Below are 144,179 nucleotides of genomic sequence, written 5' to 3' on the forward strand. Positions count from 1 at the left end.
CGCAGTAGTGATACACGAACGCACGCCCGGTGTGATTCTTATCGAAATCAAAGTAGGCAGGGGTGTATATTGAACCTAGCATCGCTGGGTTCTGCAGCACGGCCTTTCGCTCCACGTGCTTGAGCTGCGTTGTGAAACAAACTCAGCCACCGACCATCTCTGTTCCAATAGATTTCTTACAAGGCTTTGTTTGAAACTTTAGTGAAGGTTAAGCCGGTACGACCGTTATGTCACTGAAACATTTATTTTATGAATGTTTCTATAAAGCTCCTCGATTAACAGATGTAATATAACAGGTACAATAACAGGTAAAGTATAAAAGGTATAATGTATCAGGTGTAATAGCCGATACATAACATAATATTCGCTGCCCAGTATTCTGCACTATACTCAATACCCTTACCTGTCTGTGTTCTTTTCATTGGCTTGCGTGATGTCTGATGTCAAGCAGTGGCCACCGGTGACGCCAGTGGTGGCCCTCACAAAAATATTTACTCACTTTCTAGAGGATGTTTGTACAGAATTATGTGTAGAGGCTATAGATATTTTAAAGAAATTGTATCCACTTTTCTAGTTACTGTTAATAGCTTTTTGGTCGCTTTTTTTTCTAGACTTTCTATAGAGAGTTGTGTAGATAGATTGGATAGACATTGCATAAAAAACAGGAATTCTAACAGCTTTGCATGCGATTTCTATGATGATTGACCAGTTTTCTAGCGCAAAACAAGTAATAAATTCCATCGTTTTTTTTTTAGACATCCATCGATTGCACACCCCACTTGTTGTTTCCCTGTACACAGACGCCACAAATACAGGCGCCAGGGAGCACTGATAACACAAGCATCCAGTGTTGTTGACTGCTCCACCGCCTCATATTTACTACACTTGAAAGGTAATTGTTTAAATGAGGGCCTCCCCAAAATTCAAAACGAAGACTAGTATATTCCTTTTTTTTTTCTTTGCTAATTATTTATACGAAATGTTCTTTTTAAGCTTTGATGAACTGTAGCTCCCACTATAAAACATTGCCAGGAGGCTAAAATTATTTTCAACAGTCGGAAAAAGGCCTCCGCAAGGAGGTTCCAACTGCGTGCGATGTGGTTTCTTCGCACTGCACAATATTATTCTCTCTAGTCCAGTCTATAGAAATTCTATAGGCATAGCGTGACAGAAAATTTATTGAGACGTGGCGATAGAAAACCTTAGCATTTCTATCGCCTGCTCTTTGTAGACTTCAGTTTAAATGAAGTCTGTACCCAATCTATTAAAAACTGGATACGACACGACTGAATAGGGAGTTGAAATTGTCGTTAAATATCTATAAGATTTTTTTATAAACAGCCTGAAGGGTGACTTTCACACCGCGATCAAGACTGGCTACTACAACAACAGGGATCGGTGGCAGCACGGCCGCACCGATCTTTCCTTCCGTTGTAGTCGTGGTTGGTGGTTCCGTCGTCGTTTAATGTATCGAAGACCAGCAGATAAAAACAAAACAGCTCCGTTGCCAAGAACCATCAAAAGCAAAGCGAGCCAAATGAAGCCCTCTGGTGCTGTGGAAGACGTAATTCCGGGTTTCGGTAATTCGCATAGTGCACGCGCTCCTCCTGGTGTCGTTTTGTTTCGTTTGCTCGTGCGTTTGCGTGGGACGGGGCGGGGGCATTCGCGCTGGCGCTAATTGGTAGCTCCGTTCTCCCGTGTTAGCCCACCCCGCGTCCGCTCGTCGGAAAAGCGCAAGCCTCGCCGCGCCATTAGGCCACGGTGGACGGTTGTCATCTGCCCAGTGTCTTTCTTCTACTTACTTGGCGCGAGCGGGGGAAACAAATGTGTTGCACAAGCGACGCGTCGTTAGTGTTCACAACTGTCGCCAAGGCGGCGTGTCGGCCACAGGGCAGCAGCGGTCGTAATGAATTCCGCCTCGCTTTCTTCTTCTTCCCCCCCCCCCCCCCCCCGCCCCCTTCGTTTCTTTCTCTTTCAGTTTTACGAACACCCGGCCAACGGCGAGTGAGATGGATAATTACGGGCACAATTATTCAAAATTAATCAGAGCTGCTTTTGGTGAGTTTTAATTGGCGTAAACTAGTTTTCACCTTTGTTCACCGGTTTTTTTCTTACGTTTTTTGTAAATATAGGTACTTTTTCTTTCTATTTCATTTAGTTTCGTTTTTTCTGCTATTCTAGGCCTTTCCTTTCTAAGCGATGGGCTCCCTTTGATAATTATATCACGTCGTTTTTTTTTCTTTTTTCGATTGGTGTGTGTTCTGGTTCGTCCGCCGGGGAATTGAAACAGAAGCCGAGATTTTTCCACACCTAATTGTGAATTTATACGATCGTACGTTAACGGCAGAGGAAAAATCTAGTTCGACGCTTCCTAGATCCCACACCCAGATATCTACACCCCCCCCCCCCCCCGTAACCACCCCCCCCCCCCCCCAAAAAAAAAAGCAACCAAGTAACGTTACTCGTTATTAGCTCTAAGAAACTAAATATGTTACTCGTTACCTATTCTAAAAAAAACGCGTTACGTTATATGAGAAGTAACGATTTACGTTTCCCACTACTTTGACGGCCATATACACATCTGCTTTTGCTTAATAATTTATTGTTTTTTTCAGTATTTGCTGCACTTCAGCAGTTGCTGCCTTTCAAAGTTTTCATCGGTTATATTTCCCGGCATCCTTGAGAATACATTTCCGGCGTCGCTGAAGAGTCGTTCTACTGACGCGTTTGAAGGAACGGCAGTGGTGTGCTTCAGGAAGAGCATGTGAATCTGGAACTTCCCTCTCTCTTTTCTTCTGTCTGCTTCTGAAGTTCCGAGTTGACAATGTATCTGTGCGTTCCCGTGTTCGCAGCCTCCGGGTTTACATTCAATCTGTACGCGATTTTAGAAAGGTTCAACCAACATATCTTATTGTGTTTGCTGGGTGAAGGACATTCCCAGCTGTAGAGTTCGACCGGCGTGTTCAGCAAAAAACGTTACTATACTGTCATAATCTTTAGCTGTTTCTCAGCTTGTCCATCTGCCTTTGTCGCAATAGACGCCTGCTCAGATTAGAATTCAAACGTGGCTGTTTAAGCGTTGTTCTACACGTTACTCCTCAAAAGTAAAGAAATGCCTTTACGCGTTACTTGACCTTAAAAGTAACCCAATACGTTACTCGTTCTTTGTCTAAAAAAGTAACTAAATATATTATCCCTGGCCAAAAAAGTAACTAGGTAGAAGTAACTCGTTACTAGTAACGTGTTACACACATTGTTGCCCACACCGATGAAAATGCAGAAATAAGAGGTTTTAGACAATTTACTTATCCGTGCCGAGATCTTTAGAGAAGTGCGACGTAGAAGTATCAAACCAAGGCGTACCTAAGAAGGAAAGAACTGAACCAACAAAACATTTATATGGCCACCCAAATACCAAAAAGTTGTAACTTGAAAGTGTAGTGGTTACAAGGATTGTGAAGAAAACTTTATTCTAAAATAAATGCTTTCTTGAAAGGTTCTTCCACGCCCCAAGAACTCTTTCAGCTCGTTAAGAACTGTTAAAAACGTTAGTGAGGCGACTCGGCGATGAATAAAGTTTTGGTTAGAGAAGGTTCTTCATAACCTTCGCTCTTGGTTGCTCGGAGCAAACCGAATCACCGAGAGAGAAGCGAGAGGAGCAACAGGGCGACGTTGGCCAGATGTGATCACGTGACAGTGGACAACAGTCACTACGGTTTCTCGAGTTGAGACGACCCAAAACTCGCTTAAGAATCGTTGTCAGAAACATGGTTATGCCTTCTTTTTTTTTATTAATTTTTATTTGTGAACTATAACCAACTACGGCTAAAGAATCAAGTACTTCTCTAAAGAAAAGGATGACGTCACCGAGAAGCGCTTTCAAGCTGAACTAGTTGAAGCATTTGAAGGGGTTGAAATTTGAAACGCAGAAGCATTTGGTATAAATTACATTTAAGGTGAAAGCAAGGGAAGCGGTTCGATCGTTGAAACCGTTGGAGCTTGATCACTTGACGATCGAAACGTGCCAGATTGACTGACAAAAAATAACTTTGGAGATTTCCTCCAGAAATTTGAAGAAAAAAACGCCCCTCCTGTCGCTATCCTCCTTTTGGTTGTGTCATGTTGGTTTCAGCTGCCAAAGGAAGCGCACCTATCGGCGGCTCTGGGTATCGGTTGCCGCGGCTGCCCTGATCGCAAAGTGTCAAGCAAAGCAGTTTTGATTTGTATGCACTGGCGCTATCCTACCCTCTATGTGTAACATTTAACAAAATGTTATTGTGCAACGCGGAAATGTGCATGTGTTTCATGGCCTCAGAGTGCAACCGGAATTTTCGGCATTTGAGGAGACTTGTCGTGGTCCTGTCCCAAGCAGCACAATTCACCGGCTCAAGCTTGAGCCTGCTTGGGCAGCCGGGGAAAGTTTCCCTGGCCCAAGCACCGTTTTGCTCCAAGGGGCAAGCTAGCCCCAGCCTGGCTAGCCGGCCCGGCAGTTCAGTGGGGGTTCCTTGTACAGCCAAGCTTGGCTAAACGGTGTAAAACAAGCCTGGGCCAGGCTGGCAGTTCAGTGGTCAGCCAAGCTTGGCAAAACGGTCTAAATGCATCCTGGGCCACACTGGCAGTTCAGTGGTCAGTCAAGCTTGGCAAAACGGTGTAAATGCAGTGTGGGCCAGGGTGGGAGTTCTCTGGTCATTCAATCTTGGCTATACGGGGAATTTACAGACTTCTCCCAAGGAAGTCTATGTTGTCATTCAAAGGATGTTTTTGTGGCATATGATATAGTCAAACATCTCCAATTTTTGGTGCTGTGTGCAGAAAAAAACTGGTTGCTACCTTGTTCCGGATTTAGTGACCCACGATTAATGGGGCTGCTAAAGTAATTTTCTCAGAATACTTAAACAATAAAATGAAAGTTGAAAAGATGCGCGAGCTGCTGTATTTATTGTGCGGTTGGCATGCAAATGAAGCTGCAAAATCAAGTCAAGTTTGATACAGTGGTTTTTTATTTCATGTTCAGTACATGGTGCTAGCTTATGCCCGAGTTCCAATCCACTACAGTGACAAACAGAAACAAATGACGACAAGTCTCAAACCTGAGTCTTTCCCGATTTGACAGGCTTTGTAGAATAAAGGAGGCTATGCTTAAACACAAGCATCATGCACGCGAGGGTATCTTTGGCAGGCTTAGAATCCCTCATGCTTATTTCACGAGCACCGAACGAATAAACGCCGCCTGCCAAAAGTACCACCACGGGCATGCTGAAAGGGTTGGAGGCTTGTAGCTGTCGTTTGTTTCTGTTTGTCGCTCTCGTGTCCCACTAGAGCGACAAAGGCTGGTTGCTGGTCGAGTATCTGCTGCCTGGCAACTGGGCTTCACAGCTAGTAGGTGGCTCTGCCGATTCGAGTACTAATGACAGCAGTTGTACACAGTTCACCCCATGGCCACTTCATGGCTGTGACGTAGAGCTGGATAGCAGCACCTGGAGAAGGAACAAGATAACCAGTGATGCATGTGTAGTAAATATGTTTTACATGAACTATAAATCATGCTCCTAATTAAATTATAACAGCAGAAAGGCCACCCAAAAGGTCTTGGTGGTATCTTCAGTCTCCTTCAATATAAAAGACGTACTAAAAGCGCGTGGCCGAGATGACCGTGGTCGGGGGCGCTATATGTGCGCTCCACAAGATTCTGTTCTGCCTCGAGGAAAGGACGCTCACTCGGGGCTGAACTGGTCCTAAACTTGCGGACAGTTTCTGGTTTAGGTTTAGACTAAGAGCGTGCTTTATCGGCATTGCGCCCACAGATATGATCATGGAGGCTCGAAGTAAGCATGCTCATTATTGTTTTTGTTATCAGTTGTTTCTGGTGTAAAAGTTGAAAACAGGCACAAATATTAATGTTGCACCCGAGTCTCATATTTGAAAAATAAAATATCTTGATGAGCGGATTTATTAATCAGAAGGATGGCATGGACCATGCACTTTAGAAGTGAAAATAATTGCCTTGACTCGGGCCAGTTTCTCGCGGACAGCCATTTCAGAATTAGTGGCTGTGACATAATGTGAATGAACTGCTCTCCACCGTGAACCCAAAAACTGATAAGTGTGCATTGCACTTTAGCTGAGCACTAAGTGAGTTCCCCCTTGGGTAGATTGGGATCTCCCAGAGCACACCAGTCACTGCCTCGGCCAGGCGCTCCCACTGGGTCTTTCATACTGCAGGAGAATACATAACACAGGAACTAAAGAACTTGACAGTGACAAACATGATTTCCCTCCATTTGTAGAATACTACTGTCAGTAAATGCAAAATAAAAGCCAGTTAGAGCACCTCAATGTGAACACCACATATAACAAACAGTACTGTGGAAGGTTGCTCAGATCGTTTGAAAGCAGACTTTGAATTGCCGCAAGGGAATTTTTCTTGATTCTCTTGATAGTAAAACCAAGCCATAAGTACAACTTCACTGTAAAGACAATGTTTTCTATCTGCTTTTCTTTAAATGCATAGAAGTACTTTTTGGTATTTATGTTATCTACCTCTAAAAAGACGAAGGACCAGTAAAAGGAAACACAGACACAGTTACGTACAAAACGAGCATGTTGGTAACAGTAACTAAACATGAGGAAGACACAGAGAAAGGGGGGGACAGACGGACAACTTCGTTGTCCGTCCCCCCTTTCTATGCATCTTCCTCACGTTTAATCACAAACACAGCGCTGTCTTTCCTTTTACTGGTCCATCTTTTTTGCGCTGTTTTAACCCATTCAATATGACCACCAATCAACTCGCCCAACTTTACACCTTGCTACCTCTAAGGTTGCAATATAAAGTGGTCTCAACTTCCACTGACAGCCCTGAAGCTATAAACCCACAAAAAACCAAATTCCCTAGTAATTAAAACGACACAAAAGAAAATCAGATCAGAAAAACATTCAGTCTGACTTGATTATATTGAATCAATAAATACAATGAATGTGAGCAATATTCTTGTGAAATTGTATTATAAACTTTCAATGTAAAATGGGATGAGAGTCCTACTAAAGCAACCAAGAGGAACAACAACCGACCCCGACACGACTTAAATACATTCAGCATGCACACGAAGATACCTTTGGCAGGCTTCCCATTTTTCGAGGCTCATGAAAAAAGCACAAGTTATTGCAAGCCTGCCAAAAGATATCTTGGTATGCATGCTGCATGGTCTTGAGGCTTAAGATGGCAAGTTGGCTATTCATCACTGAATAATATGCCAAAAAAACACAGACACAACAAAGGAAGATCTGGACAGAACACTGCATAACCTTCAACTGAATGGTTCGTATAAAAAAACAGAAATACATATAGACCCTTTCAGGCAACATTTCATGGGTGCGCCGCCGCCACCTTGACGTCACGTGACCCTGCCGCCACAGCCGACCTTCCGTTTCTCGCAGTTGCTCCGCGTTGTGTGCTGCACCGGCCACCACCGGAGCTTTGTTCTCGAGTTCTTTTACGTTCTGCGTTGAAATCGTGTGTTTGCTTTAGGTCCTTTCGGGCTTTCATTTAATCATTTGATATCGACATTTGAACATCGCTCTTGTATTTTCTTATTTATGGAATGGAATCGGACAGCGAATGGATCGACGATACAAGATTATGGCCTAGGCTTCAGAGACCATTAAGTTTATCACATTTTGTTTTTATCGCTAATAAGGGCAGTCAACACCATGACGACACATAAAAATTTCAACCGACGCTGTAAGGCTATCGCAGTCGTGCTTCTTGCTGCAAGTGCGAACTTTAGACATTGTTTCTGTAAGTAAAAGCCGAACCGCATGTAAGTGCTCAAGCGAGCGGCGAGACGAGCAACGGCGACAACGATGAGAGTCAGCAACGAAGATTTCTCGCTGTCGCCCGTTGCATCGCTCGGTTTTTGGATTTCTAGAAAACGTCGCTCATCGTTTTGGTCGCTTGCGTGCAGTTTGCCTAGTCGAGCGACTGATCGAGCGAAAGCGAAGCGCGTCGCTTGTCTCGTTGCTCCCCAAATCGCTTTCATGCGGTTTTCTAGAAATCCAAAAACCGAGCGCCGCGACGGGTGGCAGTGAGAAACTTTCGTTGCTGACTCGTCGTTGTCTCTCGTCTTGCTTGCTAAAGCGCTTACATGCGGTCCGGCTTTTATCTACGGAAACAATGTCTAAAAGCGCGCACATGCACCGAGAAGCACGACTGCGATAGCCTCACTGCCAAAAATTTGGGGGTTTTGTGTGCCAAACCAACGACGGGCATCTGGAGATCGCCTCACTGCGTCAGTTGATAGTTTCATATGTCGCAATGGTGCTGACTGCCCTTTATTAGCGACAAAAACAAAAGGATGTGATGAACTTACATGTTCTCTGAAGCCTAGGCCATGATCTTGTATCGTGATCCAGTCACTGTCCGATTCCATTCTATAAATAAGAAAATACATCTATATTGAAACATAGGTATCAAATGAATAAATGAAAGCCTGAAATATCAAAAAGACCTAAAGAAAACACTCGACTTCAACGCGGAACGTAAAAGAACACGAAAACAAAGCTCTGGTGGTGACCGGTGCAGCACACAATGCGAAGCAACGGCGACAAAATGAAGGTCAGCTATGGCAGCCCGTTAAGCGCGCCGACTGGTGGCAGCTCGAGTAACTGACTCCCTAAAAGCATCTATACAGATAAAAACTGACACCTGCTGGCAGAACACTGTAAGGTCAAAATGCACTTCCTCAGAAACCAGTGCCACTAGTTCCACAGAGAGTGAAATTCTGTCAGACAATGACACTAAGGGTGCACCTCAGACAAGAGTTGTTACCCTGGTATTTTATCCAGAAGGTCACCATCAATTCACTGTGTCCATTGTGAGTGCAAGTGCAACTTAGAAAAAGACTAGTGTCATGGGCTGCTACAAGACAAAAGCAAAGAGGAAAATTCACAATGCCTTCTTGATGAAATCCTAGAATAACAACTCATGTGAGCCCACCCTCATTACTAATACATGAAAAAGAATTCCACGGTCTGCAGAGCCAATGACGCTCGTTTCTGGGGGAGTGCGTTCAGACGACGCATCAGCCCACTTCACATGGCGCAATTTCGCTTGCAAACTTACACCTGTGACGTCAGGCACTGCAGCTTCCCCCATGCCTATATTTCGCTGCATGAGTGACGTCACAACAGCAAACTCGCAAGTAAAATCACACCATGCGAATCAGGTTTACAGTGTTCACACAGCATGTGTTACTTCCTATCAGGAGATATATTTTTTTTACCAAAGTAAACTATTCAGTTAAAAGTTAAGACGTGTCCTGCCCAGATCTTCCTTCGTCTGTGTTTTTTGGCGTATTATCCAGTCTTGAGGCACATCAGTGTCAGGTGCTTCTCTTTGTCGCTCTAGTAGGACTCGGGCAGGGTGGGGAAACAGTCATGTCTCAATAATATGGATACTCTGCTATATAAAAACCGTTTTTGGGGACCAACCGGGTAAATATCTGCATTTTGTCCTGTTATTATGCACAGCTCACATTATGGACGCTTTTGGGTAGGAACAAAGGTGTCCATTTGCATGAGACATCACTGTCATATTCCCTAGTGTTGAAATTAATGACTGCATGCTCTGAAGCCACTTCGCAGGCTTCTCCACTGAACACTAATGAGTAGCGGTGGCATGGCAGATGTTTGTGGCTGCAGAACACACCGCAGGCAAATGATATCCAATGTGGGCAATCATGGATATTTGACATTAGAATCAACCAACAAATAGGCCTACATGTTGCCGTCACAGAATTGAACGATTTTTTTCTTCGTTGGATTCCGTTTTGAGTAAGATGCACAAGTGCCGAAAACACGAGCTCGGAAGAGAAGAAAAAGAAAAAAAAGAAGGAAGGCGGAAGCTGCGTAGAGCTAGGCTTCAGTGGTTGGAACAACAAGCAAGGCTTCAGTGGTGTGGGAGGTCGAACCCCGAACAAGGCTTTGTCAAGATGGTTGGTGGGCCCTGAGCAAACTTCGACGATGTGCATGTGCTTGTGAGCGAGCGCTGTTCGGCACTATAAGCACCCAAGCCACCACAAGTTCTCGACTCCGACTGGTGCCGCAAGGGACTGGGACCACCACCGACATCTTGGGACCATGATTAGACTTTCCTCATACAAAATGTATAGCGTCTTTGATTTGGCTTCTGTTCCCTCCTTGTTACGCTTTCAAAGCTTTTGTGATTTTCTTGCCCCTGTTGCAAAGAGCAGAAGGCTTGCAAGATATGTTCTTTTCCTTTATTATTTTAATTTTTTTACGACCGTTTGTGCGTCCTGTGCACCTTTTCTTTAATTTTGAATTTCATTACTAATAAATAGTGTTTCAAAATGCCAGGTACAAGTCACTCTCAATTCCTACCGCCTCTAAGGAAGTCCATCGCCTAGGTGTGGCCCTAGCACCTGGACAGCGGTCCAATTCAGATTACAGGTTGGTTTGTTTATGGCATCTTTTCCAACCGAACCTGTGACAAACTGGCATCCACTACAGGACTTGAACCTGTCACAAGTTAGTCACAGGTTCGGTTGGAAAAGATCCCATAAAAACAAACTTGTAATTTGAATTGGACCGCTGTCCAGGTGCTAAGGCCACACCTAGGCGATGGACTTCCTGAGAGGTGGTAGGAACTGAGAGTGAGTCGAGCCTGGCGTTACGGAACACTATTTAATAGTAAAGAAATTCAAAAGTAAAGAAAAGGTGCACAGGACGTACACACAGTCGTAAAAAAAAAAAGGAATAAAGGAATAGAACATATCTTGCAAGCGTTCCACTCTTCATAACCGCAGAAGGAAAAACACAAAAGCTTTGAAAGCATAACAAAAGGAACAGAAGCCAAATCAAAGATGCCATACATTTGGAGGAGGAGGAGAGTCCCATCATGGTCCCAAGATGTCGGTGGTGGCTTGGGTGCTTACAGCGCCACACAGTGCTCACTCACAAGCACAGGCACATTGTCTAAGACTTGCTCGGGGCCCACCAACAGTCTTGACGAAGCCTTGCTCAAGGTTTGACCACCCAAACCCACGAAGCCTTGCTTGCCGTTCCACCGGCCATAGCGCCGATGCTTTGCTTCGCGTTCCACCACAACCACACCGTGCGCGGGTTCCACCTTCTTTCTTCTTGATCCCTTCCTCCGAGCTTGTGCTTTTGGCACTCGCACATTTTGCTCAAAAAGGAAACCAGTAAAAAGAGTACAATAACCACTGAATTCTGTGAGAGTTGTTATGACTGTGAATGTCTGGAGGGCAAAGTTGACATTTGCAACAAAACTTGAAATAATAAGGCATGTGGAGAAGGAGACAAAAAGTGTTGTGTCACTGAAGCCCACAAGATCTTTGTAAACTACTCAAGAAACGGTGTGACATAAAAGCGCGACAAAACACATTCTGACGCACGGCATTGATAAGACATTGAGAAACCACTACAGAGGTGGTTTAGAGATGTCGGGGCAAGCAACATTCCTATATTGGGACCATCTTCGAAAGGCATGTGAAAAACTCCTTTTACTCTTGAAGTGAAGAATCTTCTAAAAGAATGTGAAAGATTCCTTTTAACTTGATGTGAAGAACTTCACTGCAAGTGGATAGCTACATTAACTTAAGGGCCACCATGGCATAGGAGAAAAGACCATCTAAGGGATGGATAGATAGATGCAAACGGCTGTACCTTTTGTAACGAGCAGTAGTGCCAGTGTATGTGATGGGACTATTGTGGTGGCAGTGCCAGCGTCGAAAGAGAAAGTCAATGGCTCAACAATCAATTGAAGCCAAGTATGAAACCAGAAATAGCTAAATGCCTTGCCAAGGAAATTGGCCTGCAGTGGGCAAAAGCATCCCTGGCAAGCGATTCACAGTTCGCATGGAAACTAACAGAACAAGGCCCAGATATCAGAGCTTTTGAAAACCAACATGGATGGCACCACAAAAATGTATTCTTAGTGATGGGAAAGTTTAGAATGCCAAATAGTTTGAGCTGTTGCAGTAAAACCATCATATACGTATGAAACATGAAATCATGGATGACTCGGGATCTCTTTTCTTTGGTGGCTCGTGGACTGGGAAGCAGAGTTTGTGGATAAGCGTCCCAGCGTGTGCTTACTTCGTGACATGTGCCGCTTAACACTATCCAGTTCCATTCTAGCAGCCAAACACGACATCCAAGCTACATCCGTTATCGTAGAAAATCGTAGAAAAAAGTGAAAAATCATCCGAATTACGGTGGCAACGTGAGCTACGTTGTTCCGAAGATGATCTAGCATATCTGGATATTCTTCTAGCATGCATTATGAATATGAAATCGGCAAAACTTACCTAAACTCGGATCGAACGACGCACTCCGAGAAAGGCCTTTGTGTCCTCTCCGGAACGAACAAGGATCCAGAAGTTGCTTGCGGCTTTGAATTGGCACGAAGCCAAGCCAGCCAAGGCAGCCAAGGATTGAAATACGACTTAATAGTTTCGGTTTCGACCCCACTCTATCTCAGTCCATATTTCTGGGGCCGGTGTCACTACGGTTGACATTACTGCAGTTATCGTACTCTATACGAACTTTGAAGTCAATCGAATGCGAGCAGACATAATTTCCCAGCTTCTTCTCCTGTTATACGTTGCTTGATAACCTTTGTTTGCTGATTGGAATCTGCATCAACTCTGTCCATCTGGTCCTTCAAACAAACGGTGTTCAATATCTTAATTCGACTTGATTTCTTATTTGTGAATACATGTAATTGCTTAATCATTCAGTGGATATCTGTTTTAAGTTTTTTTATTTTTTTGCTAAGAAAATGTACGTATTTTTTAAGTTTTTTTTTTTTTTTTTTTTTGGGTTTGGTTTGAATTACAGGCCGTGTTTTGTGGCTCAGTAAAACAGGTTGATTTGAGAAATTCAAGATCATGTACAGCCGACAATACACCAGTGATGTAAATACAGGGGAGGCGGGAGAAGCGTCACCCCCCCCCCCCCCCCCTTTCCCCTCCACCTTAGAAAATATTCCTGGCTGCGTCGCTAAATGAGCATAAGAGGCACTGCGTTTTTTGCCTTATCAACATACACACAAATCGAAGGAGGGAGAAGCTGCTTCATCTGAAAACTTTCAGTTTTCAGATGAAGCAGCCTCCCATCTCTTTCCACTTTTGCAGAGCGAACGCTCGGGAGGAGCCGACCCCCTCCCCAGCGTTTACTTTCAACCTGCCAACGAGTATGGCTGTATTTTTTTTTTTTTTTTTTTTTTCGTGGACCTTCTAGACCGCTACAGCTTCAGTGCATACAGCGGTGTAATCTACTCGCTAACTTGCTGTGCGTGTCTAAACAGGCGACATGTTTCCCTCCGGAGCGGGATCGGCGGCCGAGTGGGCTAGAGCACACCAGCTCGGAGTACGCGGAGCGAAAGCTCGCGCAACAGAACCCAGGGATCCTGGGTTCAATCCGCACCCCTGCCCGTTTCGATCTGGATGAACATCCTACCGGCGCGCTTTCGTGTATCATTACTGCGTGATGCACGTTAAAGACCCTGCGCTATCAGTTGTACTGCATTGGCTAAATTTTTCATCTACAGCAGGGAGACTCGTCGGCCGTTGAGGCAGACCAAATTCTAGGCTGTATAAACATACACGCTCCCCAATTTTTCTCTGGAGCCATAGCTACAGGTTCAGCGCACGTGATCAGCGCATTCAGAAAACTGACTACAAGAGCACGCCCACGAGGCTTTGCGTTGCCTCTAATTTGCACGTGCTCACCCCAGCTTTGACGAAATTGGAGCCCTGCAGAAGTGGGCTAAAGCGCACACCCAGCTCGACGCGCGTGGAGCGAAAGCTCGCGCTGCAGAACCCAGGGATCCTGGGTTCGAGCCCCACCCCTGCCCGTTTCGATCTGGGGTCCTAAACTCATGGAACAAAAAGTTGGAGCCCGAAGTTAGCGGAGCGCGCCGATTGGACGCCGCCGAAAAAAGCGCCAAGTCATCGTCGGGATCGTCCAATCGGTGCGTTCCGTGAACTTCGGCCCAAACTTTGTGTTCGACGAGTTTAGCACCCCTGGATGAGCGTCGTACCGGCGTGCGGTCGTGTATCTCTACTGCGTGGTGCATGTTAAAGACCCCAGGCTAGTGGTTGTACTGCACCGGCTAAATTGCTCATCTACCGCGACTGACTCGTCGCAACTTTAAATGGCTGACCAACTACACGCTGTAAAAATATCCCATAACCCAATTGGCAATTTTTGCCCTGCAGAAGTTACGCTAACCTTGATGACGTAGAACAAATTAGTTCTGAACTCGTCGACTCGTGCACCGCCGAAACGTGCCCCACGTGTCCTACACTTCGTTTCACGCTCAGTGCGAGCGAAAGCAATGTGAGGTCAATGTTGACACGTCACGAGCTCACCTTCGCTCGTATTTATGGTGAAAGAGAGAATGAAGAGTCATAGAACAAAGAAATGATACAAAACATAGATGTAATCTATGTTTTGTATGAAGATAGTGTAATAGATGGCAGGGTAGATCTATGTCATCTACGTTTTGACTGCCTACGCTAAGCCTATTTCGTATTTACAAATTCTGATAAGCATGAGTCCACGTGGAACCTATCCAAACGCGGATTAAAATCCGGCTTGCTCAATTTTGAGATGAAAATAAAAATGTAAATAAATATTTACATTCGCGGTACCCCTTACTTTGTTTCGATTCCTTACATCAGTGAATGCGATTTTCCGCGGAATAAACTTGTTTTTTATGTTCTTGATCACTAGCGCCACCTGCACATACAACGTTTTTGCTTTACACCACGCGTGGCCAAGGCTTTCGTAACTTGTGGTGCGGTCCGTGCGGACCGCATTCCACGTGTGTTGGCGGTGTAAGGTGAGTCAGATGGGTCGTTCCCGCTTTAAATAAATACTAAAAATCAGTTTCTCATACTGCGGCACTAAGCGTTGACGTTGGTGCAGCGAGAGCAGTCTTGCCTCTTCTTGAACTTAGAAATACCAGCCAACATCTAAGCCTTTCTCGTGTCGGAAGTTTCGCGTGTCGCGTTTCATTTGAAAAACTAAAGGCTTAGCACATGTCGGTTTTAGAAAGCATTTCTTGCTTGAAGCTTCTGAGGCAAGTTCGCTTTCGCGAAGAAAACGCACCGCCAGGATGCAATTACGTAGCATGTGAAACTGATATTTGTTGTTTATTTAAAGGTGGGACGATCAATTTGACTGAAGCACCCGGTCATTCTTTTCAGTCTGGAAAGAACTCGGGGTCTTAGCAAACAGAAAATTGAACACGCGCGCTCAACGCCGCTGCAATGTACGCAGATTTAGTTGAGCAACATGTTTTTCTCATATTTTTTCTTGAAGCGCCGACTGATTTGCGATTAGTTAATTTGTTCTGGAATAAACACCGGCCTCTGGAATTTGATGAAATGTGTTCTATTGTTTTTTTCTAATTTACACATCCAGTGCAACAGTTTATTTTTGGCGTTTTTGTGAAATCAGACATGGGGGGTGCTGTTTTGCGGACCCTGCTTGCGGTTGCGATGTACTGTCGGCACGGGTGTGTCAATAAAGCCCGACGATCGCGTCACGCCGGCAAGCGAAATATTCTTAAAAAGGAGGAAACGGTTCCTGGCCAAAGGTCTAAGCGCAGATTCTCGTGTACGAAGCTGTATGTCACTGGCTTTGTGATAATAGCGTGAGAGTCAAATTTAAGCGCAACGTAAGAACGGATTTTAAGTTGATGTAAGTAAAAGTGGCCGTATCGAGTACTTCAGGGTCCGATGTCAAGCAAGTTCCAGACAAAAAATAATGAACGACGGTAATTGCCCGTCGTTCCTTCGCGCGCTGATCTTGCAAAAATAAACGACACCCGAAACCAGTGGCGTCACGAGGGTCAGCGGCACTCGCGGCGGTAGCCCGCCGCGACACCCCCCCTCCTCCTCCTCCTCCTCCTCCTCCCCCCCCCCCCCCCCCCCCCGCTCCGCTCGTGCGTGGCCGCGTGACCCGCCGCTTCCCCTTCCCCCCTCCGCTCTCGCGTGGCCCGCCGCGAACTCCCCCCCCCCCCCCCCCCTCCGCTCTCACGTGGCCCGCCGAAATGTTGGCCCGCCGCGCCCCCCCCCCCCCCCCCCTCCCCCCGCATCAAGTCGCGACACCCCCCTGAGCGCTGCACCCGGGCGCGGTCCCCCCCCCCCCCCCCCCTTGTGACGCCACTGCCCGAAACCACTCCCCGGCAGTTCCGTGGAATCCTGGAGCCAGTGTATACAATGAATCGCCACGAAATCCTTAAATCTTGGCAGCCGCCTGTCTAACCTGGTCGGCTCGGACCAGGACAATACAAGGAACGCCGAGGAAATCACTTCCCTGGCAGTTACGTAGAATCCCGGGGCCAATGACCACGCTGTAGCGCCACTAAGTCTTCAATGTTGGTGGCCGCCTGTCTACCACGGTCGGCTCGGACCAACAAAATACAAGGAACGCCAAGGGAATCACTTCCCTGGCAGTTCCGTAAAATCCTGGGGCCAATGAACACACTGAAGCGCCAATGTTGGCGGCCGCCTGTCTACACTGGTCTGCTCGGACCAAGAAAAGACGAGGAACGCCAAGGAAATCCCTTCCCTGGCAGTTCCGTGGCATACCGGTGCCCGGGAAATACGGTGAGACGCCAGGCTGGCAGTTCACCGAATTCCCTGGGCGGTCCCGGTCCAGTCTACTACGGCCAAGGCCCAATCCTGGCCCCAGCTAGCCCAAGCAAGTGTGCTGCTTGGGGTGTGATCCCAGCATGGGCCACCGCTAGTGCAGTGTTTCCGTTTCCACCTCGTAGTTATCTCAAAAGTTATGTGAAGATAGCTCACAGTAACAGGGGTTTTAGTTACAGTTGTAAATAATTCAGGTAGCGTCACAAACCTGATCTCCAGTGATCTGTGATTAACGTAAAATTTAGATCAGTTGCGTATTTTTAGACAAACAATCATTTAGGTTTCTATAATTCTCTAGTAAGCACCGTATTTTAAAGTCTATAAACAATAGCAAGCATGACGCCCTAACTGGTGTCCCATCAGTACAAGCAGTTGCAGCTTGCGCGTTAGCATAGCTTTGCCAAGCTTGAAATTTCACAGACTTGCCAGCACGACCGAGACATGGCGGCCGCCAGTGGCCTTGCTTGCAGTCGTCTATAAGTCGTGCTTTTTTTCCCAAAATTTCCCTCAGTACGTTTTATGCAACAGTGCGACCTATACTTGTTTTTCCCTTTTCAAGTATGAAACCTTCACTGTGCAAATTTGCTGCGGGGGGATATTGGTGGGGGGGAGGGGGTTAACGGTCAAACTGGCTCCCACTTGTGCACATATTGTGGCCACAATACACATATGCCGAATTATCAATAAGTTTTGTCGCTCGGTCCGTAAAAATATATAAGTGTGGCTTAATACCAACTTTTAGTGGGAAACGATCAGTTTATGGGGTCTTTTAAGAAGTGTTACTTATAAAACGAAAATGCGGTCCCTATCATTACATCGAAGCAAAGGTCATTGGGTAGATTGATCGTTGGTTCGGTGTCAGTATAACATCAGTAACACAATGTTTTCCTGACTTCCATTTATCTATGAATAATACCAGGAAACTGTGGAATGCCCGATCCCCAGAAGCAATGCAGCAGTGACCAGAAGAGTTGCGGGACTGGGGATCCCGATTGACGAAGGCCCCAATACATTTTGGACACTGCTGCTATTTCTGGGAATTTATCCGGGAATTCCAGAGCTTCTTGGTAATATTGCCGCGCGCCAAGTAGGCAGCGCGGCCGTAGCCTAATGGTTATCGCGCTTGCCTCCCACGCGAAGGGCCAGGGTTCGATTCCTGGCCGCGGCTATGCATTTTTGTTAACACTGTAATGTGATGTTCTGGTGAAATCGAGAACCGTCTAGCTGATTTGAGGTCAGAATGTTCTACGCGTCGAACCTTCTACGTCGAATGCTCCAGAAGCCAACGTGTGTATAAAAGCGGCTCCGCGGGCAAGCCGGAGCCAGTTTCGCCCAAGCGTTCGACTCTGCTGCTTCGCCGACTTCGACGCCCGCGAAGCTCTGTTATTATCTTTTGTACCCCTTTTATTTTCGGCACAAGTTCGCCACATTAAACGTTTATTTCTTTCTGTTTATTTATTGTTTATTTGGTCACCACCCGTGACAATATCATTATTACAAGCTACTCTTGTATACCCACATTTTGTCTGTTGGTGTGTGGATATGTATGGTATGATGATGATATAACAGATAAGGCTTTACTGGTGGTGAGGTCATTGATATAACGTGACCAGCGACGATGGTGCATGTTTAATGCCCCATCATTCACTTCACCCTCCTCACAATTTAGATATATATGGTATGGGGTATACGTTATATATAAAAAAATTATGTTTTTTCATAGATAAAGAGGTTGTTGGAGAGAATTCTAATTTGGCAGATAGAGTTGTTGAGGAATAGCTGCCTATTATAAAATTGTGAGTCAAGCTGCAGAAGCTAATTGAATAGCTGAAGGACGACAGGTAATGCAATGGACCCAAGTTTAAAATGGTATTAGATTTGTTAAATTCAAGAATATTTCAGATTGCATGGCCCTCAAATTTGGTTTAAGATTGTGAGAGAAGCTCTAACTAGGTCCAGGGAAGTTGCAAGGTATCTCGCTGTTTACAATGGCCCTGTGGAATGAGTCAACTGCCACATTAACCTCAGGGAGATGTAGCACTAACAAAGTTTGTAAAAGCCTTATCAGACAACATTCTGAGAAAAATGCAATAAGCAGCAGTATTGGGGATCCTTCCATTCATATTACAAACTGAGGCTATATTCACTTTTTTTTTTCATAACACGAAATTGCTTAAAACTAGATGATGCTATGTGTGCCTTCCAAGCAGGCTACTCTTTTCTGGTCAACTCAACTGGGCGCTAAGGTTAAAAAGACGTTTCGCTTTTATTCTGTTATTGGTATACCTTCTATCCTGGCTTGGTGCAAGTATTGTAGCAGATTCACTCTAACCCTAGTCACTCCCGTTGTAGGATTTGCTGACACACCCTGTTAACATAGTGGAAAAATGCAGGTCACTGCTTACACATTCGCAGACACTTGACCAAAACACTCTGAAATAAGGTGGTGAGAGGGGCTGAAAGGAAGAACGCCCCACCATTATTTTATCTAAAAGAGCAAATTGACTTTTCGCAACCTGAATCTGTGATAAAATGAAAAGTTGTAAAACTAACCCGGCCGAAACAGTGGGGCAGTTCTGAAATAATAATAATAATACATATTAATAAAAATATTAAGTTTTATTTTTGGGTGCCCATAAACAACCACATTGGCCTTCTTATCGGTGCGCCAACACAAACAAACACAATCAGTAAGCAAATACATATGATCTAAATACACTTACTAAAAAGATAAAACATCTAGCACAAACGTAATGCTAAGGGGTTAAAATAATATCATACAAGTCGTGACGGTACATACAAATTGACGCAGTTATGTCGAGGTGGGGTGGAGCGACGGTATTCTATAATGGCTGAATCCGAGAGAGAGATGAGGTATTGCATGGCGAGCGAGCTTAAAAAAAAACAAAAAAAACAAGGTGTCTGGTTACTCGGAATGAAATATAGAAGTTCACTTTCGCAAGGAGTTCCGCCGAATCAACTGCGCCATTTGCAACCTTGTGAAGAAAAATTAAATCTCGAACAGTCCTCGTTTTAGACAGTACTGAGAGTGAAAACATTTTCATTATATATTCATACGTATAATAAAAGCGCCGCTCAAAGTATCTGTCTTAAACAATCCGGACAACTCTTTTCTGAACATTTTCTGTGCTCCTAGCCTGTATCTTAGATATCGAGTTCCATACGACATAAGCAAACTCGAGTCGTGATCTCGCTAAAGAATTAAAAAGGTGAATCAACGAATGAGGGTTTCTAAAATTACGAATTATTTGTAATTTTAGATTTAAAAGAATTATTCAGCTAATGCACTTTGAAAAATATTTCATTCCTATTTCAAGGAATATATATATCAGATAATCTGATGGTCTATTTGGTCTACTGCTATAAATGGAGACACAATGCCTGCGCGACCTTGGTCATCACTACAATATTGCGAGAATATAACTTATATATACAGCACTAGTACCCAGGATTTCATCTACAACTTCTTACCTAACATAAATTACATTTCAAATGAGTTATTATTGCACAAAACTTTGTCCTTCAAATTGGAACTGCAATGACAATGTCATAGCAGTTCATGGAAAGCTGTGGCTGTTGAGTGCTCCAAGGCTCCCCCAAATGTGGAACTTCTGCCTAACAAAAAGGTGAAACGACCCGGGCAAGAAAGGCATTCATCACTGGAAAGACTACTACTGAAGTTACTGAGCTGTACTTGGCCCTCTGCATTAAGCAACTGGTAATTTTAAATCTTTTACCTCTAAATCCTCAAAACAATATTTTTTAATGCACAAAACAGTTATACTATGACTCGATATTTTTTTTTTTAATTTCAAGTTCCTCCTTTTCCGGTCCCAGTAACTTGCAGCCCTGCACTGCACACAAGAAAAGAAGAAGGTGACCTACATGTGATTTAACTTAATTGTATATTACAAAAAACAGCAAGGGTATCGACGACACTAATAACAGTGCCTAAATTCAGCTAACATGCAGGTCAGCTGTGTTTGAAACTTTACTTGAGACACCTTTTTGTCCTTTGCCGGGGTTTGGGATGTGTTTATGCTAGGAACATATGCAGACGAGTTTGAAGAGTGCGTCAATAGTAGAGAGGGGGGGGGGGGGGGGGGGCGACAAACGGGGTGTATTTTTTGTGGCTCCCTATTTGTTTGCTTCCGCACCTGGAAATTTGTCTCCCCCCACCCCATCCTTAAGGTGAAATTGCTCTGAGGTGAGCTCTCAATAGGAATCATTTTCAAGATCAGTAGACTCTCAGGTGGGTAATAAAGGTTCCTCTAAGGTTTGCCGCAGTGCGACCTACGTTGGCCATGTCTACGCACGCACTGCCCTCCCGTTGTCGTCGGTCCAAGCGCTCGCGTGCCTAGTTTCCTTTCATTTCGTTCTAACGGGGTGGCGGTCCAGTCGCGCGTGTCTAATTTACACTTGGTGGCGGTCCCGTCGCGCGTGCCTAGTTTCCTCCGGCACCTCGGGGCGGCTATACTCGTCCACACGAAATAATGACTTCCGACTAAAAAAAAACAATGAATGTGTGTGCGTACCTTTCGTCAGAATGACTACCCATCAAGACAATAAATGTGTTCGTACCTTTGTTCAAAATCCTGTGTCACGTCTGTGTCGTGTGCAGTGTTGGACAAATACTCGATAAAAGTATTTAAGTTACTAAGTACATGCTTCATAAAGTATTTAAAATACTACTCAAGTTACTTTCACTGCAAAGTATCATGAGTAGAGTACAAAAACTTAGAAATGTAATTAATTTCTTTTGAAGATACTTCCGCATTGCTTAATATACCGTTTGCGCTTTATCCCCCAAGAGCCCCGGCCCGCGCTTAAGGAATCATGGAACGGTGTTCCTTCAGCTCCATTGTGGTCGATAATTTCGACCCAATCCATGGTTACACAGCTTTTGAGCGTATTTCGGAGTCACCCTGAACAAACGCCTGATATACCCCAATGACCTATCATATCGATTTTAAAAGTTCTCCTCATTGTCAGCGTTTTTGATACTCTGCATGCTGTACCCTTCAAACCGGGTGAGCTGCAGAAATCTCTTACATTATTATCATTCTCGTAGAGCTTCAAAGGCACCGATATTGGAGTCAGAAACGCTAAAAATGCTATAAACAGCCCCACTGACTCCGAGCTAAGTCCTGGTTTCTGTTGTTATGAATTCTCGACTTTTTAAGCGATTCCTGCTAAAACGACAATCACGAGGATGATAACATTGTAAGAGATTTCTGCAGCTCACGTTGAAAGGTGGATCGCATGCGCAGTTTCGAAAACGCTGACATTAACGGGAAATTTTAAAAGTGATATGACAGGTCCTTGAGGTAAATCAGGCGCTTGTTCAGGGGACTCCGAATTGAGCTCAGTAACTGTGTAACCATGGAATTGGTCGAAAATTAGTGATCACTAGAAAGCTGAAGGAGCACCGTTCCCATGATTCCTCGAGTGCGGGCCGGGGCGCTTGGGAATAGAGCAAATTTTCTATATGAATCGACGGCATTGACAACGACAATTATACATGTGCACAAGTCTGGTTCACCAGAATGGTTTATTATAACGCAGCACCACAAAACTGAAAAAAAAAAACGTACAGTTATTTTATGCAGTCATATTATAAGGAGCAGGATATTTTCACGAATGAAAAATGATGAGGCGGCGAATAACTGAAGAAACTAAACGTTTAATGCGGCAAACTTGTGCCCAAAACAAAATCGAGAAAGACTAGGGTCGCAGGCGTCGATGTCGGTGAAACAGCAGGATGGAGCGCTGGGCCGAGATTGACTCTGGACCGCCATTTGTACCCGCGTGGATTTCTGGAACATTCGGCGTTGAACGTTCGGAGCGTAGAACATTCGTAACTCGATCAAACGACGAGGTTCTCAACTCGCGAAAATGTCAAGTTGAAAGAATAAATAAAAAGAGGAGTCCGCTCCCTGGAATCGAAACCGGAGCCCCCGCGCGAGAGCCAAGCGCGGCAACCATTCGGACGCGCATTCACTCTGCAACGCGCGTGGTAATATCACTGATAATGTTACGAAACATCTCTGGGACAAAGATAAACGTCGCTTTGGGGAGGAGGTCAGACCGTGGCGCCCCAAGCGGTTAACTTTAGAACTACACGGAGGGGGGCAACAAATACAATGACTCAACGCTCGGCTGACATGACCGAATGCGGCGTCAGCGTTCGGCTGGAGTTCGTGTTTCCGGTGGGGGGGGGGGGCAGGGTTTTCTTTGTTACCACTCCAGCTTGCATGAACAATGCAGCATGCAAGGTCCTGAGCTCAGCACAAAAGCCGAACTGGGTCAAGCTCGCATCCTCCGACGACTGCTTTCGGGAGAGATCCGGCACTTAACGTCATTTCATTTATTGTTTGTATTTTTACATTACACTGTGCCCCGCGCTATATTAAAGAAAATGATTAGGACATTCCCACAACAAGCCCTGTGGGCACGTGCACAGGCCTTGTGTTGGGTAAACACTGAGGCGTGGGGACTGCAAACGCGACAAAGCGCCTCGCCAATAGAGACATCGCTGAATATCACGTCCTGCGGCGCACCTTACACGCATCGTTTAACTACAATTTATATTCCCTAAATGGAAAGTTCACTATAAACGAGCTTGGGATACGGATATGAGTGAATAGATAACAAAAACAACCTACATAGTAGCCACGGCAGTGGTTTCACCTTCAAGTAGGTTGCGTTCAGAAAGGCACTCAACGTTGGGGGTCGCTTTGTTGTCGTTTTGAGTGGTCATCCAGCACGTAGTTCATTTCCTGTCCTGTTCTCTGCTTAACAATGATCACTTACAGACAGTGTTCGCGAGAGCAATAAGTGCCGGACCTACAACACAAAAAAGAAACTTCGACGTTTTGCAGTAGCCTTGTCAAATATACAAGCAAAAAAAGTCGTATTTTAGTGTCCACTTCTCATTTTCTTCTATGTGTGGTTTTTTTAAGCTCAAGTTTGCATTGTTGTCATAGGTCGTTTCCCGGTCTGCGTTGAGCCTCAGTGTGGCAATCTTTACTTCCGTAAAACCACCCTTTCGTTTGAGGATTTTTGGGGGGGAACTCTAGGAAACAAATGGCGCCTTTGGGAATGCGTGTGGAAAACCTTCATTGTACGAGATATTGGCTGAAATATAAAATATCAACCAAAATCGGCAAAAAAGCAATATTTTCACGAGCTCAATCAAAGTCACCGTAGCTAATAGGAGCTAGCACCAGGATTTGGTTGCTCGAAAGAATGTTCACGTTTGCTCGTGCCACGCCCACGCCACTTCTTACTAAAAAACTCGGAAAATAGCGGAATGTCATAAATGTATCTGAGATAATGAGTACAAGATACTCAGAAATGTAATTAAGATAGAGTATCAAATAATCTCGATCAAAAGTATTTGCGAGAAACTAAGGTACTTCAAAAAGTATTTGAAATACAGTATCTTGAGTAGAGTATTTGAGACAGGTACAAGTCTGTGTCGTGTGCTAAACAGCTTCGCTGGTTATCCACCTTCACAGAGTGGAATGGTTCATGATTATTTTTCTAGGATCCACCTCCACCGCAACCAACCGTTTTCTTAAGGTCGAAACGTTTTCGACCCTCCTTTGTTCGCAATTATTATGGGCGGATTAGTGCCTTCGAAAGATATTCGCCACATCACAGGTGATGCTGTCTGTTTGTTTTTTCCGGCTACTACGTGATGGACGTTGCATTCTGCCAAGGGGCAGAGAAGACATCGCTCTTCATGTATACAAAGTATTTTAAGTCCATTGAGCTTCCCGTGAAGGCGCTTTTCACGCTTAAAGGTCAGTTTTTTGTGTCTTTTTTTCAGAAATTTTACGGTGGTCATTTTGAAATCCGTGTTTTTATATGTTTTTGTATATATAGGAATACTGACAAGTGGCTACTTGCTAACAATATTTCGTTTCTGTGTGCACTCCATAAAACGGTTACATTTGAGCGATGCGGTTTGAGTAGGTAATTCAATATTTAATTATTTCACCGCATCTCCCCCCCCCCTCCGCCCCAGGCATTTCTGAGATTCCTAGCAAAAGATTCGGGGAAATGAGAGAAATCCCCTCCTGGCCGAATATTGCGATGCTTCTGTTGAAGAAGATGTGTGACAATTTTTACTCTAGACAGCCTTTAACTTCCCGCAAAGCAAGCACGTGATGTGTTAAGACTGCCCAATTTTTGACGGGAATACTAATAGATGATTATATTAGCTTAGTAAAGCCACGTATCCGGATTTGATTTCTAGCTTCTTGCAAAAATGAAATATCAAGCTTCAGCATTGCCAGGTAGACTTGGATTTTTTTTATGAACTGTTTAACCTTAGTGCAGAAGAGTTTTTTTTTCGTGATGACATTTCTGTTAACCTTACACTTTTAGGGACGCTAAGGATTTGTTGCAGACCTTCAAAACCCTTGGTGCTGCAAGGAAAAAGATAAAAGTCGCATGAACAAAGGTCTACGCCTATGAGTCTTTGAAGTAGGTCATTTCAGAAATCCAGAATGCTTATATGTTATGCAGATAGACAGTTTTATTGTGTTCTCAGTTTTATTCTAATAATATCTAATGAACGTCACTATACTTCTCAGCAACTGTATCTTCTCTATTGATTTCAACTATGGCCAGTGTCAAGTTAGAGATTCTAGGGCACATGTTTTCCTTATATATCTTGCCCTGTACTTCTATAATTAATCATCACATAAGCAGCAATCATAAATGTGCTCCTGAAGCAGCATCGAAGCCAGCAAATTTTTATTAGAAATAGAGCACCAGAAGAGAAGCCGTATTGTTCCAAAGCTGTTTTCGGCCGTATTTGAGATATTAAATATGTTAAGGTTTTTTTAGTGGCTTTTTGAAGCGTCAAATAATAAAGAAAAATCATCATGAATGGCACTTTCTCAAAGTTATTTTTAAGCTCTTTTTCTAACAAGTGCATTTTTTAGTTATCTTTTCAGAGATTTAAACCAGGACAGAACATAAAAAAGGGGTAACAAACAAAACACCACTTCCTTAGATGTGTTGTGTACAGCCCCTTTTTTATCCGTCGTCTCCTTTTTCAAATCTCTTCAAGTAGGCCTCACAAAAAGCTGCCTCACAAAGACCTGACGTATTAGAAAAAGAGCTTAAAATAACTGCTCAATGGGTCTTTATGAAGGACAGTTTTTTTTCTGAAAGGGAAATAACTCATAAGGGCTCTGTACGATGAACTGATTCATCGAAAAACGAGCTGATATGAACTTTTGAAAGATACTTCACGAAGACCCGTTAAAAAAGTACTTAAAGAACTCGTGAGTGGTTGTCCATAAACTGTTTTATTAAAAACGTCTAAAAATAACTTCTTAAAGCTTTTTAAAATTAACTTTAGCATCCAAAAAGCAGCTCAAAAGAACCCCTGTAGGTTTTTCACGAAGACCCTTTTTAGGGGTGCTTAAAATAACTTTTTTAGGTTTCAAAATATGAACAAGCTTAAGAACACCTAAGAGCTCTTTTACGGCCAGGCTTTCTTAAGTGTATACAGACGCTTGAGACTATCTCATGCTTTGATGCCCCTGGTCCTCTGCTGTTAGTTTAAATTATGTTACCATTATATACAGACAAGCATAACAAAAGTTAATTAGGCGGCGTGTTCATCTCATATCCAAGCACTTTTCCCGAAAGAATAACGCAACAAATTTTCGGGTAGCCCGACCCTTTAAAGGAATACTGAACTGTCTGTTAAGTACTTGGATAGGATGCGCATGTCATAAAACAACTGCCCAAGAAGAAAACATTTTTACCGCCACAATTTTTTCACGAGAAACATTTTAAGTTAGGCCCAATATTGATACTTCGCGGACCGAAACAGGAGCACGTTTCAGAATTGTTCTAGAGTATTTTTAGTATCTTGATATTTTATCTCATACTTCTATGAGAAAAACAAACAAAAATGCAGATGTGAATTGAATCGATGAAGGCCAATTTATTGTCATGCAAACAGCTTGTCGACAATAATCGGCTACTGAAAAAGACAATATGGAGAACATCATTTTTATATATTGCAGGTCGCCAAGCCGTTTGTCGCAATGCTTGCTGGAAGGCCAAGTTGCGGTACGCTCTAGTCTTTATATGTAAATAGCAAGACGCAGAGAGTAATAAAAGCTGGTTACTTCACCTTACGCCCGCGCTGTCATCCTCCAAAACAAATATAACACATCTGCTTTTTTCTACATTGTCATATTGACATATTGTCATATTGTCTCATATTGTCTGGTGTGGGAATACGTTTTGCTTGCCAACGCACACAATGCATGGTCAAAGGCGTCGGCAGAATATCGCGTGTCGATATCAGAGTTATTGGAACGGTCTACTAAAACTCTCCAATGAAGCTCAGTGACCATTCTCAACAAACTACGTGTAATGCTATTTCGTACATATTTTGCTGGCGGGGACAACACTACCAACAAGTGACAAAACAGAGCGGCATCTCGCTTCTCGTTTCAGGTCCCTTACAAAAAGTGTAGTTCTTTTTTGTGGAAAGTCTGCTGAAAAAGTCAACACAGGTATTAAATGTCAACAGCTTTACATCATACTTTCTGCAGATTGTATTTAGCTTTTGACTTGACTTTCAGGAGCCGTTTGGCCCAAAGTCCATTAGAAAGGCAGTAGACTTTTTGGCGCCTAGGTGTCAACGTTTTGTTGACACTCTACTAAAAAGCTAAACCTATAGCATAAGACAACCTTGTGACTCCAAGGCGATTCATTGGCACCAGACCATTTGTAGTCTCTTTGTCGCCAGAGCCTACAGCTTTTCTTGTGGCTACCTTGCGACTTTCGAGGCTGGGGCCTCGGATGTCGCAAGGTAGTCACACAAAAAACGCGATCTTTTTTATATTTTGTTAGTATGTTACTAAATCAGTACACTACATGTTAGTAAATTGTGTGGAATTTGAAGGCACAACTACATATATCCCACAACTACACATTAGACACGAACACAAACACAAACACCATGAAGCAGTGAACACCTGAATCACACTCCCATTGACTGCTCCAGAGCCTTATATTGCCTACACCTTAGCACTTATAGGTTCCAAGTCTTTAATGTTCTCTTCGGGAGTCTGTCAAAGGGAAAACATTGTTTCGAAGTTCGTGGACAGTATCTCTTACTAAAACGCATTGGTACAACTAATAATAATTCGGTGCAGTCGCTAAAACAGCATCCACAAAACGGCTCCTAGAAGAAATATTATCGCTTCCCTACATAGCACGACTCAGGACGGAGCGACTCAAGGCAGTTTCTCCCCTTTCGAATTTTTTATTATTTTTTTTTAATTTTTGTTTACTAGTTGATTATTTAATGTGGTCGTTAAAGTCCCTATAGTCACAACGTCATAACGACAGGGCATGCCTTTCGAATGCCTGGCCTCCAGGACGCATCCCATGCCTTCTTTCGTGCTTTGACTGCACACGCGCGCTCGAGGTGCATGAACGCCGAAGCGTTGTCAAGGGTAGTAGGCTCGCGCTGGAGGCGGAACAACTGGAGTTGCTTCCCGTTCTCACCTTGTCAGAGACTACTGAGAAACATAGTGACTTTTGTCATCTAGTGGGGGTGTACTATGTTCACAAAAAGTCAACAGAAAGTCTGTAGCTTTTCTATTGGCTTTGGCTACCGAGAGTCAACTGACAATTTTCAACACAAAGTAAACAGAACATCTGCCATCATTCTGATGACACTGTGAACAGAAATTCAGCAGAAAAATATCAACATAAAGTTAATAGAAAGTCAACTGCTTTTCTTGTGACTCAGGCTGAAGAAAATCACCAGAAAAGTTTCAACACAAAGTCAACAAACTTTCTGTTCACAAGGTCAACACAAAGTCAAAGTCAAAAGAAAGTAATCAGAGGCAACAAGAAGTCAACACGTTTTCAATAAAAGTCAAAAATCATTTTTATAGGGGGTATTCCACGAACACCACTTCAAAACCATTTCAGATGATAAAACTGCAGAAGTAAAACGCTCAGACACACACTCCATGCCACCTTTCATGTCATTCAGCTCAACACGAACCTTGACTCATCATTGCTTATTAGATGAAACAAGACATCGATTTTCCTCGACTCTCGATCTGTTTCAATTTATGGTTATTTACTTACATCCTAAAACCCGCATCTAATTAGATTTCGGTCTAGTTATTGTAAGAATTTTCCATAAGACCGCGGTGTCCCTTTGAAGAAAACGAAGATCCGTATGGCAACACGTGAAAGAAAGAAATCGGTACGGGCTTGCTCGCTGCCTTCCACGTATAGTCGGCGAGCGGGAGCGTAGATTAATGTCATACAAGATCTCGCTCGTAATGTAGGAGCCCTGTTTCGTTATGTTTGTTATTCTGGCTACTGTCATATATGTGAACCAATCAAATACCCTCCACAACGCTGTGTTAAAAATATCGCCACTGTAAAAAGTAACTCTATAAAAAGAAACAGAGCACGCTTGGCAGCTCTTAAGCCACAAATTATTGGTTTTCATCTGTCTTTTCGATGGCGTAATTTTTGTTAAAAAATATCTTCGGTCCTTGTCCTTTCTGTGAAATGACCAATTTTCTGTTGCCCAGCCTAGTAGAAAAACAGTTTGTGTTCTTGCAAATGTGAAGTGAAGGTTTCATAAAAAAAAAAAAGCTGGTTTCTGTTCTGAAAGTTTGGGAAAAAAACGGTCTCGGTCTTTTCCAGATTGCAAGAAAAGCATTACTGCGATAAATACCAGCGAACTACTTCGCTGGTATTTACCTCGCCATTCAAGATCTAAAAACACAAAAAAGCGGGAATATAAGATACAATGGAGTGACACATACAAGCAGAACTGCACACAAATAACAGCAACACAACAACCAAACTGATCCTGCACTTTTGTCTACGTCTGAAATGTTCACCCGATCGCCCTATATGGCAGTCTTCTTTTTTAATCTGACTTTTGTCGCGACAACTGCGACATTTGTCGCATAAACACGTACAGAGTGACAAAATAGTACTCTCGCTTAATATTTACTTAAAATTTTCAGAAGGAATAGTTTATATATTTTATCTCTGAACTGTGGATTAGCACAGGACTGCTCACTTTTTGCAGATGTCTCTGCGCGCCAGGCGTTTGTTTATCTTTGTGGGCTTCGTCGTCTAACTCTTTATATTATGGTATGGAATGCACTTGCTCTCTGCCTGTCGACCATTCTCGAAACAGATTACTCTCGTCAAATTTGCGCCAAAAATACGTGCTGCCTCGCAGCTTCATTCTTCTTTTAACTCTTTGGGCACCGTTGTTGGTGCGGTTTTCTTCCCGACTCCGACAGCGAGGCACTACTGGCCTCGGCGACAGTGCTGTGTGTACCTCTTGCAATGGGATGGGAATCAAGAATGAAAAGTTGCGTTTAAAATGTGTTTCCGACGAGATTTGAGGAACGTTAAAATCGCATACAAAGCGACTGGTGGGATTAAATTATAATGAGGTCGAGACCCGTGCTAGATTGCATTCATTATACATGATCTGGATTAAACAGTACAAAAAAGCACGAACGGGGAGCAAACTATCAACACAAGACAAGCGCTGACTCGGAATTTGAAACAGATAAAAATAAGGCAAGAGCTATAAAAACATAGTATAAGACATGCGTCCCTACATTACCCAGTCCCATCAGTGCATCATGGAACGTAGAAATTCTGAATGTAATTGACGCCTTGCTTATACATAGCTCGCTCAGACTGAAAATATCCAGTAAACCGTCAACACCTTCCGCATTGGAAGGAAGGGGGGGGGGGGGGGGGGTGCGGCAGAGTTTTGAGGGAGGTTTTTGAAGCCCTACATAGATTTTCAGTCTCGACGAGCTACGCATAAGCGGGACGTCAGTGACATTATTTAAACAAATTTTTCTATAGGTTCTTCTTGTATTTTTATATATTTCAAGTAATAAACTTTCAGTTGCGAGTCAGCGCTTTTCATGTGTTGATCGTTTTCGTCTCTTCGTTCCCGTATCTTGCATCGCTTAAAAAATATAGCGCAAGATTAAAAAGCCTCGTATTCTAGCTTTATCTCCAAAGTCGTTAAATGCATAAAAGGCGGTACTTAAAAAGATGGTGAACCAAAATTTGGATTTAAAAAAAAAAGAAGAAACAATGCTGGCGATGTAGGCGGGACGCTACAATCCCTACGACACTACTAGTAAGGCGATATCTCAAATGGACGGCCGCATCTTTAGAAAAAGAAGTTGAGATTGAACCAGGCCGACGAGGCGCGTGACGGTCAAGATACCTAGTTTCCTCCACTCTTCGCTTCGCTCCCTCAAGGCCGCGAGGCGGAGAAGACGCGAGGCCGTTCCCTCTCCTTCTCGGAGAAACATGACGTCAACATTCCTGCCAAACGCGCCTTTTCTTTTTTTCTTTAAATACGGTCATCCGTTCGAGATATCGCTGTACGAGTGATGTTTTGGTGTTTGTAGCATCCCGTTTCACGCTTTTGCCGCGTGTTTTGGGGAATCCAGATTTCGGTTCAGCATCCCTTTAAAGGGTTCATGAAATGAATTTTTTGGCTAAGCTAAATAATTTTAGAGTGGAATGTTACTAATCGGACATCGTTTAGTTTAGTGGGTCAAAAGGAAGAGGGAAGAAAGTAAGAAAATGGATTTTCGGTACGAAAATTAAAACATGTAGCACACTATTTCGCACCTCCTTTCTTTCGAAAGCTTTCCGCCTTTTTACCGTGGTATATCCGCGGCACCCAAAGCCCGTCAGCCCAACCCAGCTCACGCATTGGACACGAACACTGCTTAACTCGGGGGTATGCGCTCGTTAACAATCAATCCGTCGACGAACATCTGGATTCGCGTTTGTGGCCACTGAGTGCCGTGAGAGCACTTCTCATCACTTGCGAATGATAAGCTCCATGGTGCGCTTAAAAAGCACAGTGGAAGCTTGGATTCATCGTACCGTTGCCCAAGCGCTTCATTACCGCGTGATTTCTTATTTCGCTTTTGAGTTGAGGAGGAAAGCTAAGGAGGACGAGGTCTCAAAATCGTTTCATGGCCCCTTTAGGGAGGCATCGTTTAAACGCATTTGCAAGATATTAAAAGCCGTTTTGCGCACTTTTCCCGCTAAATTTACTGGGGAAACTGAAATGGTGTTTAAGTCACGTCACGTTTATTACCCCGGTAAATTTAGCGTGGCGAGTGAATTGCTGTGTAGGTTGCGTGTCGTCAATCTCCATTTTACGTGAAATGCAACGACGGCCGGACGGACAAATTTTCTGGGACTGGGAGTTCCGTTCAATATTGGAGGAACTGACCTTGTGCGGAAAGGATTTTCCTTTCGTGTGTCGTCAGCTTTCTCATAGCAGCGGTTTCGCCCAATTGGTGCAGCCGTAATGCATTGGCTGGCTGTACCCGATCTACTCTATGCGACTTTCTTGTACATCGTGCACACCTTCCCGATTGGCGGTATGAAGTAAACAAAAACAACCCGAAAAAGTTCCGGTCCCTTTTATTTTTTCGGCATTCGCATAATTGAGAACTTGTTGAAAAGTATTTCCGGGGGAATTATTAATTTAATGTTACTTTATGTTTGAATCAAATACTAGAAAAAGATAGCGGTAGTCTATGCCTACAGTTTTTTCTCTCATTCCTCCTTCATGAAATAATTTCGAAGCTAGATAAAAACAGTATACCAAGCACCTACTCAATATTAATGACAACGCTAGAACAGCTTGGATGAGCATGTTGACTGAAAAAGGATTTTTGATTTTCCATTTTCTCTTTTCCTCTTTCTACTTTCTATTTTTTTTTTCTGCTTGAATAAAATACCAACCGTAAATATTTGAAGCCCTCATACGTATATTTGCCGCTGCAAATGGCCATACGTTGGTGAAGGAGGGTTTGGGGGAGAACAATTTCAATTAAAAATGCATGAGATTCATCCGCTCTTCGGTGTAGACGTCGAAGCGTGTCTTTTTAAAGTACTTAGAGGAGAATCGACGGACTTCAACTTCGCTTTCATTATTAAAAACCACACAAGTTTACTTCCTTTTTTTTTTTTTCGGTCGAAAGGTCCACTAGGCGGGGCACGAGACCTAGCTGGAAGGCCGGAACCTGTACCCGCCCCTTTCATAAACTTGGTGAGGACCGGCGCTGCCTTCCGGACGAGCGCGGTGATGGATCGGGCGCACAGTGTTTGCAGACACGATGGTCGCGTCCGGTCGGAAATTGGACCATTACGGCAAAGGGTATCTGGCTGCATCCCGGAGCGCACAGCTCGGCATGAGTGGACCCTGCGTACGAATCGCGGTGCACCGCTGGAAGGGATCGTTGACGCCGCCCTAATTGGGGGCCTTGCCAATGCCGCCTAGGAAGAACAAGGCCTGCTTGTGACGTCATTATGAGCGTGTCCCCGACCCCCCCCCCCAAGCGACATACACTGAATCTCGACGAGAGACGCCGCAAAGCGGCAGACGCGTCCGTCTTTGCGTCGCCACGTATCGGAGTCGCGGTTGTGGGGAGACGCTGCTGTGACGCGCTAGCGGCGACGCTGACGCGAGCGAGGCGGCGCTGCGCCAAACCACTCGTGATGACGTATGAGGAGGAAAGTCATAGGCTTTGTCTTCTAGGTAACATTGGCCTTGCGCAGCAGCTGGACGCGAGCTTGCAGCCTCTAGAGTTCAGAGTGCGTAACGGTTTAACTGAGCGAGATATGCCGTTTTTTTGTGTTTTTTTTTTCTTTTTTTTTATAATTATAGCGGGCAAGAAAAGGGGGGCCACAATGAACAAATAAAAGTTAAGTTGGTTATCTATCAAAATTGTCCGCGGTTTTTAAAACATTGAAAGCTTTTTAACGACACTCCCAACCCTCAGAAACTTGTCGGTTCGTCCGGCCGTCTGTCAGTGCACGTCTCCACTAAATTTAGATCCAAAGTGTTAAAAGCAATTCTCAATCAAAAGAGTATCAGCCGTAGAAAAACATTGTGAGCATCAGCAGTGGCTCCATCTTCGACGTCTCGAGCAGGGCCAGCTCAAAGCATCGGAATAAAGCCTCTACCGCTTCTCACAATTTTTTCTCAACTAAATTTACCGAAGAATTTGACGTCGCGTGACGTCAGGTTATCACGTTACGTCACGTCTCGACACCATGACGTCACGTCTCGTGACCACGTCGCTGACGTCAGAACACGTGATGTCGTTTCATGGAAATTGTGGCGCCGATTTCCCCGCTAATTGTAGCATGGAAAATGACGGCACGTCATCTTATTTTACGTGAAATCAGGTCACTTGACCCGGTCATGTGACCTCAGGTCACGTGACACCACGGCTTGATAATGTATCATCAGTTTTCCCGCTACATTTCGCAAAGAAACTAATAAACAGCGCCAGTAATTTTTTTTCATTACTTAATGCGTGATTCCTATTATTCATGAAAACGTGACCGGGTCCTACAGTCTCAGAAGCTCCCAAGTATAGTTTCGCACAGCGAGGCATTCGAAACACCAATCGGTGGTTATAATTTTTTCCAATTCAGCAAACCCGGTAGTTGATGGACACTACGGACATCCGGTGTCAATTTGAACGTTTTCAATTAAACATATTTTCTGAAGGAGCGCAAAAAAACTGAGCTTAGAGCGGAAAAAAGAAAATTCTCCAAGACGTTTTAAGAAAATGTTTAATCGAATAAATACAATAAAACCGAAACCGAAACTAAACGTGGCTGCAACTTGACTGGTCCGCCATCTTGTTGTGATGCTAGGTGTATAAACATCCGCACTTGGGCAGCTCGTGCCTGTTTCGCCCAGCCTCAGAAGCAGTCAAGAGGCCGTCGCGATCGTACGTGGAAAATAATTGATTACGATTCATCAAGCTTCTCTGTGTCAAGTAATGGCAAGACAATGGAATGCAGCCGCCACCCATGGCGGCTGCCTTCGCGATCCGTCGTTATGTCGCTTCAGAAGCAGAATGGTATAAAGAGTTTGATTTGCTAGCACAGTGCGAACTGTTTTCTAGCACGTCGCGAACGCTAGAGGTCAACATTCGCGTCGGACTGCTGGAAACACTTCCGTCGCAGAGTCGGTACGAAACCGATGAGTTGTCACTGAAGAAATGCAGCAGCATCACTGATTCTCCCCACCCTCCATCGCATTCCACCAATAGCCTAAACCAGACACAATCTACAAAACAACAAACGCAGACTCTGGCCGCGACTCTTACTACAACGCATATCGCCGCGGAGGAGGGATCGCCGTCTGCTCTCAGGTGTTGTAGCTGACGTCACGAGCGCCCCTGCTCGTCCTTGCCCGTAGAGCGTCAGTCAGCGATTCGGAGGTGTACGCGTGAACTTCGCAATTTGTTTTCTCCAAAGATAATGATTATTTTATTTTATTTATTTCACATACTGTCAGTCCCGAGTCGGGACTCTTACAGGAGTGAAAAAGAAGAACAATTCAACAATGGTACACATGGTTCAAAAGCACACCCGTTCACTCACATACAGATCATGCCAATATGCCTAAATATCTAAAAACACGCTTAATGAAGAAAAGAACTTTTCTGCATCTTGACATGCCACCATATACTTTCCGGCGGGGAATTCCACTCGCGTATTGTGCGTGGAAAAAAAGAATTTTTAAAACATCCCTTGTTATATCTGTATTCTTGTATATGTCGACTATGTTTGTTTCTTGAAATTCTAGATTGGTGAGGCGTAATATAAGATGCTTTTTCAATAAAAACAAGATCATTAAGAATCATAAAGATAAGTTTTAAACGCTTGGTTTTTCTCCTACTGCTAAGCGATGGAAGGCCGGCTTGCGAACAAAGCTGGGTAGGGGATTCAAGTCGGCCATAACCAGAAAATATAAAGCGCACTGCAAGCCGCTGGACTCTTTCGGGTTCCCGCTCAAGATACTTTACGTGAGGATCCCACACTTCTGACGCATACTCAAGTAAAGGCCTGATCAGCGTTTTGTACGTCGTTAGCCTTGTTTCTACGGACGCAAACTTAAGGGATCTTCGGAGGAAGCCCAATCTACTATTGGCCTTTTCAACTATATTATGGACGTGCGTACTCCATTTTAGGTCGGTTGTGATCGTGACGCCAAGGTATTTGAATTCATTCACGCAAGACAGCAAAGTACCATTAAGTTTGTAGGGAAATATTAATGGTTGACGTTTGTGAGTGATTGTCATACATACTTTTTTTTTTAGATTTAGAGACATTTGCCAAGTGGCACACCATTCATCTATTCTAGTCAAAATCTATTTAATTTCTCCTGATCAGAGGCCGTATGAACTTCAGTGAATATAAGACAATCGTCCGCAAAGAGCCTAGCATGCACTTCTTGATCCCCTACTAGATCATTTATAAATACTAAGAACAACAACGCGCCCAACACGGACCCTTGAGGAACCCCCGACGCAACATCACACATATTTGAATAGCCTTTTTTGGTGCTTACATACTGTCTACGATTTTTTAAGAAGGATTCAATCCAACCTAGCAACAGTTGGTTTTTTTAATATCGGACGTAATTCAATCATCAACTTCTCATGGTTTACTTTATCGAAGACTTTCTGGAAATCTAGAAAGATACAATCTACCTGTCCTCTGGCGTCTAAAACGCGAGAAAGAAAATGTTCGACCTCAGTTAGTTGCGTTACAGTATATAGACCCTTTCTGAATCCATGCTGCTTGTCATTCAATAGGGAATGAGTGGCTAAAAATGATTTAATATGCTTTGAAACTATGTGTTCTTGGAGTTTACAGCAACTTGATGTTAATGAAATTGGCCGGTAGTTCATTACACTGCACGCATCACCTGACTTTAAGATTGGAATTACTTTAGCCATTTTCCAATCATCCGGTATAGCAGCTGACTGTAGTGATTTTTGAAAAATAATGAAAAGATATTTGGCTGACCATTCTGCGTATCTCTTTAAAAAATAATTTGGAACCTGATCGGGTCCCTCTGATTTCGAACGGTCAATGTTGAGTAAAAGCGAAAAGATTCGACTCGTATGACAAAAATACATAATCTATCGCCGGGATGTTTGCGTACGTATGAAACACTGGTGCCATACCATCGTCACTAGAAAACACTGTAGAAAAAAACTTATTGAACGTATCGACTATATCCACCGGTTCAGTGACTGGCTCATCATCACCAACCAGCTTTGTGCTTTCGCTTTTCCTGGGAGAGAGATACCGCCAAAACTTCTTGGGTGCAGTTAATAGGAAGTTAGACATTGTTATATTATAAAACTTGTGCTTAGCATTTTTTATTGCTGTCTTTAGGGTGACACTCAAAGTTCGAATAGTTGCACGTATGGTTTCACAATTGGTTTTGCGCAGCTGCACTCTACATCTCAAGATTTTTCGCTTTTCATGCACGATATCTTTCGTGATCCACGGATTGTTTCTATGCCTTTTTTTTGTCCTTGTGGGGAAGTATTGATCAATGCATTCGATAACTATTGTTTTAAACTTCAGCCATAAATCGTTAACATCGTTTGCAGGGTTAAGACTCAAATCTGTAAAACCAGGATAACTAGATTCCAACTTATCTAATATACCAACATCATCCGCGTAATCGAAGTGTTTGTATGTTGTGACATCGCAACACGTACTTGGAAGGTTTTCAAGATGCAGAGACAAAGTAACCATGGAGTGATCAGATATGCCTGGTACTACACTATATTCAAATGGGTACAACATGACGCTGTCACTAGAAAAGAATAAGTCAAGAACAGATTTGCATCCACTTTGGTTTCGTGTATAGTCTTTCACTATCTGGGTTAAACCGTGAGAGAAAGTCATATCGATCAATGCAGAAGCCAGAATGACGTCCTGGTTTCCAGGCGTTAACGCATCCCAATCAATGCCTGGTACATTAAAGTCTCCCGCAATTATAACATTATGGTTGCTGGCCCGGGTTTTAATCAAAAAGTCATTTAATTTTTCTATGAAGTCAAAGCCGGAACCGGGTGGACGATAGACATCCCCTATCAATATTTCGATGTTGGGCAGTTTTACTTTGCACCAAACGCTCTCAATGTTCGATGAGTTTTCGATTAAATTGCAGACAAGGTCACGCTTAACAATTATAGCGACACCACCTCCCCTGCTGCCGCGATCTTTTCTTGGTATTTTAAAACCTGGAGGGATCTCATCATCCAACACAAGCCCATGCAACCACGTCTCTGTAACTACCGTGATTTCGGGGTCATGTTCAATTAGAATATCTTCCAAGTCCTCTACTTTGTTAACAATACTTCTTGCATTAAGGTTAATAAAAAGAAAGTTTCGTTGGTCTACTAATACTTTACGTCACATTGATGATATATTTTGTATCCATTCTTAGGAGTGGATGTTTAGTGGATGGTAACAATTTTGTAAAACTCGATGATCATCAGCAGCCAAAACGGCTCGAAGCGTTATGGCCGCTGAAACGTCTAACCGATTCCGCTGGTTACATTGGTTAAAATAAGGCCACTGATTGATGACCCGTCTGCATCGTATGCGAATAGGCATGCTGAATATATTGAGTGTGTACAGTCTCCGACATTCCCGCATGTTTAGTTCCCCGCCGGTGAGCTGGAAACATCAATTACGGGTCTTTGTTTAACCAGTTAAACCGATGAGACCAGCGAACGGTATGCGCGTTTAATCGTCGTGCAGTAGCGGTGGCAACGTGGCGTCTTCTCCTTTTATCACTGAAACCGCATAACCACTGGATCACGATACCGGTCTCATTGGTTGAAATGGTTAAACGATGGCCAATGATGGGTGTTTCGAGCGCGCCGTGGGGAAATATACATGCACAAACGACTGAGGGTATGGATGACGAGACCAGACTTGTACTTGACGCGTCACAAGTAACACATTGCCTGTATCTAGTTATTAGAGAGTTTTAGGGAACCGATTTGGCACATCCGATACGGTGCCATGAACCCTCCTGTACGAAGTGCGCATATGCGACTCGCGTGCGCAAAAACAAGATTAGCGTGAAGCGTCTGCGCATGCGTCATGCCAACAGCAGCGTTACCCGGCTTTGAAACCCCCAATTTCGCCGCGTTACGGCGTTGCGAGAAGGAGGCGCTTGCGACTCAACGTTTCTAGATTAACTGGGTTTCGCTAATTTTCGAAACAGCCCGTTCGCGGCGAGAAGTTTTGGTTTCGCCATCTAGCGGATGCCCGGAGCACAACCCCAAAGTGCGCTTCCGACTTTCCCTACGAGCTGGCGCTTCTCAGAGCTCAATGGGCTTTCGTTCAGCCTCGAACTGTGTATCGGTGTGTTTGCGTATTTTAGAAGTCGGTCTTGAGCAATACACCGTTTGAAAATTTTTGAAGTGGGGATGCACTCAGCTAGTAGGGCCTCGATTTGAATTTTTATTATTTCAATCACCGTGCTGGTACTAATCAGTAGTGCGACAGTGCGAGAAAGAATGTCTGAAAACCGCCTACCTTTCCACAAAATGTGTTCGTGAAAATTACAAGGAATGACAAAGAGCGGCGCGGGCCCGTTCTTCTGCTTTAATTAAGCCAGGAATGCAATTCGAGCAATAGAGCATGGCCCAAACATTACAGTCCTCTGAAAAGTTTTCAGTAAGAGTTTAAGTAATGACCCTCACAAAACAAAGTGTTGATTAAAACACTGCTGAAGACAGTCCAAAGAAACATTTTTTTAAGGACAGCATTTTTTCAGCGGTCGGTGACAGAACACGAATACACTTAAAGCAATGGTGATAAATTGCACTGTGAAAAATAAACCGCCTCTAAGCGCCGTGATCTTCGGGAGTTGTAAGCCCACCCGTACAACTGGGACAGATTATTAAACATGACTAGAATTGTAGTCAGAGCCAAGGCAGGATTAAGGCTGCCGTGTGCTGCGCGAGTGCGTTATTTCCGAGTGTTCTCTTTCGCGACAACCTTGTTTGGATTCTTGCAGCGGCGTACGCTATCTAAAATAAGGATGCCGCGTTGCGTTTTCTTTCGGCGAGTGATTAGAGTGAGAAGTGAAATGTTCTTTTGAAATAATTTTGTTCAGTCCCAACTCGCTGTCACAATATCTCCGGAAAAAAGGTCAGGAAGAACCACACCAACATTTTTTACATCAATTCAGTAGCTACATTGTCAAGAGTTCCCATCAGTGTCTACTGTCTGGAGGTGTACTTAAAACATTCATTACTGGTCATGTTTTAATCAGTTCACCCAATGAAAGTACAAGCGTAATCCGCGTTTTAATGGCCGAACCGTCTCAGCATGAAAAAAGTTAACCTCCTTCTATTGCCATTGCTTTACGATTGGAGCATAATAAACATATCTTTCCTCATTGACTGAACCAGTAAGATAAACGCTGTCAAGGTGTTACGCTTGCACCGCTGTGCAGTACACTTGCAGGTACTTATAACAGTGTAGTGCTTACAGCTCTCGCGGAGGATGGAAGCGCATAAATTAAAATCGTAAATATGCTCAACGGGATCGCGGTTTCCAAAAAAGTGAAGTAAGTAATTTATACGGACATAAATTAAGACGAAGTTCGATTTCAGTTTACATGATAGCAATTGTACTTCGATAACGCGCGAATAAATTGCGGGCATACATTCGTAGCTTAATTATTCGCTAATTACGATTGCCCTTCTTTTGCCTTAGCTGATCTTAGAGAGAAAGATGTAGTATAACAATCGAGCCAAAATTCGACTGAGACGCTGTTGTCGAGTTTTACCTAAAAGTTAACTGCACCGGAATTTTGAGGCACGACCCTGCCTGGTCCGATAACTTTGACACGACTTTTAATTTCTAGTTGTATTTTTGCTAAAAGAAACAATGCACACCGAGACCGAGTTCTTGAAGGAATGATATCGCGTAACATACGACTAGACGTAAAAGCTTCGACTTGCGCAAGGAAGACGTGCACTGCACTTCGATGCTTAATTGTGCAGTGCACTCATCGCATTTTTAGGTCTAACCTTATCATCTGAGCTAAGCTAAAAACTGGTTGCCCGCGTGTACTGAAGAACTGGGTACGCAAAGATGTTTTATTGGGGCGTATGACGCAAGCTCATTGTCAGAGCAAGCTTTGAATGAAACGTAAAGATCCGCGGCACGCGTCAAAAGTTCACGCTTTTCTGCAACTTTTTTATATGTTTAAAGATGCTATAGATAGTAAACCCGAAGTCACACTCACATCTATTTTTACATTTAGCAAGATCGGGTCGTCGGGATCCCAGACGGACTCGAGCACGACGGAATTCGCAGTGAATCGGCCCAGCCCAAGTTAGGATATGACTCACCTTCATTCTCATTAGAACTGAACCAATACAATCTATACCCGTTTCCATATAGTAAAAAGAGTCCGGCGTCTGGCAGAGCGTTACTGATTTCCCTCTTTATGCAGGGAATTAAGATATATGCGGGTACATTTGAGATTAAATATATGTCGTCTTACTAAGACGTACACGTTCCAAACGCCAAAAGCATCGTTTTTTCCTCCGAAAACCAAATATCGTAAGAAGTAGTTCGCGCCGCGTATCAACAATGCGCGAAACGTGCTTTTTCCTTGAAGTGAAAACAGATATAGGACACAAGGCGGACGCATTTCCTCTCCCCAAAACGTCACCACTAGTGCGTCAGCATCGCTGCGAGCGCGTGGTGCAGCGTCTCATAACTTATGCGACCCTAGCATGGTGGTGACGCCAAGATGGACGCGCCTGCCACTTTGCGGCGCCTCTCGTCTAACTTCGGCGTGTTTGCCGCTCGCGGCGGGATCCACTAAGGAAGACGTCATGCGCAAACCTTGTCTCCTAGGTGCTATTGACTGAACTCGGTTGATTTGGGCTCGGGTTTTCGAACCTGTCCGAACGGGCGCAGATCTCCTAATATGCATTTTAGCGCTCCGCAATAATACCCCTCTTTGAGCGCGTCCAACACGCATTCCAGTGCACGACTTGCCCTTTCTTGTGTATATAGTATGGACCCTTTCAATCAAGAGCCGGCAAGCTACCGCTTTCTTTTTAGGCAAAACAGCGCTCCGTGTGTTGTTTTTTATCAGGCACAGACACAGCCCTGCCTAAATTGTTGTTTGTTTGTTTGTTGTCTCGTTTTTGCGCTGTTTTATCTTATAAGATGATTAACCAACTCGCCCGACTTTCTGCCTACCACTTTCCTCATTTCTCACGAGGGTAGTTTTCAATTCAATTTGCATTGCTCCATTGCTTACCTACAGGAGTTGTTGGCTCGATCTCAGGTCTAGATTTTTAAATGTGGACGTCAATCAGGCATCTTTTGTATGCCGAGTGTAAGAAATGAAGAAAGCGGGCTTATTTTATATTTCTCCTTTTGCTAAAAAAGAGAAGCAAGGAGCGCTTGTTTGCATCGAACATCGAAAAAGGTTTGCATTCTTTCCTTAAAGACCGGGAGCCAACGCGCCGAGAAAGAGAGGAAGAAGGGGTCGAGAGCGCGCGGCGGCGTCAGAACGCCGAGTTTTGATTGGAATGATTAGTGGGTAGACCAAAACCTAAGCTGCCGTCTTCTCCACTGCACTCGTCAAACGCTCTCAAATGGTGGAGCCAAACACCGGACACCCGCGTTCCGCGTTCTAAAACGTTCGACGAGAGTGCAATGGAGACAAAGGCAGCTTAGCTTTAGGTCTACCCACTAATCCTTCCAATCAAAGCTCGGCGTTCTGACGACACTGCGCGCTCTCATCTCCTCCTCTCTTTCACTTTCTCGGCGAATTGCTTCTTTCAATTTCCGAGTGAAGTTTTCGATAAGTGGTAGTATTCGCCTCCTATAATAAAGCAACGCTTTCGTGTTGTAAGGAGAGCAAAAGGTGTTTTGCAACGCATCTTTGAGCAACGTCGGCAGCACTCTGATTACTATTTTTAAGTTGTTATCAAATTTAAGAACAATCGTGTCTGTTTGTTTTTTCTTGGTTTTAATGGCTACAAGCCAGACCTCTATTACACCTTTGGTTGGTAATTTTTTTTAAGATCATCATATGCTAGCGGCGTCTTCGTTTTCTTATGTACACCATATCAAAGCGGTGCATCTTTTAAAAAGCCTATTTTCGTCAGTGGTTAAAATGCAACTATATAACAGCTGGTAGTATCACGCACTGGCGAAGGTGTTAATGCTTAGATTGATGGAATGATGAAACTTTGTAGATTATGCCGGCTTTGGTTATTGAAACGTACTTACATATTTAGCACATTCCGGCATTTATTTCAATGGCACTAGAGTTTTTACAGCGCGCAGAAAAAGTTTGTTTTTTCGTTGTTTCAGGTGTTTCATTTTATGGCTCGTATTTCATCTCCAGTAAATAGCTATAAACAAAACATCAAACTACACGCGCAAAATGTCTATTCCTTAGTACAAGATCGAAGGTAGCCCTTCTAAATTGTAAAACTAATTATCTCCCATAATATTGGCGCCTATCCTGGCTGCACCAATATTTTTTTTTTCTGACTTACCGCGATAGCGCTCAGGAGCTCGTGTTGCAGAAAATCAGGAGTCGGCGTCAGCGTCGGTGGGACCGAAAAATCCCGGCGTGCACCTGATGACGTCACACGTGACGTCACGTGCGACGTCACGAGGGTTGTATTCCACGCTAAGTTTGGCGGAAAATGTTCTCTTTAAATTTGGCGGAACTGTTTTTCCCAATATTTAGCGGGTCAATTGGGTAATGATGTCACAGCCACGTGTGACGTCACGCCACATGACCTCGCGCGGAAATTTCGAACAATCCACAACGCTCACGTGTGACATCACGTGACACGTGACGCTACCGACTAGACCATGCAAGCACGCCTGTATACGCCTTGGGAGCGAGCGCGGGTTTATAGGCTTTCCGAACGGGGCCCAATAGCCTTCCACTCTTAAAGGGGCGATGCAACAATTTTTCTACATTGAATAAATACAGCTTAGAATTATTCCTTGACATTTATAACCTGTGAAACACACGTTGCTTTGTTTTCTGTAATTGAAGTTGCAGAAAAAATCCGAGAAACGCGAATACCGTTTACCTTCTCAACTCGCAGCCAGAAAAAGCGCCCACGAGACCTGGATCCGATTAAAGACGTTTCAACTTCTTACAAAAATCACAGTCCACACGTGCTATACTCGTTTTCACTTGAAGTGAAAGCGACGCCGAAGCTACAAGCGTGAGCATGTGGCCCTGAACAATGCTTGCACTGCACAAGCGCGCGTCCTTCGCAGGAACACTGAGAGGGCGGAGCTCGCGCTTGTAGCATCGGCTGCGTCTCAATTTAAGCTGAAACGAAATGTAAGCCAGTCCAGCCAGCACTCGCGCGCAGTTGCGGCCAGCCAGAAAGTGTGCGTGCATAAAACACAAACACAGCAGTGGACGTGCCCCTAAACGCTTTTATGGAAAGATGTATATGCCACCAATGTTTCTAACATAGCCACACGTCGGGGTTGGCAGAGCACGGGGCGCGCGCTGAGTTCCACGCATTGTTAAGGTTCGGCTATCCCCGTCACTTCGGCGATTCTGCACGAGCAACTAGCCGAATGCGTGTCGAGGCATTGATTGTCACGGGCCAAAATCGAACGTTTACACAGTCTTCGTGTCCACTGTGTGAGCAACATCTAAATATCTTCGCAACGGGCATCGCAAAGCTTGATGACGCACTCCTGAGGATCGCATTGTTGGCATTATCCCCACAACTCCGTCATAAAGTTTTGCGAAGGAGAGCCTGAAAGAAAAGGTTCACTCTTATCCTTGGAATTCCACCGCAACGAAGCTTCTTGGTCAGTGGTGTTGCGTTCGAGTATTCTTGAGTCCTACTATGTAGTGCCAGTAAGCTGGTGTAAAGTGAGAAACTTTCCTATAAAATAGCGCTGCACAGACCCTTTAAAGGCGAACCTTAAACGTCCCTCAAAGTTGTTGTTGTTGTTGTTTTGCCGATGTTGAGACGTTAATTTGCTCTGGGTTGTATGGGTAACACGCAAAGGAAAAAAAAACACATGTTTTTAATGCAGCCTGGAAGGGAGCAGGATGCCATTAAATGAATTTACAACGAGAAAAAAATATATTTTAAGAGCTATATTTACGGCGCGAAGCGCATTGGTAGTTGGCACCTGCGGGAGCCGCCACTGGGCCCGTGGTATAGTTCTGTGCGCCGCCTCGCTGCAGGGCCGCCACTGCATGCAGAGCGTGGCGCGCCACGCCGCCGCCGCCGGAAGGGAACATTCCTGCGCGCCACCGCCGTCAATTTCTGATCGGCGCACAAAAAAGCGCAAGCACCACGTGACCACACTGGCCAGTCACGTGTCAACAGCGGCCTCTTTTCCGCGGGCTCCCCCGCGGGCGCGAACTACAAATTCATTTTGCGCCATAAATATAGCTGTAAAAGCTTTTTCTTTTGCTTGTTGTAAAGTTTGTTTTATGACCTTCTTTTTTCATCTAGACTGTTTAAATATTTTTCCTTTGCATGTGCTTTTTAGTTAGCTTGATTACGTATACCATAATAAACATACCCACCTCAATTTTCTTGGGTTTTGTATCCCCCTCCCCACTTTAGTTACAATACCTTGTCAAAGAGAGATAGAGCTCATGTTCAAACTTCGTCAACTCCCAGAGTTGCAGGATTTTAGTTCAAAAACCCAGGTGAGGTACGACAAACAAAATATTGTACAGTCTTTAACTTTATTTTGTTCTAAATTCCACGGGACCTTCTCAGAATTCGGCTATCATTGATGACCGCGACATGTACATAGCACACCGAACCTAGGTGGATCACGCGCTTAAAATAGTCTTCATATCTTAACTCATCTCCCATTCAGAGCTTTTCGATATAAATAATCCCACTTTGTTCCGCAAACCTGATTGCCCAACTGAAATACGTAATACTTTAAACGAACCTAAAATGAGGTATCCTCAGATACTGTGCATTAAAACAGAAAACATATATTGATCACTCGGGGAACTTGGTTTCTTTAGAACCAAAACTAACTCACCCACTCAAGAGTACCTTTGCTCGTACACTTCATAAAAAAGGCTAAGACGAGTTTCGGCAGTCATTAAGATCATACTCTTAGCCGTCCCTGCATCTGTACTGGCATACTTTGAACTCCCAAAATCGATCATTACTATTTCTTTAGTTCGTATAGCAAATTGGAAGGATATCGGTATCATGCTGGATTCATGTTCAGTCTAAGTGGCAAAAGCGCCTTACGCCTATTTTTACTACTGACACTGCACAGCCATTGGACGCTATCCGATTAACCCTTCTCATTGGCTATGCGCTTAAAGAAAGGCCAATGATTGGTGTTCCTGCCGTGCATCTTGGGAGGCAATATGCATGTAGGTACGTTTGAGAGCGTGGTAAGTTCATGTCGTGGAGGTAGGACTGACACAATCATATAAAACAAGAACGAATGAACAGTGAAAAGGGCGCACGCCTCAACTTCACTTGGCGCTACATAAGCAAACCAGGCTTTTGCTTTGCCCATACCACGTCAGATGAACTACATTAACAGACAATAACGAAACAAAGTCACATCAACCCTGCAGTTTATCGGGGTTTTCGACACTCCACATAGAAAGCACGACGCACACTTAATTTCTCTGAAAAAAAAAACAAAAAAACATCAAGTAGACAACTGAGCGACACGCCACAGTGGTTCATGATCACAGACCGACGACCAGTCCTCGCGGCATGATCCTTTGCGACAGGACCGACCACAAGAACCGACCAGTACCACCCTGTCCCCGCCTGCAGTCGTCGCACTGCGCGATCACCTACACGTCGACATGGCGGCCGCCACCATACAGGACCAGAGGAGGCCCACCAGGCACCATCCGGCGTCCGTCGGCCGACCGGAAGCAGCCCCGTTGCCCCTGTGCTGCTGCTGTCCCCTGGACGATGACGCCAGCACATCCGCGCCCCTTCGCTGATTCATGACGACCTCGATGTCGTTCTTCGTCAGCTGCGCATCATCGTCGTTGTCGGCTTTGTTCTTCTCGTTATGATCAATGTCGGGATCTGGAGAGGCCCCGTCGTTAATCCTGTTACCGGACTCGTCCGCGGCTTCCTTGTCTCCTTTCCCGGCGGCTGTCGGCGGCGGCCGGGCCGAAGCCTTTCGGGTGGTGGAGTGGGCGATGGCGGCGGCGCTGCGGAACTCTGGCCTGGCGTAGTCGGCGGGGCAGCCCAGCTGGCTGGCGCTGAGTCGGGACACCTTGCTGCTGCTCAGGTTGCCGCTGGCTTGGAAGTCGCACTTGACGTGCCTCAGCTCGCGCCGGAGCTTGTCGTTCCTGGTAATGTTCTCCAGGTGCAGCATCCACACGAGGCGGCAGTCGCAGCTGAACTTGTTGCCTGGAGGAAAACGAGAACGGTTTATCGATCGATTAATTGACTAGATTGACTAATCGGCAGATTAACTGTGTAACTTACAAACTCCCTGACTCAGCTTATGCTTTTTATGACGTCCCAATTATTACGCCTCGCCAGCATCATGCGTTGCATGCACATTTAAGGTGAATAAAGACAAAGGATTTATTGCAGAAGTACTTGTTGGGCTAGTTGCGGAAAACTGTTTTCAACCACGGTTGAAAGCCCTAAAAAGACAAACAACGGCGCTACTCACAAATTTATAAAAACAACGATAGACGTACATATATATATGTGTTGATAAACCAATCGTCCCCTTGGCTATGCATGCGCCAGGATACACGCCATTCAACCAGTTTACATAAATTTATATATATATAAAAAGAAGTGTCTCGGCATCACACAATGCAATCGACGCGTAGTTGACACGTTGGGGGCCCCTCATCCTGATAAAGTATGCCTCTTGCAGTTCGCGTACTCTTTGATTCTTGCTTCTACCTAGAATCTTGTTGTCACCGAAGCGTGGCTCACATTTGCAGGCCTTACAGGGCGTGGATGAGCGGGCTTCCCTCATACGGTCTTGATGAATGTGGCAGGGGCCATCCTACGGAAAGTAAAAAAACCACAGAACCAGGAGAGTGACGCAGTCGGCACAGAGCGACATGAGTCATGAGGGTTGCGACATTTTGTACCTAACGTATACAAAATGTCGCATAACCTCAAGAGGGTTGCGAACAGGTACGGAATGCCTCTCGTGTTTTCAGCTCCCAAGAAAGTCGGCCAAATGTGTCCTCGAATGGCTAGTGAAAGCAAAAACGAGCGAGCATGTGGTACGAAGCACGTCAGAACGTATATCGAATGCGTCACGGGGGTCGTGTATGAAATGCCGCTAACGTGTGGAAAATCTTACGTTGGGCAAACGAAAAGCGCACCTATGACCGTTCGAGGGTGCGTGCATAACATTCGAAGACAAATAATGGGGCACCTTAGACCAAAAACTGTAGGACCTGCAAATGTGAGACACGCTTCGGTGACACCAAGATTCTAGGTAGAAGCAAGATACAAAGACCACGCGAACTGCAAAAGGCGTACTTTATCTCTGCGCATGCTTAGCCTGAGTGACGATTGGCGTATAAACATATACATATATATGTGTGCTTCCACCTTCTTTTTTTCGAATATATTTGTTAGTAGCGCCCTTGTTTGTCTTCCCTTGTGTTCGTCTTTTTAGCGATATTGAACATGGTTCAAAAAGGATCCATTGGCGAATTACCGATGCGAACAAATAATATTTCGTGTAATTAAGTTTCGTGACGCGGGTGGTCCTAGAACGTCAAGTATTTATGGATTGTTCCGACATCCGAGGAAAGTATATTAACTGAAATAGATCAAGTCACCTAGTGTTGATAGTCTCCGAAATTATAACATGTTGGGAGAAGAGATGCGTGAAAACGGCTACACCTGGTGTCTTTCACACCAAGTGTAGCCGTTTTCACGCATCTCCTAGACAACGAAAAACAAAAAAACTATAATGTCTCAGAAATTACACACATTTCACGTCACCAAAAATACAGTGGCTAAGCAAGCCGATGCGTGAAACGTTCGTGATATTCTTCTTGGTCATACGCGGAACATTCAATCAAGAATGTCCGGAAGGCGAAATGTCCTTCAAACCTAGAAGGCAGCAGACACTGGTAAGACTTTAAAAATAAACCTCCTGCAGGAAGCATCATAATGGACGAATTGTTTCGGCAAGAGACTTAGTTGTGTGCCTCTTAAGCCGCGGTCAAACGTTGTTCCCTGTAGACATGATGACAAACATTATCTGAGGGCAGGCCTCAAGCAGCTTCCAAGCATGTTGCTCCATGCATACTTCAAAGATGGCAGGCTTTGTGCGTACATTCTGACAGGGTAGTGAAAACTAAGGCACTCCTCAGACGGTGTCTGCACACTCTGTGTATTGAATAAAGTATGAGCAGTGTGCCCGTGACTTTAGAGAAAAGCCGGCTAGTGTTCTCACTGTGCGTCATGCCTACATGATGCCTAGGAATAAATTAAGCTACCCTAGAAGCTTAATGAAGTGAAACAACAATCTGGCGTCACTACCCTTTCTACATTGCTTCGGAAGAACGACAGCGTACATGCACTCCCTGCTCGCAGAAGCTCCTCTATGTATATTGCCTCAAGATGCACGCCGAACGTCAGCCGTCGATTTGTCTTTAATCAGCTCCGCTAATGAAAAAGACGAGCGGTTTCGCCAATGAGGATAGCGAACTGTATTGCGCCCCTCCCAGCAGCATGCAGTCTCGGTGGCGGGTGCTTTCTAAAAAGAAAATGGAGGCATCTCAAGTTAGAAAGAGAGAAGAAATCGGGAAGTGGCAATACCAGAGCAAAAAAATACATAAAGGAAAGAGTTAGGCGAGAAGATTGGGGATGAGTAAGACGAGAGGGGAGCCTAAATTAATGTCCGGGAATTATTAATTAGGGGGAAATTGTCTCTACACAACAGCAGTTCCGCTAACTCGGGAAACTTCAACAAGTTCAGCAGCGGGTCTCGCACCACGCGTAAGTTAACGAGTTCAACCGGTAAATAAGATGATGACCTCTGCAGGAGGATTTCGAATTCTAGCTTCAGAAGCTCTGTCGAGAAGCAGGCGACGGTGGTTATTGGACTATACGCGACTGAAAAATATCGTGCATTTGTGTCCTTGTGGCGGGGACCAAACGAAGTCTCCAAGATACAGAAGCGAAAAAAGCATCCACCTCTTTCTGACCCCGAGACAGCACTGATTTTATAGCATGATACTTATCACCTTTCCCGTTAGCTGATTCGATTAATCAAAAAGCCAGGAAATGTCTTCCGTGTTCATTTCGGTGGAGAACACAGACGGAGATTTCTGAGGGTGTAGACAAAACAAGAAGCGCAGAATAGAAAAGAAAAAAAGGAGGCAATTTCTCTCCTGCTTTGCCAATCTTGACCTCTCTGTGGTCCACGGAAACCGAGTTTGAAAGGTATTATAAGCGGACCAAGAATTTGCTGAGTTCACGAAGGAATATTACTTTCGCTCTTCGGCTCAATGTAGGCTTCCGAAAGGAAACGCCTTTTTGCGTTCTATGGTTTTTTGCCCGGATCAGCGATCGAATCCGGCGGCTCCGGAATGATCCTGGAGGCCGAACAATGCGCCCTCAAGAAAGGCGATTAAATGTAACTCATATGAAAGAACCTACTTAATTCTTGTTCATCCGGGTCGTGTTTGAGATCATAAACAAGGCCGACATACGACATCCCTCCAAGTAATCAGAGAGGCGCCGTCTCTTTTCCACGAGATTAGATGAGAAGCGATGGATTTGGCACTTCTCATCGTGGATACGGTTTAATTCGCGCTTCAAATGTGGAATTCGAAAATCTTCATCGATATATATATAAAGGGCATGGTGGCGGGAGGCCGAAGGCGTGGGTATATAACTGAGAAGAAAAAAACCCTTAGTGAAAACAGCAACAACGGACGATTTAATCTTCGACGTTTCGGCCGGAGTCCGGACTTCGTTAGGAAGACGAAGGCCGGACTCCGGCCGAAACGTCGAAGATTAAATCGTCCGTTGTTGCTGTTTTCAGTAAGGGTTTTTTCTTCTCAGTTATATATATATATATATATATATATCATAAAAAAATATATATATATATTTTTCTTTTTTTTTAATGCTTGGAATATTTTGTTTGAGTATATTTGCGTCTCCAGCTCGTTGCTCGCCCTCTCCCGGCTGAAACGAGAAGCACTCTAGCTGGGGCCCCCGGTTCTTTTTGGCGGGAAGGGGGGAGGGGGGGAGGGGGGGGGGGGGGCTATGCAATACGGCGAGACGAAGGGACCGGGATATTGCCACCTGCTCCGGCCGGCCCCTTCGTCCCGCCATCTTGCATAGCCCCCCTACTCAGCGGGCACGGCGGAACAGCTCGCGACCACGGCTCGCCAACAGCCATTTCGGAATGCAAGCAGTACTCCTCTCTGTACCAATGGAATGTTGCAGCCCATATGGGATTTGCACCGTACTGTTTCGCCGGTTTTCCGACGTTAACGAAAGGTGCCTCAGTAAACGTACGTGCAAGCGGGTAGGCGTTCCACCGAACTGTAAAGGCTGGGATTGGGGGGGGGGGGGGGGGGGCAAAACTATTCCGTGCAGAAATTATTAAAAAAAATTGTTTTGTAAAGTTTTGTAATCAGAAGAATAATGGAATCGCCTTTTCTAGGCACATTTGTTCCAAAATAACTGGTGTCGAATTTGGAACTTTTATCGATTATAAGAGGTCGTGACTTTGATAGCCCTAATTGCTTTACCCACAAATAATGTCTTGACATAGATTTGCCGTACTAGAAAGACTATTTAAATTTATGGCGCACTATGTTTAATTTATACCTAGTTAATTGAAAATTATACATTTGCACCCGTGTTCATAATTTGCCAACATTGAATTGCCATAGCTGTTCGGTCGTTTGAAATTAGATCATAAGCAACATATTATATTGGAGCTTGAAAAGCTACGTTTTAGGATACCTTAACATTACTATTATTGATACTAATTGCCGGCCCCGGTAAACGCCATACCCACAAAAATACGACGTAATACTAAAATGGATTTCACACAAAGATATCATTCTCTTTACTTTTTAGCGTGTGAAAAAGTGATATCGTTATCAATTAAGATAGCATTGTTTAAAAAAAAAAAGAAAAAAAGCTCTTGTTACTTGTTTTGAATTTTGACACGCGCCGAAAAACGCAAGGACAAGGAGGGAGGTAAACACTGGCGCTTCTTCTTCTCCTTATGTTTTTCGGCGCCTGTCTACGATCATGTACAAACTGGCCTAGATTGCCATATTACTGCTAGTTTTTGATTTTCGTAATGAGAACAACGTTCCTTAACTTATATTTTTTTATATTATGAACTTATTACCCGCAGATATATTTTGTTAAACTTTGATTGATTTCAATATTCATGTCTTGGTAATAATCCTAAAGCAAATAATCATCTAGTTGCATAAAAAGCCATTACAGGAATAAAAGGTTAAAAGCGCGGACAAGGAAGAAGACAGACGACCGGACAGGCGCTTTACTCTCAACTCTTGTGCTTTTAATGGCAGCATCGACACCTATATATGCATACATTATCGCCCAACCCGCACCACACCCAATCGCACACTCAAGGGCAGCCATCCAAAAACGCCATTTCACATTACAGGGCCCGCAGTTCATTATTCCACATAAAAGTTAGTAAGGTTCTAGGAATTAAGAAGTCATGAAAATGTTGGTGCGACTAGAATGTCGCACGAAACATTTCATGACTATTTTATTTCGTGAAATGACTAGAATGTCTGCCGGAACGGCTTGTCGTCTACAAAGAATTCTTCGCAGACGACACCGCGTTCATGCATGCTCTCCCAGGTAGCGCAGACGACCAGCCGTTCCGGCAGATAATAAACAGACAAATGCGGTGCTTTGACACACTTGTCGTGACAAGACATTGCGAGTGGTTGCCTCGACTTTCGAGATTGGAAACTACGTCGCCGGAAAGTGCGAATTCTAAGTTGTGTTTCTGGCGCTCGGAATCCTGTTTCCAGTGTCCGGACTGTCCACATCGAAAGGCGCCGGTGGATGTCCGGCGGCTCTCCAAATCTAACTTGGGAGCTCGAGAGGCATAAAATGGGAAGGGAATGCGCCGTCTATTCCTGGAAAGGAGAATAAACAGTCCACGTTCGTCTACGAACCGAGGGCCTGGCTTTCCCGCGGGGAAACTTCTTGGACGCGGAACGTGGGGAGGGGTAAGCGGCCGCAGCCCTCTTATTTTCGGTTTGTTCGGGGGGGTGCTGTCACACGGGAGAAACCAAATGTGAAAACCTTGTCAACCGTGCACTTCAACTTGCGGCGTTGAAAGAATGAACCTTGGTTCGAAGTGAACGGAAATAATTTCATAGTCAAGGCAATTCTAATACAAAAGACAATCTGCAGTGTTTCGTCTGCTTTTCGAGCAGGAGGGGTGGTGACGTGAGAGCGGTGCCGAGCTCTGATTGGCTTAGATTGAATTGATAGTGGGTAGACCTAAATGCTAGATGCCTTGAGGCTACCCACAATTTGTTTTTCAATCAGTCAATAAGAGCTCGGCGTTCCTCATCATCACAACCCCAGTGCAAGAAGCAGACGAACCTGCGCTTCGCATTCTAATACAAAAGACAGTCTGCAGACACTGCCTGAGGCATTCCTTTGGCTATGACGGTCACATTGGTTACACTGTCGGCAGACATGTCCTAAATGATAATAATGAGGCGTGTACGTAGATAATTATGTCATCATGACTGCAGCGAAAACCCCGTCGTTTTTATAATGTATGAGCAGTGTGACCGCCCCGGTGTCACACTGCTCATATACAAAAGACAGTCTGCATACAGATTCGAAAGCGAGTGAGTGCGAGATCCGTGGTTCGAATGCCGCATACCAATGAGTTCGAGGATAACTTGGCACTCGGCATTCGAACTACGGATATTGCGGTTACTCCTGTTTGCAGACTGTCTTTTGTATGATGGAAGTCGTAAACAAAACAGTCGCGTGGCGCTCGACCGAGCGGCCAAATCAAATTTTGGGGTTTTACGTGCCAAACAACGACGGGCATCTGGCACGCCCCAGCGGAGGACTGAGAATTAATTTCGACCACCTGGGGATCTTTTGACGTGCAACCGAAAGCTCGGTTACACGGCGCCTCCTCCGCAATACGCCTCCGTTAGATTGCGGGCCCCTCGGCCGGGATTCGAACCCGCCACATGGGGATTCGAAGGCTGGCGCTCTCGCCTCGGAGCCAACGAAGCTTTTCTTTTTTCTTTTTTTTTTATTGCAAGGTTACTTATGATACACACTGCTTAACATGAAGGGGCTAAAAGCCTATCAGCCATGCATGGCTGAAGGTCGTTGCGATGGTTAATTTAAAGGTTTTTGAGCGCAGCCAAATCGTCCAGAACTGGTAACCATTCCACATCAGTATTTATCTTTTTGTAACATTCTCTTAACCATTTGATAGTTTCAATGAAGTATTCTCGGGGGTTGCGTGCGTCAACATCAGCATGCCACACCGCCAGTCTGCTCTTCCGTATGCCGTGGAGCCCCAGGAGCATGATTATGTCGTAGGGCACAGGTTAACGCTCTCTTGTTAAGAACCCAATTCCTTGATGTGACAGCGGGAGCTCTTTCTTTATGGTCCGCAGAAGCACGTGCCAGAAAAGAAGAGCATCCCAGCAGCCCGAAAAGGCATGTTAAATGCTCTCCGGTTGTTTGCACAAGTTACAATTTACCGACCAGTAGAGGTTCATGCCTTTTGCCTCCAGAAAAGTCTTTACTGGCAGCGTTTCAGTGTGTAATTGAAAAAAAAAAAAAAAGTTTTAGCCGCCGCTGGTACCATGGCGTTCTTTACTCGCTGTAACACATCATCTCCCGGGGCCCCAGGGCCTATGGACCTATACGTCGGCATGGGCAACAACATAGCAACTAGGTCACGCGTCAAGTTTTTGCGTGATACACCAGACAAATAGTTCATAGAAAAACGAACGAACAGGAAACGGCAGGCAGATACAACTTCTCGCAAAAAACCCGACAGCGGTCCGCACCGTGCACGGCAGGACGAAACAACAAATCCCGGTAAAACGTCGAACAGCCTTGTCTGAATAACGGTTCGAAGAAAGGGATCACGCTGGTCACGGATAAACATAAAGCGTGAGACGAGTTGTCGAACAAATACGTGGCACAGTCCGACACCCCCTGCTTTGGGCTTAAAAAAAGGTTGGTGCTGCGAGTTCGCTCCCATCGGGACACCCAAATAAACACTGCAAATACACGGTGAATCCGCTGAATGTTGATTCTCGAACACTGCAGCACTTGGAGGCCATACCACAGTTTGGACAGAAGAAACACATTGCACGCAGTCGCTCTCGCGAAAATGGATGAATCTCTCCGTACCCACCTCTCGGCAGCGGCCTTAAGTTTAGGTATTTCTTCTCGCCAGTAATCTGTGGGCTCACGATAATGTTCCAGAGGAACACCTAGGTACTTTGATGGCGTCCGTGACCATTGAACATTCCCTAAAACAACTAGAGCAGTCGTCCACTCTCCGTGCCATAGCCCTACGCACCTTGACCAATTCACCGCGCAGGCCGTGACCTCACAAAACCTTTTGGTCAGTTCAACAGCTTCTAACACACTTTGAGGGTCCGAGAAAAAAAATAGCAACATCGTCTGCGTATGCCAGTATTTTAATGCCACATTTCTTTAGTGTAAAAACCCTAATATTTTTAGATTGAATGACACAGCGGCAAAAAGGCTCTAGGTAGATTGCGAAAAGCAAGGGTGATAAGGGACATCCCTGCCGCACCGCAGAGCGAACGTTGATCCCCGCACTAACTGTTTTATTACTTACTGGTTTAGTTTTGCAGTTTACATATGCCATTCTTACTCCCTCAAGCAGCACAGATCCAACTCCCACGTGTTTTAAAATAGAAAACAGAACATCGTGGCACATCCGATCAAATGCTTTTTCAAGATCTACCTGAAGTATAGCTACTTTCCGACATTCTGCGTCACAGACCTCTAGAACACTTCGAGTAGTGTGTATGTTTGTGCCAATGCTACGACCCTTTATCCCACAGGTTTGGTGCGGCCCTACTATTTTCCATTTAACATGTTGCAATCTACTGGCTAAAACCTTCATTAGCAGTTTATAGTGAGCGTTGGCCAGGGTAATTGGTCTATAATTACTAGTAGTACGAAGCTTATCGGCGTCACTACATTTGGGTATCAAGACCATGTGCGTGCACAAGAAAGAAAGTGGTAATTCTTTCTTTTGATAGGACTGAGAAAAAACACTATGCAGAACCGGTGCAATTCGCGGCTTAAACTTCTTATAGAAGGCCGTACTCAAACCATCCGGTCCCGGTGACTTGCCTACGCTTAGGTCATCTATCGCTTTCTCGACCTCTGATAAACAAATCGGAGCTTCTATAGACGTCGTAGTATCGCTATCCAGCTTAGGTTGACTTGACGAAATTTTCGTATCAAGCCCCTTTTCTTTTGGCATTTTCTTTTTAAACAAATGTGTATAATACTCAACAAAAGCAGGCTAAATACTGTCCTGAACTCGAGTTACTGCACCTCTGTACTCTATTTCTTCAATCCGGTTCCCGCGAGCATACTTTTTTTGCAACGCAAGTGCCCTCTTTGTGGGCATTTCCCCAACACTCAAGTTCGTCGCACGGGTACGAACGATTGCTTCTTTATATCTCTCTTCATCTATTTTTTCAAGCTTAGACTTGATAGTGCTTATGTCGTCTTTGAAGACACCTGGCGTCCTCTCCTCCTCTACATAAAGCCTTCGTAAATCCTGTCGAAGACCGTTCTCTACCCTTCGCTCTTCCCGCTTTATGTTAGTTGCTCTTTCAAGTGCATCAATCTTAACTTGCTGTTTGAATAGTTCCCACTCCTCACATATGTTATTTTCCGAAACGCCTTCAAGTCTGCCTAGCTTACTTTCAATTTTCCCTATCAATGCTTGGTCCTTAAGGAGTTTTTCGTTTAACTTCCACAACTCCCACGAAAAGCCAGTTTGTTTCTTACGCTTACCCAAAGTAAAACTCACCGAACTGTGATCGCTAAACGAGACATGACTGACCGCGAAGTCGTTACACTGGGGTACTGAATCCGCTGTAACATATACCCTGTCAAGCCTGGCATGACCTCTGCCTTGGTGGTGCGTGTAAAGGACCCGATGTCCCGGTGTTATGCAGGGTGCCAGGTCTTCGAGCCCCTTATCTTGAATCAACCGGTTTAAAGCTTCACTAGACCTATCACTATTTCGTCTTTGAGTTGTCCGGTCTTCTGGCATACAGACGCAATTAAAGTCTCCCATCAATATCGTAAGTCGGTCACTAATTACAAATCTGTCAATATATTCGAAAAAAAACGCGTCGCTCACTCTCCACGTTTGGCGCATAAATGCACATAACCCTCTACTTTTTATTTAGAAAAACAAAATCGCAGAGAACAAGCCTTCCCGATTCACACGATATAACGTTCTCTTCAATGAGCCCAGCAGCTCTTCTCACGAACAGACAACATCCTCCAGATCTACTTACAGCATGGCTGACGAAGACATTGTACCCCGACGTAAACGGTTTCACCAGGAATTCGGTCTGACTTTCACTCTCAACCTTCGTCTCCTGAACCGCCAAAACGTCTAGGTCCCTTTCTAGGAGAAGGCGACTCAGCTGACATTGTCGGCGGCGTGCCGCAAGTCCTCTGACGTTAAGGGTCCCTATGCGCAGACCAGACGTCAGTTGTGCCGTTTTTTATTGCGTCAGACCCAGCTTCCGGCGATTACCCTTTGCGTCATATCGTGCCAGGGTCGATACTCACTGCGACAGACCTCCGTCGCGGGTCAGCGACGAGGACCGCAGTTTGCTCACATAGCGCCCTTTTTTTCCTATCAGCTGAAACTCTCCCTCAGACCCCTGCTGTACCGGTGCGACGTTTCTCGGAAACTCGTCGGCCAGTCGCGCGGTTTCACCTTTGAGGGATCCAGTTCCATGGCTGGCTCACACTCGATGGCTGCTGCCTCGGTGCCGGTGCTCTCCATCGCCGTGCGAAACCTACGACGGGCGTCTGGCACGCCCCAGCGGAGGACTGAGGATTAATTTGGACCACCTGGGGATCTTTTGACGTGCAACCGAAAGCTCGGTTACACGGCGCCTTCTCCGCAATAAGCCTCCGTCATATTGCGGGCACCTCGGTCGGGATTCGAACCCGCCACCTGGGGATCCGTAGGCCGGCGCTCTCGCCTCGGAGCCACCGAGGCGGCTTATGTAGAAAGCCGTACTGTCAACAATGGTTTCTCAAAAAGTTTACACGACAGAGAGCCATTGGTTTATGATCATAGGGACGAACTTGGGAAGGGAGGGCTGCAGACCTGAGGATGTTGAGGGCCCCAATGCCATTACTGCGCCACCTTCGAAAGACGGGGTCACACATTACGCATCCTACGAATACAGTTTGCAGACAAATAGTAATTCGAGGCACCGCAGCACCCCTGCTTTGTATGTCGCACGGCAACCAATGAAAGGAGCAGCCTAGCACGCCGCTTATGAAACACGGATGCGTCAGTGAGTCACGTTCGATCATGTCTGCAGTCTGGTTTTTGTCTTTTGTATAAACAGTCTGACACCGGCTTGACTTGGGCATAATATGATAGCTTACGAAAGTAAGTTGTGAGTGCCTGGAGCTGGGCTAGTTGGTTAAACATGCTTTTGAAAGTTTCCAGCTGAACGTAGGATAAACGAAGAGAGGGAGAAAAAAGAAACAGAAACACAGCTTTTCACATTCAGTTACAAAAGTATTCGCAAATGTTAAGCGTCAACAAGTATTTCTCATATTTGAGGATGCATTTATTACCAGTATTACTATAGGTAAAGTAAGATTACATGAACTGCTTTTAAATAACAACGTAAAACCATGTGTGAACTTTGTGCTGTACTTCTAGCTCCCATCAAGAATCACAGACTGGGAGCAAATGGTCGAGGGCTTTGAGACAGGGCGGAAGTTTCCTCATTGTGTGGGGGCCGTTGACGGAAAACACGTACATATCGAGGCCCTTGCCGATTCTGGAAGCCTGTACTATAACTACAAGGTGCTGTATATGGGTCTACAAATTTACTTTAACATATATCATGTTTTGCAAGAGCGTAACCTACTCCATAGTGCTGATGGCCGTCGTGGACAGCAAGTTGAGGTTTGTGGCCACATACGCTGGAGCGTATGGCCACCAAAGTGATGGTGGCGTCTTCAAGGCATCAAGGATAGGACAGTGCCTCAGTCAAGGTACCTTGAATTGTCCACCACCAAATCTGCTGCCATCTTCTCATGTTATCGCCGCGTACGTCTTCGTTGGTGACGAGGCATTTCAACTGAGGCCGGATTTTCTGAGGCCCTGTCCTGGTTGAAACCTCAGCGATTATCTAAACATATTCAACTATCGACTGTGTAGAGCGAGGTAGCCTTTAGAATTGTTGCACTTGCATTATAATAACAAAAATCACAGTGTTGTCTTTGTCCCATTTCCAGAAGGTGCGTCGAGGACTGTTACGACTGGCTTCCTTGGCTCCGTCCTGGAGTTCGTCTTCACCTGTTGCCAACGGCGCTGAACAGTCACGTTCAGATTCCCGAGATCGGCCCTTGAGTCGTCGGGCCGGTGGTGGCCTTCTCTGGGGGCTTTAAACTCAAAAAGAACGTCTTCCTGAAGCCACGAGACCATCTAAAATCGCGGGCCATCGCAAGGAGAAACACCGGCGTACGTGTGCGTGCCTGTGTGTGTGTGGGTCTGCCGGTGTTTGGTTTCAGCAAGAACGTCGACTCCTTACATCAGCAACTGGAGCGCGGCAAGAACGTCGAGGGATTACATCATCTGCCCCTCGCTGAAAGAACACCGGGAAATTGCATCAGCCGCACCCGCACTTCGGACACCTCGTGAACACTCGAACACCGAAGAAGGCTCCTCTCTCTCAGAGGGCCTTCTCGCCCTCGGAGGGCTATATAACTTGGGCTCAGAGAGCCCGAAATCGCCGACTGCGGACTGCCGATTGCCGATTATTTAGTCGACCATGCTTTTGTATATTCACTGTATATAAAAGTTCTCCTTCAGTACTCCCACTTCAGGCCTGGTTCCTCGGGGCCATGGTAGCAGTGAGCCGCAGCCCCAACTCTTGGTTCCGCGCCTGAGGTCGCCACCCTCCCCAACGCAACTGAACGCATTCGAAATTTTGGCTACTATATTTTGCATCTTCCGCAGGCCAATCGACCTCCTTCCAGACCACGCCACTGGAGTCGTCCGCGCAGCTTGTGTACTGCACAACTACCAACAAGACGACAAGTTGCACATGCTAAATGCCTGTGCTGATTGAAGTCGACCACTTTGGCAACATCGTTGATGGCCAGTGGCGCAAGGAGGTCTCTCAACAAACAAACGCGTTGCTCCACCTACCGAGGCTGAGATCGCGGCACGTCGACCAATCTGCCCGAAAATACAACACAATGGCCACCGCAGTGAGAGACGTGTACTGCAGGTACTTTTAAAGGAAGCTGCAGTGTCATGGCAAAGGAACCGCGCTGGACTGAAATCCTAGGTAGTGTCAGTGGTATGGTGACAAATCACGAAGTTTTCAAGTTTTTGTGTGTGAGGATCGTCTGACCTATTTCCGGTGGACCGGGAGCTGAGGCCACCATTACAACAATATTCTGCCGCTGCGAGTTAGCTACTTTTGAACGGGCGCTCTGGTGTGAGACGGCTTCCATGTGAGGCCCACTAGGACTTCGAACAGAGAAAGTGAAACATCTGTATTGTACCAAGACCGGTGCTACTGGAGGGGGATGAAATTAGGGACTCTCCCTTTTCATGTACGCTCTTAATGTGCTGAACTGGGAGTGGACGTAATTTATACTCTGCCGCCCGTGGAGGAGTGACCCAGTCCTCTCAGATCCTTGGATGGATAAGTGGGACAAGTTTTTTCAGTGCACGTTCTGCAAGATTCTGAACGGACGCGCAGTCCTTAAAAAAAAGCCGGAACACTTCTTTAAAAAAAAAAATGAGATGGAAGTTGATTCTAGCGTAGTTTTATCCCGTGGATATGAATATCGCGTTTGTTTTCCCCGAAGATGTAACTAAACGCGAGAAAACACGAAAAACACCCGACCCGTCGTGGCGTCATAAGAGGGCCTTTCGGCCGCAAAGCTCGTGTCGCTCGAGGGTCACGCATGCAATCCCTAACTTGCCAGGTGTATTCCCCCGTACTGGCACAAGTGTTAACATCTTTTTCTGCCCTTCTTAAAAAAATAGCACGAGTACGCGTGCATAGCTTTGATGGACGCTGCTGGAAGGAAGATTCCGAAAACTCCTTTTGTGACGTCATGCTCCTGGAAGGAGGACCTTCGGCGGTACTTTGAAAATGATTTTCTGCAACCTCCATGCACCAAATTATAAAAGAAATAATTTCGATATTCGAGATCCTGGAGGTGAAATGAAGACGATTTAAGTGTGTTTCCTCAAATACAAAACCGCTTCAGCTTCCCTTTAACTTGGTATGTGAGAGTTATTTGAGTAGTCTCCGAAGTATGTGCATTTGGGTGGTTCAGGTAGATGGGCAACGTGCTGGAGGTAGTGTAGTGTTGAGAGGGAGTGTGTTTGTACACGCCGAAGAAGCGCAGCATCTGCCCTCTCTTCAGTGTGGGGTAGACTGAAGGGGGTCATGTGGTTATGACGAAACTATAACAGAAGGCATGGCGAGTTTCCTTCTCGTCGTGCCTTGCGTTGTAGCTTCCGGGTAACGTAGGGGTCGATTTCGTCTGGCCTTTGACAAGGGGTACTCGGATCGTCGGCGGCGTGCGTAGATGAGTGGGCGGCCTTGCAGCACCGGCGCACAATGCAGATATTTGCCTTTTGGCGCCGGTGCACCCCATGACTCCAGCAACGTGTTATGTTCCTCTTTATTCATATTTGATGTCTGCCAAAAAGGTGAGCCTGTACTTGATGTTTTTTTTCTTTTGTAATTGCAACTTTTTTTTTTGTTAGTTGTTATCTTTCAACATTTAAAGCTAGTAATAAAAAATTTATTCCTGGATCACCCCTGCCTCATGTCACCTTTCTAATTCATTTTTACCCCGGACCTGTTGCCTGCGAATCAGTCAATTTTTTTTTGGAAAGGGTTTTGGTCTTTGCCTCTTCTACGGACAAAGAGGCGGACACTTCTTGTGGCAGGTATAGCCCAAAGTAGATCGACAGAGTACTGGCTGATTCCCCACAGGGTGAGGTGCTATTTTACTGTTTTCGTTGGACCTACGCTGCCCAATCGGGTCTTCACTTAACACATAATGCGTTTTATCGGCCCATTTTCATGAAATGAACGACACGCTGGACGACACACACAACGTGTGTGTGTGTGAACGTGCAAAACACATTGTGTACTTCCTCAGTGTAGGTCAGCATGAACAAGCTTACGCAAATGTTTAGCTTTATTTCTTAATTAAAAAGCAATATTAGCTATTTCGAACATGACAAAAACACTGAAGATAAAGGAAACGACATAAATAAAAAAACACACAGGTTTCCAGATGCAAAGAAAGCCAAAACAATCATGTTGGTGAAATAATCGCAAACTATACACAAAACCAAATTGTCACAGGATTTGTATGACAAATGTCACGCGTGGCACGTGTGACATTTGCGTAGGGGACTCATTGAATAATAGAAAGACCCTTTCTTGAAATCTATTTGCAGATCTGACACGAAGGTCTGTCCAGAAACCGAGAATCACTGATCAACACCTTGTAATTAAAGCCATTTTACACGCGTGTCACTCGCGTAGCACGCGTCCAGCGCGTTTACATATCAATAATTGTCGGCACTTCGTAAAAATGTGAACCTCGATTTTTATCAAATAGCTTTAATAACAATGTGTTGTTCAGCGTTTTTCGGTTCCTAGACAGACCTTCGCGTCATCTGCAAGCAGATTTGAAGAAAGGATATTTCTACTATGCAACGAGTCCCTTACGCAAAGTGATCGAACAAAAGCGTCAATTGTTATCGCCTGCAATTTTACAAAGGAAGCAACCGCAACCCTCGCGTGGTACGCAAACGCCAGTTCGTTTTAATGCCAAACTCAAGCGTACATCCCCCGGCGAAAAATATTCACTTGGGAGAAGCACATCCGCCGCCCCACCCCCGCAGCGAATTTTGAAGACGACGACGTAGGTGACGCATTTTTCGTATGTTTGATTCCCACGTTGCTAAGACCACCGTGACGTATTTCACGAGCCGCGTTTGATTGGCTGTCCGTCCCCTTCGCAAGAGCGGCCGTTCGCAAGGAAAGTTTGGCAAAATATGGAAGAGCGAATTAGTCGAATTCGCACCGCAACTGCGTTGTGCCGCAAGAACGGCGTCGCAATTGCGAAATCGCAAATTCGCACCATGTGAATCAGGCATTACAGGGTGCACGTAAAAAAAAGCTGCGTTTTTCTCTTTAACAAAATTAACTATCATTGGCAATAGCCCAACTTCAGCTAAGGGTATACCTAGAACTTAAAAGAAAATACCGAAGCTAAATAAAAATAATAACTACTCGTTGGTAATAGCTCAACATTACTTTAGTGCAGCCCTAGTAGTTAGAAGAAACTACCAAAGCTAAAAAACTTAAAGGTTCGGGAATGAACATTGAACTGCAAAAACCTTATTCAGACTAAGATACGCCGTTGTACAACTGAACCAGGCGCAGTGGCCCTTTTTGGATGCGGTGTCTCTTAAATGACTCCTCCGCTATCGACTCCATGCCGTCGTCTCCCTCGTGTTCAGATCTGCTAATTACCAGCGGCAACTATCAATTAATGTGAAAAACGCCAATATGTCTGAGGGGCTCATGAAAACGTTGCACTCAAGAAACAAAATGATTTCATTGGACGGGGATCTGTTGAAATAGGGGGGGGGGGGGGGTATGTAAATAAGAACAACACTCGCAATTCAGACTTTATCCATTGGGAACTTCGGTTTCGCCATAAGCTCAGCCCAAATATTATTTCGTCGTTGTATGTGGTCGTAATCTCTTCGCGATGTCCTTGACCTTCGTCTGGCTTGTTTTCCCAGCCATGCTCCCCGCTCTGTCCAAACAAGCTTCCTAGAATAAACGTCTCCAGCAAACCTCCAACATCCTCCTCCAAGCACATAGCCCCAACCCCCACCCCGCTGTCGCCATCGCCTAAACAACGCGAGCACTGTATCTTTCCCACAAACTGGAAGTTACTAGAGGAAGAAAGAGAGCGAGACAGAGAGATTGGGACAATCGACTAAACGCTCCAATCTAAAGCAATCCGTCGCTTTCGAGTCTCATATTGAAGGGTACCCCAGCCGCTACTGTATAGTGACTCGCAAATACTGCCCGAATAGGGGGGGGGGGGGGGGGAGGGGGGTAGATAAGGGCGACATTAAGTAAACGTTCTCTAGAAAAAAAAAGAACAAATTTAACAATAATTTACGCGCTTTGAGCGGCCAGGAAGAATAAAATTAAAACATGTTCTCATAATTTAAGTCATTAGACGAGTGGACTGGCAGAAGGACGAGGGGAGGTTTAGATATGGTGTTTCCTTATCAGCTCGCCTGCATAGTTTCGCTTCCTGGGAAACATGTTGCTCGTTGCTGTTTACGAGATGTAACAAAATCCTTGCTTCGTCACATATAAAAAAGAGAACGAGTAAGGAGTAACGCGTTACTAATAATAATTCACGTGTAACGCGTAATTGACAACGAGGCACCCACCACTTGTACATCGGAGACACGCCTCTAAGAATTAACGAAACAAGACCTGGGACTGTCCTGTGTCGATTGGAAATGAGTAAATAAAGCGCGCGCATAATTGAGAGAAGAGGAAGAAGAGGTTTATTTAAGAAAGACGGAGAGGTCGCTCCATGCAGTTTGCATTAACCGGTTTCTCTGTGCCGGGGGAGGATAATGGGGGATGCCAAAGAAGGGCAAGGAGAAGAAATTAATAAAAACAATGCGTTGATAGCAGCGGCAGCCGAATGGGACCCGGTGTTCCTTTTGGCTGCCGGGTCACAACCGTCCACAATTTTCAGTCGGGCTACAATTGTCCGAGACTGGGTAGGAATGGAACACGAGGCGGAGCTTCAGGTTCCTCGAACACTTTCAGGAACTTCAGAAACGTCAGGAATTAGATTAAAACAAAGACGTCCGTCGGAGAAAAAAAAAAAAAAAAGAAAATGTTTTTTATATTGAAGTAAGCTCTAAAGGATTTACAGGAGAGAATGGTCAGCAGACGACCTTTGCAGCGTTTCATTCTTCCGCAGAATACAATTTCGCTTCCCGGATGGAAATCAAAAGAGAGTCCTCTAAAAACGTTTCCTTTTTCGAAGCGCATAAACCCGATTGCGCACACTCGGACGTTACTGCGTGTGATGGGTAATCCGTGTTCTGAGCATGCGCAGTACCACTCCACTGCGGAGACATTGCACATGTGCCCGCAGCCCGGTGACTGGGCATTTCTTGCCCAAGTGACAAGCTCTGGCAAAGTATTTGGTGCGCCTGCCGCGTCGACCTGTAATCTCGTCGAGTTGCAACCTGTTCAACTCTTCAGATGGGTCGGAGATCCGCTCTGTCTTCTGCGCGCGCATCATCTTCACGGTGGACTTGATCGACTGCACCTCCGCGCACTTGTAGCACCAATTGTGGGTGTCTCTATGTAATCAGCTCAAAGAGTGCGATGGGAGCAACCCGTGTCATAGCCCAATAACCACACGGTCATGCAGTGACAGGGGTGGACATCTTCGTTTACTGGGACTGCATAACGATTGGGGAGCGATAGCATAAGCCCTCGTGATCGGTTGGTCTTATCGAGGGACGACCGATGAAAGAGTCGATCGTGGCGCGGCATACAACTTTCTCATCGCTGAATACCTAAAAGCGGCAGTCTGTGACCAGCACTTGTCGCCTCATTGCCATTGGGCAGAGAATCAGATGGTTGCGTTTCGCCTTGTACAACGCGAAATCAATCATGAACGGACGAACGTTGTCGTAATTAACCCGGGCTCGTCGTCAATGGTGACAGCAGTGAGAGACAGCGGTAAAGTCATTCCCGAGGCAGCTTATTTAGTAACAAACAAATTAAGGTTCCCTAACCTAGCGGTTTTGCCGGGCTCATTAGACCCAACTTTCTGCACATAAACGAAAATGTAAATTTGAAGGCAGTTATTAGGTCGAGCGGTAATTGGTTTACGGGTATTTGAAAATAACTGCCCTTTTGTCCACACCGGTTGTGGACAGTGCGCATGCTCAGACACCAAAGACGCCACATCTGATCCATTTGAGCGTGCGTTGTGGCGTCAGCAGCGCCACCGCTTGAAGCGTGACGTCAGAGGCGTGTCTTTGGTCGTACAGTGAGGTAAAATAATTACGCATTGCTCAACAAAGAATTTACCCTCAAGATAATGAGTTCTAACGAACGTCACGTTAGACCTTGGCGAATGAGACAAGCATCGCTTATAATCCATAACAAATGCGATAGATCGAGAAAGTTATTCGAAAATAAAAGTATCGCAGTTAAATTCGCAAAGCAAAGGCAAAAAACAAAAAGACAAGAACAAAACCAAAACGAAGCGAAAATTTGATTCGATTTACGTCTGTTCGCTTCATGTCAAGAAACGCTTTATTTCGCGTGTTTGCGATTCTATTCGTCGATACAAAAAGGAAGACGGAAACAAAAACACTAGCAGGCTTATCTCGAAATCGACGTTGGCGTAAAATCGAAGTCAGTCGCAGCTCGCTCGGGGCATTCCGCCACTGCCGTGACAAGAGAACCCGAGGAGAAGGCTCGCGTGCAACACTGGGAGGCTGAAACGGAAGAAGAAGTTAACTCGGCTCAGGGCACGCGTATTTTTGACCCCCAAACTTCTGCTTTCCCCATTCCCCATCTTAGTGGGACACACCCACACTCCTCTATTCCTTCTTTTTTTTTTTACTCGGTTTGTAGAGTTTTCTTTTGTCCTTATTTATTTTCAAATCCTTCCTCCGCTGGGAAGGGAGACCTCCCCAGCGAAGGAACTCGTCAAACGGCTGCTGCTAAAATACATGCCTCCCGACTTCAACTTTAGAGGGAGCTGGGCGCGAAAACAACAGTCAGCAATGCGCCCGTACGACAAAGAGGAAAGAGAATGGCAACCTTTCCGAAAACAGAGCAACTTTCCCGTTCGTTTCCTTATATTCTTTTCCCCGCCATTTTCTTCTCATTTCGATTTTTTAATCGCGCTCAAAATTTTTGTCTCATTGAGCTTTTTTCTTTTTTCTTTGTTTTCGTAGAGACCGCGACATTTGAAGCACCAAAAAAGAAAAGAAAAACTAAAGGGAATTTTAGCAAATCGCCTTCTACGTCATGCATTGAGAGAAATGTAGTTGTTTTGCTTTCTGTTCATTCGTGGCCTTTTATCTCCCCCTTTTGTATTTAAAAGTGGCTGATCTGAAAAGCCCAAAAAGAGCAAGTTCCTCCCATTACCTGAACACGACCATTCCGATGTGAACCGCACTTCCCACTTGGGAACATTTCAGCGCCGTTACGAAACATTCTGTTAGCGAGAGAATGGTTCAATCGAAGAGAGTGGGATATACGTTTTATTTAGTTTTCTAATGTTCCGCATTGTGAGATAAATAGAAAGGTAGCCAGAGCCTTTTAAGAAAAGAAGTCTAAGCAAGATTAAAAGTGCAAGTGAGTTTAACGCAATGGGAACTTCGCAGGTTATGAAAATACATATATGCAGGTATCTGTTCCATTGTGTCTTGGCATAATTGCGAGAAAATAAACGAACCCACGAAAGAGTATTTCGATTAGAGTGTTTGCGTGCTTTCTCTAGAAAACGAATGCGAAACACAAAAAGGGAACGATGACAGACACGCGCGGGTTTCCAGTTTTGACATAGCGAGTATTCGACGCACGCAAAAGCATTGCGCACGCAAAAAAATAGCGTTGGCGCGTGGCGACGACGCTATTTCTTCGCGTACGGAAAGCTTTTGCGTACTTCATTCTAAAACTCGCTGTTTATATCACATTAGACAAAGCTCCAGCAAATGCAGCTTCTGCATTCGAACCTTATATTAGTCTTTCGGACGTTACAAGCTTTCTTAGAACACCGAGGGGGAAATTTATCAAACACTAGAGTTTTTGATGTTGCCTTACACGCCCACAATCTGTGCACCTAAGACGACATAACTCAGGCGCTATATTTTACCACTGGACACACCGTCCATGTAATAGATTTGTGAGGTTAATCACTTGAGGAGTTCGCCGATTTCTTTTTTTGTATATATAAACTTGTGACACCACCATAGATGAGTTTCGCATATTTTGAAAGTCCTATAGATCTGCGCATAGCTAAATTCGTTCCATATAAAATTGAAGTCATTAAGGGCAAGCATTCAGGGTTGAACACGGACATCTTCTTGCTATTCGAAGTGAAAGCGACTGGTTAAAAAATAAACACAAAAAAATGTTACTGTAAAGTTTATATGAACGCCACGCAGTTTTGTTGGTATTGCTTTACTAAAGAGGGATTACCAAGGTCGTCTCCCCGGCAAAGTGTCAGTTCACAGAAATTCTCTATTACATTAACTTTAAAAAAAAAAATAATAAGATTACGGAAGAACCAGAAGAAGAATTTGTGAAGAGTTCGATTGAACACTTTATTTTTGGTTGTGCTCTAGATAATGAATAGCTGTAAATAGCACCGTTGATTCAACTCTCCCGGTGTTTACTGGTCTAGTTCTAATAGAAAAAGGCATCTGTCATTTGCTTATCATTATTGAGTTTGGAGGTTTAACGGGGCCAGATTTAGTCTCAGACGCTTTCTTGGTGTGTTATCTAAAATGGAGGAGGAGGTGCAGATAAATGCTTGTTAATAATCATTAGCAAATCCTTAAAGTAGAGTGTTCTTCTCGGTGAACATCAAAATAAATCTTGATAATCCCTAGAATTATCACTGAAGCGAGGTGCTGTTCCGAAGTGCTGGAAAAATATCTAATACCTGTTATTAAATCACGCGACAGACATATACAAATATTAGGCAGATATTGATAACCAGTCTTTGATTAAAGTTGTTTCTGAGATTTATGTGTTTTTATGCGGAAAAATCAGGTGTCTTGGTTGCTTGTTTGCACTGACTTGAAATAGAATTCTCTAAGTTCAATATTTATTATTTATTTAAAGATTACCCCGCACTGCCGAAAAGCGTAAAGAAAGAATTACAGCCTCCCGAAAAAAAATTCTCGTTTTAAGAGAATATTAAAAGTAAGGCATGGTTTAGGTAAGTTAATAAATAGCAGAAATCGGATGGTTATTTCTCCTATACATCCATACAAAGCCCCTGGCAATTAAAGCCGTTGCCAATAAACTTCTTCTCAATCAAAATGCCATCTTCAACACGAATAAATTATTAAAATTGTTTTTCGTATTTGCGAGAGAGAGAACAGTAATATCATAGGCCATAAATCTTACTATATGCCTGTTGAGGGTGGCCCAAGTCTTTTTCATTGTGCGCTTGCCTTTTCATTACAGATATTACAAAGATAGATATCAAATATAGAGCATTTATAGACAATTATGTGTTATAGAATGAACTTAAATCCTATCAGGAACAAAATTGTGTTAAAAGAAAGTTAAGAAAAAGAAAAAAAAAGCTTACCTGGTGTCGGAAATGGCAAATGGCTTAAATAACTTAAAAACGGTGAAATGCGCTATTACGCAAAACGTGTGTGACGACATTCTCATATAGCATTGATGTGTAAATGGTTCGAAAATTTGGAGTGAACGTGCATGGGGATAAAGTTTAGTATTCAATTTATGAGATAACGACATACGGGCTTTGAAATGTCTCTTCCGGTGTACTCTTTTTCGAACTAAAAATATTCCACTTTTAAAAATTTTATTAGAGCAAATTTTAAAGTATAAACAATGTTGCCATGGATTTGTTTAATTAACAAGCTAGAAAATAGGTACACAGGTTGTGGTTTATATACAACAAGTATGATGCGTTAAGCTCTCCTTGGGCATTATTACAACCAAATGTACTCGCGCCGAGAAACAAAATAATGCGTATAAATTAATCGAAGATTTCATTTTCTTATGCTTAAGGACAGATAAAACTCGATACTATCAAACGCAACATGTTTTCAGGTCCACTAAACAGAAGACCTTGAGGCGCATGTTATGTAATAAAGGACCAAGTTAGACTAGAGACATTCAAATATTTAGTCTAATTTTAATATCCATTCTTGCGTTTAAAAAAATCCTGTATTATTAACGAAGTTTAAAACGCGTTACAACAGCAAACACTTTCGTTGGAATTCATATTGGGTGTTCGCACAGTTTAATCCCTTGGACTTATCTTGCCATCTTTTATGTACACGTTCGCAGTACGTTCCCACCTACTGGGAAACAGCCTCATGACTCATATGCACCAAATCATATTTTGCAGACAAGTCCATTGATCTACGGAAAGTGTAGAGCCACGCCTGCGGAGTAACCCGCTTTCAGAAAACTAAAGCGCCTGGCCATGTTCTGCTCTACAGCCAGCGCCACCCCCTGGGCATAACGCGCGAAACATGAACTGGTGTACACCAAAATACGCCCCTAGCTGTTAATCAGAAACGCTCTATCCTTCGTCTAACCTGAACATGCACAAATCACAAAGGCTACAAGTGCGAGAGAGTAGCTTTGACTGGTGCTCCCGCTGCATGAGCGCTCGTGCAGCCGAGGCGCGTTCCAATGCATGGAGTTGGCACTTGCAGCCTTTCCGCTTTGTCTATGTTAAGAGGAGTAGAGTGTAACTCGCCTCTCAATATTTATTTTCATATTCCTTCCTAGGAAGCCACTATACCGAGAGAGTAGCGGTCGCTTCTCTAAATTCAGCTAGAAAGACAACGAAATTTGTACAGACCGGCGGTAATCTAAAACGACGTTCGCGTCATCTCTCGCTTCGGGAGATTAGGCGCCATGTGCACACTCGGGAGCATTGTGCTCATTCGAGCCCATCCTTAAGAGCGTCCAAGGTCACTCGCAATGCGATGCACATCCGCCTTCAAAGCTGTTCTCAGCCTCTCTTACGAAACGCCAAATGCCATTTTTTAGAGCTCTCGCGAAGGCGTGCTAATCGCCGGCTGACGGCGGCGGTTGAGCCGAGTAGACAAAGTTTATTTGCGAGGCGCCACGTCGACGCTATATATGGGAATAAATACTTCATACCTATTCCTATCCGAGAGCGCACTACCCCAATGAGTCATGCCTGCCCTTCGGCTTGTATATGAAAGACACAGGGAGAGTCAGCATAACACGTTACTTGTAGCTCGTTCCTTCTTCGGTGATCAAGTAAATATCTGCGTCAAATTTTGTTGTGCGGAAAGAAAACGAGAAACACGATTGACATGCTCGTGATCAAACAAAAAAATAACCTGTTTTGTTCATGTTTTTTTTATTTAATTTAGCATTGCCACGGCAGCTTGCGCAACAGTAATCTTTAGGGTTGTGCGAATATTCGCCATTTTCGAATAAGGAATCGAATATTACCCTATTCGATTCGTTAATCAAATTGAATAATCATTTTCGAAAGTTTCGAATATTTCTCGAATAATTTCCGAATAGTGGTTGTGGTGCCGCGCCGCGAAATGCACTTCACAAGCGTCCCACAACGCGCCTGAACGCCTGCCATTCATGCCCGCAACATGGCAATACGTACCCTCTCCTTCTAGAAAATGGTTGTCGTCATCGGCAGCAGCAGTTCCTCTCCATACGTACGTTGCTGTTGTCTCCATTACAAACCACTGTGTTAAGTATAACCCGCATGTAATCGATTTGCCGAGAGACGACACAGTCGACATCGACCCGCTTCGCTGTCACTCGGTCAGTCGCGCGATGAGGCAAGTCACATGAAAGTGGCCTGAGCAAGCGACCAAGGCGATGAGGATGTTTTCTAAAAATCGAAACACCGAGCGACGCGACGAGCGACAGTGAGAAATCTCTGTCGCTCGCCGCTGACTCTCGTCGCTGTCGCTCGTCTCATCGCTCACTAAATCAGTTCACTTACATGCGGTTAAGCCTTTAGGGACCGCTTTCGCACGAGACTGTGCGTGCACGCTTTCGGAAAGCGTGTCGTGGAGACGTTTGAGAACTGGCTGCAACGGTACCGCCGCTCTGTATGAGCGAAGTAGAAGTAGCAGAAACAGGAAGTTGTACCAAAATAAAGCGCAGTGTGGAAGTTTTTCGGCCGCTCCCACGCAACCGATTTAAAATACCACGACAGCTGCGTGATGTCGAGTCTTTCCTAACACTTTCCATGGTTGTTCCACTTGTTCAGTGTGGGAAGATAACATAGAGTGTATCCTTAAGCACCCCCCCCCCCCCCCCCCCGAAAATGTATCACCACAACGTTCAGCCGCTAGATTTATCAGGACGTAAGCACGCACGGGAACTATACTCCGTTCACACCTAAGCTGAGATTGCGGTGGAGGCTACGTCCTCCTTATACCAGCCATGCTCCTCTCCTTCGTTGCGTCTTCACGCTCCCGCCCTTACCCACGCGCAAGGAGCCGGGTCAGGTGATAAGAGGGAGCGGCTGATTGGTCCGCCGGGCACGTAGCTCCCGCTGCAGTCTCAGCTTGGTGTTGAACGGAGTATAGCACCTAAAGCTCACTGCGCGACTAGAAGCCGTTCTGTTTGGGGAGTTGAACCAAATTTCAATTCCGCCTATAGAAGAGAAGGCCTGCGCCTTTCCCCCCAAAACGTCATGATCCACGCAGCGCCACCTACCAGGCATCACCATCGCCGCCAGAACGTCCCGCAGCGTCTCGCAACGAGCGCACGCTTGCAGGCTGCGACACAAAAGCGGACCCGTCTGCCCCCTTGCGATGACTCTGGTAGAGATTCAGCACGTTTGCCGCTCGGGGCAGATAGATTTCCTAACGATGACGCCATGCGCAGGCCATGTTTTTACGTGCTAATGGTTCAACGCTCCATGCGATTTTTTTATTGATTCGACGTTGTTTACGCCGTGTCTTTTTATTAATAAAGAACAGAAATTATTTCATGCAGTTTCTATTCGATTATTTCGCTACATCAATTGCTTATTTGCTCATAGCTTTCTTGTTTTGTTTTTTACATTTGTGGAATAATGCACTCTGCTGCTATGAAAGTGCACCGAAGACGAGTCAAAATGACGACGTCTGCTTCTCTTCAATTCTTGCTTTTATTGTTGAGTGGAAATAATTAAATATTAAGCGTTTGATTGATGGCACTCGGCTACTTAAAATTTCTAGAGAAGTGGCGCACTCCTCCCTGCTTCTTACTAAACTTTCTTTCATCTTATGTCCAGACGCAACCGACGCTACGAGCTGATGGAACCAATCAGACAACGTCTAAAGCGACAATCATAGTGTTCGTCACGTTTTTGTACCTGTTATCTCACTTTTTCAACCAATCATAAACAGAAAAGGCCTAGTGACTTGCGCTTTTGACGCTGCTTGATTGGTCCCATTACCTCGTAGCGTCGACTGGTGCGACGGCGCTGTGTGTTCGAAAGAACGTGGCGAGAATACCATGGGGCAATATCTATGCAGAAGCTTCTTCGAGTACAAGGGAACAGAAACAAAACAACACAAAAACACTGACCAGTGAGGCTCATGTCGAAGGACTCGGCGTCAATCTTCCTCAAGTCCTGGACAGTCCTCCACGTAAGTGTGACCAGCTGGTTCTGCGACAGGTCCACGGTCACAAGGTTGGGAGCTCCCATGAACATTTGCGCCGGCAGGACGCGCAGCCGGTTGAACGAGAGGTACACGATGGTCAGATGCGGTAGGCCGTCAAAGGCCAGTGGATCGACTTCAGAGATCTCGTTGTACTTGAGGTCAAGCTCTACCAGGGACGACAAGCCGCCGAAAACGCGGGCTTCCAGCCTCTTCAGCTTGTTTCGAAACATGTCGAGCCTGAGAGCCCGCGACAGGCCCTTGAAGCTGTGCTCGGTGAGGGCCTCGATGGAGTTGTCGCTGAGGTCTAGCTCTTTAACCTTGCCCAGGCCCGCGAAGGCGAAGCCCTCTATGACCGTCATCTTGTTCCGCTCTAGGAACAAGTGCGTCAGAGACGGTAGGTGAGACAGGGCTCCCGAGGGCATCTTCTTTAGCTTGTTGTCCGCCAGTTCCAGCTTCTTGAGGCGAGGCAGATGCGAGATGCAGTCTATCTCCAGTTCCGTGATCTCGTTGGAGTCGAGGGACAGCACGGCCAGTTTTGTCAGGTTGTAGAAGGCGTGAGTCTTTAAGACACCTAACTCCGCCTGGGAGAACTTAAGGCGCTCCAAGACCGGAGAATGTGGCAGGACGTTGGAAGGAACAAACTTTAAGTGGTGGTCCTCACTGAGCGAACTGAACACGATCGAGACGATGGACGGCTGCTTCGCGAGGGCCTTGAAGACGATGTCGTCTTCGGCAATGCCCTTCACCAAGTAGCAGGTCACTTCGGTCGCGTCATCGGTGATATCGTCTGTGTCGCAGCCAGAGTGTAGAACCGATATTTTTATCGGTTCGGTTCGGGTTCGGGCTCACGGCTTTCGGTTCAGTTCCGGTTCAGTTCCGGGGCGCAAAAAATAACGGTTCAAACCGGTTCGAACCGGTTCGAACCGGTTTGAACTGCTAAATTGATAATATATTTTCCGCTTTGTTCTGTCATATGCACTATTTAGGCCGTGAAACTAACTGCTGTAAACGATCTGATTTTTGCGAGGACTTATTTTTGAGAATTTCGCGAATCGCCTACAATCCGCGAAAAATAGGTCCCGCGAAAAATTTCGGTAAAATGTAAACAGATTGAAATTTATATTGAGATTCCACCGCGTCGAGAAAATTACAACCCGCGAATTATTCCGAAACTTCAGCTTTGACCTAAATCGCGAAATATTGAGCCCACGAAAAATAAGTCGTTTACAGTATATAGATTTCTTCTTTTTTTTATCGTTTGTTCAATCCAGTTTTGTTTTCAGGTACAAAAATTATAAAATTATGTTATTTATACCTACACAACAAGAAAGGAAAATCTACATTAACATACAAAACGTCGTGTATATACGACTCAAAATTCCTTCGTTTGCCAGAGTCACATACATTGTACCTGAATCGAAATGTTTTCGCGAAGTGAAGTAGGTTGCCTGAAATACCCGTGATTGGTACAACTTTGTATCGCAGTATTAGATGTTGATTCGTGGTTTTGCCCTTGAACTAAGGAATTCATTACAGTGAATAAAATCATGAAATGGGCAGTTCGTCGCCATATACACCATAAAATGTGTTTTATGGAATAAATACGTTTCAGAATATATATATGATGACGAGACGACTGAACTCAAGGCAATATAATTTTCAAGATGTCACGAAAGTCACGGGACAAGTCCTTCCAGTCTATATTTTACAGAAACACTAAGCGACAATCGCAATGCTTGTTTTTCTAACTAGCATTGTTTGCTCTCAGCAGCATGATGCGGGAGACGAATCATGCGAAAAGGAGTGGCTGAAATTATTCACTCTAACCTATGAGCACCTTTGTACTGAGATCGAATCTGACCTAAAACAGTGCTTACCCATGTGAACATTTTCTTATATTGGATAAACTGGCATAGCCTGTTTCTTGAGGTTTGCTCTTGACAAAATGCCGGTCAATTTAATTTGCAAATAAGCATCACCCTCGCTAACTGATGATTTTTGTTAAATAGAACAAAGTGGGATTTCATGCTCTACTCAATTCGGAATCTACTTAATCAGACACGTTCTGAGAGTTTAAGTGTGCAATCGTCATAGTTCCACCATTCGTTCCAGTAAAAAAAGGCGATAATAAAAACACATAAAAAACGCAATAATAAACTTCTATTTATTTTAGAAGTTATATATGCGTGAGGAACACATAGAGTTATTTAAATTAGCTTCAAAATAAAAAAAAACATTATTTAAAACTTTTCCAAATCACCTATAACGTGTCTATTGAGGATAAAAGCGCCGGAAAAGATTTGCAAAACATCTTTCAGATAATTTAAAGGTTCATTTACTTATATATCTTTGAGGTGACTATCTTCTATTTATGCTGCCAAATCTTCAGACAGGAATTAAGTATATTTTTATTATCATCGATACATTGGACTTTATGAATTTCACATAACCGCCTGAGGCCGACACGGAAGGACGATACTCGAAAATACACCAGCTGTTGAGTCTTCGGAAACGTGCTTTTGTTAGCTGTTTTGCAGTGTAAAATACTGGGTTGCAGGGTATGCAAAAAACACTGTGGTCACATGATATATCTGAAGGCAAATACACTAAATGTGCAGAAATAAGGAGATGACACGCAATTTTTTCTAAATAATCCCTTACACAACGCTTTACTGCAAAAAGAGATGCATAGAAATGCATAAAATGATATTCTTAATTAAACATAGATTCCGCGCAGGGCAGACGAAGATTTTTAGAATCCTAATATAAATCACTTTTGGGCATCAGCTTGCCTCAGCTCGAAACGTCGGGAGACTACCTCGGGAGGCTAATATTATCTTAGGTTTTACGTACACTTGTTTTGGGACCTTACTTCACGACTCTGTTCTTTATCAGTCATGTGCTGCAACATTTCATTAGGCTGCCGTATATCATCGTTTGCGAGCCTCAATGGTGTGCATACATGTAAAATGGGTCGTGCAGCATTTTTTTTTTACCTTAAGTTCAATAAATACCGCTAAGTTGTAGTCCCTGACGTTTATAACTTGCAAAAGCATCCATTAGTTTGCCCCTCCGCGAAATGGCAGACGCAGTCAAAAGAAGGAAATGAAACAGCTTTCCCTCCTCAACACGCAATTAGAACTATCAGGCACGTGATCTGATCCTAATATATGCACCGTCAATGTTTATCATAGTCCTACGCAGGGTTGGCAAAGCAGAGAGCATGGTCTAATCTTCAGGTATAGTTTTAGTTCGGCTATAATGGGGCCCGAGCCCCACTAAAGCGACAAACAGAAACAAACGACAGCGGCTAGCCTTAAACCAGAGAATTTCCCGATTTGACAGGCTTTGTAGAATAAAGAAGGCTATGCCAAAACACGAGTATCCTTCGCACGATGGTACCATTTGCAGGCTTGTAAACACTCGTGCAAACTTCGCTAGCACCGAACAACTCAAAGCCTTATAAAGGTGCCATCGCGAACATGCTGCATGTGTCTGACGCTTGTCGCTTTCGTTTGTTTCTGTTTCTAGCTCTTATGGGACTCGGGCCCATCATAATTTTTGAGTTGAACACGAGCCGTTACCCGAATGTTTGGCGATACTGGTTGTCATGAACCAGGGCATTCGACTCGGGATCATGACAATCGAGTACATCATGGTGTGACGTGACTCTCAGTGCGAAGTTGTGATGTCATGTGACGTCACGGTATCAACAACGTTAATAGATCTAGCGACGTTCTCAATTTGAATCGACTTAACGCGGTGAGTCACGTGACGTCACGGGGTCACGTGATGTGACATTACTTGACAGCATGTCTTAACATCATGACGTCACGGGACGATGCGACACATGGCTAGTCATAGTGCCAATAAGAAAGCGCCGCAAAAAAACAGGGTTTATTATACATTGCAATTCTGTATATGACGATTAGATCAATACGTAGAGGAATACACGTGCCAATTTTTTATTCCCAAATAATAAATTTGTAATACTAACAAAAAAAAAATACCGTGAACCGTTTTGAACCGGTTACCGTGATATTTTTTTCTGGTTCAGTTCTGGTTCAGTTCCAAGATGGCGGCGAAGATTTCGGTTCGGTTCAGTTCTGGTTCGGCTAAAAATAACGGTTCTGTTCCGGTTTTCGGTTCGGTTCGGTTCCGGTTCGACACCCTGGTCGCAGCGGCAGTATAGCGCTTGATCGATGAGATTGCAGAGGTTGGGCACGAGGCTCTCGGCTTCTGACGCTCGCGCTTGGAATGGTGCCGTGAGGAAGATCAGGAAGAGCGTGAGATACCTAAACCAAAAGAAAAGTCGAGACATTGTGAGTATAACGCTATTATCGAACAAACTCGATCAGTAAAACTGCGATACAGTGCACTTTAAGGTACCGTTTATTTCATATATGATTCATTGCATAGATTAGTCCCGGGTGTTTTATATTCATGTAGTATTTCAGATATAATGTTGTATGCGCTCTCAGAAGTCCCTGAGCGTGCGCTTCACCACAATGCTCTCCAAACATAAATCATCGGTATTCCTTTAAGTGGCCTAACCAAACAGAATGGTAAATGACACAGTATACACCAACGATCAGTCTCCATGGCAAGAGAAGTTTTGCCGCTGTGACAACACGACGAATGGCTGAACAACTTTCTCGTTGTGTGAAGTAATTAATGGAATACCAAAAACTGCAGCCGTATTCACCAGGCGTGACTAACCAGAGAGAAAAGGACGGCTAGGACTGGCAGTATTCTGGGGAGCAAACTTAATCGCCGCAAGTCGGTTACTGCTCAGGAGTAACAAGCGAACAGTGCAATCTAAAAAAGTTTGTGCGTCTACTTTCACGCACAAAACTCGGAGAGCAAATCACCGCAACTTACGGAAGCAGCTCAGCGAATGACAGTGCCGAAACATATGTTTAGACCAAAAAACACAGTCTGAGTTGTGACATTAAGCAATGCAAAACGTCACGCTTGCATTGCTTAATGTCACAACTCAGACTGCGTCTTTTGGTCTAAACAGATGTTTCGGCATTGTCATTCGCTGAGCTGCCTTCGCAAGTTGCGGTGATTGGCTCTCCGAGTGTTGTGCGGGAAAGCAGACTCACGGGCTTTTTTAAGAGTGTGACTGAAAAATAAAGGTCACGCAGGCGTGTACTCAGAAAATGCTACTACGTGAACGAAACGTTTATCGCGTAAAACATAAACATTAATTAGGTAAGAGGAAACGTTACAACTATAGGGCTTTGTTGTATACAGATATTATTAACGGGAAAATTGAACATCGAAAGACGACATGAAGAAAGCCGGATTGTAAGCGACGTAATGAAGAGGGAAGTACTCTTATATGGCGGCCTCTCTCGTCGTTGAGTGACCTGCTGAGATGATTTTAGCGGCAGCTCTGTCCTCTAAACAAGGTGATACCCAGAACATTTGCACTCTAAGAAATGCCTACGCGTATACATACTTGCAAAACACTCGAAGAGCTAAACTCTCCGATCTTCGAAATCGGCTCAACGAATGAGGCGGAACATCTGCTTAGACCTCAAAATGAAGTATGCGCTCTGGCATTATTGCATTGCGTAATATTCCACAGCGCGGACTTCATTTTTAGGTCTAAACGGATGTTCCGCCTTATCATTCACAGAGACGATTTTGTAGATCGCCAAGATTGGCTCTTCGAGTGTTTTGCGGGGAAGCAGACGCGGAAGCATTTCTTTGAGTCTGTTGCTACATTTCCTACTGGAGTTATCCATCGGCGTTCTGAGGCAATATTTGCTTCGGTAAAGATGGCGATTGGCGCTGATGGGAGTAGGACACGGCGCTGAGCGCTAGCCACCCACTAAACAGCGGCTAAACTAGCCCTACTCCTTCACTAAGATTTCCTAGTCCCAATTTTAAGGGGGCCCGTTCTCACACTTGCGTTTGCTTGGATCCGAGCTCTTGGGATCTCTCTCGACAAGAGTGAGTGCTTGCGTTATTCATGAGGTGGCCCGGGAACTGCATTTCACTAGAGCGACGGCATCGCGATATTTGCGAGATCAAATATACGTACGTACAGGGGTCTCAAACACGTGGCCCGCGACCTTCTGGGACTCGACTGCGAGCCCCGTCCCTGTCTCAAGTGCTACATGCTCCAAAGTCATAGGTTCATATCGTCTAGTTATTTCCGCTCGGTAAGAGGCACCGCTCATATAATATATTCACACATCTTTCACTTCTTCGTTATTTTTTTTTTGACTGAGTATTGCATTGTCTAAATATCTGCTTCTCATTCAGCGCTTTCTCAGAAATTAACCGGAACGGCAATACCCCTACTTCGCTACAAGGCCGAGCTTCTTACTCCAGGACGCATCTCGACTGCACGAACTCTTTCTCAGCAGGAGGAATTACCAAACATTAGGTACAAACTAAAACTTGTAGCCGTCAAAAAGAAAAAAGAGTATTATCGTATAATGCTGCTACAAAAATCGCCAGGAAAGCAAAAACTGTCGTATGAAGAGATATTGTTTTCCATTCCCGTTGAGTTTAATTGTGCGACAGGGCAAGAACAGTGTGGTTGCTCTCGTTCTATCGCAAAATACAAGCACATTGACGTTTTAGATTGATTTTTTTTCGTCACATCAGGTGTGGGCCCAAAGTAAAGCAAGCCGAAGGTAGAGATGCCTCTGGCAAAAAGGCAAATTTACAAAAAGCAGAGAGCACGAGATTGCTTTTTTTGGAAAACCAGAAAAGGTTCCTGAAACATGAGGCGAAACTACGAACGTGGAGTGCGCGTTCTCTGTTAGGGTCCACGGTTCCTACCGTCCACCCGGTAGTGGCCGCGGGTGCGACTGCGATCAAGAGAAAGGTAGAGTCCATTCCGAACGTCGCCCTGACGACAACGTCACGCGCGCTGCATGCCCTTTCAGTTACAGAGGGTCGAAACCTTCAACTCTAGCGTGCTGAAATCAAATACTGGATAACATCCTTACCTAGAAATTTCGATTGCACGATATAAGTTAAGCTCACTGCTTCCACTATGGAAATATTCGTGGCTAAGTGGTTGGCCAGAAGAGCTATCAATTAACGCACCCAAGCTCATTTAAAACATTTCAGTCAATGATGTGTCCTTATTGTTTTCAATGAATGACCACACTCTCCATAAACGACTCTGGCCTTAAGGCGCTCGAGACACGGGTGGTAAATACCGAGTACTTACAGTACCTCCCGCTCCGCTATCATTTTGATAGATGACGTATTTAGTCGGCGGTGACAAGCTCCTCCTTCGGCGCCCCTCACCCTTTCCACTTAGGGGAGAAAACGCCGGAGAGGAGGCGAGTCCCTCCTCGCCTCGTCTCGCCTCCTCTCAACACTCCTCTCCGGCGTTCGCTTTGTTAAAGGGGGAAAGGGTTAAGAGCATAGCAAGAGGAGCTTGCCCTGGTTTTGTTAACTTGTAACAGTGTGTTGTGACGTCTGCTGCATACGTCTGCTGGTGTTTTGGTCGCATGGCGCGCTAGTGCCCACCAAGGAGCTTCTGAAAGGAAAGAGTAAGGTTGATGTTCGGATCCGCCCCCAGCAATTTATTCAAAGAAACTTCAAACTTTTTCGAATCATCTGGTGTCGATGGGCTGTCACTTCGACACAAAAGTTCTGTAAAGCCCCATCAAATATTTTGTTCGAACGCACCAAGCATGAACACGCACCCAAACTCATTCCCTGCAAAGTTCAGACACGATTGAAGTGTTATTTATCTCTGTCGCGCCAGTTTCATTCGCTATCATATGTTCAAATTGTTTTTGCATTGTATTTTATCGGGGAAAAGTATACTGCACGTAAAGGAGAGTTTCACGATTGTGAAAACAATTTAACATAAATGTGCCTTTCAAACTTCCGTCGCTCCACCCACACGTCATTTCATATCTCGAGTAACTTCGTGTTCTACCCCGTCAGCCTCATTTTATTATTTGCAATGAAAACTGTCTTGCCTTTTTTAACTTTTCTCGGGGGCCTTTCTGACCGCAGTCAAACCCCGCTTCCGCGGGCATGAATGTCGAGGAATGCAGTTTCTACTGACAAGAAGACAGCTTTTTTGAGACGTCATACTGACTTTGTTTTAAACGTCGTAGAGATTTATCGAACCCCACTTCGGCGAGCCGGGACAGTTTTCTAAACCTTCCAAAGTTTTCTCCAAGCTGGGCCCCGTACCGCCTTCGCTAAATGAATGAGCGACGCCGTAAATCTTGCCGCGATGAAAAGGAGGCGCATCGCGAGATGCGAAAGCTGAAGTAAAACTATTCGTTTACGACAGGAACATAAATTAAGCGTCGCGCTATAAAGTACACGCTGTAATCTGGTTATCCAAGTCAGACGCACAAGCGATTTCTTTCTCATAAATTACGACCTTTGTTACGAAGAGGAAGATACTTTCGAAGCTCCTCGCACCTACGACAGCTACCGCGACTGCATGTGTTCCTGAAGCTTTTAAGCTTCCTAACGCAGAAGAGTTGTCCAAGGTTTTTTGGCTCTGCACTAGTGGAGTGCTATAAATGTGTTCTGCCTGAAAGGTCAATCAACAAATCTCTCAATCTCTCACCCTTAAATTAAATTACTGATTTCGTCTTTCAAAAATATTCCCCCAAAGATTGACGGGTATCTTTTCTATCACTCATTATTGAAATTTACTAACACGGAGTTAGTAAATTGTTCCAGTACCTCCGAAAACGATACCCGATAATAAAACTGTCGCGAAGACGTGCTTGCACGCGTGATTAATTTAACTTCCCAGTATCTTTCTTTTTTTTTCGCGGAATTGCGAGGGTTTTTTTTACCGATGCTGGTCGTCTCTACGGCACGGCGCATGGTTCCTACCGGAGTCTGGAGGCCAAAAATGAAGGTGACAGTCGGGAGGCAACAACGAACGTGAACACTGAAACGCTACACTCGTTTTAGAGCTCCACGTCGGAGATGTTCTGTCATGTACACGCCTACCTTTGATATCTATCCTTCAAGGGGGGGGGGGGGGGGGGGGGCCGTCAGTTTGTCCTGCGTATAACTGTTCTTGTGATCCTGGCTTCGAATGTCTTTTTCATTTTTATAGCCACCCTTGCGAAATTTGTTCGATAGTGTTTTGCCTTGCGTGTGCTGTTAATTTTGGGATATACCCATGTCTCCTTTGTAATCCGAACCCTTTCATTGGTGCTAAGAAAACGTTTGGTCGCCTAGATGGCCCCTGAATGCTGCTAAACTCACGGATCTCCGTCATAGGGGGCTGGATGCCGCATAGCTGCTCTCCGAGCCTGGCGCAAGTGAAGCCCAAGGAAGTTCAATGTTTGTCCCGTAAGTCGGGCGTGCGCTGGGCTTCCTAGTGCATTCAGTCGATATTTTGGTCCATGCTTTTTTGTGCCTTTTACTGGGTTTGGATACTCCCGTTCTAAATTAAATCCCGATAATAAGGCATTTGAGCGTGGGACATACGAACACTTGATCAACTAGAACCTAACATTTTCACATCGAATGGCTCCTCAGAAGACTTCTTGAGTCCGCACGTGCTGTTACTCCGAAAAAAAGAACCGGTTTTCTTGAAATGACAAAAGAAAAAAATACCCAGCTCCCTGAACGCTGTTTGATCCAGCACTCTGAAGAGTAGAAAAGTCTGTCAAGCGGTGAATTCTGAGACAAGCCGCTCACTTCCGGTGGCTTCATACCTGCGTGCTCAACGCGTCATCCAGTCCACTATAGTGGAGATCAGTGGCTAAACTCAATGTAAGCAGCCGCTAAGCTTTTTCTCGTCACTCTGCCTCTGTATGCAAACCTGCACGTCCGACCCTCTTCGGCTGTGGAGTCTTCCGCCCGCTAACACACAAACTTGCGACCCCTTACGGTCGTGGAGGAGTTCGACTCGCCCGCCTTTGTGTGTTACCCTGTTTGTCGAGTTGGGCCGTAGCCGGGTCACCCGCTAGAGGTGTGATCGAGGAGGACGGCAGGGGAAGTCACCAGAGATAGGAGTACTTCCCCAAAAAGTTTATTGTCCGGTTGTCTAATGTATTGTAAAAGAGCGTTTCCAATATCCTTCGAATAAACAGATATATTTGTTTCAAACCAATTAAATTAAGTAGAAAGAGAAACCGTTAAAATTTTCTTCGTTACAATAAGGTGCATGGGAAAGGGTGCCAGACGAGTATGGGGTATTGTAAGGTCTGGCGTCATTGTTTATCGCTTTCTCGGCGTGCTCTATGTGTTGCCGGGCGCCGCCACCTTCGCATTCGTGACTAATGCATACCCGTAAAGAGATTGCCCTTTGCGGGAAGCTGGCCGGGGTGTCATGTTTCCTCTCCGTGCTCCGATGGATGGACGAGCAGCATTGCATTCCGGAGTGCTAAGGTTGTATGAGAGTTGCGCAAGACCTGACATCAGAACCGACGAATGGTAAAGCCTCTGAAGGAGTGATGTCAGTTTTGGCAAATAGCAAAGCGTCTGAAGAAATGATGTCAGTTTTGACGAATGGCGCTGGAGAAAAGTGATGTCAGTGTTCGGAGTGTTTTTTCTATGTTCTTTCACTTGGGGGGATTGTAAGCAGCGCGTATCCGCTGGTATTTAAGCGTGGTCTTGACTGGAAAAGGAGTTCTTGTCTGGAGCTAGGTGGGCAGGTCTCACCTCGAGTAGCCGCGGAGAGGGTCCGTGGGGCGGCCAGAAAGTTCCCTTCCTGCTTTGTAAAAGTTGCTTTATCGTGATTCCCTGTATATAAAGTATACCTAACCCATACCAAGCCTCACCGATCCTTCTCGCTGAGGACATCGGGAGTCCGTGGCGCATCGAGAAGAACAAAGAACCATCTACTGGCGCAGTCGACAGCACGAAGCACCATGGAGGAATCGACGACGGCAACAAGACGACAGGAAACCCTCGCAGGACGCCAAAGGCGACGTTTCAGCAGCGGACAAGAAAAGACAGATCATCGAGTTTCCTTCACTGGCCGTCCGCAGGAACGACACGAGGTCAAGACTGGGACAAGAAAGGCTACGAAGGAGAGATCTGCGACGTTTCCGGAACGAAGAGGACGCCAAGCAGTAACCGTCGACGCACAGACGAGGAGCGACCGCTGGCAGGCCACCGGGAAGAAAACATCGACCCGACACGCGGTCACGCACCGCCACTATCGTACCTCAGGGACCGAGAATTGGGCGCGGAGAGCACCATCAGACTTCTGCAGCGAGGACGTCGGCTTCAGGCGACGAGCGACCAGGCGCACACACAAACATCCGAGTGAGTCCCTTGGTTCACATTCCTCTGTTATGTGTTGTGTTGCTCGAGCCGGCCAAATTATATGAATACCAGATTTCCGCACCTAAACGCGGATAAAAATCGGAGAGACATGAACGAGAGCGGGAAAGGCGGCGGGGATGGTAGTCACGTGCCAGACTCATCTCTCTCGGAAAAAGAAATGGAGTATAACCTGAAGCTAGCAGAAGAGCGCCGACGCGCTCTAGAACTTGAACTTGAGCTCGCTCGGGTTCGACTGGACACCGCGACGCAGAGGCGTGACGAGGCGAGCGAGGCGGAACCTTCGAGCGGCCAGATGGGACTCAGATATTACTCCAAGTTGCTAGCAGGTGCCTTCCCGAAATTCCCAACCGACGGCGAGGTGCCTATTTGGTTCGAGTCAGTGGAGAGCTCACTGGGTGCGTACGACGTTCCCAAGGCGCTGTGGGGGCAGATCGTCTTCCCGATGATCGCTGAGCGGGTTGCATACTTGTCGACGCGACTAACCCCTGCGCAACACAGGGATTACGATATACTCAAGGGAGTAGTTCTCGACGAGTTGAAGCTGTCAGCGGCCGAATACCAAAGGCGGTTTCTTGCCGCGACCAAGCGAAGGAGGGAGACCTGGAAAACGTTTGCAACTCGTCTACAGAGTTACATTAACTTCTATGTGGAGGCCCGCGGCGTCTCCTCCTTTAAGAGTCTTCTCGAACTGTTAGTCGCCGACCAGTTGAAGTCGGGTTTAGCAGAAGAAGCCGCCAAGTACGTTAAGCTGCGGGAGGGGGAAGAATGGTTAAAAGCAGACGAACTGGTTCGGCTGCTGCAGACCTATGAGGAAGCGGCGGGCGAGGGCAGTGCGTGCGCGAAAATAAACCTCGCTAAAAGGGCAGAGTCAAAGGGCACCAACCAAGGGATAATACCGAGCGCATCAAAAACAACCGGGAGCGTTACAGCTCGGGCAGAGAAACCCGAGACGACCAGGCCGCCCTCGGTTGTTAAGAAAGCGTCTGGGCCGGGCGAACGCTTCCAGTGCGGAAGCACGAGCCACTACGTGGCTCAATGCCCGTTCGCTCGGGAAGCGAGGGGGGTAAAAAGTGACGAACGACCACGCTGAGAGAGATTAACGGCACGTATCGCAGCTGAAAGCCGCAGCTTGGCACATCCAAAGCTTGGGAGCGTCAAAGTTAGCTGCCGAGGCAAGGTAATTGATGCAATTGTCGACACCGGAGCAGACATCACAGTAGTCCGTGAAAGCAGCGTGCCAGAGGAGCTGCTAAAGCCGCATGGGAGTATAGAACTCGTGTCCGCATTCGGCGAGAAGGTAGAAGCTAAGCTCGCCGTGGTACCACTCGCACTTTACCGCAGGGCATCCTTGATTCACGACGTGGGTGACGCGACGCAGGTCGTGTGCGCTCTTACGGATCGGCTCACACACACTGACTGCCTGATCTCCGCGGAAACATGGGAACAGTTGCACACGCATAATGAGGGGGATGACGAGGTTCACACACAAGCAGTGGGAAAACGGGGCCAGCAGGGAGAGCAGGGACAAGAACGAGAGAACCTGTTCGAGCCATCGAATTCCAACACGGTTTCAACCGATGTTCCCCCACCGCCTGATATCCCCGGAGAGGAGCGAGAGGAGCCGAATCTTGAGACTGAGGTGATGCAAACCAGTGACGCGCGAAAGTTCCGTAATGAACAGCGAGATGACGAGTCATTACGACGGGCTTGGCAAAATGCAAAAGGTGGCAAGGCGGGCATGTCAATAGTAGACGGATTGCTGTACCATAAAGATCAAGTACTTGGTCAGAAAGTGCTGCAGTTATTACTGCCCGAGTCGCGCCGCAGCACTGTGCTTCGCCTGGCCCATGAGTCCTACTGGGGCGGTCATCTCGGCTTCCGCAAAACAAAAGCGCGCATTAAGTACAGTTTTTACTGGCCAGGCATGGAGAAAGACATTCGCGACCATTGCAACGGATGTCACAGTTGTCAGGTTCGATCAGACAGACGGGAGTCCGATAGGGTGCCGATAGCACCGCTCACGCGCCCGAAGTTCCCATTTCAGAAAGTCAACATTGACATGATCGGCCCTATCGACCCACCTTCAGCCAGAGGGCACCGCTATGCATTGTGTGTCATAGACTTGTGCACACGCTGGCCAGAGGTGGTTTGCCTAAAGTCACTGTCAGCCAAAGCGACATGTGATGGGCTGCTGACCGTGTTCACCAGGACAGGAGTACAAGAAGTAGTGTGTTCGGACTGCGGAACGAATTTCACAGCTGCACTTACTAGCGAGTTTCTCGCGAGACTGGGTTGCACCCCACGGTTCTCGACCCCTGACCACCCGGAAAGTAACGGGTCCGTGGAAAGGTGGAACCGTGTATTCAAAAATATGTTGTTTCACGTAATCGAGAGAGACGCCCGAGACTGGGATCGATTCGTCCCCTTCTTGCTGTGGGCCTACCGAGAGGTCCCCCACGACACAACGGGAGTGTCGCCTTTACGGATGCTTTACGATAGAGACCCGGTCGGGCCTCTCACTATCCTCGGGAGAAGCTGGGCGGGTGATATTGAGATCCCAGCGGAGTTAGCGGACGCTCCCGCGGACTACTTAGAGAAATTGAAAACGCAACTAGAGCTCGCAGCTGACGCCGCGGAGCTCACCACAAGCAAGCAACAGGAGGCGTACGCGTCGCACTACAACACACGCGCCATGTTAAAGGTGTTTAACGAGGGCGACGCGGTCCTCGTCTTTGACACAAACCGCGCAGGGAAAATGTACCCGAAGTGGCTGGGGCCGTGCACAGTAACGGAAAGGTATCGTGAGCACTCGTACTACGTGCAGACGCGCGATGGCCGCCGCATGCTAGTGCACGCGAACAAACTGCGCCCCTACGTTTGCGAAGTTGCATCGGTGAGCGTTATGTTCCACGATGACTGTGACTTCGGGGAGGTAGAATACACTCCGCGAGCAGCCCAGCCTGGCCAGGCGCGTCCAATTCTCGATCATGAAAAGACCGCGCACATCGATGAAGAAACAGCTGCCCGTATAGGTGCTGCGTTCGACCAGCACCACGCGCTCTTCTCGGGCCAGCCGCGTATCGCGCAAGTGGGGGAACACCGTGTGAAGCTAATCGAAGGCGCTAGCCCAAAGCGCGGCCGCCCCTATAGGATTCCTGACGCCTTAAAGGGGGAGGTTACTGAACAGATCAGAGAGCTGCTGGAGCTAGGTTTGATATACCGATGTGAAAGCGCCTTCGCACACCCGATCGTATGCGTGCCAAAGAAAGATGGGTCGGTGCGCTTGTGCATCGATTACCGCGCGCTTAATGCAGTGTCGGAAACAGATGCCTTCCCAATGGGACACCCACAGGAGCTCATCATGCGCGTGGGGGCGGCCAAGTTCATCACGCTCATAGACCTGCGACGCGGTTACTGGCAGGTGCCATTGGCCGAGGATTCTCAGCTTTGTACGGCGTTCATCTCGCACTGTGGTCAGTTTGCATGGAGGGTGATGCCCTTCGGCCTCAAAAACGCGGCGGCGACTTTCCAGAGAAATATGAATCTCGTGCTGGCAGCTCACGAAGACTACGCGTGCGCCTATCTAGACGACATAGCTGTGTTCAGTACGTCGCTAGAACAGCACGTTGAGCGCCTACACAGGGTGTTCACAGCATTACAGGCGGCAGGCTTGCATGCAAACCTTGAAAAGTGTCAGGTGGCTAGGCCTTCTATTCGCTATCTGGGGCATATTGTAGGTTCTGGGAGGCATGGTCCAGATCCCGAGAAAGTGGCGGCCATTGAGGGACTCCAGGTGCCCCAGACAAAGAAAGAGCTGAGGAGCGCCCTCGGCCTCTGTGGCTATTACCGTAGCTACGTTCCTAACTTTGCAGAGATAGCTCGGCCGCTGACGCAGCTCACTGGGAAAGGGGTGCCTACTCAGATACCTTGGCCTCCTGAAGCCCAAGAGGCATTTAAAGCCCTCAAGCAAGCCCTCTGCGAAGCCGTGTCGCTGGCTACCCCTGACCCGGGGAAGCCGTATGTGCTCCACACTGATGCCTCGATGGTGGCCGTCGGTGCCTGTTTAGCACAGATAGCCGCCGACGGCTCCGAAATTCCGATCGCCTTCGCAAGTCACCGGTTCACGCCAACGCAAACGCGGTGGGCCACGATCGAACGCGAAGCATTCGGGGTGATTTGGGGAATAAAGAAGTTTGAGACGTGGGTCTTCGGCACCCAGGTAACCGTCGTTACCGACCATAACCCGCTCTCGTACCTTACAAGCAGCGTGCCCCAGGGCGCAAAACTCACACGTTGGGACTTAGCGCTACAGCGTTACAACGTGATAATCCGTCACCGCAAGGGCAGCACCCATACAAATGCGGATGCCCTATCTAGGCTCCCTAACGGTTGCTGGGAAGCATTGCCGGCTCGAGCACCATAGCAAGCAGGCGTGGAATGTGGCCTCGTGGACCACACGAAAAGTGCTGTGACTTTTGTGTGCCAATACGAACTCCGGAGGGAATGAACCATTTGTCTCGTGGACTCATTGAGTGTTTAATGGTGTTTTCATACCCCTATATTTCGCGTAACCCTTGAAGTGTGCATGACTTAATTTTGTGGTGTTGTAATGACGCCGGACTTTGTTTTGTGTTTGTAGTCCAATTAATCTTGGTTTAGATTAATGGATCTTGGAAGGGAGGTGTAAGGTCTGGCGTCATTGTTTATCGCTTTCTCGGCGTGCTCTATGTGTTGCCGGGCGCCGCCACCTTCGCATTCGTGACTAATGCATACCCGTAAAGAGATTGCCCTTTGCGGGAAGCTGGCCGGGGTGTCATGTTTACTCTCCGTGCTCCGATGGATGGACGAGCAGCATTGCATTCCGGAGTGCCAAGGTTTTATGAGAGTTGCGCAAGACCTGACATCAGAACCGACGAATGGCAAAGCCTCTGAAGGAGTGATGTCAGTTTTGGCAAATAGCAAAGCGTCTGAAGAAATGATGTCAGTTTTGACGAATGGCGCTGGAGAAAAGTGATATCAGTGTTCGGAGTGTTTTTTCTATGTTCTTTCACTTGGGGGGATTGTAAGCAGCGCGTATCCGCTGGTATTTAAGCGTGGTCTTGACTGGAAAAGGAGTTCTTGTCTGGAGCTAGGTGGGCAGGCCTCACCTCGAGTAGCCGCGGAGAGGGTCCGTGGGGCGGCCAGAAAGTTCCCTTCCTGCTTTGTAAAAGTTGCTTTATCGTGATTCCCTGTATATAAAGTATACCTACCCCATACCAAGCCTCACCGATCCTTCTCGCTAAGGACATCGGGAGTCCGTGGCGCATCGAGAAGAACAAAGAACCATCTACTGGTATCGTTATCTGAGTTATCTGGGCGATCTACTAAAACTCCCTAATGTTTTAGTTGATCCAAAAAAAAAAAAAACGAAGCGTATCATCGAGCACTCGTTTTTCTTTCTTTCTTTGTCAAGAATCTTTGGAAGGAAAAGTTTAGTACTATAACACGGTTGAATATAAAAGATATACTAGGATATAATTCCCCTGCCTTTGTGTCTATACATGGCATGCACTTGACGATCATCACTCTACGCTGACGATCATTATGACCCATTCCTACTTGTCCTTGTTGAGAAAAACAAATGCATTGCTGCGAAACATGTGCTGCGGCATGACAGCCGATGTGACGTCATTGCCAGCCATGTATAGTTGCTTCCATCGAGCGAATTTTCGGAGAGGCGAAGATCAGTAGCATTGTCTTGGTCTAAACGAGCGTCGAAGTGCCGCAGTCGCTCTCCGAAATCAGCGTCATGCGGGCAGTCATGGTCGACTTGATGACGGTAGGGCAGAGGCTGTCCCTGATACAGGGCAACCTTTGCGCGACATAAGGCGGAAACCAGAGCGAGCAAAGGGAACATATGGTTGCCAAAGAACTATGTATTAAGATGGGAAATATGTTGCTCACAAATCAGTCATTATGAGACTTGTTACAACGGTGCTCTGTCGCTCGAACTTTGTGTCTTTTTTAATGTCGACAGATTTTTTTTAAATTTAGTACGAAAACGAGTAAGCATATTTTTATAAGCACTCACGTGGACAATTAAAACCAGAATATTATTCTTTTCCACAGCAATACAATTAAATTAAAAAAGCCCAGTGCAAATTACGAGATCAATCTATTGAGCCAGAAACTCTAAAAAAAAAAAGCTTGACGAAAATGTTAAAAAAAGTTTTATAAAGACAGCACATACGTAACGGAAACCCAAAGCCGTATTTTGGTCATATGGGTACTTTTTCAGCGTTAATCGTTGATTTTTAGAAGGAATTGGTAAATATAAATGGCATTATGGGTTCACCCTAAGAATAATCTTGAGGAGCGTGTGTCTCGAACTTACTATTGTTGACGTGGTTCTCTTCACGAGCCGCGTGTCTTTTGCAACGGCTGCATAGACGTTACAGATTTAACCAATACGCATGTGTCATCAGCATAAAAAGTTGTCATGCGAACCATGTACAAGTGCGCCGAGAATGTCAACATTCCACAAGTCCTCACGTGAAGAGAAGATTACCCAGTCCCATTTTTCTTTCGTTCTTCCTCTCATATATTAGGAAGAAAAGTAAACCCGAAAGCGCAGAATTATTACATTGACATAATCATGGTATTTTTATAGTAAAGAACATAAGCAGTACAAAGTAAAGCGTTTCTTATTCGTGTAAAAGAAAATTCTCAAATGTTTACCCGCACGCTTCGCAAGACCCGGCCAACCGATATTCAGCTTCCTTTCTTCAGCTTCAGAAGTTGCACCTTAATCGCCTCGAGCGAACAACGCAAAAATTAATAATATTAATGGGGAATGATATCTCACAATCCTCGGGCGTCCCGCCTATACTATTAACTAAACAATTCGAATGGTAGCCTCTAAGGCATAATTTTCCTCTATTACGGACATATATTTTACCCGTGACCCCCGAGTATAAGACCTGTGGCTCATTTTGTTAATCGGGTTCAAAATCAGCGCAGAGAGCGTAGCCTTCCTCTGCTTGACTCTGCGACGATTGCAGGGTAGTCCTTACCCCAGCCTCGTTCTGAGGCCAATTCGCTTCCCACGTGCCCAAATATCCGTGGGCGTCTACACGATGTCGCTGATTACTAAAGCAGCGATGTCTGGAGGCGACACCTCCATCACGGCTAAACGATTCGACCGCACACGCTCGCCGATACTCTCCAAGATAGCGATTTCGCGACGCCCGTGTGTGAGATTTGTTACGCAAAACGTAGTAAAACCGTGGGATTATCAAAAAAAAAATATCGGGTTTCTTGGGGCCAATACTGGAAGTTGAGAAGATTGTCCTTGGAAAAGGTCGAGATTGTAAGAATGACGCAGAAATCCCGCTAGTTAACATTTTACACTAATAATAATTAACGTATTTAATATAATTTGAACACGAGAAGCCATTTAGATACAGTCAGTGCAAAGGCGAGTTGGTGGAAGTTTATGATGATGACTTGAACCCGAGACTGGGGCTGGAGGAGGTAAACGCTTTACAGTAGTAGAACAAGTAACAGGGACAGACACGTCTTTATAAAAACGTGCCTGTCCCTGTTTTTTTTTTTTTTTCTATCATTGTAAAATTATTTTCACCCTTTTCCCCACTCTTGGGTTAAAGTCATCATGATGAGCTATTCAGCCCTGCGTATTTATTTCAGTCCCAAAACGTGTTCTTTCTATGGAAGTCTTTCAGCAATGCAAACGGGAGTAAAAATAATACATGGCGGTCGAGTAAGCACATGTTAGCTTTATGCATTGGTTACCGCATTTTATACGTCAAGCTATGACTTTTAGAATATTAGTCATTACCTTGCTGGTTCTGCAATGCCCCGCTGCTTCCGTTGTACTGCCTCATCCCTTCACTATGAGGAAACTTTGGATACTTTTTTTTTTTGTGAAATGTTAACCTAAGGCTTTGATCAGAATTATTGTAAAGAAGGGGCATGTTGTATTAATAAGAATTTTAAAAAATATTTAATACTCAATTTTTGTATTGTGTCCCATTTATCTAAAGGATGTAAGGTGAGCCGGCATTAGTCACTGTTTCAAGTACCCCGTCAGTTCAATGTGCACAAATATGTCAACTGTTCTGACTAAAGAAACAGGAAGCATAATGACTACATATTTCAATTAAATCCTAGACGTCGGTCTTCCTCACGAGGGAGGAAAAGCTTTAACCTAAAGGTACAGCACTGTGCTGTGCAATCAGGACCAGGTCCTACAGCAACCTGACACCCTGGGCAAACTCTGGCATTGGCGCCCCCCCCCCCCCCCCAATGCCCTTTTTTATACGCCCCTATCTACTAGGTACGACATCAGGTTGTTAGTAAACATGTGAGTAGTGGCCCAGCAAGAGTGTTTTTTCAGACGACAACCGCATTCTAAAAACGAACCTTGTTCAAAATAAATCCAACAGCTAAAGCGGAACTAAAATGGATGGACGCGGCGGCGCCCCCCTTTTGATGGTGCCCTGGGCGAGCGGCCAGGCCGCCCACCACTATATAGTGCCGGCCCCCTGTGCAGCACACAACGCTTGCATGTGAACTCCTCGCACTACTCGTTCTTGCGAAAAAAAGACAAATTCAACGATGCAAAATAGGCGCTGCAAAAGCTACCTGCACAGCATTAAAACAAACAATGGCAGCTGGTTGAAAATCAAACAATTTTTTATAGAGGTATACACGAGGACAGCTTATAGGGGATACGGTCCACTCGTCACATGCGCACTCGTCACAGGACGATTGGTCACATGACGATTCGTCACACAGGAACAATCGTCATAGGATGACTCGTCACGCGGCCAACCGGTCCCACAATAGTTTGTCCCCCAAAAAATGCATTGTTCAATTTGGTTCGGGCGGACAAAGTGGCTCACCTTATATCTTAGTATGTGTCTGGCTTCTGAAAGGAGAAGAATTTGTAACAAACGTTTTACCTTCTGGTTCGGTCCCGAACATTGAATGTTGGTTCGGCCTCACAAAGTGGGTCATCTCTTTTCTTAGCATGTACTTCGCTCCTCAATTTCAAATATTTGTAACAGACGTTTTAGCTTCTGAGTCCGTCCCGAACGGTGAATGCGGAGGCCATATAAGAGCGACTATGTTTTGAACTCGGACTACATTCAAAATAATGCAGGTGATCGGAACAGAGAGCGGTAGAGCCATGATGCTGCACGAGGGGTACTCGTACACATTCAGCAGAAAGAATTCCGACACTTATTGATTTTGTCGAATAGGTGTATGCAAGACAAAAGTAAAAACTGATTTGGCTGCCAGTCGGATTATTGCTCGTTCAAGCCAGCAACTGAAATCAACCTGCTTAAGACTCGTAATATAATGGAAGTAAAAGCGGAGGAGTATTGTAAGATTAGTTTTCCTAACCATTGGTTTATGTGACAGTGGGAAGTCGTGAAACTCCTCATCAGGGAATGTGGGCAGTTGTTGAAACTTGCGATTTACTATCGTCCCCTGCCCGACCGATGTGATCAGTTGCCCGCATGACGCGTCATCCTGCGACGAATCTTCCTATGTGACGAATCGTCCTGTGACCAATCGTCCTGTGACGAGTGCACATGTGACGAATCGTCCTCATCCCAGCTTATAGGTAGTCGTTGTTTGCAGCGCAGACTCAAAACTAGCTCACGCTTATTTTCTTCCAAGAACAGGAATCCCGATTGGGTCGCAATGCTCGCTAAACACGCATAATCTAAGATAGTTGTTCTTTGTAGACGATACATGGGCATAGCTCCCAGCACCCGCTAATAACAGTCTTCAACGATACGGCGCCCCGTGAATACCTCCGATGGCTAATGAGCACTAACTTAATTCCGATCTGTCCCAGTTTATACACGTCTGACTAGATATGCGTAACCGTGACAACTTAATACCAAGACGTAATGCGTTAACGTAGAGAAAAACGTAGGCACCTTTCCTCGGTGAACTACAAATGACACCTTCTGAGGAGATTGGAAGTCCGCCCGCTCGGAATCGAAAACGCGCGCGAGCGCGAAAGAAAATGAAAGAAGGGATATGCTATTTCCAAAACGAAAAATTAAAAATAAATGATCTAGCTTAGCTCTGCTTGTTAAAAAGTGATTGGCCTACTTTTTGCCCAAGAAAAACTTTTGGAGGTATTATTTTAGCAGTTCCTGCGATTAATGTATTACAAATTTTGAATTAATCAGCCTAGTTCTTCACCACAGCATGCTTGGCTTTCACAATAAAAAAAGAAAACACCTGAAAAACAAAAACAATTGAAAACGCAGGTGGACTGCAGCGGGTTTAACATTAGGAACCTTGGCACAAAAACGCAGCAAAATTAAATACAATCGTGTTCTATCTAAAATAAGGACGCGATACAAAAAAAAAAAGCATGCTTTATCGGAAATGATGAGAAGAAAACAAAAACGAACGAAAACCTTTCTTTCGCTTTCTGTATCCGGGAATCGCATCGTCTTATCCCCTCGTTTTAAGCTCGCGATACTCCAGAACTCGGATCACCAACCTAACATCTCTGCGCTTCCCAAAAAAACAACGACAACGAGATACCCTCACTTACTGCTTGGTGCAATAGTAACTACGTATGTAGCGTAGGTAATTACCCAGTTTCAAAAAACAAAGCACTTCACTTTAAGAAGTAACACGGCATATTCCTCGTTCTTTCGCAAATTGGGTAAAGGGGAGTGGTCAACATAAAACTAGAAAATAGAGACGCGGTTAAAAAAAGGAAAACAGATTGCTGAAAGGTCAACTGAAGGGAATCTAGCTACTTCTGTTGGTTCTTAGGCCGATACAATAACTAGGAACAAACAGAACTGATATGCTGAGCGAAATCTGAGGTGTAATCTCTATTGTTGTGCCTACGCTTTTTTGTTGTTGTTATTGTTTTTCGGCGCTTCTGCATTGTGACGCAAATACGGGAGATGCTTGAGTAAAAACAGCGTTGGTGTTACACATGTTTGTTCAGAGTACAATGCCTAAATATAGTGGCAACATTATTCGTCTGAAAATTAATTAAATTACGTTACTTCTTCCTGTTCCCGGGGCGTAAAGAACTAAGAAACTAATTACATTATTACTAAAAAAGTACCGAGCTACATAAAACGCCCAATTACACATTGCGTATGTTTGTTTGTTTTTTGTTTGTTTTTTTACGCGTTTGGTTTGCGTCATGCCTCATTATTAGCATTCGTCGCTCTAGGAATTAAACTTTGTTCTCGTCGATCCATTAAGAGGAGGCAGCACTCAGTTGGCTAATTCTTCCACTCGAACATGCAGTTAGGACGAGCGGAACATTACCCTCAAGCGTTGTCGAGCCCCGAAGAAGCCCGCGCGCAAAGCATGCGGGCCTCCATTTTTTTTAGAGCGCAGCTCTTAGCGGCTTGTTCCCGGCTTGAGCGGCGTCGGCGTCGCCGTCGGCGTAACCAAGGTCATCCCAAGGTCACTTGACCCCCAAGGTCATCCCAAGGTCACGTGACCCCAAGGTCACCCCAAGGTCACGTGACACCCCAAGTCACGTGACCAAAATAATACTGAGCATATGCTCAGTATTATTTTGACAGTTAGTTTCATGAGGCTACTGTGCCAAAAATAGTGGCGCGATTCTGATTGCCGCGGTTCGGTTGTCATTAGGTCTGTTCGATTCGCCTGAACTGGCTGAACTAGTTCAGCAGTGCAAGAACTGGCGCATTCGATTCAACCGGAAATTGCACGACCGCTGCACTGGCGCGTTCGATTCATCCTAGTTCTGAACGAGTTCAGTCCCAGTTCCGGAAATGCTTGCACCAGCTGCGAAGCCAGTTCAGCGTTCGTGCAGTAGCAGACGACGAAAGCAGACGACGAAAGCAGACGACTCTTCTCTTTCTTGCTCGCTGTGCTCGGTCATTTAAAGCATGTTTGTTATACACAATAACGTAGAAACGCAAGTCTTCCCACTTGTGGACGAAAATGGTGTACCCGTAGTGGACGGAAGCGGGATGGTGCACGTGACCGAAGGTAGGAATAAGCTCGAATTAAATACGTTAAAATCGTAAAAGGGCTGCGTCGGCTTGCTTACGCAGCCTTGCTTACGTTTCGTGAATGACTTGCTTAAGCCAGTCATTACCTCGCGATTATACATCTATGTTTACAATGTTCGCATTCTATTCTTTAAGACGGAGAACGAGTTACGCTCGTCTTTGCCTCTGAGCCGGACGCAGACCCAACTGTCCTGCAGCCTGCGCGTCCACCCACAACGGACGTCGACGGGCAGCTGTGGAGTGCCGCGAAGACGAAGTTCTTTATCGGCTGTTATAATTAACTAAAAGAGCGTCTGAGAGCAAAGGGGGGTTTCAGGTATGCCTTTGTCAGGATATATTTTATTGTACATGCTAATACGTAGTAAACATCATGTTTAGGACCACACGAGCCCTTTGGCAGCAGCTGGCCGACACCGTCGTCGGAGAGTTCGGCGGCGTTGTCACCGCTGACCAAACCGAAAACAAATGGAAGTCCTTAAAGAGAGCGTACAAGAACGCCAAATCAAAAAACAACAAGTCAGGCCACTCTAGGGTGCATTTTGAATACGAGGAGTACGTGCGTTCACTAATTTTTTATATAGGTCATCACTTGTAAACGTGCTGTTTCTGTGGTTTAGTGAGCTTCGTGACATCCTCGAGAAAGAGCACCATATTTCACCAACCGTGTTGTTGGCGCCGGGAAGAGAGCTTTAAAAGGAAGGAGACACCAGGTAAGTACTTAAGAAACGTATAATCAACGTAACATAAAAAAAATTGTTTCAGCGCCGAGGTTGAAACCTCCCGAGGGACAGAGGCAGGACCCTCCTCCCTTGCCTTAGGGGTGGCTCCGCCCTCAAACCAGCGTGCTCCGGCCGGTACACCGAGCAAGAGAAAGAGGGAAACCGCCCTGGGCTCGCTGCTCAAGGTGTTCGCCGACATGGAGGAGAGTCGCAAGAAACGACATGAGGACCGGATGGCTCTTCTCGAGCGCCTCGTGACTGCAATCGAAAAGAGCGCGCCGGCACAGTAGACGTGCTTCATGCACTTGATTACAGTTTCACTGTTTCGCAGGCCGTTTTATTTATTCTTTTGTTATTATTTTGACTGGTGCAAATTGTGCCGTACGAATAAATTCGTTCAAATTGTCTCGCTGATTTTGTTTGCCACTCCTCTGTAGTCCCCCGATTCATTCTTAGCTTTTACAATTATTTCCGAGTTTTGCAGCATGTATTTTTTTTACCGCCATATCTAGTTTTTTTTTTAATTTTTTTTTTAGGTTTTGTTGATTGTTAGGTTGAAAATAGCTTTGGGAACAATGTTACGTTTTAGGAGTCACTGGCACTGACTAACTCTGCATGCCCGCATATATGTATTCTGGTATACGAACGTAGTAGGATATTGGATCAAAATAATACTGTACGCAGAAATGAAGGAACGAAGTAACCCGTTACTTTGTTTAATCGTGTTTTCATGAAGTCGGTACGCTTCATTTTCCAAAGCTCAAGTACCATCTTTGCATGTTCACACACACACACACACAAAAAAAAAAAAAAAAGAAGAATATTTTTGGAGGATCAGGTGTAGATATCGCTTCCTAACATTCGGTCTTAGCAATGGCCTCTCGGATCCGCTCGGAGAGACTCCTTGTGGCGTCGTCCGGATGGATCGCGTGGTCGTCGTCGTTGGTGACTTGGTCAGGCGGGCGGGCGTTGTTCAGGTCATCGAAAAAGTCTCTCTCTGCATTACAGAGGTTGTGGAGAACGCAGGCGCCCATAACGACAAGGCAGCACTGTCTGATGCTGGCGCTGTCGACCGAGTACATTCTCCGAAATCGCTGCTTGAGCAGCCCGAAAGTATTTTCGATTGTCACTCTCTGTTGACCGTGCTTCGTGTTATACGCAGTCTTCCAGGACGGCAGGGCCGCTTTTGAAGACTTGAAGGGGGTCATGACGTATGGCAGCAGGGGATAAGCCGAATACCCCAGCAGGTACGCACCCGCACACTTGGCTTCCGCGCCCTCGAAGATGGAGCTCTCCTTCAGGATGCGGGCGTCGTGCGCTGAACCGGGGAACCCGATGTAGACGTCGATGAATTGATTTTGATCATCGCAGATACCCTGGAGAACAATGGAATGAAACTTGCTCCGATTGTAGTAGGAGTTCGGAGACTCTGTTGGTCGCAGGATTTCTACATGGCATCCATCAATCGCCCCGATCGTTTTGTGGGGCCCTTTCCCCTTAGTCTTCCTCAGGAAGCAGCTTGGCTCCTCCGACGTCTTTCCTGGTCAGGCCAGGTGATTATTTGTGCGCTGATACTGTTCAGAAAGTTCAGAACTCTTTCAATGCAGATGTGAACGGACGACTCCGTTATGTCAAAGCGATCCGCAATCTGGTACATTGTGGCTCTCGTGCCTACGTAACTAAGCACAATCAGCAATGTCTTCTCCGCCGAAATCTGCGGTCGTCCACTAACGGAATCCGGGTAAAACGCCGAAGCTTCATATCGACCAGCCAGCTCCGCGTGTGTCTCTCTCGAAAGCCTGAACAAGCGCATAAATTCGAAATCGAAGTAGGTGTCGATCACCTTTTAGTAGTACAGGGGAACCCTGTTCCTGTCAGTCCGTGCCGAAACAATCGAGGCGAGGGCGATGATGTCGTCGAGCTCATCGTCGCTCTCGTCTTCGATGAGCGCAACTGCAACGGCTAGTAAATTCTGACGGGACATCGTCATCTTGATCTCGCGAAGGTATCCAGGTACGTGGTCGATGAAATGTCTATGAAAGCGATCGCAGCACGAAATCAGACGATATAAAATGCAGACATGTTTCATTAGATGATGCACGCACTTTGTAATGTAAAGAAACATACATGGAAAATATTTTTGTCAAAAAAAGTAATATAAAACTAACGCAAACATCCAAGCGCTAGCAGCCCAAATTCCATGGCGACGCAGCCAGACGGCAAAAGCAGACGACGTCTTGCGCATCCGTTTTATCGGTACTCCGGAAGTCGATCACAGCGCCAGTCCTAACGCGGTGGCTGCACTGGTTCTGCGCCGCCGCTGCACGACTCCTGCACTCCTCTGAACTCGGACAGAACTAGTTCAGAACTTTCTAGCCGAATCGAACAGACCTATTAACCGGCAACCGCGCCGTTTTTGTCGGTGTGACCAGTTCAAGCGGGGACAGGTGCCAGCGTTTGGTTTGGTATGAAACAAAACTGAAACGTATAATTACGCAGGAAATTTTCACTACTCTATCCACTACACCTGCTCGACGGCATAGTTAACCCATCGAACGACATTCTGTGATCAGCCAATCAGTGCGTGCCACTCCAGCACAACCGTGCAATCGTAACGCGCGTAATCATTATCGCGAGCTGGTTCGCCGATAACGTAATGTCATTCAAAGAAAACGTCATAAAATTTGCCGTGTGGCGAGGGTATTCGAAACTAAAATGTGAGAATTGTTATTCGTTAAAACAAAGCTGTTCTTGTGTTTTGGTTTGTTTTCTTTACTCAACTATACTCCATCTAATAAATGTCTACAATGCAGACAGAGGTGCAGGAACAGTGGTCGCGAAGGTGCTTGGGCCTGGCTCAGCAGAGTGTTACATGTGCACAAAAAAAAATCTCGCGTATAAAAGACATTTTCGAAAGTGTACGTGCTCGCCCCCGTGCCTTTATCGGCAGTGCTGCAATGCAGATGTTCATGAGATGTAGTATGGTTGGGATGAAACAGCTGGAGAAAGACACAATTTTGTTTTTTTCGGCACTTTCATCGATTTCGGACGTCAATTATATATTTACTGGGCCTGGTTTTATTTGTTTCTGTTACCAACGAGGCCTTGACGGCCGGCAGAACTGTATCCGCTTCACCAAAAAGGGGGCACACTCGATGCAACAATAAAGGCACATCGTTAACTTCCAAAATCAAAAATCGCTTTCAGCGCGCTTTTCAAGCAGTCTACGTGGTTTTATGACCTTCGCCGAAACCAAAAGGGACTTCCCAAAATGCGCCGTCCCAAAAAAAGTGGAAGCCGTTTACAACTCCCTGTAACACCGAATTAGAGCGCACCCAGGCAGCACAAAATTTTGGCCAGACACTGGCCAATGCCTGATTTTTGCTCGGCACCTGCCTGGCCAGCCCGGCCACTGGAAAGCAGCTGGCCAAAGGTCCCCAAAAGATCACTATTAAGTCCCCGGCCACAGAGTCTTAGTTTTTCCATTGGCAACCAATCACCAAAATATGTTCGGGAAGGGCTTGGCCACCAAGTCTTTGTTTCCTCCCTGGTCACCGGCCTCAAAAAGGTGACCAGCACTCATCCGGCCAATGTTCACCGGCATGAACTTGGTCAATGAAGACAAAAAAGTGCCCGGTAGAAGGCGGAGTACTGATCACTCTTTTCATCCCCGGCCACCAGTCCTAAACACATCCTCAGCACCTGTCCGGTCAATGTTGACTGGCAGCAACCTGGTCAACGAAGACAAAAAAGTGTCCGGTAGAAGCCTGGGACTCACTACTCTTTTCATCCCCGGCCACCACTCCTAAAAACATCCTCAGCACCTGTCCGGTCAATGTTGACTGGCAGCAACCTGGTCAACGAAGACAAAAAAGTGTCCGGTAGAAGCCTGGGACTCACTACTCTTTTCATCCCCGGCCACCAGTCCTAAAAACATCCTCAGCATCTGCCTGGTCAATGTTGACTGGCAGCAACCTGGTCAACGAAGACAAAAAAGTGTCCGGTAGAGGCCTGGGACTCACTACTCTTTTCATCCCCGGCCACCAGTCCTAAAAATGTTCTCAGCACCTTTCCGGCCAATGTTGACCGGCAGCAACTTGGTCAACGTAGACAAAAAAGTGTTCAGTAGAAGCCTGGCTACTGACCACACTTTTTATCCCCGGCCACCAGTCCTAAAAACATCCTCAGCACATGTCCGACCAGTGTTGACTGGCAGTAACTTATTCAATGATGAAAAAAAAACTGTCTGGTAGAAGACTGCATCGGTACTGACCGCTCCTTTTATCCCAGGCCACCAATCCGAAAGATGGTCACCCTATTTGGCTTGTTTCAAATTGGTCAACAAAAGAAAAAAAGTGTCCCATAGAACATGGGTATGCAGAGTGCTGCTTTTATTCAGGACCACCAATCCTCTCTGGCATTACATTGCCCAGCAGACACAAAAGTATACAAGCCACGGGCTTGGTAAGCAATGACTTCCGCTTGTTCTGCAAATATTAAGTCTGGTCACATGTAGGTGGCTACATGTTTGCCCTGGCCAGGTAAGACTGAGAGAAGGGATTAACACTTGAGGAATCCAGGCCGTGGCGCATTCCATACTATAAAATTGGCTCAGAAAACTTCATTTGGACAAAAATTATATTTTGTTATTTGAACACAAATTATATGTACAAAATGCGAAAACATTAAAAAATGACTGTGCCTTTAACAGAGCAGTGAATTCTGGACTTGTTGTACACAACAAAAATGAACCAGAATATGAAAAAAAGCTTTCTCTGGTATTCTTTTGCCAATTACAAAATTCTTCATAACAACAGCTTTTCTTTAGTCACAGATTTCTGGCCAAGATAAAACCAGAAAACCTGAAAACAAACACAGAATAAGCACATGTATTTCATAACCAAAACCTGGCTGGCAGTATTGCTACATCAAATATAACAGAAAAGTTCTATCACTTAAAAACCAAATTATATAAGCGACAGTCAAAAAATATTGGGTGAAATCACGGTCAGAAGTCGGGTCTCTCTCCACCTGAGGAAACCTCAAGGTGACCGGTAGCAGTAAGGACGTTGTCAAATGGCTACAAAAGAAGCACATTGGGCTAATGGCAGCGCGTGCAGAGCAAAAAACAAACAAACAAAAAAAAAAAAGCTCGCCTAACTAAGCATGGTTAAAAATATTGGGTGAAAAAATGGAGGAAAACACATATCCGACTCTTCGCGACAACGAAAGAACTTTATCGAACGAATCACACTTCCCGCCGTGGTAGGCCGACGTTGTCACAATCACGAGACCTCCACTCGTCGTCGAAGACACGCCGCTGGCTTTTTGAGGGGAACGAACGGCACAATCGTACTATACACAGTGCGACGGCTTTGTCCCAATCACGATATCTCTACACGTCGTCGAAAACGCACCGCTTGCTTCTTCCACGGCACGATCGAGCACCAGTTGCACAATCCTGCGCACCTTCCTTCAACTACGTCCGACAGGCGTAGCGTAGTCTCGCTTTGCCCAGCTCGAACACTCACCGCGACGCCGCGCAGTTGACGATGCGATGCAGTTCTCACAAACGCTCTCCCGTGCACAAAAAACATAAAACAATCACATGCCGATGCCTCGGTTGATTTGTGGGCGTCTAACTTCGTTGAATGTCTCACGTGTACACAGATTTCCACTGACCCGTCACATAAAGTTACGTAACTTTGGCTACGGAGGCCAAATAAAACGAGATGCGGTGCTTCTTCTTGGCTCCGTAAGGTCCAGAAACATACACCGATCTATCTTAGGTCCGGTCCAAGGTTAATTGTCCGGTTTTCAACATACCTTTCCAATTTTCCAACGAGAAAAACTAAAAAAAAAAAAAAAGGCGCGCTGCTCATCCCTGCTTACCGAGCAAACGGAGCAAACATACAGATGAAGCAGGTGAACCGGAAGTGATCTCGTCCCAGCAAGTTCCGCCAGTTCCGCCATTACTTGTTTATGCATACCAATGCATACCTAGAGCACTATATAGCTCCTACGGAGCAGAGTAGCGCAATCCTTTGAACCCCGTGTTTTGCCGACAACATGGCCGACAGAGCGCTCGGCGCGAGTCACGTGGTACTCAGGGTTCCAGGAGGCGGCCCGCCCTATGGGAGAATACATGAAGATCGACATAACACGGCTGATTAAAAAACTAACGGCGAGTTCACATTTTTCAAAACTAGCCTGTCGTGAAGTTAGTAAAGCGCTAAACACTTTATCAAAGTTTTAATAATATCGGATGCGTGTGCAAATTTTGAGAAGGCAATTTCCAAGGCAATGGCGTTTGAAGCAGACGATTTTTGCTCGCAGCGGAGATGGGCTTTTCGGGTTGGCCGGCGCGGGTCACGTGAATGGTGTGACGTCGCCGTGTCGTCTGCTGCATGATGCCGCTCAGGCAATTTTTTAAAAAAAGTTACGTCCTTGTATGGCACAAAACTTATCGCATATTATTCTAAAATGTTTCATTATTATGTCAAAAATGATTTCCATTCCGCACATCCCCACAAAACTGAAGAAACAACGATTTTCTCACGTTCTCCATGCATTTCTGACCGCAGTTGGAACCTCCGGGCGTTCGCCGCTAGTCGCCGAGAGGCGGCGTTCTAGATTGCGCTACTCTGCTCCGAAGGAGCTATATAGTGCTCTATGCATACCTTCCTTGGAATACCCTGTACACCGACTGCGTAGGGTGAACACGAAAACTGGCGACTCTCTTGCATAAAAGAGGAGTGACGGGTGCTTTAATTAAAATATATTCATGTTCGTCCTAATCCCCGAAAATCTGACTAGATTCCCTGCGCGGTGATAGTTGTCCGCCAGGTGGCGCGAACTACCTCCCATTGCAAAAAGTGTACTTATAATTTTATTATTCACCCATCCACTCGATCGTGTCGCGCTGATGCCGGTGCAATGGCCGGTGCAGCTGGCTGATGGTGGACTCATCAGGCCTAGTTCAACTTCAAGCGGTTCAAGGCGTTCAAGGTTCGACGATTTGAGAAGCTTTGTTATCGGTTTGTGCACATTTCAAGCCACCCAAGATAGCACGCGGCGGCGTCCAGAGACAAGAGGCCATGAATACGCTGATCAAGGAGTAAGTCCATTTTCTACTCGGTGTTTTGTTTTGCAAAGTGACTGGAACAGAATGGGCATAGGGTTAGTAGTAACGGCTCAGTTGACAAGCTCTGCATTAGCGGTGCTTCGGAAAGGCGGCCCCGTCCGTTCGTGCGAGCGTGATGACGCTGTCGTCGCAGCCCGCTTGGTTCGCAAGGTCGGGGAAGCTCGGGCAAGCTCGGGCCACTGGCTTGTCATTGCAAAATCAGGCGGTCGGCGGCATGTCAGCGGCTCTTGTGCACTTTTTAGATTCTGCTGCAGCCACATGATTGTATGATTGTTAATAGGAAGCGGAGATTTTGCCGGCAACCGTCATGACAAACCTACAAAGAAAAACTGTCGCGAACGCCGAACTGGCATGTTGTTTCTTGTATAACACGATCTGTAAGCGTAGAAGTTTCCGAGCCGGCAGTAGCTCGAGAAGTGATTGTGAGTAGAAGCGATATTTTGCCTGTCTACAATTTATTTCAATAACAGGGGCCCGGGGTCATCCCGGGTGACCCTGTCTACCGAAACGCTATTTTTAGACGGCAGCGTCGTCTACGAGGAGAGAGATGAGCTCCACCGGGAGCAGTTCGACGGCATTTGACGGCCGGGTTTCTAAGAAGACATCGGAATCTTCAGACTACAAGGTGATTCTACCAAGACTACCGCAAGGTATACTCGTCACAAACTCTCTATTTCTACATGCCGACATCACCGGAAGGCCTTACAAGGCAAGCGACTTCAAGGAAGCGATCTTTTCTGTCGTTGATCGGAAGGACGTCTTGGGCCTAGGCCCATACCAAATGAGTCACGTATGGATGGTGACCTTCGGAAATGCTGCAGCCAAGCTTAAGATCAAGGCATACGAAGAGTTCCTCATCAAAGGGAAGAAGTGCATAATCATCGATCCGTGCAAAGAAGAGATTAAACTGAAGCTCCTGTGGCTGCCGATCCCGATGCCAGACTCCGAGGTGAGGAAGGTTTTAGAGCCCTTTGGCACAATCAAAGAGATGAAAAGAGAAACATGGAGATTCTCAGGACTTGAAGATCTCGAAACTACTACCCGAGAAGTGACGCTCGTCCTGAAGCAGGACCTTACAGTCGACAAGATCCCGCACCTCTTAAACGTGTACGGCACCAACACGCTCGTCGTCATCCCCGGAAGGCCACCGCTATGCCTTAGGTGCAAAGGAATCGGGCACATCCGTCGACAGTGCTGCACTCCTCGGTGCACGCAGTGCTGGAGATTTGGACACACAAACGAAGAATGCGTTGTGACATACGCTTCCAAACTCCAGGGGATCGTAACACCAGAAGCTGATCATAGCGAGCACATAATGGACGTAGAAGAAATGTGCAATGAGGAAATCCAACCGACGCTGGCGGGGAAGGAACCAACAACCGAAAGCGAAGAGCCCTCCTGCAGTTCAAACGAAAGTTTGATGGAGGAGCACATGTCCGGTGTAGACATCATCCCAACACCACAAACAGGATCAGAAGAGACTTCACTGAACAAAGGGAAAGAAACGAGAAAGCAATCCACGCACACCAAGAAGTCGGCCGAGGTTGGCAAGAAGGAAGGAAGGCATTACAAGAGAGCCAAAGTTAACATCAGCGACAACTCGATAGAAGAATTGATTGAGGCCGCTAAAATTCCAATGGACTCAACGGAGCCGCAACTTCGACTGGAGCCCAAAGAGCCGCGGCTGAAGCCCAAATTCAAGGACCGGGAAACCACCTCTCCGGCAGCTTCCGAACTTGACACTAAGGAATAGAAGCTAACACTACCATGACCACCCAGATAAGTCCCTTCACTATTTCCACGATAAATGTGCGAGGGATAAATTCGAGAAAAAAACAATACCAACTTTTTCGCTTTGTACAGAAATATGACAGCGACATTGTGGCCCTCCAAGAAACAAAAGTGTCCGAACAAAATACCCTATTTTCTGGATGCAGCTTATGGAAGGATTCCTACGATGTATTCCACTGTCCCGCTGTTGAGTACTCAGCGGGGTGCGCAATTCTGTTTAAAAAAGATATGAATTACCGAATGTGCAGCATTCTCGAAGGGACTGACGGTGGTCGCCTCATGGTAGCTAATGTTCTCTTGCAAGACCAGCCCTGGCGGATAATTGTTATATATGGATACAACAACCCAGCACAGAGGGAAAGCCTTTTTTGCCAAGCCAGAATTCACGCCAACACAAGATTTAACGTCATCCTACTGGGCGATTTTAATTGTGTTTTAAATAAGAAAGACAGGGTCCCATCAACAAACATCGTTGATCCAAGTGCGGAAGTTTTAAGATCACTGATTCGAGACTGTGACTTGATAGACTCCGCCACAAATCACGCGCTCTGTTACACACACTTTCAAGGATCGTCTCATGCACGTCTTGATCGGATATACATATCGGCTTCAGTTAGTACCGCTTTGAGTACCTACAGCGTGATCCCTGCTTTTTTTACTGATCACTGCATGGTACAAGTTCGTGTAGGTATAAAAACACACCAGAAAATTAGAAAACCACAGTCTTGGTCACTATGGAAAATGAACGAAAGGCTCCTTGAAAATGACGATTTTAAACGAGGCGTAGAATCAGCCCTTGACGTACTTGAGTGCACCAAAGAAGGATGGGGTCAGAAATGGGAAACCTTTAAACTTGACATAAGAAAAATGGCGATAGAAACGTCATCAATTGTCGCATATCATGAAAAAATACAAGAAAAGCATCTGAACAATGACATCCTCTACCTGTATCGTCTAGAATGCCGAGAGCCCGGAAAGTACAAAGATGAAATAAAGAATCTAAGAAAGCAAATTGAAGAACACGATAAAATACGATATGGGGGCGCGGCTGTAAGAACACGAACTCTGGAAATGATAGAGGGAGAACAACCGACAAAAAGATACCTCAACGCGGAGCGAGAATACATAAAAAAGAAACAGATTACATTATTAAGCCAAAACGGTCGCCTACTGAACGAAAGGAAGGAAATAGAAGATGCCTTCGTTTCTTATTATGATAATATATTTGCTTCAACTCTGCTGTCTGTCACAACCCAAATGCAGGAATCTATATTAACTGGGTTGCCAAAGCTTAAAACAGAAATGACCGAAACACTAGACGAACCCATCGACGTGAATGAAGTCGAACTACACATAAAAGAAATGAAGAATGGAAAATCTCCGGGACCGGACGGTTTACCAGCCAGCTTCTACAAAAAATGGAGCAAAAAACTTGCGCCAATACTTCTAAATGTTTTTAAAGAATCATACAGAAATAAATTCTTACCTCCATCGTTCCGGAAAGCACACACTGTACTGATTCCCAAATCAAAAGATCCGGACAAGCTCCAACGAGTGGACGGTTATCGACCGATCAGCTTACTTAATTGTGACTACAAAATATTTGCACGAGTGCTTGCTGGTCGTTTACAGAACGTGATATCAACATTAGTAGGTGACCACCAGACATGTTCCATAAAAGGAAGGAACATACAAACCAACATTCACATCATCCGGTCTATAATAGAGATTTGTCAACGAACGTATGAACCAGCGGCCATTCTACAGATTGATCTTGCCAAGGCCTTCGACAGAGTTCAACACTCCTTTCTTTTTGATATTCTCAAGCACATAGGAGTAGGAGAAAACATCGAATGTGGAATCAAGCTCTGTTATAATGATATATCAACAAGACTACTAGTAAACGGAACTCTCACAAGAGCCATAAAAGTCCAATGCTCGGTCAGACAAGGATGCCCCATGTCGCCACTGCTCTTTGACCTCTACCTTGAGCCCCTCTGCAGAAACATCATAACCAACAACGAGATTCAAGGTTTTCGCCTTCACAGCTGTGAGGTCAAGCTTCTAGCCTACGCGGATGACCTGGTGCTGGTGTGTACTAACAAGCCAAGCATAGAAAACGCAATGCTCTGTGTTTCCAATTTTTGTGCCGTGTCAGGAGCAGCGGTAAACAATGACAAAAGTAGCGGTTCGTGGTGTGGAGAGTGGGGAACGACTCCATCTAAATACGTAGATATCCAATGGTCCACCACAAAACCCCACATCTTGGGAGTGCCATTGAGCGCAATGGATAATCCCAAGCCTATGTGGGACGCTGTAAGGAAAAACGTTAAAGCCGCGGCTAATATGTGGAGCTCACGTTATCTTTCTACTTTTGGTAGAGTCGCTGTATGCAACATTTTTCTTTTGTCAAAATTAACGTATCTTCTGCAGGTTATGCACTGCTCAAGGCTAACAGTTAATGTATTTAACAGAATAATGGCGACGTTCATCTGGAGGTCACCATACGAGCCAATGAGAAGATCCAACTTGTTCCGACGAATGCACGACGGAGAACTTGGCCTAGGCCATATATTCGTAAGACAGCTGATCGCAAGGTGGAAATTTTTCACACAGGAGCAGCACCCCTTTTTAGAGTTGTGCAAACAATTCTTTTTGAAGAAATATATGGTATCTCTAGGTGATGCAACAACCACAAGCGATATAACAAAATTACGAGGATTCTATAAAGAAGTCGCGGACACATTAGAATTTCTAAGAGCAAGATTCGACAATGCCTTTTTGGCTTCGTGCACTAAAAAGAAACTAGTTACTCAATTACTCATTTCATTGTTTCCAGAACCAGTGTTTCGAGTGTACCCTTACGCCCCTCCCCTGAACTGCATAACTGATGTTTTGAAACGAGTTAAGACAATGCCGATACCACCGAAGTGTAAAACGTTCTTTTATAGATTTCATTCTCGTACCACACCAGTTAAAGAGTGGCTCGACTCTCGAGGCATTGATACATATGGAAGCACTAATTGTAGACTTTGCCACGTAACCGAAACGTTCACCCATGCCTTCGTTCTTTGTGTTGACGCTGTGTTCTTTTGGGATGTCTTCAAGAGAACACTCAGAAAGGATTTTGAAGTGGAAGAGGCAAACTTTAGGTATTTGCATTTCACTGACCACCTTGACACTGTTCAAGATATATTAGTAGTACTAGGTCTTTACAGCCTGTGGAAAACGCGCAAAACAGACACAGAAGCAGGTGTTGCGAAGCCATCCTGGGTCAATTTCAAAAATATTGCAATTCAGGTAGGCCAAGGCATATTGGCCACCTGTAATGAAAGTGATGAATGGAAATTAATAGTAAAGAACCTGAGTCGTTCGCCTGATATTATATAGGCTGTGATGTCATGCGTTGAAGAGGTCAAGCCAAATGAAAGTTTAAGTGATACCTCCTTGTAAAGTATTTTGCGATGAGTGCTCGTTTTGAGAACTTTGTTAAATGTTCCTTGTATTCAACTTCGCTACATCATCCACCATAATTCATTGCTTGTATATAATCTAACGCAAATTATCATCGTGTAAAAATCATTAAATGTAAATAAATGTTCCTGAAAAAAAAAAAAAAAAAAAAAAAAAGCCGGCAGTAGCTCAGTGGTAGAGTGTCCGCTTCTCACGCAGAAGTTGCGGGTTCGATCCCCAGTGGGTATACTTTTCTTTTTTTTTTTTTTTTTTGTCAAGCTTTTTGCGATGTTTGCACATTTTCTTTTAGACAATTATCGCTGAAAATGAATATATATGTTATTATTTGTTTCCACCGATAATTAGTTTTTTTTTTATACTTAATGTTTTAGTGATAATGCTTTTTTTATAATTGATTTTTTAGTGGTAATTGATAGCTTTTTGCGATATTTGCACGTTTTCTTTTAGACAATTATCGCTGAAAATGAATGTATATTTTATTATCTGTTTCCACCGATAATTAGTTTTTTTTATACTTAATGTTTTAGTGATAATGCTTTTTTTTTATAATTGATTTTTTAGTGGTAATTGATAGCTTTTTGTGATATTTACACATTTTCTTTTTGACAATTATCACTGAAAATAAATGTATTTTATTTTTTATTTCAACCGATAATGAATTTTTTTTAATAATTAATATTTTATTGATAATGTTTTTTTTTTATAATTGATTTTTTACTGGTAATTGATAATATCATATGCGTGAAGGACGTTTTAGTGAACAACGCCATTTGAGTGAATAACGGAGGCGTGTCTTAATCCACTCCCCAGCACTGCACTCGCACCGCTTTTCGGCGGCAGTCTGCAGCTGCTTGTACAAAAATGTTAGCTTTCGATTGTTTCGATCTCGCCCAGAAGTTTGTTCATTTCTAACTTTCAATGAAAAAACGGTTAAAGTGCGGGTGAGCTGGTGTAAGTTATGCATGACGATTGAAAACCTGAGTCTGTGGTTGGAAAACGGAAAAACATGATGTAGAAAGTATGGTGCCTGGATCGCGTCTACGACTGGTGTGTTTAGCATCCTATCTTGCCCATACATCAAAAGTGGTCCCGAAGTGGCAACAGATGACGTCACAGAAGCCGGAGTGTCATGCTGTTGACTGTCACGATCCTGGCGGTTGGCCATAGAAATGCTGGCGAAAAGCACAAGCGAACGCGAGTGTCGCTGTCGTCACGGCGTCCCAACTTGCAGCTGCTGTAGCTTTCGTGGACTGTCACAGTGGAGAGCGACCTGCGGCAGAACAGGCGTTGCCACATACACCACAACTGTTGGGACGCCACCAGGTTCGCGACCAGCGACAGCATGACACTTTTATGACGTCATCAGGCGGAAATCGAGGAACCACTTTTTTGGACACGGTAAACACACCAGTCGGAGACACGTTCCAGGCACCATAGTAGAAAGACAAAGTGACAGAGAGCATCTCTTCCATTTCTTAACCACAGTCTCAGGTTTTCAATCATCATGTCTGACTTTTGATTGGTGTTTCTCGTGCAGAAGTTCATTTGCGTTACAACAAAGCAGCTGAGTAGTTGGGTAGTGAAGTTTCGACAGGGGCCTTTGCTTGGCACGTAGCCAGGATTTTTTTTTTTGGGGGGGGAGGGGAAAGATAGGAGGAGGAGCAGGAGAGGAGGAGCACGCCCGCCCATGACAAAATGCTGTATGAGGGGGGGGAGGAGGTCCCAGGAAAATGGAAGATTGCGGGGGGGCCCCATGGTCCCCCCCCCCCCCCTGGCTAGGTGCCTGGTCTTTGCACCCCAGCCTTGCTGTGTCAACATTAACAGGGGCTGACAGTGAAGTGGCTAAAGACTTCTTATTTTGGCTTGAAATAGATAGCAGAAGCATCACGACATCAATTGAACAGCATCATCATGAACCTATGCCCTAAACAGACCTCTTGCTTCGCTCATAAGTGTAGCGTATTCACTGTTCAGTCTGTGGTCGTGTCTCGTGAGTGACAGTGAGCTCCTTTTTCAAATCGTGCGGCGAAAAGATGTCACGCGCTGCGGGTCAAGTGCAGACGTTTTGCGTCTCGCTGAAAGTTAGACGTGCCTGTTTTGCTAGATGTATTTATTTTGGATCTCTGCTACAGATTTTTGTGAGTTTAGTGCATTATGCTTGTATCAGAAACCTGCATTTGTAAGTACCTTTTTTAAAAATTTGTTTAGCGGATTTCTCCATCCAAAAATAAACAAATCTGGCAGTGGTTGCTGGCGGGGCCCCCAACATTGCCCAAGCTGTCTAAAATAGGTTCTAATATTCTGGTAGAATGCATATTCCACACTTTTTCTCTATAGCTACCACGTCGTGCACTTTAGATGAAGGGAGCGCAAACGTCGTCTTGGAGTGTTGGCTGGTCAGGAAGCTGGGGCAAGTCGTCTCCTACTGGCCACCTTACAAGCAAAAGCAGCAGGTCCTCAATGCAATTTTGGAGAAAGAACAGATTACACTGACTTGGTCGAATCACCCAATGAAGATTCTTCACTCCTACATTAGGTTGGCGATTTTTTTTTTAATTGAGCGTATAATTGAGATGATCGTTTCTCATGCAGCCACACTGCAGCACGCTTCAGACCATCTGGTCGCAGCTGCCTGAGCACCCAATTTGGACTGATGGACCGGATGTAGCCCCAAGACAGGAAAGGGCTAGGAGGCCTGCTGGCCATATGGACAGCGACTCTTCGGACGATGCCTCAAGAGAAAGTGTGTGTCCCGGTATAAGGCTGTTCATTATAAATTATTATTCAATGTGAATCAAAACTTGCATGAATAACTTTAGCTCCTTATGCAATTGTAAAATTGCTAAATAGTTATAGTCAGTAACAGGTCAGTAACTAAGGGCAAGGGAAACGAAGGCTGGATAGAAAGCAGACTGAAGGTAGAAGAGGTTTTTGTCCTCTCACCTTCAACACCCCATCTGTTTTCTCCTTTCCCACCTTCGTTTTCCTCGCTCTTTGATCTTGATTTATCACTGAGTGTAGGTCAGTCTGGTTAGTGCACGCACATTGTAAAATTCAGTAGTTAAAATTGAAAGAATGAAAGCACGAAAGATGTATACAGACAGCTGAGAGCTGTCAGTTAGCAACATTTAATTCTGGATGGAAAATTTTGTGCAGTGCCCGAAACAACCAACAGTGGTTCAGCCTTGAGCGAGCCTCCCCTCTGAGCAACATGGAACTGTCCAAATCATGTACTGCGCCCCTTTCGGCCATCACCTCGGCCATGCGCTCCGAGTGGGTATTTCATATTGCTGCAGACTGTACCACATCAGTTAGAATTGCTTGTCCTTGAAACCTTGCAAGCCAGTCCTTTAGTTACCCTAGTTACACATACACTTTCAACTATTGTTGAGTCTACGACACTTATCGGCCTCAACTTTGACTGAACTCAACTCAACTCAACTCAACTCTCTAGAACCCAGTTAAAGCTAGCACGAAACTGGTTCTTGTGCCGTGTGATCAGTCTAATTTTTAAGTAATTTACTCGGAGAGACACGTTTTATTTATTTTAAGTAGATCATACTATATGTTTGATACCTTGTTGCTTTTTAGCGGCATTTACACGAGTACCAAAGCAGATTCAGGGCTAGGTTGCACATATTTTAGGCTAGGTGGTGCAAGCTACTGCCCGCTATGATGGGTGCCCCACTACTATTTGTCTATTTATGCAGCACGTTCCTCCGCCATTTTTGCTCGTTTGGAATCTTGCCGGCTAGCCGGGATGCTATTATTGGCAGCTCGGACGCCTAAATTTATTCCTTCCAGAAAATTTTGCTGCTACGATTCTTTCTAGACGCCTTCCCCTGCATTTCGAAACAGTAAGTGCCTCACAAACAATGGTTGCTGGCAGCGGTCCCGCGAACAGGTGGCAATTTACCTCCGTTGGGGAAGTCCGTTCGGTTGAACTGAGGTGGGGATCTCAGTCGAACTCAACTGTCATTAGCGGCTCAATGACGGTTGGCGCTGCCGTGTAACTTTGGCTTATCGCGGTGGACTCGACTTTCGTTGGACTCAATGGCAGCTGAGAGCGCCCGTGTAACTGGGTACTAGGGCACTAGCTGTCCAACAAAGCTTCCAGACAAAAATGTCCCCAGCCTGCGCCCAGGGTAGTTCTCTCAGCCATGAAGTGAACAGGTGTTGACCATGGGGTCCCCAAGAAATGTCAGTAGTCTATAATGCCTTGTTGGTGGTCTTTGATTTCTGACTTTGTTGGGCTCAATCTTTCATACTTTCAAATATTATATACATAATCTATTTTCACTTACGTGGTACAATCGACGCGGCGAGGACTCGAATCCAATCGCGAAGCCTGTGATTGGATCCGAGTCCTCGACGAACTCTGACAGAGCGCTCTTTTGCAATATGACCTAAGTTCACGCCGAACGCTGACGCAACTGCCGTGTCCATTACATGCTCAGAGTATGTGAGCAAGCAATGGTGGCCGGGTGTTGGTACAAACTTTTGAAAAGGCTCTAAAAACAAATTTATGAAAGCTTTTATTTCAGACGACCATGCGATTGAGCTTTTTGTTCGCTGTTCTAGATAGCTCGGAAAATGGCACTCTGAAATAAGAAATAAAAAAAGTGCCTTAGTTGTTCACCATACCTCTAACACAAGAACATTTGGGAACATGGTGCTTAGATATGCTGTAGCTTTGGGTTAAGCAATATGGCCTATTCTAGGCTCTAGGCCTGAGGCCACAGATGTGGCCTCAATCCAAACATTTTTGTCATAAGAGTTGTGCATTCTTGCGGTAGGATATTACAAAAGCAGTCTGCATGAATTGAGCGTCAGTCCTGCATTCCTTTTAATGGATTGCCAGAGAAGTGTCAGAAATGTGGGTAAGAGTTCATAAGTCCTACCTTTGTTTCAGGGAGCCATTGCAAAGGCTACACTGTAAAAAACACTGCTTACATACCTATAGTCTTTGTAGCATTGTTTTCTGTATCTACAAAACAGTTTCACTCTTTCTGATTCGGTCTAAGCATCTCTCTTTTTTCGTGTTTGAATGTCTTCTACTTCAGGTTCAGTCCTGCCAGCTTATCATGTATCAGGTTAGTTCGGGCTCATTATGAACTATCTCAAGCTAATATAGCTGGTCCCACTTTCAGAACACATTCAATTTTGCTCTTGGTTTTATCTCTTGTGCACTCCTGCTTACTTGAGGCCGTCTTTTTTTTCTGCTCCCTACAGGGCTGAAGAGAGCCGCGTCTACCACAACCTGGATGCAGGGAACTTCTCCGAAGGGGTGAGAACATTTATGACATCTTGGCTTGTTAAAGAGCACGTAAACAGAGGATCGGGATTAGCTGAAGTGTGATGTCGTTGCTTGCTTTTTAATAATTTCTGCAACTCTGCATGCACCACCAAAGATTGGTAATTTTGTAATTTCACGGCATCCAGTCCACAGATAGCAGTCGATGCGGAATGCTAGCCGTGGCTAGCTACTAGTTCAAACTTTTCTTGGAGGAAGCAACATTAGTAACCTCATATTAATGCCTTGCAATTTCAGCAGGATGCCCATGGTGCTATCGTTTTATCTATGCATGTTTGATAAACAACTTTTTCATCAGTCCACATTTTATCAACACTCATTACGCAACCTTAACTGTTGCGATGTTTGATTGGCACCGTGATAGCAAGCTACAATTCCAAACATGCTGCGCTTTGTGCGGTCACCCCTTGCTTTGCAAGGGGAAAATAAATCTATTCTTGGGCTTGAACTTGCAGTGAGCGTTTTTAGAAAGCTATGCTAGCAATCAAAAGGGCGGATATGGGGCGCTGTTGGCCGAGCTTCGATCCTAAAGAGGTCTGGCGATATTCATGTTAACAAAAATCAATTTCAAGGCTGTCATGAAAAGGAAGCTATCTATGAAATGTGGCAAGATGTGTTGCTGAAACAGACAGTCTTCATCGACAAAGCAATTTGTCGGTGAGACATTCTTTGATGAACTGATTGCCACCAGGGGGTCTAGACAACATCTGAAATCTCAAGGCCTGCATGCTTCAAATTTGACAGTGCATAGGTAGGCCACTGCAGTGCACAAATTGAACACGAGTGCCGCATCTGCATTCGGCAGGGTCCTTGGTAGAGTTAGAAAGGGTTGCAAAGTGAACAACTTTCGAACATTGCCATGGTTTGAATTTACAAAGTTGCTTTCGATGTTGATAAAAGTAGAGTTCAACAGTTTCCTCTTTCTTTGTTGCAATTTTGATTCTAAAAATATTTGAAGATTTGAAATTTCTTGGTTTAAGTTAGAATTATTCGAAGATTAAGAGTTTTGCTCCAAGTATAAGTTTGTAAAGTTAGAAGTCTTCAAATCGCACGAGGGTCCCAAATTCAGTTTCGAGTGATTTCTTAATTTTCTGATGTGTGAGCTCTGTTTAACTGAGTTTAAACAAAGCTTGCGGAAAACAGAGATGGGTACAGCTGTTGCTACCACCAGATAGCTTGCTGCATTTGCTGGGCAGGTCGGCACTCGGCCACTTAGCTTGCCTCTTTGAGCTGTGAGTCAGTCTCCTGCGACAGCAATTGTTATCTGCACAGTTCAAGCGTGGTTCAAGCGTTGAAGCAGTTGCTATGTGTTCTGAACATGTAGGTACCGATTGAATCCTGTTTCGTTAGAAGTTCCTCAGATCAAAAGTTTAAGCTTCGTCAAACTTTTGGACTTCACGGGTTCGAAGTTCGACAAATCTGTAGAGAAATAATGACTAAAATAGTCGAATTTTTTGACATGATAGGTTCAGTGTTATATTTGTTAGTGCCAAAGTTAGAAAGGTTTAACATCTTTGAATTCTTCAGACCTCAGGTTTGGAAAATGTTTGCTTCATCTCTAGTTCTTGGTCTTATCAGTGAGAACACGAGCCCCAGCCGAATGCTGATGCAGCACTTGTGGTCTGTCTGCTTTGTGCTGGCCTATGTGTCAGCATATTTGAAGCAGGTCAAAATGCTTTAGGGGGGGGGGGGGAAGAAGAGAGGAGGTGCCTGCAAAACTAGAATTTCTGAGTGAGTAATGACCTGGCAACTACTTAGTAACCAATTTTCTGCATCTTATTCCCACAAGTGAGAAGCTAAGACTAATTGGTGTGTGGTAGAGTATAACCGGATTTGGGAGGCACAAAAGGGGGCCCTGATAAGAGGCGAGCTTCTTCTTGCCCTCCTCCCTGGTGGTCATCGTAGCGCTTTTTGAATGACGTCGCATGCTACCCATGTGTAGATTGAACTACCAAGAGCGCCGTTTTGCTCTGCAAGCTGGCTTTCACTCAATGCAGACAAGCCCTTGAGGGAAAGCCAGCTTGCAGAGCTGGCTTTCCCCCAGTGCGCCTGCTGGCAATGAGGCCGCTTGAAATAAAAAAGCCAGCTTGTAGAGCAAGCTGGCTTTTCTCTTTCAAGAGGCCGTGTCGACCACCCGGAAGAGAAGAAAAAATTCTCTTCTCTAAAGGGTGTGGGGAGAGGGTGAGTGGGTGAGACCTTAAAAAATGAAGAAACGGCCACTGACTATCCGTGTGACGCGTCCCTCATGAGATACAGACGCTCCTTTGAGAGCAAACAACTTTCCTAAATGTGGCGTTCTTGTTTGTTGTCAAAATCATTAGTTTTATAGACACACACGCCTCCCTGACGTCACGCAGCTGCGGTGGTACTGTCGACGGCACTGCGCATGCGCAGAAGCCTCAGTTCACTCGAATTCGGTTGCTGCGCGTGCGCAGTGCCCACACCTGTTGTGGGCAAACGCGGGCTTGTTAGTAAACATTGTGTCGGTCTATATCGAATTACTGAGTATGTCAGACTGGTAGAGAGTTTTTGCGAGTTCAATAAACGTTGTTGACTGTAATTTTATGTCTAAACTCAATGCTTTTTATTTTCTCAGCTGCCAGCAAGGCGAAGTATACGGACTTGAGCGAGGCGACGGTTCAAGATATCGCAAAGAGATGGCTGTGGTCATTTGTCGACCGTGATGGTGGGCGAAGCAAGAAGCAGGATGAAGAAATGGAAGAGGTTAAATAAAAATAGTCCCAGAAAATCCTCAGCCTTTTTTGTTTTAACAATACAAACCAGTTCTCAGTGAGTTTGTGCATCCCGACATTTGATCTCAAGTGGTTGATCTTAACTGATACAGCATCCACAGCTACTGCAAAGTGTGCAGGCAAAATGTCAGGCACAGGCTCTTGTTCTGCAGTGCGTCCATGAGTTAATTGCAAGGCTAACACCTAACTGCAAGTCGCTCACTAATGTGCGACCTCGGCTGTAGGGCCAGCACCCAATCGCAAAGGTACGGCCTATGATTAGTTGCGAGGCATCGGCCTGTGTCCAGCTGCATGTCATCGGCCTGTGCCCGGTCAAACTTCTTCGCCTAGCACCTGACATCTAATGTACGGCTAATGCCCAGTTGCTTAACTCCGGCCTGCCTCTGATCACAGGACACCGGCCGATGCCCTGTTGCTAAACTTCGGCTTGCTTTCGGCCACACGGCATTGGCCAGTGCCCAGATGCTAACCTTCAGCCTGTGTCCTGACACAAGACTTCGGCCGGCCTCCATTTGCTAAACTCCGGCCAGCTTTCAATCGCAGGTGATTGGCCAATGTCCTGTTCCGCAACTTCGGCTTGCTTTCGGCTACATGGCATTGGCCAGTGCACGGATGCTAACCTTTGGCCTCTGTCCATACCAAAGTCTTTGGCCGGTCTTTATTTGCTAGCCTTCGGCTTGTGTCCTGCTACAGGTCATCGGCCAGCCTCCAACAGCCAGTCCCCTCAAGTCTTTGGCCAAGGCCCACAGCCATGTTCGGGCATAGTAGTTTGACCAGCCTTAGGCCGGAGGAAATGTGACTGGCCAAAATGCTTCAGCCATTGCCCGGCCGTTCATTTTGTGCTGCCTGGGCAGCTCTTGAGGAGGAGGAGGGAAGGGTACTGGAGGGGGGGTCACGTGACCTTGCGGGTCACGTGACCTTGGGGGGTCACGTCACGATGCCGATGATGTCATCAGTGACGTCACTGATGACGTCATCCGTGATGATGACGATGACGATGCGGGTGCCGGTGACATCATCAGTGACGTCACTGATGACGTAATCCGTGATGATGACGATGACGATGCGGATGCCGGTGACGTCATCAGTGAAGTCACTGATGACGTAATCCGTGATGATGACGATGACGATGCGGATGCCGGTGACGTCATAAGTGACGTCACTGATGACGTAATCCGTGATGATGACGATGACAATGCGGATGCCGGTGAGGTCATCAGTGACGTCACTGATGACGTCATCAGTGATGATGACGATGTGGATGCCGGTGACGTCATCAGTGACGATGTGTGACCTCGGCGGGGGGGTCACGTGACCCTGGAGGTGGTCACGTGAACTCGGGGGGGTCACGTGACTTCGGGGGGTCACGTGACTTTGGGTGTCACGTGACCTTGGGGGTCACGTGACCTTGGGGGCCACGTGCCCTTGGGATGACCTTGGGTGGTCGCGTGACCTTGGGGTTACCTTGGTTACGCCGACGCCGACGGCGGCGGCGACGCCGCTCAAGCCGGGAACGGGCCCCTAAGAGCTGCGCTCTAAAACAAGACAATAAGCCAGCTTTCGCTTCGCCCTTCCGGTCGAGCGAATGCTCGTGCTCAATGGTTCGGAAACGCCGAACACCTGTCGCCGTGCCCCTGGGGGGAGAACCGTCGACCTCCGTAAACGTCGGCCGACCCCCGCCCACTGGAAACGGGTACGGACGCCAATAAAGCTTATCGCCGCCGCATCGAGCACGCGTGATCCTCGATTAGGAAAGAGAAGGAGCTCGACGCGCACGGCCGGAAAGAAGGGGAGAGTCTCTGCGCGAGATATGGGTCTCTCTCCATTCGACTCCGCGGTGTCCCTATAAGGACAGCGACCGGCGAGCGTCTCAATACCCACGCCTTGCAGACGGCCGGCGGGTCGTGCCGGGGCCCTGTGGAGTGAGCGCTCATTGTCGGTTTCTTCGTGGCTTCCATAGTGAGATTGTCGAACGGAACGAACTGGTCAATTAACCGCCACGGTAGTCTTCAGTCGGTGGTGCCCTCTCAGAACCCCATCAAGCCACATTGGCCGTCGCAATTTCTTCGGGACGATGCGTGAGATTTGATCAGAGTGCTCGGCGAATGTACACGCAGGGCTCATGTCCAATTCGTGGTCAGATTACATGCCGCGAACTTCTGCAGAGCCTCTAATTTGCGTGTACATGCTTATAAGCCTCTTTCGATAAGTGCACAGTTTAAAGCTCCGCGACCAACCAAACCTCGGAAGTACATAGTCGAAGCTGGTTCGCTCCCATAAGTTTCTGAGCGTATGCTTCAAAGCAATACACTGTGTACACCGAGAGTTGATGTAGGTATGTTTGTTCCTAGTGTTTAATATTTTTGTTTAAACAAAGCCCCGAAAGCTGCATTACTCCGGTCTCTGCATGTTAGTTACACAGCCAGGAAGGCATAATGTAGGAGGCTAATCGTCATGATAGGTCAGATAATTACAAATACGTGTTAATTAATGTCTTAGTTAGGGAAAGTAAATATTCGGTTCTAACCACCAACTTGCTGAGCGTGCTCAAAAACCGCTAAATAAGTAAATTTTAGGAAGATATGGAGAGCATGAGAAGCGGTGGTACACTAAGCTTACCACATGTGCTAGAGGCGCCAAGCTGGCGGTACGGAAACGGAGAGGATGGACGGAAAAACTGCTCGGGAGCGTCGAAGTTGGATGCATTTTCGGAACCCAGGAAAACAAAACACACCAACCAAATTTTTTTTTTTTTTATTTTTTTGTCAGGTTGAATTTTCGTGTTTTATCGAGAGAAGAATATTTTATTTACATCATTAGCCCGCACCCTAAGTGACCACGTTTCTAGGGCGAACTGCATTTTTTTCAACCTCAACGGAATATGCGTGTTTAGGCGAGGCGCAGCGGTCAAAGATAAGACATCGAATTGAATGACCCTGCGTAGCCTGAACGCTCTCTTCGCAGTCAAGCATATGCGTGTGCAACACAACGCAAACCGTAAAAAAAGGAAACAGAGTAGTCTAGCGTTTAATTGCTGCTCCAAAGACGTCCTCTATCCTGGCGCTTGAGTTCGGTCCTCGGCGAGAGCGCTGGCCATATCCCCAAATTTTTCAAACACACAAAAACGACGCAAAAATCGCGTCTACGCAAGCGAAGATCGCTAATACGCCAGCGAAGAGGGCAAATGGCAGAAACTGTTCACCACCATGTTCAGAAATCTGCGTAACTGAACCGACAAGGCGTTTCAGTTCCGGTAAGTATTGGTATTGTATAGAGAGTAACACGCTGTTATAGGGACATTAGGAAGTTTTAGTAGACCGTGGTTCCCCCTCCGCTACGCCCCTCGGCTACCCGGAACTCTACAGTCGAGGCCATTGGCACGCCGGCGCAGTGCCGGTTTCTTCGTTGTGGAGGGTTAGCGGAGGGGGAAACACGGTCTACTAAAGCTCCCTATTGAGAGGGTATACATGTTTGCCAAGATTTCTATTTGTACATGACATATGAAAGCCCAACTACCTTAAGCACAATTGGCGGCTCAAAGTTCGCTTTCTTCCCGCCCCAAAACCACCCATCGAGAACTGGGGCACTAACCTGGACACTTGGCGAAAAAGTCGGCGAGGAATCCGGCGGCCGGGATCGGCAAGCGCAGCGCTTGACTTTGGCGCCGTCCAAACACGGCGGTCGATTTCCTCGAAGTCAAAGTGTCCAGATTAGAGACCCTGGCCGCTTATGGTCGCGCTCACTCCCCCATAAAAAACTGCACGTGGCCACGTGCGGTTTTCGATGGTGTAGTAGACACACGCACCAAATATAATCAAAATGGTGGGTCATCGAAGGCACACACCCAATATTTAAAGAAAATTTTAAAACAAATATGATACCTATTGTTTGCCTAAAATGCCGAAATTACGTTGAGTAATATAGAAAGTGGCACATAGAACCGGAAGCACTCTTTGCATTCCCTGCATAATCCTCAACATGGCGTCGTACCGCGAGCGGCGAGAGTCGCATGATGGACGCCTAAACGAGGTGGACGAAGCGAGGGCGGCGGACCACGGGCGTGGGAACTCTACTTCAGAACTGTTGTTCGCGGTACTGGCGAACCTGTCTATCTTTGACTGAGAAATCTTTTACCAATCAGAACAGTTAGGATGATGTATTTCCGTACGACACGCCCGACCACCGAGTTGATTCGCGCGAAGACGACGCCGAGTCGTCGTCCCTTCTCTTGTCTCAAGACATCGCTCATCTTACGAACACGAATTGGTATGAGAGCTTGGAAAACGCACAAACGTTTTTTGTTGCGACGTGTGAATTTTTCAACTGCCTCGCACGGCCGGGAAAGCGAAGGAAGAAAAAAAAGAAAACGCGGTCGGGTGTAGCCACGTGACATCCGGCAGCTCTCTCCTGCGTTACATTTCTTCTTCCTTCCCAGTCCAGTTTCGGTTTCGGTTTCAAGCGGTTGCGTTTTTTCCTTTACTTTTTAAAAACTATACGTGGCGCTGTAGCAAAATATTGATAGGGTCACCTTCCGACACCATATTAAATCGCCTGAAAAAAAATATAAGGAAAATGTTGGGGTGTCGTGTCAGTAACGCCTTAACTATGAAGTTTGGAAGCTTCTGGAAACGACATGACGCTACCAGAAGTGAAGCAGAGGGAGACTTCCGGTTTGAAGGGGCACGCCCGCAACGATGACCAAAACCAAAAGACGCCATTGGGCGGAAAGGAGAGCTGATGTGGCGCCAACAGCATTTATGTGCTTTTTCGGTCACCCCTGGTGGTGCTTTCTCACTTTTACTTCTGGCTTCACTCAGTGTTTTCTCGTCTGGCTGGCTTGAGCCAGTATGTCGCCTCCTCTTCTTCCTTCCTCGAAACTGTCAGCAAACAAGCAGGCGCTTGCCCACACCAGGTGGGGACACTGCGCGTGCGCAGAAACCAGCCTTGCTCGAGAAAAAGCGTCTGCGCATGCGCAGTGCCGACAGCAGCGCCACCGCAGTGGCCTCATGTCAGGAACTTGAGATCGTGCATGCGGCCCTACGGTTGCCAAGCACATTTGTTATTTTCTTTATCGCGAGTCACCGCAAATGAGACCGAATTGTGCGTCATCTCGGTAACGAGTTCTTGACAAAGCAGGAAGACTCGGCTTTAGGGACCCCTCTTTGAAGTGCGTGGCGGCCTGACCGGGAGAGTGCGTGAGATCCTCGAGAAGCGCGTCACGTCGGCGAGACGCCCTGATCTGCGTGCCAAGTGCCCTCGTCCTTACACCTGACATTGAAGCGGAGGCTACGTGCGGGCCTGCAGACCTGGAAAAGTTACTTTTAGGAAGTAAATACCATACCATTGCAGTTACTTGACCTGTTATGAAATTAGCTATAAAGTACACGTAGTTACGAAGTACACGTAATTACACTCGTTCTACAAATGTATCTATATATGACCGAGTTCTACTCGCTAAGTGCAGGTTATGCAATCTAATGACGTCGATGCGTGCTGCGATATCTGACAAAGCGTTCAGTTTTTCAACATGATTATTTTTAGATAAATCACCTCCTGTATATACCGTCACTTTTTTTTTTAGATATAGAAGTGAGGGAATGTACAAATTCCTCCGAAAATCTTGTTATCCTACTGTTGCAGTTAGGGCTATTTTATTCTAACGAAATTAATATTTAGTCCCTTAACTACTCATATTAGTTTATTAGTTTATAACTAAACTGGTCGAACCAATGAACTGTCAGCAATAAGCCCCTCGATCAGAGCACACATTGTACGCACAGCACGCAGCGAGGGACATCAGTCGAAGAATGCAAGAATATCTGCTCTGTGTCAGACGGCTTGCAGCCTACACATCACAGTGAGCTTAGCTACAAGAAAAGAATGTAATAAGATCTGCGACCGCGAAGGCAACAAGGCGGTGTGAGTCGCCTGGCTTACAAGGAAGTGATCGATCATCTTGCAGTGTTGGGAAGCTGCCCTGCCTAAGAAGCTCGTTATAAACTAAAGGACGTTGGCATTTCAAAAATTAATAGAACAGACTAGACATCCAAATAATGACTAAATGGCCTTATTAAATCCCTTCACTGAATATTAGGAGAAACACGTTACTTTTTTGTTTATATATTAAGATAAAGTGAACAGTGGCTAGCATTATTCACTAGCATTACAACTTGCGTCGCATCTGTCGTTTCTGACAGATGCGACTCAAGTTATTCAAATGTCAGCATAAACAGAGCTCATTGGTGCTCAGTTGATTTTAGACTTGCAAGTAACGGCAATAAACTCTGCAATGCTCAATATCACGCACGGCGTTTCTCGTTTTCCCTGTGGCGCTTACGAATAGTGACACAAACAGGCAAACAAAAAGTGGTGCGGTACCAATGCCACTTGGAAGACGAGGCCTGTGCCTTTCCCCCCAAGCGTAACCGTAATGCCAGATTCAAAGGGTGCGCTTTTACTGGAAATTTTTCATTAACCAACTTAAGTATGCGCACTGCGTGTATGCGAGTTTTAGACTCACGTATGCGCACTGCGCATATGTAAGTCTAAAACTCTCCACTGTCTCATAACGAAGGCGACGCTAGCACGCGGCAACGCGGCAATGAAGAACGCGCCTGGCGCGTTGCGGCGTCTCTCGTCGAGCTTTGACTTGCTTGCCGCAGTGGGCCAGGTCGGAGATCCACTAACGATGACGTCAAGCGCAGGCCTTGTCTTCTAGGCGGTGTTGGTTGTACGCGTGAATGTGCAACACCTGCCAGGTCTTCCCCGGGGCGTCAGACGACTCGGATCGATGATGAATAAAAAGGACGAGACGACTTCGCTCCGCGCTGGTGCGCGCGGGGTTCGTTCACACCGGAAGAAAAGGGACACTCAAGACCGGTCTCCCGAGCCAGACATCCCTGCTTGTTATTCCGAAGCAGTCCGATGCTGTCCAACGAGGGACGTGCGCCATTGAGACGCCACCAACAGACCCGCCATTCCGAGACGATTTTAAGAGGGACATACCTCTCTTGTCCCTCATTATCTCAAATAGACGTTTTCTAATCGTTCAAGCTCAGAGCCGTAATCTGCGCTTGAGCTCAAAGTTTTGGGATGAGCAAAATTAGCACTAGATTCCGAAAGTAGTTAGTAATTTGAGTAGAAGTTGCCTGAAACACGTAGTTAAATTAAGCTACTAAATATCCCCAAAAAGTTGTAATTGAAAGTTACCAAGTTACTCGGAAAAGTAGTTAAACTACAGTAGTTCGAGTAGAGTAGTTGAACAACGTCCAAGTCTGAACGTAATGCATGGTTTAATAAACCACTTTTTAGTAATGTACTTCCTGCTCTATTAGAACTAAAACAGTCCGACCTTTTCATATATTTTAAAAGCTTTATTTACTTTTTCTTTCGCATTTGAGTTCTGCCTTGTTTGTAGCAGAACATTACGTAGCTGCCGAACAGAGTTAAAGGTAGAAATCAAGCTCAGCGCTGTGATTTAACAGAAGAGCTCGTTTTGTTTTTCTGACGTTCAGTCTTGTATAAATCTTGCTTGAATGTTCTTGGATTTAAATACACTAAAATGCACATAGAAAGCACCCAATGATAACCGAACGGTAAATAAAAAAACGTTTACAAATTTCTGTAATGCGAAATGAAAGAGCAGCTCTTGAGGAGGAGAACGGGAGGGGAGGGTACAAAGGGGAGGATATGCCCCCTCCTACGCCTTTCCTCCTTCTTTCATCCTCCTCTCTTACTCTTGTTAGATTTCCCCGCTAAATCCAGAGGAGAAACTCAATTTGTTCATAGGTGACGTGACACGAAGACACGTGACGTCATTTTTCGCGCTAAATTTTGCAGAGAAACTAAATTGATGTTGAAGTCACGTGACGTCAATTTCCCCGATTAATTTAGCGAAAAAAAAGTTTTAAAACCGATGATTAATTTTTTTTTTTTGGAAACGTGGTAAAAAAACGTGCACCCTGTCATAATGTTTTTTTCTTAACTAATTTGTTTAAAGATATCCGTAATTCCCCTCGAAACTAAGATTAAAACTGACACTGCCTCTACCGATTAAAAATATGTATTTTCAAATCTTTTCAAGCACTTCATTATCCCAAACGCTGTGCACCTCCTTACTACGCAACCTTGGCGGTGACAAAACATAATCTTCAATACTGGTCTTTTTTTTTCCGATGCATAATTTGCTTGGCGTTCAGTGAAATAGGTTCAGCATAACAAATCATAGCTTAACTCAAATCGAACACTAATATGCACCGTAATAAACAGCCTATACTGGACCCCAATCAAACACTTTATATCTAAGCATCATCCGAGTCTTCGCAAGGCACTTTAGTTTCCACGGACACTTGTTGGAATTCTCCAGCCGTGCACCTCACCCTAGCCACGCGAGTTCTCCATCCTGCGGCCGTAACGACTAATTGATATCCCGAGCAGAGCTTTAAAAGTGTTCCCTGACAGTCCCGACACCCCGAACAGCCCCTGTGCTTCGTCACCGCTTCCCTTTATACACGTCCCCACCCTCCATTCGTTATTTCGAGCACCGAAGCGCCGGGAGAGAGGGCCAGCGGCGGGGTGCCGAAAGAACGGGGGCTTCGCCGCAATCGCACAACTTCACATTGACCTTCGCACATTTTCTTGCGGTTGCTATTATTACGAGACTCGGTCGCACACTCGTTTGCTCTCCCTCCCCTCCCTCTCCACGCCGCTAAAAGAAAATTCCTACAATACAAACTATTCTTTCCGAGTTTAGAAAAATGTGTTGTGTCTGATGACTCCGTACCCGCGAGTTTTTGGTAATTCTGAAATATGAGCGGTGATTTGAACTTTAACCCGGAAAGCATGTGTCCTAACGCGAACGATATGATCTGAAACAACCCTTAATGTTCCTACAATTTTCCTGCCAGTTTGTAAAAAAAAAAAAAAAAAAAAAAAAACAACAACAACTTTTGTTTAAAATGGATCTGGAAGGCGAAACAATTAGGTCTTTGAACTTTTTGATAGTTTCAGAGGTACCGGATGCTTGTGGGGGGAACGGTAGGCGTAGCGAACGTCGAGATCGGGCGTTTCAGATAATGTCCAATAATGTACATCGTAATATAAATTCAGGAGTCAGCCTTGGCAGCGCGTTAAACTCATGTTTTGTATTTACGTATTATTATGTCGAATACGTTTTTGGGGCTCCCCCGACTTCGGTCTACAATTGGATAATGTAGCGATAAAACGCAACGTACGTTACACTTTCTCCAATCACTTGAAAACCGCTATGCTTGGCGGGTGATGTGTGGCTTGCAAAATTTGCCGGATTTTGGTGACTCCGCGTGCAGAATGTTAATAAGCATTAGAGGTACAAACCTTTTCTCAGGCATGAACAAGACAGGCTACAATTTTCATACAAACCCTGCTGAACACAGTTTGTATATTTTTGTATTTATTTGACCATTTCATTTTGGGGTGGCAGGGACAAAAGGTGTATTAAAACACCTGACCCAGGTCCCCTACACCATGCAGGTTTCAGAGCGACGCAGCTCTTACAAGGAACACACAGTATATATGCAAACGAAACACAAGAACATAACACAATTACTACAAGAAATTTGTATATTTCTAACGCAATGAAATGTCTGGCAGCATTTCTACACAACAATTTATGTATGCTCGAAAACATAATCCCTTATTCTTTTTTCAAATATATCTCCAGATCTTGATTTTGTTGCTATGTTGGTAAATTGTCGATGCATTTTTAAAAGTTGCATTAATTGTTGTTTTAATGTTTGTTCCCCATAATTACCACGTATTTGGCCTCTATCTTATTGCACAATTAACGCAGACACATCATCGGAAATAGTTTTTGAATTCTATTTTGCTCGATTACATCAACTTTTGCCCACTAAGCTAAATGTACAGAGGAGCACCTCGCAGAAAACCAGCAGGGATGGTGACTACTGGTATGTTTACTTATTTTGTTAGAATGATAAACAGAAAACGCGGCTCGTTTGTTATTTCAAGCTGTCCTGTCTGCGCACTGCCGAAAACTATTTCTATAGGTAACTTTTTATGGCAGAATAATTTCAGCGGAGCTATTCGGAACTATACTCAAAAGCTCAAATAACCTAAATCTCTCAGCCAATCAGCGAAGCATTAGATCTCAGTTCAACGTTTCCCAAAAATTGCTTTACAAAGTTCTTTTTTTATTGTTACTCTTGGGTTTTGTTGGAAAAGGTTGACTATAGAAAACCGTTAGTGAAATAGAAGAAAAACGTTAACACAGAGGTTCGGGCGAGTTGGTTGCTCATGATGTACAGGGGGAACAGCACACCCGGAGAACAGTCACTCAAGTCAACATACAGACAAAAGAAAGAGACACTTACTCAGCGCTGACTGACCAACTCTCTGTATATTTACCCTTTCTCTTCTTCTGCTATTTGTACTATATGTAAGGGCCAGAGAGAATAACTGGTCTTTTTTCTTTTCTTTCGATATGATGCTAAATAGTGAACTAAATTGAAATTAATGTAAAGCTAGGTAGTCTAATACTTTTTGTGACAAGGTTAAAGACGGAGTACTAACACATCTGACGTTATGTTTCGCAATGTTCTCTGCCTCGATAATTTCTCTTGTGAGCTGGTTGTGGTGCTTGCCAAGCACGCCGCAGTTACTCAGCAGCACTGAGCAGCCACAGTCTCGACAGTGAATGAATAGATGACCGGAGCTTTTGTTGGTGAATATGTTGCTATGCTCAAGAAGGCGATCGTTAAGACACCTTCCGGTCTGACCTATGTAGAGTTTTCCGCAAGAGAGGGGAAAGGAGTACACCACCTTCTCTGTACAAGGGACAAAGGTGTTCTTATGCTTCTTTTTGCAGCCAACAGTTGTAATTGGTGGTGTATTTACCTTCTTGTTGTTAGGAGCTGTTTGTTAGGAGCTGAGAAGATGACTTCCAAGTTTACTCGGTTAGCTATTTTCTCCAGTCCGTGAGAAAAATTATGAATATATGGCACAATGATGGGTTTCTTTGTTTTGTCTCTTTGCTTTTGTTGAGTGCATAGGTCTTGCCTGATTTCGTTGATGAGCTTTTCGGCCACTGATGTCAATAACGAGTTTGGGTATCCTGCGCGCTTTAGTCTTGAGACTTGCCCGTCAAAGCTCGTTGGAATGGAATGCGAGCAGGATTTTATGAGTGAGTTTTTGAGGCATAACCGCACGATGCTTCTTTTAACAAGTTTTGAATGGGCCGAGTTGAATGGTAAGAGTGGTTTCTTTCCCCTGGGCTCATACGACCAGCATAAATGGTAGGGTAACATGAAGAGTCGGAGATAGAGGAATCTTAAAGAGCGCTCATTTGGAAGTTCATGGGTGATTTCCAAATGACTCATGCACAATTTAAAACTGTCGAGTGCGTCAGCAACCATGCTGGTTAAGTTGCGATCGTCGGATGCGAGAACAATTAAATAATCGTCGACGTACCGGAACACTCTTATAACTTTGGAGGTGTCTAATGATTATTTTAGCTTCCTGTCGTTGTCTGCTGGACAGAGATCGCTAAGGACAGGGTGTATACAGGACCCGATGCATACACCTCTAGCTTCTGTAGGTATGGTTGGCAATCCCAGGTAGCAAAGGTCGACTTGAGGTAGATGTTAATCAAGGTCAAAAACTTGCTTTGGGATAAGCCCGACGCATTTTGAAAGGCAATAGCACCGAAGGCGTCCATGGTGTCCTCTATGTACCTTAGGAGGCGGTCGTGGGGCAAGGAATAGTACAGATCCTTAATGTCGATGGAGAATATTTTCAGGTCTTGGTCACGATTCTCTTCTAAAAAGTTGAAAACTTCATAGGAGCTGCGGATCAGGTATGGATCATCCATGTTTAGTAGGTTTAGCCGTGTTTACAGAAATAAGGCAACAGACTTTTGCCATGTTCCCCTTTCAGAAATGATAACCCGGAGAAGGCAATCCACTTTGTGAGTTTTGGCGCTGAAAAATAATTCTAGACTCAGATTTTTACTGAGATCGATGTAGGAGCAGAGTTGTTTTAAATCGTTCAAGTGACAAAATTGTTTCGCTTCCCTTCTAACTTTTTCCAGGGAGATCTCAGAGTGCTTGCTGAAAGCGGGTTCGACTGCTGGTAATGCTTTTTCTCGAAACGTGTCCGTATGCATGAGGACAAAACCTCCTTCTTTGTCAGCGAGCAGAAGATATAATGAATTCTCTTTCAGGTACCTTTCTACTCTCTTGATGGGCAGAGGAGTAGATGGTGGTTTGTACCGCATAAGCATGTCTACACCTTCAGAGGTGCCGCGATCCATTTCGGTCTCCGGAGCTCGTCTCGAGACTTCCCTCACAAGGAAAAGTAACTCCGGTGCCGTCTTCTTAGGTTCCACCGCAAACTTAGGGCCCAGACTGAGAACTTGCTGTACTGCGTTTGGTATATGGATGTCTCCAATTGTGCATACGGGGTTGTTCAACGCCTCTTCTTCCCTTGGTCTGTTTTTACGGAGATGCCACAAAGTGAGTCTCCACAGATGGTCTGTCGTTCTCTCTGCGAGGGAGGCGATTTCTCGCCTGGCCCTTAAGGGATTTGTCGGGTTTTTGCGCAGCTGCACGAATAGGTAGTGTATCTTTGTTTTGTGTGCATGTTGACTTGAGTGACTGTTCTCCGGGTGCGCTGTTCCCCCTTTACATCATGAGCAACCAACTCGCCCGAACCTCTGTGTTAACAAGCTTCATTTCTAGAACAGCGGGCCCTTTTAAGCATCACTCCTTGAGCCCCGACGTTCTGGTCATCTTAATAGCCAGGGATGGGCAGTATTTCAAATACAAGTATTTGAAATACGTATTTCAAATACTCTGTGTATTTTGCATTTGCATTTAATTACAAATTAGGCAATGTATTTGACGTGTGTATTTAAATAATAGAACGTGGGTATTTCAAATACAATTGTAATTAATTACAATTTTGTGGGTGAAAATACATCCCTCAATTTTATTGTCACTGTCCAGAGTAGGAAGAAAAGTACGTTCTGCACCGAATGCAGTGTCTCTCAATCAAGCACAAGCGTTTAGTGACTTTGTGATTACGGTGCTAGTCGAGGGCAATATCAGTGAAGAAATCGACGTTCACAGGAAGACTGGCTAAATAAGTGCCTGCGACAACTTGTGATGCTTTCCAGCCTGATTTCCATCCATATTTTTGTCTGGAACATTCTAAATGCGCGGGTCGTCCAGATTTTCGTAACCGGTGCATGTTGCAACAATAAAAATTCTCTAGCTAGAGCTGCGCGTCTTGGTCGTCTCGGTTATTCGTTGGTCTATACCAAAATGTAATCGACAAAAAAAGCTGCTTGAAGGTCTCTAATTGTTTCACCTATAACGTCCAAGCTGAATAAATTTTATTGTGATTATAATTCTATTACGTTACAAGAGCCTCACACACTAACTCCCGAGTGTGCGATGCAAAATTAAAATGAGATACCCAGAAACCCGTTGCAGGTGTCCTGAAGTCGCTGACAGAAATTTTGAGGAATGTATTTGGAAAAGTTTTTGGAGGAGACCAAATGCGTTTGGTTATATTTGTATCTTGTACCTAAATGCTTTTTTGGAAAAGTAATTAGATTTGTAATTAAATACAGTTTTGACGGAGTATTTTGTATTTGTATTTCGATACATAGTTGCATGTATTTTGCCCATCCCTGTTAATAGCCATCTGCGTGTGTCAAGCAAGGAGTTTCGGGTATCGTCTACGAGTACACATGCTGCCTTCGGAGGTCAAGGCCTTATTCGGAAACTTCACACCATCCGTAGGTCATGGAAAGCGAATTTGCAAAATCCTTCAAAGCGAGTGGCATCGTCAAACATGGCACTACCGGAACTACCTATTTGTGCAGCTGCGTAAAAACCCGACAAATCCCTTCGGCAGAAGGGCGAGGCAAGAAATCGCCTTCCTCACAAAGACAACGACAGACCATCTGTGGAGACTCACTTTGTGGCATCTCCGTAAAAACAGACCAAGGGAAGAAGAGGCGTTGAATAACTCCGTATGCACAATTGGAGACATTCCATATACCAAACGCAGTACAGCAAGTTCTCAGTCTGGGCCCTAAGTTTGCGGTGGAACCTAAGAAGACGGCACCGGAGTTACTTTCAATTGTGAGGGAAGTCTCGAGACAAGCTCCGGAGACCGAAATTGATCGCTGCACCTCTGAAGGTGTAGACATGCTTATGCGGTACAAACCACCATCTACTCCTCTGCCCATCAAGAGAGTAGAAAGGTACCTGAAAGAGAATTCATTATATCTTCTGCCCGCTGACAAAGAAGGAGGTTTTGTCCTCATGCATATTGACACTTTTGGGAAAAAAGCATTACCAGCAGTCGAATCCGTTTTCAGCAAGCACTCTGAGATCTCCCTGGAAAAAGGTAAAAGGGAAGCAAAACAATTTTGTCACTTGAACGATTTAAAACAACTCTGCTCCTACATCGATCGCAGTTATAATCTGAGCCTAGAATTATTTGTCAGCGCCAAAACTCACAAAGCGGATTGCCTCCTCCGCGTTATCGCTTCTGAAAGGGGAACATGGCAAAAGTTTGTTGCCTTATTTCTGCAAACACGGCTAAACCTACTTAACATGGATGATCCATACCTGATCCGCAGCTCCTATGAAGTTTTCAACTTTATTGAAGAGCATCGTGACCAAGACTAAACGTGTTCTCCATCGACATTAAGGATCTGTACTATTCCTTGCCTCACGACCGCCTCCTAAGGTACCTAGAGGACAGCATAGACACCTTCGGTGCTATTGCTTTTCGAAATGCGTCCGGCTTATCCCAGGGCACGTTTTTGACCTTGATTAACATCTATCTCAAGTCGACCTTTGCTACCTGGGATTGCCAACCATACCTACAGAAGAGAGGTGTCTGCATCGCGTCCTGCATTGCCCCTGTCCTTAGCGATCTCTATCGAGCGCACAACGACAGGAAGCTAAAATAATCATTAGACACCTCCAAAGTTACAAGAGTGTTCCGGTACATCGACGATTACTTAATTGTTCTGGCTTCCGACGATCGCAACTTCACCAGTGGCCAAAAAGCTCATCAACGAAATCAGGAAAGACCTATGCACTCAACAAAAGCAAAGAGACAAGACAACGAAGCCCATCATTGTGCCATATATTTATAATTGTTCTCACGGACTGAAGAAAATAGCTAACCGAGTAAACTTGGAAGTCATCTTCTAAGCTCCTAACAAACTTCACAGCTTATGCAAGAAGGTAAATACTCCACCAATTACAACTGTTGGCTGCAAAAAGAAGCATAAGAACACCTTTGTCCCTTGTACAGAGAAGGTGGTGTACTCCTTTGCCCTCTCTTGCGGAAAACTCTACATAGGTCAGACCGGAAGGTGTCTTAACGATTGCCTTCCTGAGCATAGCAACACATTCACCAACAAGAGCTCCGGTCATCTAGGCATTCACTGTCGAGACTGTGGCTGCTCAGTGCTGCTGAGTAACTGCGGCGTGCTTGGCAAGCACCACAACCAGCTCACAAGAGAAATTATCGAGGCAGAGAACATTGCGAAACATCATTTCACCATCATTTTACCACGCAGTACACAGGGACCGAGTAAAGAATGCATAATTTCCTTCACAAGCCCTATAAACAAGCCTTCACCAGCCCCTCTATACGTAAGCGCCATCTATCCCCGTGCGAGTGAAGCGCGCCCGGTGCGCCGAACATAATGTGGTCGCCGCGCGAGACAGAGAGTCATCACCTGAATGTATTTCTTCCACCGTGTAAATAGTGAACTAAATTGAAATTAATGTAAGGCTAGGTAGTCTAATTCTTTTTGTGACAAGGTTAAAGACGGAGTACTAACACATCTGCCGTTATGTTTCGCAATGTTCTCTGCCTCGATAATTTCTCTTGTGAGCTGGTTGTGGTGCTTGCCAAGCACGCCGCAGTTACTCAGCAGCACTGAGCAGCCACAGTCTCGACAGTGAATGCCTAGATGACCGTGAATGCCTAGGTGATTGACACAGCACCAAAGCAAAACATGAGGCCAGCCACTGATCGTACACCACCAGCACACTGCGAAAAAGGCGAGCCAGCTACGCCCCCGACGGTGCTCACACCTCAACGCCCTCCGCGGCGGCGCGGAGCAACTGCACCTCGTTTCACCTTATGCTGCACCGCAGCGAAGGCTAGAAGCGCGAGCTCATAGCGTTGGCAGCTGCTCTTAAATCACGAGAGCTTGTGCCGCCGGGATGTGCCCCAAAGCAAGGAGCTCGCGCTTGTAGCCTTTCCTGCGGTACATCATAACATGAAACAGAGTATACTCCTTGTTCGAGGCTGGCTCCGAACACAATCTGGCCGCTCGCTCCCCGCGTGAAGAGCGGCCAGAGTCACCACCTAAATGTATTTCTTCCACCGTGCTATTTAGCATCATATCGAAAGAAAAGAAAAAAGACCAGTTATTCGCTCTGGCTTGCATATAGTACAAATTGAAGAAGAGAAAGTGTAAATATACAGAGAGTTGTCAGTTAGCGCTGAGTAAGTGTCTCTTTCTTATGTGTGTATGTTGACTTGAGTGACTGTTCTCCGGGTGCGCTGTTCCCCCTGTACATCAGAAGAAAAACGTATTTCACGTTGTATGTGATATCGCCTCGTGTTGTAACATAGCAGTTGCAAACTTGCCATGGCTAGTGAATGAACAAATATTTTTAAGTTTTTGCCGCTGCTCCTGTCGATCACAGTAGAAAGCTGCCTAATGTCACTGTCGCAATGTATGATCAGATGCTGAATTTGTAAAATATTTTCCGGGAATCTCTTTCTGCGCCATGTGCCCTCTTGCCTCCTCTCTATTAGGGTAGAGCCCACATATGGAACATTTAATGGGAATCAACTTGACATCACGGTATTAATAGCAAGGCATTCGCGCAGGTCTTTGTTTTGTAAGCAAAGCACATAGATAACGCTTGATGCTGACCTTCATTTTCCTCGAACGCTATTCGTTAAATCTAACATCAGCTCGTGTTTGCTCCTCTCATTCTCTTTTTTTTTTTTTCATTAGCGGGTACTTCTAGGGTTTCTGAAAAATATCTAAAGAACAACATTCCCGCTCTGAAAACCAAAAATAAAACTCGTACTCGCCCGTTTCTCGGCCCCGTGTATCTGGAGTGGCTCTTATCAGAAACGGTTGTAATCGATAAAGCACGACACAGGAAACACGGAGCTTATCGGAAGCATAGCTAAGTGGCGTCGAGCAGTTGCCCTTGACATTCATTGGCTGTCGACCGACTCCGCGAATCACGAACATACCGCGGCACCATTAGGAAAAAAAAAAAAAAAATCGAATTCCAGTTTTATTTTACTTTCATCCGCTCACTTTTGTTACTTACAAGATCAGCTATATGCGCTCGGCTTTTTTTTTTAATTTATGTAATTACCGAAAGCGAGATGTTCGTAACACTAGACAGTTCAAAAATGTTTGAGGAGAACGTCAAAGTAAATGGAGAGAAAAAGTAGAAGAATGTTTTCATCCGACAACAATGTACCCCGCGCTAAAATTTCTACATTCAGATAGTCTCTAGCAGTATTAATTTGGTCCGGTTTTACTATTTCTTCCTCTCCGTTAAGTACCCGAAGACGGGCTGCCTAATTTTCTACACTAGGGTAGCTGCATTTTGAGAGCGCCCTTTGACCGAGAAGAGAAACGAGAGTTCTACTAACTAATGCTGATCGTGCGACATGCGAAACAAAAGAGACTTATAAACAAAAACAAAAAAAATTGCATCCTCTCTTTGTTTCGGTTTTTGTTGGGGTGGAAACGTTTCTTTACCCTCCCTAGGATACAATCAAATGAATTATGTTTCGACTTCGAATACATCGTGTCGCTCGTGTAATCTGCAAGAACCCAGCACCAACAACGTAAGTCGCGGAAACGTGAAAGCAAGCCTTAGCAAGGATCCTTAAAACCAGATTTGCCCCCAGCGATTAAAAGAAAAGAGAAAGCGAAAGTCGAAAGTAGCAGGACCGAGCAGCAGCGAGGTGCAAGCGGGGAAGCACGCCGCCGGTCCAAGCTATAAAGAGACGCCGAAGAGCAACGTCGTTACTCGCGGTTCTTCTTGTCCGGCTTAGCGTATCCGGGGGTCAGCAAAACAAACACACTCCAGGGTGGATCCGTAATTCGCTTAGGGCAGGCTCGGGGACAGCGGCGAGCAAACCCCCTTTCAAGGGCAGATCCGGCGTGCCCTGCAAACAAGGGCGGCATGTTCTCGCCGTCTTTTTAGAACTTTATTTGTTTATTTTCTCCCATAAATGTTTCTTATCAATCTATAGAGCAAACAAGGACTTAAACGAATACGCGCTTAGACCCATTAATGACAACCAACGGAATTAAACATATTGAAAAGTTTTTGAACGCAAGTATGGACAAAGGACAAACAATGGCGACAGACACTGTGTGTCCTTCGTCCCCCCCATACTTGCCTTAAAAAACCTTTCAATGTGGTCAACCAACACGTTTTCCAATTACTTTCAAAATTAAAAAGGAATTTCACAGAAGACCGTTGTATGACGTTCCTCCAACCCTTATACTCTCTGGCTTGAATAGCTTCAGTCGAAGCACTTTTGTTTGTCTGATTTTACTATTTTTGTGTATTGGCGCCTAATTCGGGCCACTTTTTTTTTTTAAATACATTGTGTAGTTTATATCTCTAGAAATACGCGGTTTAATAAAAGAAACCTCGGCGCCTCTCTAAGGCGGTCACGAAAAAAATGACAACGCTGGGAGTCAAGGAGAACGGTTTTGAACGTCCTGCATGCTCGAAAAGAATCGGAAAACAATAGTGGTGGTCGATGATTTTTGCACAAGATTACTGACTCCCGAAACTCAGAGAAGTCAAATCTCAGCAAAACGCCCGATGTCAATTCGAAATTTGCACGAAAGTTATATTTTCAAGTTATATACTCCCAGCTTCGACATCCTTCGTAATCTTGCTTGCTGAAGTTTTTTTCTTTTATGCGCCAGAGAGGTGCAAGTTGTTTTCTCTTAAACGCACTGCAACTTGTTTGTTGACCCATTTTTAAAATAATTGTGACTCCTAAGCCACGGTCAAGTAGTCACAGAACTTGTATCTCTTTTCAATAGAGATAACCGACAAATCTATTTGTATTTCCTGCGGGTTGTAGAGGTGGGCGTTGGCTTGGTAGCATGGTCGTGCTATTCTTTAAGATTCCACTTGCATTAGCTCCCGCTGATCATTTACCGACTGTAAAAGTTGGTGCGGAAAATGCGGCTGTTATTGATCGACTGGCTGCCAGCTGTTATGAGACCTGAGTTGAAATAAAGTGGTGGTAATGCGGAATGAGAAAACTTCCGTCTATTGTGAAAGGCTCTAGTTTCATTCAGCTTATTCTGGGATAATTAATTATACGGCCGGACCGTGTGTCACCCTGATACACACGCTGCCCTTATTCGTAACTGGCAGTTTGGAAACTCGACCGAGCACTGCGGGTCTTGTTACACAGCCTCAGCACTTTCAAGCCTGCAACTTCGCGTTCTATTGTTTAAGGAGGAAGGGGACGCGAGGCAACTGATGGTGCTCCAGAAAATGACAACCCGCAGATGATTGATGGTGGTTTGGAAAGGTGCCAACCAGACACGTGCGCGGTAAAGACAAAAAAAAGAAAAATCACAAACCTTTACTGTTCACTTGCTCAAATAATAGTTTCTTACATTACCAAGTCTCGGGTGCAGGGAAGACGTTACTGTGTGTTGACTGCAGCGCGTGACTTTACTTATTACTTCTTAAGATGAAGCAAAAATGAAAACTGACGGGACGCTATATTTTGTTTCAGCATATATCGGCATTTGTCAAAAGCCACCGGGCTCCAACGAGCCAAGGGGAGAGTCAGAATCTACACAATTGCACTGCTGCGTTGTCACGTGTCTCTCTGCCAAGCGCTGATTGAACAACTGGGGCCGTGGCCACTTCCCAAGATATTCTGAAACGGAGAACAGCAAAAGAAGGTGCGGCTGTAAGAAAAAAAAAAAAAAAACGAAGCGTTGAATTGTTGGTGCAACACACCTCATGCATTTTACCCGTTTTCTTGTGTTCTTCTTTATTGTTTCTTGGGTACCGTGCGACAGAGTTGGTGTATCTAGCGTTGAGCGCAACGGTACTGTCCTATTTTGTACATACGCTTTTCCAACTGTCCTTTTTTTGCGCTTCAGAACATTTATATAAATAAACATGTTGCGAAAAGGCAACGGCCTTCAACGTATTCGTCAACCGATTTTTGCCGTTTTGTCAATCGTTTTGTCAACCCGATCTAAAAAAGTACCACCTGAGCCCTTTCCGAAACTGACATACTCTTCTCAGGCGCTCGTCACTAGCTCAGCAGCGCGACGTCGGTGCATCCACTAAAGACACTATGCCGAGATAGGGACGAAGTAATTGAAACGATCATTTCACTCGACTTCAATAGAGGCAGGATTTCCGGAGCCATTTTTGCTTCCAATCCCAAAATCTGTTGACAAAAACGTGGAAAATGATCGATTAATATTCTAAAACCGTTGTTTTTTCGCAATCGTTTTTTGTTCTATTGAACTTGTCCCTAATAGTAATTTCCGTCAATACTGCAACGACCCATCAATTCGTCAATCCAAAAATGAAAAACATATCTGTGATGTACCGGTTAATTTGGGATAATGCAAGGATATATTTATTTAACTGTTTAGGTTTTAATCGGTAGGTGTTATGAGAAGCGTCTTGTTTGGTCATGCGACCGCGACCAATCTGTGGCTTCCAGGCGTCTCGTGCTTGTCCGTGGCTCGCTGTCCACCGCCGGCGCCTCCGGTTGTATCCGCCGTCGTTGCCTGGGCTAAATAGGTCGTGCAGCACATAATACAAGTGCCCAGCCGCGTAGGTGGCTGCTGCGTTTGTCTTTATCTTCTCAGAAGAGGAGGGCTGCTTTCCGTGCCCTGGTCACGGGTGCCAGTAAGCGGTGTGGCAGGGGAGCTTGAAGTGCCTGCCTCCGGTGCTGCAGGATCGTTCTGCCTGTCTTGAATCGGGGTTGGAAAGTCGTCACTGGAAATTCGAGAGGGTGAACCGTTTCGCTGACTGACGCCGCGGGAAGGGGCGAACTTTCTCCATTTGTTAGCTCGCCTGAGGCTATAGTCTTGATTCATAGATATCCCCTCTTCCTTCTTGGGTACATGTCTCAGCTGTTCCATGAACAGTTTGCAGGTATTTCCGTCGTTCGTGAGGATCTCGTATGTTCGGTTTCCTAGAACTCGGACGACGACGCCTTTCGACCATTTCTTGCCGTTCCTGTTGCCTTTCCCCAGTCCTGGTCGTTCTGAAGTAGGTGGGGTTCTATAGAGTTGCGCGAGGCGTGCCGCTTCGCCTGTTTTGATCGCACGACATCAGTTATTCATGGTCTAAGAAGCTCGAACCTTGTGCAAAATATCTCACCTGTCATCATTTTGGCAGGTGTTGAGCCAGTTGTCGTGTGCTGGGTCGTATGGTATGCCACCATTAAGTTATGGCATGCCTCTTTCATGGTCAGCCCCGACTTCAGGTTTGCGTTTACAGACTTCTTGAATGTTCCCACGAAGTTTTTTGCCGCACCATTCGTTGCGGGGTGGTTTGGGAGTAAGAATGACTGCTGCACTCCGTTTCTTGTCATGAAACCCCGGAATTCGCTTGATCGGAATTTCGGGCAATTGGTTGTCATAATCCTTTCTGGCAGTTTATATCTTGCAAAGAGAGTTATAAACACTCTTATGGTGGCTTCCGAAGTCGTCAAGGTCATGGGCACTGGGAGGCACTCACTTGATCGAATGACGTTTTAACGAATACCAACGTTTCACCAAATGACACTTTAGCAGCGCAGCGCGGGGGCGGGAGGGGAGGGGGGGGGGGGCGGGGGTTACCATAGGGTGACCACCCGTCCCGCGACTCGCGGGACTGTCCCGCATTCAGGGCTCGTGTCCCGCGTCCCGCAAGAAATTCCCAGATCTTCAAAATGTCCCGCATTTCACAATGTCGGTAAACTCACTACGCAGCTTAACGGGGCACAGAGATGCTCGCAGATCGCTGCTGAATCTGTGAATCACGATCGTGGGAAGCGATCGAAAGCATCGTGGGAAGCGACCGTTGTAGTTGCAGGATATCTGTCGCGCATGCGCCTTCGTGCCTCTCTTCCCTTGGTGGCAAAATATATTGCAAGGGACAATTGCTCACCAAAAGTTGAAAATACATTATTTCAATTATTTTCAAATCGTGCTGCGTCAATGCGAAAAGGTTGCTGTGGAAAGCTTTTTTTTCTTTTTTTTTTTTTTTTTAGTATAAAGACGATCACATAAGGCAAGAGGACTGCAACTTACAACGATCAGAAACAACAATGTAAAATTCGAATTTTGTGTAGGAGCATGTTGGTAAAAATACGAATCGAAAGGAAACGAGAAGGCATACAAGATTTACTGCTTACCGCCGAGACAATGTCACTTGTGGTGAAAATTATTCGAGTTTAATTGCCGCAATACAATTTGCAGCTGTATAATATGCTTTCAGGCAAGAGAGGATATCAAATGTGCTAGCAGAGCCGCATTTCGTGGCATGTGTTGATAAATTTCCTCGAATAGTTATTTTTTCCATTATGTTTTTATAACCTGAGACTGGGGCAGAAGGCGGAAAAACAATTTTCCTCCACCTACCCCACTCCCTGGTTAAAAGGCAGCACGGCAAATTTTCATCCCCCCCCCCCCCCCCCCAAGGTCAGCGTGTCCCGCATTTCGCTAGCGGGAGGGTGGTCACCCTAGCTTACAACGAGCTTCCGTTATTCGATAAAACGTCGATTCGCTCAAATGTCGCTGTTCGCTAAAACGTCATTCGCTCATGGTATATAGACCTGATGGACACTACCTCGGGCCAAATCCTTGAAAGGGTCCTGCAAAGTCTGCATGCAAACGATGTATTTTTTTTTGGGGGGGGGGCGGGGGGTATTTTAACGGGTGTATGGGAACTTAAGGTGCCTCGTTGCTCACTCCCTGGCACAGCCGAAAACTTCGGACCATCGTTTCTATGTCATAATCCAAAAGCGGCCGCCACACGTAGTGTCGTGCCAGTCCCTTCACCTTTGTCATATTCGCATGACCTTGATGCAAGTCGTTCAAAACCTGTTTTCAGTACCTCGAGGGTACGATGACGCTTGTTCCCCACATTAAGCATTCGAGCTCCACGGTTAGTTCCGTTCTGCGATGGAAGTAAGGCTAGAGGTCATCGGAATTCACTTGTACCGGCCATCCAACCATGGTGAGTCTTAATACTTTGGTGTACATTCTTGTTTCTCCGCTGATCCGCTTATCTGTCAGTGGAAGTGCTTGAAACTTTTCTAGGTGGAGACATTTGATTTCGCCGATTATTATAGTTTCTGATTTTGTGTCGCCCTTGTCAGTCATCGGGCGTCTTGACAGTATGCCTGCGACTACGTTCTTATCGGTCAACACATACTTTATATCGAAGTCATAGCCTTACGAGATGATTTCCCATAGCTGCATCCTTTCTGCAGCCGTGACTGGAATTCCCTTACTAGGATTGAAAATCGATACCAGGGGTTTGTACTCCGTCCACAGCGTGAAGTGTGGTCCAAACAAATACTGGCGAAATTTTTTTACACCTTCAACTAGTCTGCACCAATGCCATGGCTCGATGCGTCTCAGTGCAGTTTCAGAGGAAGATCAGGGTCATAGTGCACTACAGTGTGTCGAACCGAAAAAAATACGGGTTCGGTTACGGTTCAGGTTCAGGTAAATTTATTTTGTTCCGGTTCTGTTCCGGTTCGATTAATTCGATCCGCGAACCGGTTCGGGGCGCTGAACCGGTTCGCGAACCGGTTCGGAAATTATAAATGACAAATTGCAACATCATAATAACAAAATCAAAATAACATAAAAAAATTGCAACATCACGTTCTAGAAACGTGTAATGAAATGAGTACACAGCAGCATTTAGGATTTACGAGATTGTAGGAAAATGAAATCCCGTGAAACGATCTTCTTTTTTTGCACAGCCTTTTAATTTTTTTTCTTCCGTGCAAGCCCCGACCAGCGCAATACTGGTTCCTATGTCAAGATTCATGGATGCAGCGTTTGTCAAGATTCATGGATGCAGCGTTTATATTCCTAAGACTGAGTGGAGAAGAAAAATATGTAAGCGAGGGTGTGTGTCAGTTGACGGCACTTAAAAAACAAATGGCATTGATAGCACATTCATTGTCAACAGCGCGTGGCCGAACCGTTTTGACATGAGCCGGAAACCGTTATTTTTTTTCCGGTTCAGTTCCGGTTCGGGTTCATCGCGATAACAATATAACGGTTCGGGTTCGGGTTCAGTTCCGGAAAAAATACCGGTTCGGTTCCGGCTTTCGGTTCGGTTCGGTTCCGGTTCGGTTCCGGTTCGACACCCTGGTGCACTAGCAGACTCTGCTCGGTAAATCGCTTCTTCGCTTCGTTGAAGGCTCTCGTTCATGATTTCGACCGTTCCCACCTTTTATATTTCCGCAGCACTTCATGTAGCGGATGCGGGATGTCGGCTGCGTTGCTGATGAACTTTCCATAGTAGTTCAGAAGTCCCAGAAATTCTCCAAGTTCCTTTTGATCCTTTGGCGCCTTCGCTTGTAGGATCGCGTCCACCTTCTTGAGATTTGGATGGATTCCTTGCTTGGGCCTACGACACGTCCTAGGTACTTGATAGGGCCCTGCATGAAGCAGTATTTTTCCTTTCCCAAGTAAAGGCCACTTTCCTTGAGCTTTACCAGTGCGACGTCCAGGTTCTGCAGGCGATGGTTATTGTTCTTGCCAGTTACCAAGATGTCATCCTGAAATGCACCTGTGTACGGCAAGCTCCCAACAAGTTCTTCGATAACGCTTTGGAAGATAGCTATCTGATCCTGGGGTTACTATTCCAAATGGCGCTCTGTTCACCTGATAGAGGCCTTTGTGTGTGTGGATCGCAGTGACATTTCTTGATTCTTCCGCTAAAGAGATCTGAAAGTAGACTTGTTTGCAAGCCTACATGTGCAATCTTCACGAAGAGATCTTGAGTCTTCGGTTGTGGGTACCTATCTGACTTTAAGGCTTGAGTGTAACCTTGTAATCCCGCATATGCGAACTTGTACGTTTGCCCTCATCACTGGAACGATTGCAGTCACCCACTCACCCTTCATCACAGGAGTGAGTATGTGTTCTTTCTCAAGGCGACCGAGCTCCTTCTCCATCTGTTGTCGGAGGGCATATGGAACTGCACCTTGGTCTGTGAAACATTGGTTGAGCATCATCATTCACACCGAGTTTCACGGCGTAGTCCTTCAGTTCTCCCGGAACTTCAAAAATGGGACCATGTTTCTGGATCACACTCGCGAGAGTTAGGGTTTCTGCACGCACGTTATGTACTTCCTCCCAGTTCACTTGAAAATTCTGAAGCCATATCCTTCCCAGTATGGGAGGTCCCCCATTCTTCACACCTGGATTTCATGACACTTGAATTGCCCGTTGTACCGCATCTTCACTTGAACCGCATCTTCACTTGAACTCGCGGCCTGCTCACATGAGCTCAGATGCTAGACATCTTCTGCGCTGACACAGTACTAGCCCTCGCACAGAGAGTGCTTCTCGGTACAAAAAAAAAAATGCTATAAAAATTAGATTCCTTATTTCTCAACACGGAAAATACAGACACATGCCAAAAACAGGCAGTAACGATAAAAAATACTACACGGATGAGAGAAGCGAACCTGGGTCTCGCCAGTAATGGGGGCAAGCGACCGCTTGCGTAGTTGGCAGAGGCGGTGAAATTCGTGTGGCTTGGATGGCATTGGCGATACTCCTCGGGACCACTGTCATTGAGGAGCACACACATGTTCGAAGACATGAAACGATACCTCAGTTGGGGCGTCCGACTTCATCCCGCGCTGAACGGACTGCCGCTCGTTGTCTTCTGAAATTCCGTCCTGCATGCACCGTCGTTCAAGTAGTCTAGAGACAACGCGCAGGCAGCCGTCCCTTCGAAACTCTGCCCAAGATAGCCAAACGTAACTCAAACTCTCCGTTCCTACCACTCTCTCTCTCTCTCTCTTTTCTCGCACACAAAGGAAGCTCGCTGCGCGCCTGAAGCGCCCGGTCGTCTACCAAAAACGGGAGCACAAAGAACAGGAGGTGGCCTCGTCCCAGCCCAAGCCG

At 45.5% G+C, this 144,179-nt stretch overlaps 1 protein-coding gene and 2 pseudogenes across 1 annotated transcript; 1 reads left to right on the forward strand and 2 right to left on the reverse strand.

Annotated features, from left to right (window-relative positions):
* Positions 1–46,397: 46,397 nt before the first annotated feature.
* Positions 46,398–74,239, reverse strand: LOC115321580 (connectin-like; the record flags this gene model as incomplete). The annotated part of the gene is made up of 2 exons (XM_040218811.2): positions 46,398–47,068; positions 73,360–74,239. Coding segments are annotated over 2 exons (1,458 nt in total), but the record flags the coding sequence as incomplete, so codon positions are not given.
* Positions 74,240–84,346: 10,107 nt separating this feature from the next.
* LOC115310211 lies at positions 84,347–89,191 on the forward strand (annotated as a pseudogene).
* Positions 89,192–98,318: 9,127 nt separating this feature from the next.
* On the reverse strand, positions 98,319–99,427 carry LOC120846889 (annotated as a pseudogene).
* Between the last annotated feature and the right edge of the window lie 44,752 nt (positions 99,428–144,179).

The sequence above is a fragment of the Ixodes scapularis genome, unplaced genomic scaffold (genome assembly GCF_016920785.2).
Source record: "Ixodes scapularis isolate PalLabHiFi unplaced genomic scaffold, ASM1692078v2 PGA_scaffold0__279_contigs__length_252992795, whole genome shotgun sequence".
Classification (NCBI taxonomy): Eukaryota; Metazoa; Arthropoda; class Arachnida; order Ixodida; family Ixodidae; genus Ixodes; species Ixodes scapularis.